Source organism: Anabrus simplex, chromosome 5 (genome assembly GCF_040414725.1).
Source record: "Anabrus simplex isolate iqAnaSimp1 chromosome 5, ASM4041472v1, whole genome shotgun sequence".
Taxonomy (NCBI): domain Eukaryota; kingdom Metazoa; phylum Arthropoda; class Insecta; order Orthoptera; family Tettigoniidae; genus Anabrus; species Anabrus simplex.
This window is the reverse complement of record NC_090269.1, coordinates 237,660,287-237,804,465: the sequence shown is the minus strand read 5'-3', so window position 1 is coordinate 237,804,465 and position 144,179 is coordinate 237,660,287. Positions and strand designations below refer to the sequence as shown.

Genomic DNA, 144,179 nt, shown 5'->3' with positions numbered 1-144,179 from the left:
AACTTTCCGCGAGAGTATATAAACTGCTGATTTTAGGGTCTCTGCGCCACTTCAGAACCATCTTTCAGTGTGTAAAGTACATAACAGGGGGCGGGAAGCGCCTCTTTCTTCGGGGAGCAGTTCTACACCAAGGTAATGGCCTTTTAATAACTTCTTTTCTTGCTAGCTCAGCAGTTTAACTCTCGGGGCGGGTCCGAAGCGTTTCTACCATGTAACCTTTTCCTAAAATGTAACTACTCTTAGCATCTATTATCTTTTAAAGCTACATCTTGGGATAGAGAGTGCTTAACCCTCTCGAGCTCCCACTCATTTTGTTTTGAGGTGAACTTATTTCTCACAACCGATTCTTCCTTAATGTAAAGTAAATTGTTCTTTTCTAAAGTCACCTCTGTAGTATGGGATTAGCCCTTGCATTAGTGGCCTAGAGCCAGATTAGGTTTTTAAACAAATGCATTAGGAGTACAGATCGCCTCCTCTCAAATTGTTATTTTAGAGGTCATGTAATTAACCTTCTTCTCATTTAATAGACCTCAGTAGGTTGGGTATTTTACCCCTGTGTATATGGCCTTAGAGGACAGCTTAAAGGTGGAATTAGGTGTGGCCTTTGACAGGCCTAAAATTTGAGAGCAAGTTGCTCTTTCTTGAAAATTTTGTTTTCTGCGCGCCTCAAGGAGGCCTTACTGTGTAATTTGGAGCAAGTGCTCCTAGGCATGAATGGGGTTTTCTGCCCCTCTGTTGAAACTTGTGTTTGGGGTAAAACTGGGCTAATTGCTCAAGAATTATGAGGTTGGGGCTCGAAGCCCAAATCCTGTAAATATTGTAATTGTACTTTTATTGCCTTGCTACTCTGTACCTGTCTTTCGTGTTATTTCTGAATTTTGGAAAGAGAATATAACCTTGTTAAATTTTACATTAACTTTAATTTCGTAGTTTGAGACCCGTTCACACCCGCACCTTCTTTCACCTCTACCTACCACAAAAAAGCGGTAACAATATTCTTTATTTTGAAATGACTCCACTTAAAATTGTTAGTTCTTCTAGTCGTCTACAAGAGGAGTAGTACTGAACACCAACAGCACATTTCAAAGTTCATCAGTGTAAGGCACAAAGTAAGTGTCAAATGTTCTATGCGAACTCATGTACAAACGTTAAGATAAGGCACACTGATTTATTTCGGGATCAAATCTTTATTTTGCAATACAATCACTAAAGGTAATCATTTGCCATGTCTTAAAATTATTCTTTGACAGTAAAAAGTGGCGTCCTGCTCGTTGAATACATTTAACTCCGGTTACACGTCTGTTTATCAATAACATTTTATCAACTGCATCAACAGCCACTTTGTTCTTCATCTTTCACAGTAAATTCAAAATATAATTTTCCTACAATCAACCAGTGAACTTATCGCATACAGAAGTTCGAGATCAGTCTGTTCCTTTGTTCCTGAGCAATAAAAGAGAAAAATTTGCGTTTCAGCTTAATCTTATCATTTTTCCTGTGAAGATTTCATAGTCCATGATTCGACGCCGTGAAGTAGACTGATATAGAGATCATTGCTGTTCTAAAATGGTTATAACATCTCTAAATTAGAAATTATTTGTATGTTTTTGCTCCAGATATAACCAGTGCGTTTATTTCTTTTCAGGCGAAGATACTCAGAGAATGACAAGATAAAAATCCAATTCATGGGAGAAAAATATGAAAAACCAGTATTGCCTTACAGCCCTGCCACACAAGACTTCTGGAAATATTTAAGAAAAGATGTGCCCGGTAATTGGCTAAGAGGCTTAAACATACATTTTCAACCGATTCAAGGAGACTCTCGCTGGGTAAAACCCTTCTGGATTCAGAAACTTCAAAACATGGGTTTAGAAGAACTTGAGATACATAATTTACCAATTAAGGACGTAATTAATGTACCGCAACTGAAGAACTTGCGGCGTTTAGTTCTACGACAAACATCTATTGTCAGATTAAGTAAGTTCCACTAAAATGTATTGTATACTAGCTGCTGTTCACCCGTCGTTGACGTGTTAGTTTTATAATTGTAGCAGTAATGGCATCTAGTGGAGATGAGTGGCAGCAGAAGGAACAGAGTATAACATGACTAAAACAACACGCGTTTCCTGACAGTTCACCGGCCATGGTAACCAAATCCCTCCTCCCAGCTAAGCCAGTCACAGGCTGCCTATATACTGTATATATACCTTTTGTCCGCTGCTCACTAACTGAAAGATGACCCATCAAAGTTCCTTATTGCCAGTACTACAGTGCGGGTTTTGCCATTCGGCGTGTCTAATCATAAGTGACGATATCAGATTTTTATACAGTATTTTCTGAAGTTAACCAAGCGGAGTGGCCGCTCATGTTAATGCGTTACGCATAAGGATATGGAATCAAACTCTGTACTTGAGAGACGCTCTTCGTATTCAAATATTGACTTTGTTGACTACAGTCGTGAACAAAGGGTGTAGAGTAACAAGAAAATAAAAAGCAGCTGATTCATATATTCCGATCACTTGTGGTCCTGTGTAGGCAGTTAAAGTATTCGTAACTCATATTTCACATCCTCGATCTTTCAGTACTTATGAGCGGTTAGCTAATAATCAAGTTTCTACATCCCAATAATTGCAATTCAAGCCCCTGGCGTAGTTTAGACAGAAATACTTTTAAGAAATGATTGTAAATAACCTCATATTTGTCAGCATTTAAGGACACTTTTATTCTCCGTCCCGCGGAGTAGGGAAAATAATTGTAATCCACTATCTGTAATAATCACATAACCACATTTCGGTTGAGAATTGTAGTGTAGTTACGGTATATTAGATAGTATCCTGCCTGTTAAATTCGTGTGTATTTTTGTGCAAATGGCAGATTTCATTTCTATTACAGCATAGTAGGATAAAATAGTACTAATATTAATCTGTCTACGTGTTTAACTTTGTTGGTAATCCTTGAGCACCGGTAGTTCTTGCGAATATCTAACTTTAGGCCTAATTGGAATTTTCATTTTTGTTTGTGCTTAGTATCAACCTATTGTAATTAGGATACGTCAGAACGTAGTTTAAAAATTATTGTAGTGTATTATAGTAACTTATTAGAAATTACAGTGCTTATTCTATTATTTTGAGTAGTCTTGCGAATTTCGAACTTTAATTGTAATTTCCTTTTCTGTTTGGGCTTATTAATAACCTGTTGTAATTAGAATACGTCTGAACGTAGTTTAAAATTATTGTAGTGCATTGTAGTATCCGAACGTAGTTTGAACGTAGTTTAAAATTACTGTAGTGTAATATAGTATCTTATTAGAAAATAGTGTGTTTATTCTATAACTGTGAAATATGTGTGTAGTATAGTATCTGTGGTATCTGTAGTAACTCTCTTACTATAATTCTGTTGTAGTAATGAGGGTAGACTTAACTGCAGTTTATAATTGTGTAATTCTTGTATATTTTTCTCCGTTTCCAGTAATTAACAGCAATTTTCATCCTGTTGGGGTGTTGTAGGAATAGAAAATCGTACAACTAAGTAGTATTGTAGTGTAGTAGTAGCCTATATTAATTACCGTATTGTCGTGTGATTGAACTATCGTAGACAATATTTCTTTCCTTTCATTACTATTTTGCACAGAATAAGATATCTTATTTTGCCTTTTCTTTTCATTATTCAGTAAATGATGGCTAAGGAGTGCAAGTGTAGTGTGGGTGTGGCGAGGCAATAAGGAGTATGAGAAAGGAGTTGAAGGGTTTGAGGGAGATAATTAGGATTCTCTCAGAGGACAGGAAGGAAAGTAGGCCTCCCTCAAACAATGTACAGGATACAGTAGGTGTAAAAGAGGGATGAGAAGGAAGGGGGGGGGGGGATTGTAGAAGACAGGTGGTCTAATGTTTTAAAGGAAAGGAGATAGTAGATTAAGGGCTCCATTTAGGATCAGAATTCAGGACATGTGTCTGTGAGAAATCGGTATGAGTCACTGCAAGTAGAACAACGGAGGAATCGTGAGGAACAGGGACTGTTGCTGAGAAGTGTCGAAGTAGAAGAAAGGGGAAAGGTAGGAAAGGGAAATATGGAGTAGTGGATAGGAAAATACAGGTGGAACAGGGCCATGGGATGGAGAAAAGGGAGGATGAAATAGCTTCTGCAGCTGTCAAGAAAGATAGGACTGAACAGGAAGAGAGGGGATGAAATGAGGTGGATAGGGCTCAGGCTCTGGTCATGGGGGATTCCATAGTTAGACATGTCGGGGAAGTGTGTGGAGGGAAGGGTACCAGGGTAGAGTGTTATCCAGGAATTAGGTTAAGGCAGATGTTGAAGAAAGTAGAAGAGAAGGAGGAGGGAAAGGAGAAGGTGGTAGTGTTTCACATTGGTACTAACAACGTAAGTACCAACATAGTTGGGGATGTGTGGGACCTGGTAAATGCGGCATGGGTGAATGTTAAGGAAGCGGAGATTGTTATTAGTGGAATACTGTGTAGGAGGGATACTGACTGGAGGGTGATTGGGGATTTAAATGAGACTATGGAGTGGGTATGTGGGAAACTGGGAGTGAGATTTCTATACCCTAATGGGTGGGAGATAGGGATCTGCGCTCAGATGGCCTCCACTTAAACCGCAGTGGTACATATAAGTCAGGAAATTTGTTTAGAAAGGTTATAGGCAGGTACATTCAGGGAAACGTGGTGGCCGAGGGAGAGGTGATAAGGGAACAGGAACTGGAAATCAAGTAGGGATGACATAAAAATGTTAGTGTTCAGCTGTAGTATTGTAAAGACAGGAACTGAATTAAGTAATTTAATAGATATATACTTAACAGATATTGTAATAGGAGTTGAATCATGGCTGAAAAATGATATAATGGACGCAGAAATTTTCTTACGGGACTGGAGGGTGTATCGTAGAGATAGGATAGGAATGGTAGGAGGGGGAATATTCATTCTGGTGAAAGAATAGTTTGTAAGGTAAGAAAATTAAAGATGACAAACATGAAATTCTAGGTGTAAGGCTCAACTCTAAAGATAATAGGCAACTTGATGTTTTTGGAGTGTACAGACCGAGACCGCTGATTTAGAATTATTTGATAAGATAATCAGCTATGTGGGAAGCGATCAGGAAAGGAACGTGATTGTAGCGGGTGGTCTCAATTTACCAAATATCATTTGGGAAGGTAATGCGAACGACAGGAAGCATGACCAACAAATGGCAAATAAGTTAATACTGGAAGAGCATCTGATTCAGAAAGTGATGGAACCAACTAGAGGGAAGAATATTCTGGAATGTGATGCTGGTAAAACCAGATGAGCTCTATAGAGAAACCGAAGTAATAGATGGCATTAGTGATGACGAAGCTGTTTTTGTGCTAGTTAAAAATAAATGTGAAAGAAAGGAAGATATTAAAATTAGGACTATTAGGCAGTACCATATGGCTGATAAAACAGGCATGAGAAAGTTTTTAAAAAGTAACTATGATCAGTGGAAAATGGTAAATAAAGATGTAAACAGACTCTAGGATGGATTTAAAGCAATTGTTGCAGAATGTGATAATAGATTTGTACCTTTAAAGGTAGTAAGGAATGGTATAGATCCAATATATTATAACAGAGAAGTAAAGAGACTAAGAAGGAGGTGCAGGTTGGAAAGGAATAGAGTTAGAAATGGCTGTTGAAGTAAGGAGAAATTGAAGGAATTTACTAGGAAATTGAATCTAGAAAAGAAGTCAGCTAAGGATAAAATGATGGCAAGCATAATTGGCGGTCATACAAATGTTAGTGAAAAATTGAAGAGTATGTACAGCAGTGGCGTATCCTGGATTCCCCTCGGAGGCATGCAACTAGTAACCATGCAGTAGCACAATGTATTTAGTAAATTCCAATTCTACTCACCCTAATTACATGAAAGTGAATTCGACGTTGCGATTCTTTTTTTTCAGAATTCCTTGGTGACGTCACTGTAGAAGTCCTCACATGCTTTCAACTCAACAAGATGATCCTTCTCTATTATTATTATCATTATTATTATTATTATTATTATTATTATTATTATTATTATTATTATTATTATTATTATTATTATTATTATTATTATTATTTTCCACAAATTGTAGATATAATTCAGGAATTGTGAATGGAAAGGGAATAGCCCCACATGCATGAATGTGTCTCCATTCCCACTATATACATCATTCCTAATGCAGAGAGACTACTTTGAGTTAAAGAATTGCGGGCGGAAGGGCCACTGTACACAATTTATAAAGCTCACGAAGACCACTGTGGAGACCACTGGTCAATAGGAACTTCCGGATTTGGACCACAGTCTTATCATTGAAGTGTTCAGAAATGAACATTGCCCTCATTTTGTATTAAAGTCATACTGTAACAAAATATTTTCCATAGACTTCGATCAATTTTCTGAATTGCTTTTTAGGAAAATCACGTCGTGGGCGTGAATTTATTCGCACCACTTCATCTACTAGATGCGTTACAACGTGTTCAGCGTTACTAAATTTTGTAAATGTAGGATAAATGTGACTAAGAAACGATGTCGTACTGTATTACAGAATGTAATGTCCGATGGAAATTAGCAAATAAAAAAGTGCGCCTCAACCCAGGATCGAAGCCTCGACCTCCTGCATGCTAACCCAAAACTCTATACAATGCACCAACTGTACTGCAGTACTAACGTGTACTGACAGAGATAGTTACCCTACATGTGGTTACAGTGTTGCAAGATTGCCACGCTTCAACATCCTTTTCCTCCCGTATATACTCGCAGGACGAACTTTTGTGAGAGACATTTTTTTATTGCTGGCATGTGAGGAGTCGCGCTGCGACGCCCGAGTGCGCGAATTTAGCTTCACCCTGTATACTGTATGTGCCGCGTGTCAGTACTTCGACAACATTGTCACACAGCAATATTTTCAGGCGCAACGGCTATATAGCCTGGTACTTGCATATATTTATAAATTTATTTTATTTTTATTTGGCGTGATTTAAGGAATTTGAAAAACGCCCTTTTTATCTGATGAAATGACATCCTGCGTTATATGTTTTTTTATTTTTTTATTTTACAACTTGCTTTACGTAGCACCGACACAGATAGGCCTTATGGCGACGATGGGATAGGAAAGGGCTAGGAGTTCGAAGTAATTGGCTGTGGTATGTTATTTGCCTGGTGTGAAAATGGGAAACCACAGAAAACTAGCTTCAGGGGTGCCGACAGTGCGGCTCGAACCCACTATCTTACGGATGCAAACTCACACCTGCGCGCCCCTAACCGCATGGCCAACTCGCCCGGTTTAAACTTTTCTATTAGATTAGCCTATAAATTGTGTTCAGTCGATGGAATGATTTTTTCTCCAAATTGACACTCTTAAGAGTAAGGTGATTTTAATATTTGTGTTTTCTTATTTGTTTATCCAAGAAAGCCAATACTACTGTAAATTGAATGGATCTGTTTGCTCAGTTTAAGCGTGTGTTGGGTTGTCTTTACTCAACTTGGGCAGCTGCTAGATTCAGTGTTGCCAATTATCATGAAGTCACTAATTGGGTTAAAATGTCACTACATGAAATTTTGTGAACTAGGTCTACATGAGGGGAATATTGAAACATTAAAACATTAAATGGATGGATAACTACAACATATCTAATAAATGAGAAGACTCAGGTTCCTCTTCTGGTGTAGTTGCAATTGGAATATGAATATGCAGCTGAGGTTCGTGTCTTACGCAAGGCACTTTCAGAGAATTCATAATTATGTGTAACAGGTCTTCTTAACACTTCTAAGTGCGTTTTTGGTTCTTGCATGGAGTCTGATACCGGTACGCAATTTTATTTTCACCAAGTTCAGCTGACTAAAAGGACCTTCTGTCTATGCATTAGAACAAGGTAGAGAAATACTGGCAAATATTTGAATGGATTAACAGTAACAGAGTATACATTTTAAAAAACCTCCACAAAACTTTCGGCTGGCTATCGTCGTAAGGCCAGTCTTGGAAAACGGAGCAGCCGCATGGGATCCGTACCGAAGAGAGCTCATCGCGCCAGGGGGTACCTAATCCGTGCTTGCCACTCGACCGTTACCTTCATACCTTGGACATTCCGTCTTTCTCGTAGAGCTGGGAACGGAGCTGTTGCTCCTATGATTGCAATCGGTAGTGCGAGTGCAGCGCTCCCTCCGGTATTCTCCGGTAGTCAACTGTTGCTTGGAAACCAATCGGAGGTTTCGGAGGGCGAGCGGAGGGCGAGCGGAGGACGGAGCAACAGTACTGAATGTGTGCTCGCTTGCACTTCCAGTAGTGGAGCGCAACGGATGTGGTAGCGACGTAGTAAATACTGCTTTATAAGTATGAAGAAGGCGAATATATGAAATATATACATTCGCATTTATCGTTAACGTTTAATAATATATATATTTCCGATAAAAGTCCATGCAAATAGAATAGACTTTTTTCATTATATTACCTTTGAAGTTTCATATATGTGATAGACTGTAAGTTCTCTCGTGCGTCCCCGCGGTGTTGGGGCCAACGCCCCCGCTTGTCGCCCGGCGGCCCCGGGGTCGATTCCCAGCCGGGTCGGTGTTTTTTAATTGTAATGAATACTATCCCAGTCCTGGGGACTGGGTGTTTGTGACGTCCTTAATCTTCCTTTCCTCACACACAACATTCCACACTACCGCCATTCCAATTACACGCAGGGGTTCATACAATATGGTGCCTGTAGGGGCAAAAGATCCACATGGATCGACGCCCCGAACAAATAGCATCATCATCATCATCATCATCTGTTTACCCTCCAGGTTCGGTTTTTCCCTCGGACATAGCGAGGGATCCCACCTCTACCGCCTCAAGGGCAGTGTCCTGGAGCTTCAGACTCTTGGTCGGGGGATACAACTGGGGAGTATGACCAGTACCTCGCCCAGGCGGCCTCACCTGCTATGCTGAACAGGGGCCTTGTGGAGGGATGGGAAGATTGGAAGGGATAGGCAAGGAAGAGGGAAGGAAGCGGCCGTGGCCTTAAGTTAGGTACCATCCCGGCATTCGCCTGGAGGAGAAGTGGGAAACCACGGAAAACCACTTCCAGGATGGCTGAGGTGGGAAGCGAACCCACCTCTACTCAGTTGACCTCCCGAGGCTGAGTGGACCCCGTTCCAGCCCTCGTACCACTTTTCAAATTTCGTGGCAGAGCCGGGAATCGAACCCGGACCTCCGGGGGTGGCAGCTAATCACGCTAACCACTACACCACAGAGGCGGACACAAATAGCATTTTGAAGAAAATAACCAGTGTTGAAAAACAACGCGAGAAGCGGGACTCGATCCAGTGAACCAGCGCTTTCGAGCTAACCACTCGACCGCCGCCGTTTCGTGCTCGTGAACCCAAAGCGCCGGTACATATTCCACGCGAAAGGTTATCTTGCGATTTTCTCGAGAACGCCTTAGTAGTACGCCGTACTACTTGCACATTATGTTGTCCTAATGGACTACTAAATGTGTACAAAGTTGGAAGGTAGTCCGTGATCCGAACGTCATGGCCTCCCCTTGTAAGTGTATTGTACTTGTATTCAGTCTGTGCGTATTAAATTTGCGTCTATATTTTCTCTGCTTGTTGTGTTGTGTAGGTAATGCAAAGTATATTAGAAAATAATTGTGGTATTGGTTTGATATTTCATCCCGTTTTTAGATGGTATTCGTGTTTTAGAATATTTAAAGGCATTTAATACATTTGTACAGAAATTTGTACCACGAAGGCCGTCTGATGCATGGCATTTCTTTGAAATTACCGATGATAAACATCAGCAAAATGCACATTTTGCGGCCGCAATTACGCGACGGGTGGTAGTCGGCTTCAGCAGAAGAAAACAACATTGCTGTATTAAGCGAAACAGTTATGTTGTGAGAAAAGTGCATTGAATATACGGGTGAAATACCTTTACGTTGTCATGCCGCTACAGTACATTCACTCGGTAGTTTACTCGGTATAACCGGATGATGACGTCACAACAACTGCACCGCTCCGTCCCAGCCACTAGCCAGCGCTCTACCGTCTGAACTACTCAGCCCGGTACAGCATATAAACAATTCCAATCACTTCATTCTCTTCAGTAATAAATGATCTTTCTTTCTTTCTTAATCTGCTTACCCTCCAGGGTTGGTTTTACCCTCGGACTCATCGAGGGATCCCACCTCTACCGCCTCAAGGGCAGTGTCCTGGAGCTTCAGACTCTGGGTCGTGGGATACAACTGGGTAGGATGACCAGTACCTCGCCAGGCGGCCTCACCTGCTATGCTGAACAGGGGCCTTACGGGGGGATGGGAAGATCGGAAGGGATAGACAGGGAAGAGGGAAGGAAGCGGCCGTGGCCTTAACTTAGGTATCATCCTGGCATTTGCCTGAAGGCGAACTGGGAAACCACAGAAAACCACGTCCAGGATGGCCGAGGTGGGAATCGAACCCATCTCTACTCAGTTGACCTCCCGAGGCTGAGCGGATCCCGTTCCAGCCCTCGTACCACTTTTCACATTTCGTGGCAGACCCGGGAATCGAACCCGGGCCTCCGGGGGTGGCAGCTAATCACACTAAGCACTACACCACAGAGGCGGACGCAAACTGAATTTCAACAGATCAAAATCTGTTATTCACAGCGTAACAAAATAATGAGGCAATCTTGAAACGACTGCAGCATTTGAATGACAAACGTAGAAAGACACATGCATCTGTGGAATTGATACTGAAGCCTAAATTGTAATTCCACCCAAGATCACCATTACTACATTGCCCACATTAAAGTATTTGAATTTTCCGCCAGTGAATTCAATCGGAGGACTATCGGAGGTCTCCAGAGGAAGAGCGAAAACTATTGCTACGCTCCGCTCCTATCGTTCTCAGCTCTAGGCAGTCTGTCTTCGTCTTAGCGTCATGTTCCACAGTTTCATCTGAGATTGCATCGGTTCGTCATTGGACGTAGAGCTGGGAACGGAGCAGTTACTCCTATGATTGCAATCGGTAGTGCGAGTGCAGCGCTCCCTCCGGTATTCTTTGGTAGTAAACTGTTGCTTGGAAACCAATCGCTGGTTCGGTCGGCGAGCGGAGGACGGAGGAACAGTATTGAATGCGTGCTTCCTTGCCGTTCCATCCGTGGTGCGCAACGGATGTGGTAGCGACATGGTAAATACTGCTTTATACGTATGACGAAGGCGAATATATGAAATATATACATTCTCATTTATCGTTCGTGTTTCATTTGTCGATTACTTTTGTAACAATTTGCTTTACGTCATGCCGTCTTATGGCGACGATGTGTTAGGAACGGCTGAGGAGAGCAATTTCTAGACGTGAAAATGGAAAACGACGTAAAACCATCTTCAGGGCTGCCGACAGTGGGGTCCGAATCCACTTTCAACCGGGAGATAGTGGGTTCGAATCCCACTGTCGGCAGCCCTGAAGTTGGTTTTCCGTGCTTTCCCATTTTCACACCAGGCATATGCTGGGGATGTACCTTAGTTAAGGCCACGGGCGCTTCCTTCCCATTCCCAGACCTTCCCTATCCCATCGTCGCCATAAGACCTATGTGTGTCGGTGCGTCGTAAAATAAAACAAAAAAGTATCACCGACCGAAAGTCTCACGCTCCAGGACACTGTCCTTGAGGCGGTATAGGTGGGATCCTCTCTGCGAACGAGGGAACACCCAACCGTGGAGGGTAAATTGATAGAAAGATTATTATTATTATTATTATTATTATTATTATTATTATTATTATTATTATTATTATTATTATTATTATTATTATTATTGTACTCCCATAACCACTTCTGCGGTTTTCTGTGACGTTAAGGTGCCGGTATTTTGTCCCATAGGAGTTCTTTCATGTGCCGGTACACCTGCCGACATGCGACTTTCGTATGTCAGCATCTTCAAGTACCGCCGAGCAAAGTCGGAGTTGAAAGCACAGACTTGAGCTCAGAACGCCAGAGCTCTACCGTCTGAACTACTCAGCCCGGTACAGCATATAACCAATACCAATCAGTTCGTACTCTTTATTAAAAAATGAAATGGCGTATGGCTTTTAGTGCCGGGAGTGTCCGAGGACAAGTTCGGCTCACCAGATGCAGGTCTTTCGATTTGACACCCTTGGGCGACCTAGCGTCATGATGAGGATGAAATGATTATGAAGACGACACATACAGCCAGCTCCAGTACCAGCGAAATTAACCAATTAAAATTAAAATTCCCGATCCTGCCGGGAATCGAACCTGGGACCCTGTGACCAAAGGCCAGCGCGGTAACCATTTCGTCATGGAGCCGGACGTACTCTTCCGTCATAAATGAGCTACACATATAACACAATGTAAGAGCATCGTATATAATACATGTTTACATGCACTGGAATATACTTATTGCTTAAACTGTTTTACTATTAATAATATTGTAAATGCATTTGCATTGGTATTATATGTGCCAATATTCAATCTACAGTATTCTATCCACCTGCACCTATTGCAAACTGAATGTCAGCAGATCAAAATCTGTTGTTCATAGCGTAACAAATAATGCGGCGATCTTGAAACGACTACAGCATTTGAATGACAAACGTGAGGGAACACATGCATCTGTAGAATTAGTAATGAAATTTAAATTGTAATTCCTCCTAAGATCACCGTTACAACATTGCCCACATTAAAGCATTTGAATTTTCCGCCCGTGAATTCAATCGGAGGACTACCGGAGGTCTCCGGAGGACGAGCGAAAACAACTGCTCCGCTCCGCTCCTACCGTTCCCAGCTCTAGAGCTGTTGACTACAACTGACTTTCACTCACACACGAAGCAAATTCAAATGTTCAAAAAATAAAACAAACGAAGATAAACCACTTGACTAAATTAATATGAATTATTGGTCTTGACAAAAGAGTGACTGAATGGGTGGCTAAGTTCATAGAAATAGAACTCATAGAATTAGAGTAGGCGAAGCTTTATCTGTCCCTGTAATAATTAAGAGGGGAATTCCTCAAGGCAGTATTATTGGACCTTTATGTTTTCTTATATATATCAATGTTATGTGTAAAGAAGTGGCATCAGAGATAAGGCATTTTGCAGACGATGTTATTCTGTACAGAGTAATAAATAAGTTACAAGATTGTGAGCAACTGCAAAATGACCTCGATAATGTTGTGAGATGGACAGTAGGAAATGGTATGATAAACGGAGTTAAACGTCAGGTTGTGAGTTTCACAAATCGGAAGAGTCCTCTCAGTTTTAATTACTGCGTTGATGGGGTGAAAGTTCCCTTTGGGGATCATTGTAAGTACCCAGGTGCTAATATAAGGAAAGATCTTCATTGGAGTAATCAGATAAATATGGTTGTAAATAAAGGGTACAGATCTCTGCACATGGTTATGAGGGTATTTAGTGGTTGTAGTAAGGATGTAAAGGAGAGGGCATATAAATCTCTGGTAAGATCCCAACTAGAGTATGGTTCCAGTGTATAGGACCCTCATCAGGATAACTTGATTCAAGAACTAGAGGAAATCCAAAGAAAAGCAGCTCAATTTGTTCTGGGCGATTTCCGACAAAAGAGTAGCGTTACAAAAATGTTGCAAAGTTTGGGCTGGGAAGACTTGGGAGAAAGGTGACGAGTTGCTCGACTAAGTGGTATGTTTCGAGCTGTCAGTGGAGAGATGGTGTGGAATGACATCAGTAGACGAATACGTTTTAGTGGTGTCTTTAAAAGTAGGAAAGATCACAAAATGATGATAAAGTTGGAATTCAAGAGGACAAATTGGGGCAAATATTCGTTTATAGGAAGGGGAGTTAGGGATTGGAATAACTTACCAAGGGAGATGTTCAATAAATTTCCAATTTCCTTGCAATCATTTAAGGAAAGGCTAGGAAAACAACAGATAGGGAATCTGCTACCTAGGCGACTGCCCTAAACGCAGATCAGTCGTGATTTGATTTGATTTGATTTGATTTGATTTGATTTGATTTGATTTGATTTGATTTGATTTGATTTGATTTGATTTGATTTGATTTGATTTGATTTGATTTGATTTGATTTGATTTGATTTGATTTGATTTGATTTGATTTGATTTGATTTGATTTGATTTGATTTGATTTGATTTGATTTGATTTGATTTGATTTGATTTGATTTGATTTGATTTGATTTGATTTGATTTGATTTGATTTGATTTGATTTGATTTGATTTGATTTGATTTGATTTGATTTGATTTGATTTGATTTGATTTGATTTGATTTGATTTGATTTGATTTGATTTGATTTGATTTGATTTGATTTGATTTGATTTGATTTGATTTGATTTGATTTGATTTGATTTGATTTGATTTGATTTGATTTGATTTGATTTGATTTGATTTGATTTGATTTGATTTGATTTGATTTGATTTGATTTGATTTGATTTGATTTGATTTGATTTGATTTGATTTGATTTGATTTGATTTGATTTGATTTGATTTGATTTGATTTGATTTGATTTGATTTGATTTGATTTGATTTGATTTGATTTGATTTGATTTGATTTGATTTGATTTGATTTGATTTGATTTGATTTGATTTGATTTGATTTGATTTGATTTGATTTGATTTGATTTGATTTGATTTGATTTGATTTGATTTGATTTGATTTGATTTGATTTGATTTGATTTGATTTGATTTGATTTGATTTGATTTGATTTGATTTGATTTGATTTGATTTGATTTGATTTGATTTGATTTGATTTGATTTGATTTGATTTGATTTGATTTGATTTGATTTGATTTGATTTGATTTGATTTGATTTGATTTTATTTGATTTGATTTGATTTGATTTGATTTGATTTGATTTGATTTGATTTGATTTGATTTGATTTGATTTGATTTGATTTGATTTGATTTGATTTGATTTGATTTGATTTGATTTGATTTGATTTGATTTGATTTGATTTGATTTGATTTGATTGGGTGTTTGTGTCGTCTTTAATGTTCCTTTCCTCACCTTCAACACTTTGCACTTCCGTGATTTCCAAATACACGCAGGTTCATAACATATGGTGCAAAGTAGGGCCAAAGATCTCCTTAGGTCGACGCCCCGACCAAGTATAATTTTTTCTTTAAAATAAAAAGGGGGGGGGGGGTGTAGACATACAGTACATATTCTCTGAAGTTCATTAATGTGCTTTTGCTGCGTGTGTTTCAATAAGAAGTTCGAATTTATATATTACATTCCCATATAGTTCAAATGTAGTGAAGATCAATAGTCCTTTTTGTACGGGGCAGCTCTACATTTAGTGAGACGTACATTTTCAGTTATTTGTTTATTCCGGAAAAATATTGCATTCACAGGAACTTGGTAAGCAAGGGCGTCTTAGAGTTCATTCGCCGAGAAATGATACGTAGCCCGAGATAAAATATGTGCATGTTAAAACTTCGATAAGTAAAGGGAAAATGGAGGAATACGTATAAAGTTGCAAAGTTGTTATGAACAATGCTCCATCCCACTCTGTAAGTGCAGACAAGGCTACCTCCTTAACAAGCTCAGTCCAACAGAAAAAATAAGAAACCTAGCAAAAGGGATGCGTACCTAGGAGCAATAAAATATTTACAGTCATGAAAGTGGAAAGACTAACCAGAGAAGCTATTGAAAACTTCACAGAAGAAAACTGGGCAAATTTCGTAAGACATGCAAACGATTCAACGGAGATACAGTGGGAAAAGAAAGGAGTTTAGGATAACGTTGGTTCCAGTTCGAGCACCAGTTATGGTAAAGGCAGTGATTCTTCCGTGGGAATTGCTAATAAAATCAAATGAATCAGTACGACCATCACAGTCCGAAGCTCACCTAGTTCCAGTTCCAAACCACCCAGATCTTATAGTTCCTCTCAGAACACTAGATACCACCGGTGGCGTGCCAGATTCGACCATGCCGCATGCGACCTGTGCGACTAGCGACCGCACAATCTGTAACCTTGCCGGATGCGACCGGCGTTGACAAGCAAACTGTCATTTGATAAGCTTAGTCATCACCCAAGATAAGATAAGCTAAATCGGAACCAGAAAGGTTAAAAAGTGGCCAAAAATTGAGAACACTGCTTACGGGGTAGGGAATGAAATTTTCTTTGTTCTGTTCAACTACTAAACCGCAAACTGTGCACAGCATTAATGTACACTGAATTATTCATCGGGAAATACAACCCATACAGCTCTTTACGGAGAACAATTCGAACGTTTGCATGAACGGCTCACAAATAATAATGAATGAGTAAATTTCTTACGAAAGTTTAAATAAAACATAAATTTCTTCACACACACACACACACACGTAATATCTAAACCCAATTCAAGAACTCGTTCATATATGTTAGTGTAATGTATAATTTGGAATGTCATAAACCGATGTATTCCTTTCCCAAAGAAAACATAGATGGGTCATAAACAGGCATAAGGCAAGAAATATTTCAAGGACAAAATCTTTTTAAAAAATGGGGGAAATGTACAACCAGGTAATCTTCTGCTGAATACAATAACACAAGTTCGGTTACATTTTAACAAGGATTATTTGTTTTACAAAAGCCTTCGTGGCTCAGGCGGCAGCACGCCGGCCTTTCATCGCTGGATACCGTGGTTCAAATTCCGGTCACTCCATGTGAGATTTGTGCTGGGCAAAGCGGAGGCAGGACAGTTTTTTCTCCGGGTACTCCGGTTTTCACTGTTATATTTCATCCCAGCAACGCTCTCCATTAACATTTCATTTCATCTATCAGTCATTTATCATTGCCCCAGAGGAGTGCGACAGGTTTCGGCAGCCGGCACATTTCCTATCCTCACCGCTAGATGGGGGCTTCATTAATTCCATTCCTGACCCGGTCGCATGACTGGAAACAGGCTGTGGATTTTCATTTTCATTATTTGTTTTACAGTTAACTGATCTGTGAGTACAGCTCTTGGGGATCATCAGGACCAGTCCCTGGATTTTCGGGGAACAGTTATGACAGAGCAGCATCTTCTTCAGTTGCTTTTCAAGAACTTTCCTGTGAAGTACCAGTACGGAGTGCAATGTCATTTCAACAGCAGCTACTGCCCCTACTTTACCTATCACTTCTGGGGGAAACTCGTTGTCTTACAACACGAAATATGGTGATGCGTTTACGTCTTTTCCTAAAATATGGAGGTGCGTTTTCATGTCTGGGAGAAGGTACCAAGCAGGTTAGGTCAGTGCGTTGCAGAACGACTAGTTACTGCTACTTCGGTAGGCTGCTGGGTTAGCCATCCTCGAAAATGGTTTCTCGTGGTTTCCCATTTTCATCTTCAGGAAAATAACTTGATGGCACCTTCCTCCAATTTCTGGCCCGTGCAATTACACTCACGGGCAACACCCTCACACAGCATATATCCTCGGACACTCCTGGCACTAAAAGCCAGATGCTAAAAAATAAAATGTTAATCAATGATTTATTGTGTCTTCTAGTGAGGAGTGTTGTAGCAGGTATAGGCCCTACAGAGAATAGCTCACATTGGAATCGTCATGCCCATGCGTGAAGCTAGTGGGTCTAGGCCTGATCTTCGTACAGAGGACCGCATATTAGAATTTGCTGCAGAGGTCCCCCAGCAGGAGTACTCGCCAAATCGCGGCAGTGGTAGGAGTGGACCATCCTACGACCATAAGGAGAAGATCGGCAACATTAGTATCATCTGCAGTGTGTTCAGCACTATTGGAAAGAAATTATGCACCGCAGATAGCCTACTGTGAATAGACGTCATGAATCATATTTTGTTCACAAATGAGGTCTCGTTTACGAGGAATGGCAGCTTCAGTTTTGACAACACACATGTGTAGTCGGAGAACAAGCCCCATGCAATGAAACGTTCCCACCACCAGGTTCAGTTTTCCCATTAATGTTTGGACAGGGATTTTGGGGAGCATTATCAGAGGACCTGTGATATTACCTCATAGAATGGCTAGCGTATCTTATCTACAGTTTCTACAAGGCACTCTACCACTACTACCACTACTAGAGGATGTTCCACTCCATACGCGACGGCATCTGTGGTTGCAACATGATGGAGCACCCCCGCACATTACCAACGTAGTGCGCCGTTACCTGGACGCCGCCTATCTGCAGCGATGGATTGGCCGACAAGAAGTCCCGATCAAAACCCCTTAGATTATTTCTTTTCGGGGTTCATGAAATCTAAGGTTTATCGCAGAGAAGTGGAATCTCGGCAAGATTTCCGGGATGTGTCTTGGAAACTGCTCAGGACATCAGTCAAAACAACGAGGTACTGAGGTGGGTTCAAGAGAATGTTCTCTGAAGGTGCCGCGCATGTATTACATCAATGGTGTTTTCGAACACTGCTGTAACAATGAAAACCGTTTCTCACGGCCAATCTGGTCAAGTGTGGTATTCTCTAAAAGGTGCATAAACACTTTGTCGTTGTTTTAATGTTTTTCTATTAAATGTAAGTGCGCTTAGAGTTTTACGTGACTTTTACTTTTGTGATCATAAGCCACAGAACGTCCACTTTTATGTGGAATCCGACCCATAGGACGTGGCATTTCATTTCGTAATTCCCACACGTATTGGCCGGGGATTAAACCCGGACTGCCTTGCTGGGAAGCGAGCAGTGATGCCACTGGTCTCGTTTCTATTACTCCCCACTTTATCCGGTTCTTACTGCGGGTCAGGGTTGTAGCAGATTTGGCAGACTTTTACGGCTGGATGTTTTTCTTGACGCCAACCATTAGAGGAGATATGCTATGTGTTAATGTGGTGGTGGTGGTGGTGGTGATGGTGATTATCAGAGAGAAAAAATTGAAGGCATCCGACACTGCGAAAAATGAAGATATCAGCGAAAGAAAGACAAGGGCCACGAAGGGCGTGAAAGTGAAAGACTCCCTAGGCCTAGAAAGTTGTAATACTGTCGGGGTCGGAAAAGAACAAGAGTTGACCAAGGGAGATGGGATAGGATAGATGAAAGTGAGGAGCCTGGTACAAGTAAGTGGGAGCAGTGACAGAACTCAACTCAGTGCCCAGTGGTCGCTGCCCCACGCTCCCAAGTTGAGAGCCTTCTAAGACAGGCAGGGAATACTCTGGATGTTATTCTACAGCCCCCACACACAGAGGGATGTGGAGTTAGGTAACTTTCTTCTTTAGCATGACATTCCTCTGGTTCATCGATTGGCTGATACTACTGGTACGTAATGCACTGGTTTATCATAGTATTCCACGCATTTGATCCATACTCTGAGGCGCTGATTGGAATGAGCAGTGTGCACACTTAAGGGAATAACGGTCTAATATTTTTCTTATAATTCTTCTTTCTAGTACTTCCAATCTTTCAAGTTTATAATTGAGTACTAAGCATTCACTGGCATATAAGCATTCTGGTTTCACAACTTATTATTATTATTATTATTATTATTATTATTATTATTATTATTATTATTATTATTATTATTATTATTCACTGTCAACCGATTATGTCCGAATTATATCCCGCGAACTTGGGCACAAGTCTTGGGTTAATGAGCTGCCCAAAATTAAATAGATATCTTCCAAGTTGTAAAGACAACATAAATTGGTCACATAGGAAAGAAAGAAAGAAAGAAAGAAAGAAAGAAAGAAAGAAAAGAAAAGCTGTTATTGCACGATACATTTTTACTATTAACTCAGAGAAAATCCCCACATTTGTAACTAATAAGATGTAAGTGAATATGAATAAAATAAAATAACTTTATAAAATAATTGAAATAAATTAATGAAAATAATTAATCGAAATGTCCTTAGTATGGGCGCTAGAGTTCACCTAAATGGATCCCTCGAATTTGAATAGAGCATGATATTTCTCTGTCCTAGGGAGTATACATAAAGCTGCCTACTGGTACATCAGTTTCAGGCCTTGCATAACCTTCTGAAAACAACCAAATAGGTAGGAACTGCACCTAGGTTCGTCAATAATTCCACTGATTCTAAAATAACGATCCATATTCTGAATAATATTGTGCCATTTCACCGTTCTATATTTGCAGCAGTAGGAACAAAAATGGCGTTCAAACCATTAAAAGATCAATGTGAAAGCAATTAACATCGGTATGAGCCGAAATGATAATCCTTTAAACCGGTAGTCACCGAAAGAACCATTCTTAGAAGGCTGTAAGAAAAGAATGACAGAAGCGGATTATTTAAACGAATTATTAAGAAAAAGAGACTTCCATTTGAACACTAGACACAATTCAGTACTACGGCAAGAAAGACGGAGTCGAGTATAGAAATAAGCCAACTTATCTGTTTCCAAGATCAATTATTGACGGAGAAATAAATCCGCGGCAGCCCGCTCGACGTCACTGCATAGATTGAAATATCTGCGCGAAATTTAAGACCAGCAAAAAGGAATCTTCAAGTCTGGTACAACTAATACGTCACGGCTGGACTTGGAAACTTTATATTTGTCCGATACTGCACATCGTAGAGAGCAGGATCCAACCAGCTGTCAAGTGCATTCCTAAGAAGCACGGAAAAATTACATTCGCTCAGCAAGCAAGAGAGTTGACAAATAGTAGCACAGTTAGAACTGTTATAGCTAAACTAGACGGCCCAGAGCACATTTATTCTAATATCATTGACAGTACGAAACGAAGATAAATTGCAGCATGTCAACATTAACTAATGCATTGTATTATTCTGTTCCTGACGTACTAGAGACAACTATGATGTTCTAAAAGATCAAGGCAGAGACTACTCCGACTATGGTGGCGCTTTACGAGATTGATGACCCAGGAGGATTGGTAATCAGCTGAGAAGACGAGATGGACCCGATTACCTAAAGCAGAACCATGGAGCGAGGCCTACCATTCCCAATGACCAACAGCGAGATGGCAAACAGGGCCCAATAAGCAAAGTTAAGTCCCTTATGAGTCGTTTTTCGTAAGTAGAAACCTTTACTTTTTGGCTATGTGTGATATGATTTGTGACATTGTGCGTGCGTATATAATATTGAAGTGTAATTACATGGAAGTAGGTATTCATCTGAAGTTACTGTTAATCCCATATATAGGCGTAAAATACCAGTGAAAGCCGTTCGCAAATTTATCAATGTGGTGTGAGAGAAAGTGATAGATATTTTTATCGTTATCAGTGAAGTGTTAGAGTATTATATGAATGTTAATATACATGTGTGATGGCTTTATCGAAATAACAAGCTTGGAGATCGTATTTAGGGAATGTTTACGACGAAGTATAGTAGTACAGCTTAGTATTGTGATACACTTTTCTTTGATACTATGACGGTAAGGATAATGTTTTTATATGTGTAGGTTATGGCACATATGCAGCGTATTTAATGAGATGGGTGCTTGAGATGCACTAATATGAATGTTACGTGATATTTGAAGGGATAAATGGAGAATGAAGAAATAATATAAGCGTATGTTAAGTTGTGATGGTGATATTTATTGTTATTTGAAAAGTTGGTCATAGTAGTCTTCTGAGAAATTCCGCATGCTAAGGTATATATTGAAACATACTGTTTTCAATTGCTGTTTGTATTCCCAGATACACAAAATAGGTTAGGATACGATCTCAATGCCATCAATACAGAGTTGTTTGAGTATGTAGGATCATCAGATGAGCCAAGAGGCTAATAACGTTAATATTTAGGCCTTCACTGAGTTATTTATGACCATTTTCAAGTACTCTCACACACGGTAACCTAATGCATGATTTTATGAGAGCAATTTGACACATCACTGGTGACTTATTCATATATGGATTTTTAGATGAAGGTAGAGTCTTCTAACATGCCAATTTTTCCACTTATGGTATAATTAGTTAGAAAGCTAATTAAATACACTTGGCAATACTACATTCAGCCAGATACGCACTTAAATTGAATTTTAACCATGGATTAAGATAATAATTGAGTGAATTAACCACATAAGCCTTATGATAGAATTAATTTGAAATCAATTACGACTTAGAGTGGACCTGAATTTGCTTATATGGAGATCAGACCCTATGAAATATGAAACATACCTACAAATTTTCAAACATATGAGTTAACTGAAGTCCTCAGAAAAGAGACATTGCTTTCCCATACGATTTTCTACTGTGTATGGACACAGATGTTAAGTTTTAGCAAAGTGACATTCGTTTCACCAGTTATATGTGAATTAAAGGTTAAATGATAGAATTTTTGGTAACTTTGAGGAGCAATTCAGCTCAGTGAGAAGAGATTCCAGATCTTAATTAATTAGTTATTTGGTTATTTTCACTGCGTTTTACATTCTATTTTGAAACTATAATCTGAAATGATGTATATAGTAGGGAGTGTAATTTTCTTTTCATTTTTAACCAATTGGATGCATCTAATTCTTTCAACTATATTTAATATGTTTCATTTGATTTATATATTTTAATTTTTCTTTTTCATTTGATTTCTACGAACATTACCTAACTTAGACTTAGTATTTCAACAGGCCAGAGTTAATGAATCGATAATTAAGGCCTAGTTTTCAACTACTTGTTACGTGTTTTTCCAAACCTATTTTTCTTTATTTCAACGTAATCGCAACGCATGGAGATGTTTAGAGCATTATGAAGCTGTCTACGTTATACGAGGCAACTTTTAACGATATTTTACATGACATTTACTTCATACTTAGACTGAATTGTCAATAAAAGCTGAGTAGTGAAACTATATAATTCTTTTAATGCCTACTTAGTATAAGAACTAGATATAAGGCTGTAATGACTCATTTTCTGATTGCGATTTCGTTAGTAACACGTACGAATCACTTGAAATATCGTAATAACCTGGAAATTGCGATTAATTTTGGCGACATGCGAGTATGGTATCCGAATGATAGCGTGTTGGAGACGTCCTTCTGCGTAGGTTGAGATTTACCATAGGCCATCGGCGTACTTTCTCAAGCGGAACCCACAACCCAGCAACGTTAATCAGATAGAATTATTTAGCAAGAGCTAGTCTGGAACTCATGTATCCTCACCTGGACGCGGAAACGGTGCAATATCCGTGCATCAGCACCTCATCAACACACCAAAATACTCCTGGAAGCCTCCATATTTACTCAATAATCAAACAACAACAACGACAAGAAAATCGGTGGAAACCAAAAGCGAGGACCAACATTAATTACAAAGCACATATACGTAGATAAATACCCTTCACTGTCTTCGTATATCAACACAACTTGCATATTCTCATTATTGGCACTTGTTATATCACATAGATACGGTAGCTTTATAATTATGTCTTCCCTGATTCTAACACTTGGTCTAAATGTACTTTCACTTGAGTAACACATGCTTGTTGTTGCAGACCATAAATTATGGAATGTCCGAAATACTGCGTCCCATAGCTCTCACCAACATACAAGACACCAAGCCGCCACAAGTCATATAACACCAAGTACCTAAGCACTCCACAATTTGTAGGTCAGTACCATAGATCACATTCCACAAAATTTAACGTTAACCACGTTCCATAAAAGTTTTAAGGAAAGTCCTCTGTTGTTTTCTTACATGCCCATATAGACCTCAGCTTCCCCCTACTCGCACATGGTACGTCTAGATTGATCCTGGCCATCCAATCACGAGTGAAAGATCCTCTTGCCATACCAAAACCACGCCACGGACCTCTTCCGGATCCCAACACAATAACAACCAGGCCGCGTCATCGGACCCTGGGCTGTTCCACGTGACTCACGGAAACGTTCCGAGTTGTAAATAGCACTGTTCTCCCATCCCCTTGTACAAAACATATTACTCACATCACATGTGAAGACCTTCCAGCTTAAAATATTACGAATAAATATGCAAATGAAATAAAAATATTGATAATAATAATAACACGAACAATGACAATAATATTTCTAACTCTGAATATAGTGCAAGAGTGTGATATGTACTATCACATAACGCCCCTTTGGTGAATCGATGATATCACATATTACGATTCACTACAAAACAGAACTTCATAAATAATCCTAGAATGACATAACTAAACACTTAAATTATTGTGATAAAGATATATACATTGCGTCTACTTCACCGTCCAAACAATAATAATACTATGGCTATATACAAACAACTCTGATTATTTCATACATCCTTCAACACAATCCCTTCTTACTACTGGACATTAGCTCAAAATTGATAATATTTACATCCAAGGTGTAGTTCCTATGTTTTATATCTGCGAAGACATCGCCAGAGGTTAGAAGCCGATAATCACACTTGCCTATTGTACTGACCACAGTATATGGACCGTGATATAAATTAAAGAACAATACATAAACTTAATATCAGCACCGAAAGAATGAGAAATAATAATAAGACCTGACTACATCTAGAATACAATCTATCTCACACACAAACATTAATCCCATCCAGTCACGCAAGAATTATAGAAGATTTCATTCGGAACATCATAACAAAGTTCACATTCAAAAAATTCCCTATTTCTGAAATGAGCTAGAATCTCGCTATGTTTCCTTTCCCACAAACTCGTAGCCAATGCAAGCAAACATATCACATTATTTTTCTCACATCTCACATCGATATCATTCAAAAGGTCATTCAAATCATTCACACAAATTTCAGCTTTAAATAGAACAATACACACTCGCTTAAGTAAACTTTTCTTCATCTCACGCACATTTCCATTCTCACTTTCCTTAATCATTCCCAACACATCCACATAATCTCTGACACAACAATTTCTCACAAAATCCTCAAACCCTAAATCACCATACAATTTACCACTTTTCCGATGAATCCCCTTAAGCACAAAATATGTCCTACAATCCGCTTCGAACAATCCTGGATGAATAACGGCCATAGTTAATTCACGATTTCCAAACGGACCTACTTCAGTTACCTCAAGCTCATTCGCACGACACACAGCACACGTTCCCTCACTCAGGCTCACTCTATTACTGAAATCGTCACCATAATTCACTTCGAAATCGCTATAATTTCTACTTAATGCCCCAACAATGAATCCATCTTCACCACCTTCCATACCGGGTCTTACTTTTACTACCTTCATGCCAACAACATTGCTACTTTCATTAATCTCAAAATCATAATTTTCACACATAGTCGACCTAATCTTAATCTTCTCACGTACAGTTAAATCAACAAAGACATTCTCATTATGATGTATACTAATAAAACACTCTCCACTCACTAAACAACCTTCATCACTTCACTTTCAATTTCAGAAACCTCCACAACACTGCTATTACCAACACCACTAGCACAAAGTAAGTCATCTGACACATCTTCCCTAATTTCTTCACGCCACCTATTCACAAAATCTCTCTGATTATCGCGGTTTCTCTCCCCACTTCATCAATTGCTTTAAATGCCTCCCATAACACTTTACTCCTCTCATCGATCTTACTGGACAATTCCTCTATTCTACAGTTCACATCTCTGCTTAAACTATCAATTTTACTAGACAATTCAATATTCACTTAATTTAGCTCCTTACTCTATCAATCTTACTGGACAGTTCCGTACTAACTGAATCTAATTCACTAATAATACTACATATTTCATTATTTAAAAAACTCTATTCACTCTTCAACTTTTTACTTTGACTATTAATCTTACTGTTAACTACATTTAATTCAACACACTGACTGTCGAAGTTACTGTTAACAACATTTAATTCTTCTTTCAACTCTTTATTCTTCTCACCGATCTTACTGGACAATTGAGTAAATAGCGATTTAAGCATACTAGGAGTTAAAGCCTTCCCTTGATCCCCTACATGCTGAGTCTGAGACAGGTTACACGATTCCTCACCTGTCGTTACAGATTGATCATTACTACCATTGGCCATTTTGCTACTCTCACTTAAATTGGATAGACTCGATGTGGGGGAATTATTTTGATTATCCTGATTCATAGTACCAAACCTTTAACAACTTTATTTTTTGCCATTTGCTTTACGTCGCAGCGACATAGATAGGTCTTATGGCGACGATGGGACAGAAAAGGCCTAGGAATGGGAAGGAAGCGGCCGTAGTCTTAATTAAGGTACAGCCCCAGCATTTGCCTGGTGTGAAAATGGGAAACCGCGGAAAACCCTCTTCAAGGCTGCCGACAGTGGGGTTCGAACCTAGTATCTCCCGGATGCGAGCTCACAGCTGCACGGCCCTAACCACACGGCCAAATCACCCGGTAACAACATTTCTACTCCTCAATTTTATAATACTCGATTCGTTAAAATATTTCTTCACACTCCAAAATGCATACAACGTACATAAGAAACAATCCACTGACATAGTTTTTAGAATTCCATCCACATCTGACAAGTGCAACTACGCTTATAAGCCTAACAGATGTACCAATCATTCAGCTTCACGCTGGGCAGCCAAATGTACCGTTATTATTATATATGAATAAATAACTGATATAAAGGTAATTGAAATGAAGTAAATTAATACAAATAATTAATCGAAATGTCCGTAGTATGGGCGCCAGGGTTCACATAAATGCTTCCCTCGAATTTAATATAGCTTGTAATACTCTTTCCCAGGGAGTGTACATAAAGCCGAATACTGCTCTAGGCCTTACATAACCTTCTGAATACTAAATAGGTAGAATCTGCACCTAGGTTCATCAATAACTCCACTGATTCTAAAATGACTAGCGATATTCTGAATAATATCCGTGCGTGACCACCTCATCAACACACCAAAATATACATAGAATACACTCAAAAAATACTGCTGGAAGCCTCCATATTTACACAATTATCCAAGCAACGACAATAACAATAAAAAGACTGAGAAACCAAAAGCGAGGACGAAGGTACCATTTGTAGTCAGCCCGATGAACATTACGAACCACATACAGTGTTATTCAGCCGCCCCAATCAATGTAGTTTTATGCAACCCAAAATATTCATTCCGCCCTGAAAACAACTGCCCTGCCGGTATGTTCAGACAACACAATCAGATATCTTGGTATTTACCGCCTCACCATGATAAGATGCCGTAATCTTCTTCTTCTTTATCTGTTTGCCCACCAGGGTCGGTTTTTCCTTCGGACTCAGCGAGGGATCTTACCTCTACCGCCTCAAGGGCAGTGTCCTGGAGCTTCAGACTCCAGGTCGGGGGATATAACTGAGGAGGATGACCAGTACCTCGCCCAGGCGGCCTCACCTGCTATGCTGAACAGGGGCCTTGCGGGGGGATGGGAAGATTGGAAGGGATAGACAAGGAAGAGGGAAGGAAACGGCCGTGGCCTTAAGTTAGGTACCACCCCGGCATTTGCCTGGAGGAGAAGAGGGAAACCGCGGAAAACCACTTCAGGATGGCTGAGGTGGGAATCGAACCCACTTCTATTCAGTTGACCTTCCGAGCCTGAGTGAACCACGTTCCAACCCTCGTACCACTTTTCAAATTTCGTGGCAGAGCCGGGATTCGAATGCGGGCCTTCGAGGGTGGCAGCTTATCACACTGACCACTACACCACAGAGACGGATCGCCGTTATGTTATACTCGTATTAAACACTGGAAGACATGCGTGTGCCTTCTAGATCATATGAACCTGACACGCCGGCGAAACACTAAATTGATGTTGTGACCGCAATGACTTGCTATAAGCTGCCCTATGTGACGTACGGAACCGTAGTGTAGTTGGTGATGACTGTTTTGGTTTATGCACATTCGGGCCCGGTGTCCAATAGATCGTCTTGCGCGCTGAAGCATTCCAGGTGTAATAGCTTGGCAGCATCCGTGATGAGTTGCCGGAGCTGCTCAGGGTTTTCCGGCGCTTGAGTGCAAACGACGTTCTTCAAATGTACCCACAAGAAGAAGTCTAAAGGCGTTAAATCCGGTATCTGGCGGGACAATAAACAGGGCCTCCTCGTCCTATCCATTTCCCTGGCAGTTCCTCGTTCAGATGGTTAGGAGCGGGCAAAGTCGAACGTGGTGGAGCTCCATCCTGTTGCAACCACATCGTGAAACGATCCTGCAAGGCCACATCCTCCAGCTGCAGTGGGAGTTCCTGATGCAGAAAGTGCACGTAGCGTGGGCCCATCCAATGGCCCTCAAAGAAATAAGGTCCGATCAGGCGAACCCCCAAGATTCCACACCAAACATTCACTCCCCATCGTACTTGACGGGCCGCATGTCACACCCAGTGATGATTGTCCAGACTCCAGTGGTGCATGTTGTGGCGATTGACGTTCCCATTATTGTGGAAGCGCGATTCGTCCAAGAACAAGATATGTGATACGAATGTTGCATCATTGTTCAACCTGCGTAACGGCCACCGACAGAACTCCATTCGAGCTTCGAAATCCCGCCCATGGAAATCCTGGTGTAGCTCAAGATGGCATGGGTGAAATTTGTGTTCATGCAGTGTTCGCCAGCTGGACGGCTGGCTAGTGTTTACCTCTCGTACAGTCGCCCGTGTACTGATGTGTGGATTATTACGAGCCGCCTCCAGAACGGCGTCTTCCGTTTCACCCGATGTAACTGGCCTATCGCAGACTGGTGGCTCGTTGGAAATCACACCTGTTGTCCTTAAGCGTCTTTGAACACGGCGGAATTTCTTAGCAGCAGGGTGTCACCCGTCGGGATATTGTTCCTGGTACAGACGTAGTGCCTCGCACGCGCTTTGTCCTGCTTCCCCATAAATGAGGAGCATGTCAACTCATTCCTCTGTTGAAAACATGCCGAATGACAGCAGAGATTGCAGTACATTCAGGCCCTAACCAGCGGAGTATGCGTAGGGCACAAGCTGAATAACAGCGTCATTCTACTCTTTGAATGTGGCAAACGTGGGTCTGTGTTTACGTATTCATACATTATACCGATGCAAAAATATTTGAACGATGCAAGGTTCGATCCGCCGCTGGTACATTCCGTCGATTGGTAGGCGAACGCTTAACCACATCCACCGCGCTACACTGCTGTAAACCTGCTGATAGTACGACGCAAGCAGAGTGCATATGTCATCCGGTTCGATGTTAAGACGTTAATTACTCCACTGTTACCTAGTTTTGTGCATTGATTCCCCTCTTAGTTACACCCGGACACGAGACACGAGGCGGTAAAGGCGTGCTCGGTTCGCCCGGAAAGACGTGGGTTCGAATCCCTGTCAGGAAGTCGTAAAATTTAAGAAACGAGATTTCAACTTCCGGAGGTGCGCATGGCCCTGAGGTTCACTCAGCCTACACAAAATTGAGTACCAGGTTAATTCTTGGGGGCAAAGGCGACCGGACATAGAGATAACCACTCAACCCCATCAAGTGCCGAGGTTACAAATAGTGGACGCCTTTACCTTCCACCCCTCCAAGGGCCTTCATGGCCTGTACGGAGATGACTTTGCTTTGCTTTTTTGCTTATGTATTGAAACGGGAACGCCCTACGAGCATTCACGTTTCATTCTTTTATTAAGAGGAGTTCGCTAACACCCGGCCGTAAGCATTTAAAACTTGCACCGAGCGCACAGGCATAGTGGGAACTGCAAGCAAGCTCGCGATGTTCTAGAACACCGGCCAAGGACAAGCGACGTCACGCAGAAGGTTCCTTCGTGTTCCATAGCATTGCTGCATGAACGAAATATAATCTCAATATTTCAATAACGTCACCTTGCAGGCAGGAATAATGAACGCTGCTAGCCGAAATTTCGTGTCAATCGGTGTGAAGATGGCCAAGATATAAAATTTTCTTGGGGCCCACATGTGTAGCCACGCCCACCGGCCTTCGGCAATATAAGCGAGTCGCCAGCCTGGGATAAGGCAGAATGTGTGCAGCTGCAGGTGCTGTAGGCAGAGAGTGAGGGGAATCGGCAGTAAGCCGTGAGTTCAGTGAGTGTGTGCAAGTAAACACGTCGCGACATAATTCGTCACTCGGTCCGGCTGTATACTTGAGTTCAGAACGTTCGTGTTAAAAGCGTTCTCCGTGGGCTTGACTTCATTTAAAGACTGTGTGAAAACAGCGATAGTGTTTCTAGCCAGCCTTGATTTCATTTAAAGACTGTGTTTCTCGCATAAACTGTGCCTGCCTTGATTTCATTTAAAGGCTGTGTGAAAACAGCGATAGTGTTTCTAGCCAGCCTTGATTTCATTTAAAGACTGTGTTTCTCGCATAAACTGTGCCTGCCTTGATTTCATTTAAAGACTGTGTGAAAACAGCGATAGTGTTTCTAGCCAGCCTTGATTGCATTTAAAGACTGTGTTTCTCGCATAAACTGTGCCAGCCTTGATTTCATTTAAAGACTGTGTGAAAACAGCGATAGTGTTTCTAGCCAGCCTTGATTTCATTTAAAGACTGTGTTCTCGCATAAACTGTGCCAGCCTTGATTTCATTTAAAGACTGTGTGAAAACAGCGATAGTGTTTCTAGCCAGCCTTGATTTCATTTAAAGACTGTGTTTCTCACATAAACTGTGCCAGCCTTGATTTCATTTAAAGACTGTGTGAAAACAGCGATAGTGTTTCTAGCCAGCCTTGATTTCATTTAAAGACTGTGTTTCTCGCATAAACTGTGCCAGCCTTGATTTCATTTAAAGGCTGTGTGAAAACAGCGACAGTGTTTCTAGCCAGCCTTGATTTCATTTAAAGACTGTGTTTCTCGCATAAACTGTGCCTGCCTTGATTTCATTTAAAGACTGTGTTAAAACAGCGACAGTGTTTCTAGCATAGACTGTGCCGACCTTCATTTCATTTAAAGACTGTGTCTATCCGTTGAACTGTGTTCATAATAAACTGTGCCAACATTCCCTCTTAAAGACAGTGGAATGCAGTATCGTGATTTCTTTCCGAGGAACCATGCCAATTCCCATCATAACCTGTTCAGAATCACGTATGATCTTAAGTGCCAGTGATAATCTTCTAAAAATTACGATGTAATAGAACTTGGACTGTCATTTATTTCAACAAGTGTATTGTGCTCATGGAGTACAGTGCAGAGACTGTACCCGGTAAATTTAATTTTCTTTATGAAGTGCTTAATCACTGCACCTCGGAAGGTCCTAGATTGTTTTCGTTTGTTTATTATTCCAAATACGATAATTCCTTCCATCTTATCCTCGTAGAACTGTGACTCTAACTTTATCCTTGCTGCTAAAGTGCGTTCAACATCATTGACTGTGGGAACTATTTCGGCGTGCTTCGCCTTAGAGAAGTGTCACACCAGTGTCCCATGACGTCCAATGTGGAAGCTCCACATTTCCCCGTTCCTGCCTCAGGTTTGAGTCATCAACACTAATACCAACGACGGAAGACAACGCCGACGCCGACCGCAAGACGACGCAGCCGCCGCAGGACGACGTCCTCTCCACGCCTTCAGGGACAACTCCACGATTCAGCTGTAAAAGGTGACATAATTCTTTGCATATCTATTGAATAAACTGAAGGATCCACTTAATCATGAAATTTTTTTTCACTACCCTTCTCTCTCACTCTCTTAGCATGGGCCGTACACGCCTTGTCGTTCCTCATGCTCTCCGATAAACTGAAGTACGGGCGTTCCTGTTACAGTATATAAATACCCTTCACTTTCTCTGTGTATCAACGCAACTTGCATATTCTCATTATTGGCACATGTGATATCACATAGATACTGTACCTTTATAATTCTGTGTTCACTGATTCTAACACTTGATTTAAAGGTACTTTCACTCGAGTAATACACACTTGTTGTTGCAGACCATAAATTAGGGAAAATCTGAAATGCAGCACCCCATAGCTTTCGCCAACATACAAGACACTTAGCCGCCACAATGCATATAATACCAAGTACCTAAGCACTCCACAGTTTGTAGGTCAGTACCACACATCACATTGCACAAAATTTCATGTCAACCACGTTCCACAATAGTTTTAAGGCAAGTCCTCCACTGTTTTCTCACATGCCTATATAGACCTCAGCTTCCCCCTACTCTCACATGGTACGTCTAGATTGATCCTCGCTATTCAATCACGAATGAAGGATCCTCTTACCATACCAAGACCACGCCCCGAACCTCTTCCGGAACCACGTCATCGGACTCTGGGTTGTTCAGTTGTTCCACATGACTCACGGTAACTTTCCGAGTTGTAAATAGCACTTTTAGCTTATCCACTTGTACAAAAGAAATTACTCATACCACATATGAAGACCTTCCAGCTTAAAATATTACGAATAAATATACAAAAGGTATAAGGATAATACGAATAATGACAATAATATCACTTACTTCCTAATACAGTGCAATGGTGTGATATGCACTATCACACATTTACACTGTGATGTTCAATATGTTACGTACTACATCCTGGAAAGTATATTTTAAGACATATGATATCCATTTCTTTTTATGTTTCAGACGGAATACATAACGTGCCCAAGTTGGAGGAATTAGATTTAACAGGAAACACTCTTCAGAGAATGCCTAAGCTCAAAAAACTCAATTTACCAAGGTTGAAAACGTTAATTCTGTCCAAAAATAAAATAGTCTTTTTATACAGCGCACTAGGAGTATATGACGACATTGACAGAGGAAGCCATCGACCCATAAGAAAGAGACCACGCACTAGAACACGCTATCTACCATCAATGGAACCAAGCAACATCATTCTTGAATCTTTGGAATATCTTGACCTTTCTAATAACCTAATTTCTGATATTGGATACTCATCATCGAACCCTGTGTTACCTAAATTGAAATATCTCATTCTTAGTCACTGTGCAATAGAATGCCTTCCCGATAATGTAGAGGATCCTTTTGAAAACATGCCATCCTTAAAATATTTAGATCTATCAGGTAATAAAATAATAAAACTAGAAAATACAAAACTCTTCTCACATCGAAGTCTTGTGCAGATTGACTTTTCAAATAACGGTTTGACGAACTGGCCAGTATTAGAACAGTGTAACGTCAAAACGTTAGACTTATCAAATAATAAACTACTAACAGTAGAAAACTTAGGTTCATATAACACTTCAATTGAAAATCTCCTTCTATCTTACAATAATATAACTCGGTGGAACCGCAGTAATTTATTTTTCCCTTCATATAAAGCAGAGACTTGGGTAAAGAACATTAATTTCTCCTATAATTTCATCGCAACTTTATCGAAGGAAATGCGCCATTCTCTAGAGCCTGTAAAAACTATCGACATGGGTGCCAATCTAATTGATTGTTCTCAGTGTAGCTTGCCGGAACTCAAGGACTGGCTCCGTAAAAATACTAAAAAGGTACTTAATCTGGGTACTCACCAAACTCTAACATGTGACTCGCCTGTTGCCGTAAAAGGACAGAACGTCTTCGACTCATATTTTTACCTGACGACGTGTGAAGCCCATAAGAAGTTCGTCATCAGTATCTCCGTCCCCATCGTCTTCATCATGACGATCGTCACTCTGTGCGCGCTAATGGTCCTCCGCTACAGGTTCGAGCTGGCATACATCATGTTCCTCTTCAAACAGAGAAACTCCAGTGCTGTTGATATGTACGAAGTAAGCATATACGATGCCTTCATATGTTACAGGTAAGACTACTTCATTTTACTTTTTACGGTACATAACATTTGTAATTAATAATGTCGTCATGGCGTCATATTTTTACCCTACTATTATTTAACCCTTGAAAGTGATATAAACAGGTTTATTGGCATTTGATAAATATATAGTGGCTTTTATTGGGCGTACAATTGCATATTTTGGCTTTTTAACGCTATATAGCAAACCATGTGACTTGCCGCGGTGGGGAGGCTTGCGTGTCCCAATGAAGCAGATAGCCGAGCCGCAGGTGCAACCATATCGGATGAGCATCTGTTGAGAGATCAGACTAACGAATGGTTCATCGAAAGAAGGGTAGCAGCCCGTTCGGAAGTTGCAAGGGAGGCAGTCTAGATGATTGACTGATATGGCCTTGTAATAATACTCAACATGGCTTAGCTGTCCGACTCGTTGGCTGAACGGTCAGCGTACTGGCCTTCGGTTCAGAGGGTCCCGGATTCGATTTCCGGCCGGGTTGGGGATTTTAACCTTAATTGGTTAATAACAATGGCACGGGGGCTGGGTGTATGTGTTGTCTTCATCATCATTTCATCCTCATAACGACGCGCAGGTCGCCTACGGGAGTCAAATAGAAAGACCTGCACCTGGCGAGCCGAACCCTTCCTGGGATATCCCGGCACTAAAAGCCATACGACATTTCACATTTCATGGCTTAGCTGTGTTGATACTGCTACACCGCTGAAAGCCATGGAAAACTACAGCCGTAACTAACTCCCAAGGACATGCAGCTCTCTCTCTGTATGAATGATGCACTTATGATGGCTTCCTCCCGGGTAAAATATTCCGGAGGTAAACTAGTCCACCATTCGGATCTCCAGGTGGGGACTACACGAGAGGGGGCGATCATCAGGAAGATGGATACTGACATTCTGCGAGTCGGAGCGTGCGTGGAATGTTAGAAGTGTGAATCGTTGTGGTAGGTTAGAGAGAATCTGAAAAGAGAGATGGATAGACTAAAGTTAGATATGGTTGGTATAAGTGAAGTACGTTGGCAGGAAGAAGGGGCTTTTTGGTCAGGCAACTACCGAATTATCAACACAAAATCAAACAGAGGAAATGTAGGAGTTGGTTCAATAATGAATAAGAAAATAGGGCAGCGGGAAAGCTACTACGATCAGCATAGTGAAAGGATTATTGTTGTCAGAATAGCACCAAACCAATGCTCACCACAATAGTGCAGGTCTAGATGTCTACTAGTTCAGCGAATGATGAAGAAATCGAAAGAATATATGAAGAGATAGAAGATTTAATACAATATGTAAAAGGTGACGAAAATCTAATTGTGATGGGAGACTGGAATGCAGTGGTAGGCCAAGGAAGAAAGGGTAATACAATAGGAGAATTCGGACTGGGACAAAGGAACGATAAAGGAAGTCGACTGGTTGAATTCTGCACTGATCATAATTTAGTCCTTGCTAATACTTGGTTCAAACACCACTAACGACGGCATATACGTGGATAAGACTTGGAGACACTTGAAGGTATCAAATAAACTACATTATGATTAGGCAGAGATTCAGAAACCAGGTGTTGGATTGCAAAACTTTACCAGGAGCAGACGTGGACTCTGATCACAACTTGTTGCTCATGAAATGCCATGTGAAGTTGAAGAAATTTAAGAAAGGAAGGAATGCTAGGAGATGGAATCTAGACAAGTTGAAAGAAAAGAGTGTGACGGATTGCTTCAAGGAACATGTTGCACAAGGACTAAATGAAAATGCTGAAGGAAACACAATAGAGGAAGAGTGGATATAGTCATGAAAAATGAAGTCAGTAGGGCTGCTGAAGAAATGTTGGAAAGGAAGAAAAGATCAACTAAGAATCAGTGGATAACTCAGGAGATAATAGACCTGATTGATGAAAATACAAGAATGCTATAAATGAAGAGGGCAGAAAAGAATACAGGCGATTAAAGAATGAAGTGAACAGAAAGTGCAAGGTAGCTAAGGGAGAATGGCTGAAGGAGAAGTGCAGGGATGTCGAAGGTTGTATGGTCCTAGGAAAGGTAGATGCTGCATACAGGAAAATCAAAGAAACCGTTGGAAAAAGGAAACCTAGATGTATGAATATTAAGAGCTCAGATGGAAAGTCACTTCTAGGGAAAGACGACAAACAGAAAGGTGGCAGGAACATATCCAACAGTTGTATCAAGGTAAAGATGTAGATGATTTGGTTCTGGAACAAGAAGAGGCTGTTGGCTGATGAAATGGGAGACCCAATTTTGAGGTCAGAGTTTGACAGAGCTGTGAGTGACCTAAATAGGAACAAGGCACCTGGAATTGATGACATTCCCTCTGAATTACTGACTGCCTTAGGAGAAACCAGCATGGTAAGGTTATTACGTTTAGTGTGTAAGATGTATGAGACAGGAGAAGTGCCATCCGATTTTCGGAAGAATGTTGTTATACCTATTCCCAAGAAAGCCGGTGCTGACAAGTGTAAAACTACCGCACCATTAGTTTTGTATCTCATGCCTACGAAATTTTAACACCTATTATTTACAGAGGAATGGAAAAACAAGTTGAAGCTGAGTTGGGAGAAGATCAATTTAGCTTCAGAAGAAATGTAGGAACACGTGAAACAATCCTGACTTTACGTCTGATCTTAGAGGATCGAGTTAAGAAGGACAAGCCCACGTGCATGGCGTTCGTAGATCTAGAAAAGGCATTCGATAATATTGATTGAACCAAGCTATTTACGAATCTGAAGATGATTGGGATCAGATTCCGAGAACGAAGAATTATCTACAATCTGTATAAAAAACCAGTCTGCAGTGATAAGAATCGAGGGCTTTGAAAAAGAAGCAGCAATCCAGAAAGGAGTGAGGCAAGGCTGCAGTTTGTTCCGCCTCCTTTTCAATGTTTACATAGAACAGGCAGTAAAGGAAATCAAAGGGGAATTTGGAAAGGGAATCACAATCCAAGGAGAGGAAATCGAGACCTTGAGATTTGCCGATGATATTGTTATTTTATCTGAGAATGCGGAAGATCTCGAGAAGCTGCTGAATGGTATGTACGAAGTCTTGGGTAAGGAGTACAAGATGAAAATAAATAAGTCCAAAACAAAAGTAATGGATTGCGGTCGAACAAAGGAAGGTGATTCAGGAAATATTATATTAGGAAATGATGTCTTAAAGGAAGTAGATGAGGGTAGTAAAATAACTAACGATGGCAGAAGTAAGGAGGACATAAAATGCAGACTAGCACAAGCAAGGAAGAGCTTTTTTAAGAAAAGAAATTTGCTCACTTCAAACATTGATATAGGAATTAGAAAGATGTTTCTAAAGACTTTCATCTGGAGCGTGGCATTGTATGGAAGTGAAACATGGACGATAACTAACACAGAAAGAGAGAGAATAAAAGCTTTTGAAATGTGGTGTTACAGAAAAATGCTGAAGGTGAGATGGATAGATCGAATCACGAATGAAGAGATACTGAATAGAATTGGTGAGAGGAGATTGATTTCATTAAATTTGACGAGAAGAAGAGATAGAATGATAGGACACAGCTTAAGACACACAGGACTTGTTCAGATGGTTTTTGAAGGAAGTATAGGCGGTAAGAACAGTAGGAGTAGACCAAGATATGACTATGACAAGCAGATTAGAGCAGATGTAGGATGCAATAGTTGCTTAGAAATAAAAAGGTTAGCACAGGATAGGGTGGCATGGAGAGCTGCATCAAACCAGTCTATGGCCTGATGACTCAAACAACAACATAGCATATTAATGACGAAATCGCTATATAACGTGTTATTTGGGGCACGCTTCATATTTAAATGAATTTTATTACTGCCAGTATGAGCTGTGTTTAAGTAAAATACAATTCTTTTCAAGATTTTTTAAAATGTTTGTATTTTCTTGGAAATCTTCGTGTTGATTCTTCGGGTTCTGTCTCCTCACCGAAGGTTGGCGACCTCATGGATTAAGTTCTCCTTTTGAGTTCTTCTTATCAGAGTTGCCGCATCTTGAATGTCGAATCACTGGCAGAGGTTCCGAGCACAAGCAAGATAATCTTCCCCGCCTGCGTCCGAGTTTCCCTTCTATGATCTATTGTGTCAGGCTGTATTCGTTATTTCAGAAGATGTGACCTAAATACACTGATTCCGTGCGTTTCGAGAGGGTTAGGATATCGATTTTTGTCTTTCTAAATTGACAGCTTATATCACGGAGTTACCTGCATAGTGTGTGGTGTTTATTTACTTCCGATTGAACGTTTTTTTTTCCTTTAATAACCTCATTAAGGGTGATTTGAAACATTACTTCAGAATATTAAATAAAATTAATTGGAGTGTGACCTTTCATATAAGTGGAGCAAAGGTGGTGGATGATCGAGAATCGTATTGCTGTGAAAACGACAGATTGTGGAACAAGGAGTTCCGTGACTCATATTGTTGTCTACAGAACCCAAACGACTGCACGCTAAATTAAAAACAATCTTCAAAATAATAAAATACAGCGGACTATGTGTCAAAACGGGATGAACTCTAAGAAGTAGAAGAATATACAAGTAACGAGTCTAATATTTAATAAAAAGACATTAATTTGCTTGCATACGAGACGCACTTTACTAAGTCATAAACAATGAAAATAAAGTTTAAAGGTGGTTTTTCTTTTTTAGCTATTTGCTAATAGTCGCACCGACACAGATAGGTCTTACGGCGACGATGGGACAGGAAAGGCCTAGGATTGGGAAGGAAGCGGCCGTGGCCTTAATTAAGGTACAGCCCCGAGCATTTGCTTGGTGTAAAAATGGGAAACCACGGAAAACCATCTTCAGGGCTGCCGATAGAGAGGTTCGAACCCACTATCTCCCGGATGCGAGCTGCGCGGCCAAATTCGCCTGGTAATATTTAATATTTATGTGGTAAACGAACACTATGAGAGGACAAGCTGACGCAATGGTGGGAATGACAAGTAAAATCGACTGAATTCTCTTATAATGTACTAGCTGACGTACCCGTGCTTCGCTACGGGATTCTCAGAAAGACTGTCTTTGTGGTTTTCAACATAGGTCATTACAAAAACGTCAGTAGGAATGTAGCGATTAAAAGCAATATTGTCATTTAAGTACTCGATCAAATGAAAAACCGCACATTTTCTCGCCTTTAACGAACAGTACTACGGTGCCGATCTGACAGTCCAAAGTCCCAGAGCCGCAGATAGTCGTGAACACTCTTCTGCCATTATTTATGTAAGTGTGCACACTGCTCATTCGAATCAGTGCCTCAGAGTAGGGATTGAATAGCTCGAATGCTATGATGAACCAGTGTGTTACGTACTAATAGTATCAGAAAATTTATGATCCAGAGGAATGGCATGCTAAAGAAGAAAGTTATCTAACTCCCCAGCTATTTCCCGCCAATATTCAGGCAGGCTGTTATACACGCTACGACCGGACGAGCTGGCCGTGCGGTTAGGGGCGCGCAGCTGTGAGCTTGTATCCGGGAGGTAGTGGGTTCGAACCCCACTGTCGACAGTCCTAAACATGGATTTCCGTGGTTTCCCATTTTCACACCAGGAAAATGCAAGGGGCTGTACCTTAATTAAGGCCAAGGCCGCTTCCTTCCCACTCCTAGCCTTTTCCTATCCCATCGTCGCCATAAGACGTACGACGTAAAGCAAATTTTAAAAAACACTCGGTACACAACAGTAATCCCATCTATCGGAGTGAGTGGCAACAGAAGGCACAAATCACATCACAACAAACAATGATCAACGTAATGTTATTGTTGATCAATTTTATGAGCTTTCTATATTGTGGGCCTTCACATTTAGTTTTCTTTCGACTCTGTGATGTTAGGGCGTCTTATAAAAATATTTATAGCGTAGGCTGTAGTTTCTTATTCCCCGACTTCGCATACTGATTTTCATTTAATTCTGTTCGCCCATTTTCTCGTGACTCGGCGCTGATATGGACTTAAGCAACGAAAATTCAAATTCATTAATATATTTGGCATCATAGCCGGTACGGTAAAAATGTATCAGACACAAATGATCGAAAATTGAATACTATATGACTTTAATTATTTAGTATTTAACGACAGGACCACTAATAACAAATATTTAAGAATTACATGTTAGGCCCTCCCCTAAACTAGCATTTCACTCTCCGTGAATAAAATTATTTATAGCCTAGATTGTAGCGACTTATTCCCCGACTTTTCATACCGATTTTCATTAACGTACTACCATTAATAACATAAATATTTGAAAATAAAATTTTAGGCCTCCCCTAAACTACCATTTCTCTCAGCGTAAATAAAATTATTTGTGGCCTAAATTGTAGCAACTTATTCCTCAACTTTGCATACCGATTTTCATTAAATTCTCTTTAGCCGTTTTCTAGTGATGCGTGTACATACATACAAACAAACAACAGACAGACAGAAATTACGGAAAATTAAAAAGTGCATTTCCTTGTTACTGTTGACCCGACTGATACAGAAATATCATTCTTTTTGAATGTACAAACTAAACTCTTATTTTATATATATAGATTTCCAGAAAATGTTGATTAATATTTTGTCTTAAATCCAACCAATATGTATGTATTTGGTGAATTGTAAATAACGAACATTTTTAAGGCGATTCAAGTTGTTACGTGGTAAAATTGTTGCAGTTGCTATAGAAGAATGGGAACGGAAGTACCGCTCTAACCAGATCATCTGAGTACATGATTGCATGCTTGTTTCTAATAGTTCGCTACTGTATTGCGATAATTATTTCGAATAAGCTGTGGACGAGTCCAAGTTTGTAATATAAGTTAATAACAATAATAAAAATATCTGAATAAATAAAATTAGTCAAAAAACTTAATAAAATAATTGAAAGAAATTAAATTAAAAAAGAATTAATCGAAATGTCCGTAGTATGGGCGCCGTACAAATGAAATAATAATAATTGTTACCGGGGTTTGGTGGATCGCAGAGAGGTGAAAGAAGGTGCTGGGGTGAATGGGTCTATCAACAATATCAAAATTAATTTAAAACTTGAACTGAAGGTTGTATTTCTTCAAAACAACAAAAATTTTCACTAGGCGACAGTAGTATAATTGGATGGTTCGGCCGCCTCCTCCTCCTCCCGCCGCCTCCTCCGCCGCCTCCTCCGCCGCCTCCTCCGCCGCCTCCTCCGCCGCCTCCTCCGCCGCCGCCTCCGCCTCCGCCGCCCGCGGGAAATTTGAATTTTGGCGGGAAATTTGAATTTTGGCGCGAGATTTGAATTTGTAAACAAAGCCACGTGCTTTTTGACAGCTGTCATCGACAACAACGCATCGCTAACCTCACTGCTGCCATCTTGACGGGCCTAAAACTCACTAGTGCCAACTTAACCTAACTAGCATGAGGTAAACAAAGCCACGTGTTTTTTGACAGCCACGTGCTTTTTGACAGACAACAACGCATCGCTAACCTCAGTACTGCCATCTTGACGGGCCTAAACCTCAGTAGTGCCAACTTAACCTAACTAGTGCGAGATAAACAAATCCACGTGCTTTTTGACAGCCACGTGCTTTTTGACAGATTTGTAAACAAAGCCACGTGCTTTTTGACAGCTGTCATCGACAACAACGCATCGCTAACCTCAGTACTGCCATCTTGACGGGCCTAAACCTCAGTAGTACCAACTTAACCTAACTAGCGTGTGGTAAACAAAGCCACGTGCTTTTGACAGCCACGTGCTTTTTTGACAGCTGTCATCCGCCATCTTTAAACTACAGAGCACCGTGCTGCCCTCTTTCATCACCTATCATCGGCAGTGCTGCCATCTTGACAGACCTAAACCTTAGTGCTACCAACTTAACCTCACTAGCTCGAGATAAACAAATCCACGTGCTTTTTGACAGCCACGTGCTTTTTTGATAGCTGTCATCCGCCATCTTTGAGCACAGTGCTGCCCTCTTTAGCTACTTACCTTTGAAATGTGGTGGCGGATAATTTGAAAAATGCTTTTCGACAAGCAGCCATCTTTAATCCAGAGAGAACAGTGCTACCCTCTATGTGGTGGCGGCAAATTGAAAAATTCCACGCGCTCTTGTTTGGAAACAAACTCACGTGCTTTTTCGACAGCTACCATCTGCCATCTTTAATCTATAGAGCACAGTGCTGCCCTCTTTAGCTACTTACCTTTGAAATGTGGTGGCGACAAATTCCACGTGCTCTTGTTTAGTAAACAAACTCACGTGCTTTTTTGTCAGCTGTCATCCGCCATCTTTAATCTATAGAGCACAGTGCTGCCCTCTTTATCGTAGTAGATGTAAATTCGTCACAGCTGTCATCCGCAGTGCTGCCATCTTAACGGGCTTAAACCTTAGTGCTACCAACTTAACCTTACTAGCGCGAGATAAACAAATCCACGTGCTTTTTGACAGCTGTCATCCACCATCTTTAATCTATAGAGCACAGTGGTGCCCTCTTTAGCTACTTACCTTTGAAATGTGGTGGCGGATAATTTGAAAAATGCTTTTTGATAGCAGCCATCTTTGAGCACCGTGCTACCCTCTTTTGTGGTGGCAGGCAATTCCACGTGACAGCAGCCATCTTTAATCATGAGAGCACCGTGCTGCCCTCTATGTGGTGGCGGCAAATTCTACATGCTCTTGTTTGGAAACAAACTCACGTGCTTTTTTCTGACAGCTGTCATCCGCCATCTTGCATCACAAACCTCAGTGCTGCGCTCTTTAGCTAGATACTTTTGAAATGTGGTGGCGGCAATTTGAAAAAAATCTATGTGCTCTTGTTTAGTAAACAAAGCCACGTGCTTTTTATGACAGCTATCATCCACCATCTTTAATCAATAGAGCACGGTGCTGCTATCATGCAGGCAATTTCATCACCTGTCATCCGCCATCTTTTAATGAACAGAGCACCGTGCTGCTCTCTGTAGTAGCGGGCAATTTGAAAAGTTCTGTTAGCTGTCATCCGCCATCTTTGAGCACCGTGCTGCCATCTATGTGGTGGCGGCAAATTCTACGTGCTACGCGCAGCTGTCATCCACCATCTTACATCGCAAACCTCAGTGCTACACTCTATGTGGTGGCGGATAATTTAAAAGGAAAAATTCTACATCAGTCCTCTCTCGACGCTAATTGCACAAGATGGTGACTATACATGACTCCTTAAAGGTGCTTATGCAAGATGATCGCTATACATAGACGCCCTTGGGATGCTTGCGCAAGATGGCGGTTATACAAGGCTCCTTATGAGGGATGCTTGCGCGAGATGGTGGTTGCTCTTATGAGGCGGCTTAAGGATCCATGACTAGAGACGCCCTAAGGATGCTTGCGCAAGATGGCGGATGCAAGATGGCGGCTATACATAGCTCCTTATGAGACAGCCAGTACTCGATACAACATGTGATCAGAACATTGATTGATGTGTTCAGAACACTGTACTCGATACAACATGTGATTAAAACATTGTGTGGTGTGTTCAGAACACTACATAAGTAGAATCGAACGCTGTATTAGGGGATACCTTTGTTTAGATTGAAACATAACAACACTAGAATTGAACACTGCACATTGATTGATTGATGTGTTCAGAACACAAAATAAGTAGAATCGAACACTGCACTCGATGTCGTTAACTTCAACATGTGATTAAAACATTGTCTGGTGTGTTCAGAACACTACATAAGTAGAATCGAACGCTGTACAACATGTTAGGGGATACCTTTGTTTAGATTGAAACATAACAAGACTAGAATTGAACACTGCACTCGATGTCGTTACATGCGATCAGAACAATGATTGATGTGTTCAGATCACGAAACAAGTAGAACCGAACACTGTACAACATGTTAGGGGATACCTTTGTTCTAAGAAGATCAGCTTGAAACATAACAAGACTAGAATTGAACACTGCACTCGATACAACATGTAATCAGAACATTGATTGATGCGTTCAGATCACGAAACAAGTAGAACCGAACACTGTACAACATGTAAAGGGATACCTTTGTTTAGATTGAAACTAACAAGACTAACACTTCAAATGATTTGCTTAGTACGAAAATAAAAAAATATATACCGCGTAGCTAACTCGTTCATCACACTGCTAAGACGCTTAGTAATTGTGAATACACTCATACGAAAATCAAGAAAGCACACTGCGTAGCCAACTCGCTCGGCTCACTCGCTTAGTATTTGCAACACACACGGATAAGAATGTTCCGAGATACTTACATGTTTTTTAAGGGAGGGTGAAAGATCATAAATTATATGTACACATGTTGTCTCCTCCAAGTTGTAAGATGAAATAGACGCAGTACTGCGAGTTTCCGCTCTAGCTGGCGAACGGAAGTAGCATGATATCTCAGCAAAAAATAATACGCGTGAGCTTGCAAGTCAGACACAATGATGGATACCGCGATTCAAATCCTGGTAACTTATGCCGTCGGGAAGGGTATCCGGCGAGCATCTAGCTGTAAATCCTCGATTCTCGACAGATTCTTAATCCGAGTTCTTTGACGTCAGGAAGGGCAACTAGTTGAAAACAATTATCGAACACGCATCGCGAAGGCAAGAGTGTGCAGCGATATGCTTGTTTAGACTTGCAGATTACGAAAAGAAACATAACAAGACTTGAGTCTTTAAACAAATTCTTGCGATTTAAAATCTTAGTCAGGAAGGGCATCCAGCAGTAAAACAATAGTTCGTGATTTAAAAGCTAGCAGTAAAACCCCCGATTCTCGACAGATTCTTAATCCGAGTTCTTTGACGTCAGGAAGGGCAACTAGTTGAAAACAATTATCGAACACGCATCGCGAAGGCAAGAGTGTGCAGCGATATGCTTGTTTAGACTTGCAGATTACGAAAAGAAACATAACAAGACTTGAGTCTTAAAACAAATTCTTGCGATTTAAAATCTTAGTCAGGAAGGGCATCCAGCAGTAAAACAATAGTTCGTGATTTAAAATCTAGCAGTAAAACCCCCGATTCTCGACAGATTCTTAATCCGAGTTCTTTGACGTCAGGAAGGGCAACCGGTTGAAAACAATTATCGAACACGCATCGCGAAGGCAAGAGTGTGCAGCGATATGCTTGTTTAGACTTGCAGATTACGAAAAGAAACATAACAAGACTTGAGTCTTAAAACAAATTCTTGCGATTTAAAATCTTAGTCAGGAAGGGCATCCAGCAGTAAAACAATAGTTCGTGATACTACGATTTAAAATCTAGCAGTAAAACCCCCGATTCTCGACAGATTCTTAATCCGAGTTCTTTGACGTCAGGAAGGGCAACCGGTTGAAAACAATTATCGAACACGCATCGCGAAGGCAAGAGTGTGCAGCGATATGCTTGTTTAGACTTGCAGATTACGAAAAGAAACATAACAAGACTTGAGTCTTAATACAAAAAATCTTGCGATTTAAAATCTTAGTCAGGAAGGGCATCCGGTACAAGACTTGAGTCTTAAAACAAATTCTTGCGATTTAAAATCTTAGTCAGGAAGGGCATCCAGCAGTAAAACAATAGTTCGTGATACTGCGATTTAAAATCAAGCTGTATATCCCCCGATTCTCGACAGATTCTTAATCCGAGTTCTTTGACGTCAGGAAGGGCAACTAGTTGAAAACAATTATCGAACACGCATCGCGAAGGCAAGAGTGTGCAGCGATATGCTTGTTTATACTTGCAGATTACGAAAAGAAACATAACAAGACTTGAGTCTTAAAACAAATTCTTGCGATTTAAAATCTTAGTCAGGAAGGGCATCCAGCAGTAAAACAATAGTTCGTGATACTGCGATTTAAAATCTAGCAGTAAAACCCCGATTCTCGACAGATTCTTTATCCGAGTTCTTTGACGTCAGGAAGGGCAACCGGTCGAAAACAATAGGGTATGATGTAAGAGGTTAGATACTACCAGTTTTGCGTCAGGAAGGGCAACTAGTCTTAAAACAAAACAGATTCTTAATCCGAGTTCTTTGACGTCAGGAAGGGCAACCGGTCGAAAACTATAGTGTATGATGTAAGAGGTTAGATACTGCCAGTTTTGCGTCAGGAAGGGCAACTCAACAAATTCTTGCGATTTAAAATCCTAGTCAGGAAGGGCAGCCGGTCGTAAAACTATGGTGTGAAGCGGGGTGTGCAAAAAAGCCAGCATTAAGTAAGGGCTGTTGATAGGAGGCGTTAAACCATGTGCATGCTCCTTCACTAGGAGAAGCCTACATGCCGGTACCGTGCAGGTTCTTTCGATAGGAGTAGGCACTGTGTGTGTTTTAACCTCTCCGTACAATCATGATATTTTACGTTAGGAACTTACATAGGCTAAATGCTACACATTCCGTGTAAGAGGTTAGATACTGCCAGTTTTGCGTCAGGAAGGGCAACTCAACAAATTCTTGCGATTTAAAATCCTAGTCAGGAAGGGCAGCCGGTCGTAAAACTATGGTGTGAGGCGGGGTGTGCAAAAAAGCCGGCATTAAGTAAGGGCTGTTGATAGGAGGCGTTAAACCATGTGCATGCTCCTTCACCAGGAGAAGCCTACATGCCGGTACCGTGCAGGTTCTTTCGATAGGAGTAGGCACTGTGTGTGTTTTAACCTCTCCGTACAATCATGATATTTTACGTTAGGAACTTACATAGGCTAAATGCTACACATTCCGTGTAAGAGGTTAGATACTGCCAGTTTTGCGTCAGGAAGGGCAACTCAACAAATTCTTGCGATTTAAAATCCTAGTCAGGAAGGGCAGCCGGTCGTAAAACTATGGTGTGAGGCGGGGTGTGCAAAAAAGCCAGCATTAAGTAAGGGCTGTTGATAGGAGGCGTTAAACCATGTGCATGCTCCTTCACCAGGAGAAGCCTACATGCCGGTACCGTGCAGGTTCTTTCGATAGGAGTAGGCACTGTGTGTGTTTTAACCTCTCCGTACAATCATGATATTTTACGTTAGGAACTTACATAGGCTAAATGCTACACATTCCGTGTAAGAGGTTAGATACTGCCAGTTTTGCGTCAGGAAGGGCAACTCAACAAATTCTTGCGATTTAAAATCCTAGTCAGGAAGGGCAGCCGGTCGTAAAACTATGGTGTGAGGCGGGGTGTGCAAAAAAGCCAGCATTAAGTAAGGGCTGTTGATAGGAGGCGTTAAACCATGTGCATGCTCCTTCACCAGGAGAAGCATACATGCCGGTACCGTGCAGGTTCTTTCGATAGGAGTAGGCACTGTGTGTGTTTTAACCTCTCCGTACAATCATGATATTTTACGTTAGGAACTTACATAGGCTAAATGCTACACATTCCGTGGCAGAGCCGGGAATCGAACTCGGACCTCCGAGGGTAGCAGCTAACTACTACACTACAGAGGAGGACTATTTCAGAATATTTTACAACCTTAATTAGTACTGTGTTTTAAGAGCTTGAATGGTACTCAGCTAAGAAGACGTTCGCGAGTTACAAGCCGCTTATCAGTGTCCTCGTTCAAGGCCGAGCCGGAAGATACGTGTACAATTTCAGCTAACACACGCATTCCGCTGCTCGCTCTGCGCTGATACGACTTCATGGACAGTAGAACAAACCCATAGCCTACAGTATGCATGCCTCTCACCCGGTAGTCTCGGGTTCGATTCTCTTGGGAATAAAAATGTGTTTAAATCGCAAGAATTTGTTGAGTTGTCTTTTGCACACTCTTGCCTTCGCGATGCGTGTTCGATAATTGTTTTCAGCCGGTTGCCCTTCCTGACGTCAAAGAACTCGGATTAAGAATCTGTCGAGAATCGGGGGTTTTACAGCTAGATGCACTTCTTAGATTTTAAATCACGAACTATTGTTTTACTGCTGGATGCCCTTCCTGACTAAGATTTTAAATCGCAAGATTTTTTGTATTAAGACTCAAGTCTTGTTATGTTTCTTTTCGTAATCTGCAAGTCTAAACAAGCATATCGCTGCACACTCTTGCCTTCGCGATGCGTGTTCGATAATTGTTTTCAACCGGTTGCCCTTCCTGACGTCAAAGAACTCGGATTAAGAATCTGTCGAGAATCGGGGGTTTTACTGCTAGATTTTAAATCGCAGTATCACGAACTATTGTTTTACTGCTGGATGCCCTTCCTGACTAAGATTTTAAATCGCAAGAATTTGTTTTAAGACTCAAGTCTTGTACCGGATGCCCTTCCTGACTAAGATTTTAAATCGCAAGAATTTGTTTTAAGACTCAAGTCTTGTTATGTTTCTTTTCGTAATCTGCAAGTCTAAACAAGCATATCGCTGCACACTCTTGCCTTCGCGATGCGTGTTCGATAATTGTTTTCAACCGGTTGCCCTTCCTGACGTCAAAGAACTCGGATTAAGAATCTGTCGAGAATCGGGGTTTTACTGCTAGATTTTAAATCGTAGTATCACGAACTATTGTTTTACTGCTGGGTGCCCTTCCTGACTAAGATTTTAAATCGCAAGAATTTGTTTTAAGACTCAAGTCTTGTTATGTTTCTTTTCGTAATCTGCAAGTCTAAACAAGCATATCGCTGCACACTCTTGCCTTCGCGATGCGTGTTCGATAATTGTTTTCAACCGGTTGCCCTTCCTGACGTCAAAGAACTCGGATTAAGAATCTGTCGAGAATCGGGGGTTTTACTGCTAGATTTTAAATCATGAACTATTGATTTACTGCTGGATGCCCTTCCTGACTAAGATTTTAAATCGCAAGAATTTGTTTTAAGACTCAAGTCTTGTTATGTTTCTTTTCGTAATCTGCAAGTCTAAACAAGCATATCGCTGCACACTCTTGCCTTCGCGATGCGTGTTCGATAATTGTTTTCAACCGGTTGCCCTTCCTGACGTCAAAGAACTCGGATTAAGAATCTGTCGAGAATCGGGGGTTTTACTGCTAGATTTTAAATCGTAGTATCACGAACTATTGTTTTACTGCTGGGTGCCCTTCCTGACTAAGATTTTAAATCGCAAGAATTTGTTTTAAGACTCAAGTCTTGTTATGTTTCTTTTCGTAATCTGCAAGTCTAAACAAGCATATCGCTGCACACTCTTGCCTTCGCGATGCGTGTTCGATAATTGTTTTCAACTAGTTGCCCTTCCTGACGTCAAAGAACTCGGATTAAGAATCTGTCGAGAATCGGGGGTTTTACTGCTAGATTTTAAATCGTAGTATCACGAACTATTGTTTTACTGCTGGGTGCCCTTCCTGACTAAGATTTTAAATCGCAAGAATTTGTTTTAAGACTCAAGTCTTGTTATGTTTCTTTTCGTAATCTGCAAGTCTAAACAAGCATATCGCTGCACACTCTTGCCTTCGCGATGCGTGTTCGATAATTGTTTTCAACTAGTTGCCCTTCCTGACGTCAAAGAACTCGCATTAAGAATCTGTCGAGAATCGGGGGTTTTACTGCTAGCTTTTAAATCACGAACTATTGTTTTACTGCTGGATGCCCTTCCTGACTAAGATTTTAAATCGCAAGAATTTGTTTTAAGACTCAAGTCTTGTTATGTTTCTTTTCGTAATCTGCAAGTCTAAACAAGCATATCGCTGCACACTCTTGCCTTCGCGATGCGTGTTCGATAATTGTTTTCAACTAGTTGCCCTTCCTGACGTCAAAGAACTCGGATTAAGAATCTGTCGAGAATCGAGGATTTACAGCTAGATGCTCGCCGGATACCCTTCCCGACGGCATAAGTTACCAGGATTTGAATCGCGGTATCCATCATTGTGTCTGACTTGCAAGCTCACGCGTATTATTTTTTGCTGAGATATCATGCTACTTCCGTTCGCCAGCTAGAGCGGAAACTCGCAGTACTGCGTCTATTTCATCTTACAACTTGGAGGAGACAACATGTGTACATATAATTTATGATCTTTCACCCTCCCTTAAAAAACATGTAAGTATCTCGGAACATTCTTATCCGTGTGTGTTGCAAATACTAAGCGAGTGAGCTGAGCGAGTTGGCTACGCAGTGTGCTTTCTTGATTTTCGTATGAGTGTATTCACAATTACTAAGCGTCTTAGCAGTGTGATGAACGAGTTAGCTACGCGGTATATATTTTTTTATTTTCGTACTAAGCAAATCATTTGAAGTGTTAGTCTTGTTAGTTTCAATCTAAACAAAGGTATCCCTTTACATGTTGTACAGTGTTCGGTTCTACTTGTTTCGTGATCTGAACGCATCAATCAATGTTCTGATTACATGTTGTATCGAGTGCAGTGTTCAATTCTAGTCTTGTTATGTTTCAAGCTGATCTTCTTAGAACAAAGGTATCCCCTAACATGTTGTACAGTGTTCGGTTCTACTTGTTTCGTGATCTGAACACATCAATCATTGTTCTGATCGCATGTAACGACATCGAGTGCAGTGTTCAATTCTAGTCTTGTTATGTTTCAATCTAAACAAAGGTATCCCCTAACATGTTGTACAGCGTTCGATTCTACTTATGTAGTGTTCTGAACACACCAGACAATGTTTTAATCACATGTTGAAGTTAACGACATCGAGTACAGTGTTCGATTCTACTTATTTTGTGTTCTGAACACATCAATCAATCAATGTGCAGTGTTCAATTCTAGTCTTGTTATGTTTCAATCTAAACAAAGGTATCCCCTAATACAGCGTTCGATTCTACTTATGTAGTGTTCTGAACACACCACACAATGTTTTAATCACATGTTGTATCGAGTACAGTGTTCTGAACACATCAATCAATGTTCTGATCACATGTTGTATCGAGTACTGGCTGTCTCATAAGGAGCTATGTATAGCCGCCATCTTGCATCCGCCATCTTGCGCAAGCATCCTTAGGGCGTCTCTAGTCATGGATCCTTAAGCCGCCTCATAAGAGCAACCACCATCTCGCGCAAGCATCCCTCATAAGGAGCCTTGTATAACCGCCATCTTGCGCAAGCATCCCAAGGGCGTCTATGTATAGCGATCATCTTGCATAAGCACCTTTAAGGAGTCATGTATAGTCACCATCTTGTGCAATTAGCGTCGAGAGAGGACTGATGTAGAATTTTTCTTTTTAAATTATCCGCCACCACATAGAGTGTAGCACTGAGGTTTGCGATGTAAGATGGTGGATGACAGCTGCGCGTAGCACGTAGAATTTGCCGCCACCACATAGATGGCAGTACGGTGCTCAAAGATGGCGGATGACAGCTAACAGAACTTTTCAAATTGCCCGCTACTACAGAGAGCAGCACGGTGCTCTGTTCATTAAAAGATGGCGGATGACAGGTGATGAAATTGCCTGCATGATAGCAGCACCGTGCTCTATTGATTAAAGATGGTGGATGATAGCTGTCATAAAAAGCACGTGGCTTTGTTTACTAAACAAGAGCACATAGATTTTTTTCAAATTGCCGCCACCACATTTCAAAGGTATCTAGCTAAAGAGCGCAGCACTGAGGTTTGTGATGCAAGATGGCGGATGACAGCTGTCAGAAAAAAGCACGTGAGTTTGTTTCCAAACAAGAGCATGTAGAATTTGCCGCCACCACATAGAGGGCAGCACGGTGCTCTCATGATTAAAGATGGCTGCTGTCACGTGGAATTGCCTGCCACCACAAAAGAGGGTAGCACGGTGCTCAAAGATGGCTGCTATCAAAAAGCATTTTTCAAATTATCCGCCACCACATTTCAAAGGTAAGTAGCTAAAGAGGGCACCACTGTGCTCTATAGATTAAAGATGGTGGATGACAGCTGTCAAAAAGCACGTGGATTTGTTTATCTCGCGCTAGTAAGGTTAAGTTGGTAGCACTAAGGTTTAAGCCCGTTAAGATGGCAGCACTGCGGATGACAGCTGTGACGAATTTACATCTACTACGATAAAGAGGGCAGCACTGTGATCTATAGATTAAAGATGGCGGATGACAGCTGACAAAAAAGCACGTGAGTTTGTTTACTAAACAAGAGCACGTGGAATTTGTCGCCACCACATTTCAAAGGTAAGTAGCTAAAGAGGGCAGCACTGTGCTCTATAGATTAAAGATGGCAGATGGTAGCTGTCGAAAAAGCACGTGAGTTTGTTTCCAAACAAGAGCACGTGGAATTTTTCAATTTGCCGCCACCACATAGAGGGTAGCACTGTTCTCTCTGAATTAAAGATGGCTGCTTGTCGAAAAGCATTTTTCAAGTTATCCGCCACCACATTTCAAAGGTAAGTAGCTAAAGAGGGCAGCACTGTGCTCAAAGATGGCGGATGACAGCTATCAAAAAAGCACGTGGCTGTCAAAAAGCACGTGGATTTGTTTATCTCGAGCTAGTGAGGTTAAGTTGGTAGCACTAAGGTTTAGGTCTGTCAAGATGGCAGCACTGCCGATGATAGGTGATGAAAGAGGGCAGCACGGTGCTCTGTAGTTTAAAGATGGCGGAGGACAGCTGTCAAAAAAGCACGTGGCTGTCAAAAGCACGTGGCTTTGTTTACCACACGCTAGTTAGGTTAAGTTGGTACTACTGAGGTTTAGGCCCGTCAAGATGGCAGTACTGAGGTTAGCGATGCGTTGTTGTCGATGACAGCTGTCAAAAAGCACGTGGCTTTGTTTACAAATCTGTCAAAAAGCACGTGGCTGTCAAAAAGCACGTGGATTTGTTTATCTCGCACTAGTTAGGTTAAGTTGGCACTACTGAGGTTTAGGCCCGTCAAGATGGCAGTACTGAGGTTAGCGATGCGTTGTTGTCTGTCAAAAAGCACGTGGCTGTCAAAAAACACGTGGCTTTGTTTACCTCATGCTAGTTAGGTTAAGTTGGCACTAGTGAGGTTTAGGCCCGTCAAGATGGCAGTAGTGAGGTTACCGTTGCGTTGTTGTCGATGACAGCTCTCAAAAAGCACGTGGCTTTGTTTACAAATTCAAATCTCGCGCCAAAATTCAAATTTCCCGCCAAAATTCAAATTTCCCGCGGGCGGCGGAGGCGGAGGCGGCGGCGGAGGAGGCGGCGGAGGAGGCGGCGGAGGAGGCGGCGGGAGGAGGAGGAGGAGGCGGCCGAACCATCCAATTATACTACTGGCGACAATAACAATGATATCTCAGGTACAATGCCAAACACGAGTGGAACACCCCAGAATATGGAATTTAACTATTTTGGGCTTCAAGCCCTCGATTTATAATTTCTGAGCTATGAGCTCAAGTTTACGAAATTCACAAATGAGGAATAATTTAGGCGAGGGCAGAAATCCCCTAATTCAAGAGCACTTGCTCCCAAAATTACAATATCTAGCCTTCCAGAGGCACCCTTCACTATTACAAAACCTTGAAAAGAGCTTACATACTCTCGATTTCGTACAGCCTACTCAAGGACACATCACATTACAATCTTATACACTCTGGCCTCATAAGGCACGAATTACAAATGGAAATAATTTTACACAGGGGTATCTAGTACCCAACCTATTGGGCCTTTGCGGAAAAAGAACACGTTAAATAAATGGCCCAAACACAACCTGAATGGAGGCGTACACTGCTCTCCCACATGATAAAATATTTAAAACCTACAGGGCTCTCGGCCGATGGAACTGGGGCTAGTCCCAAACTTCTGAGGTGGCTCGCATGGAAATAACTTTAATATATTACAGGAAAGAAAAGTTGCGAAATCGTAGTCACCTCAAACCAAGATGAAGGGGAGCTCAAGAGGGTAACTCACTCTCTCACTCCCCGATTTACAGTTAAAGACTTTATGAAGTTTTACATTAAAAGGAAGAAGTTTACACTAAAACTGCTACATAGTTAGAAATTCGGACCTTCCCCTCGGATAAGTATGCGGAAACAGCAAGAAAGATTGAATTTACGTGGCCATTACCCGGTAGATGTTCTGCCGGCCGAAGAAAGAGGCACCCCGCCTCCTGCCTTAACACACACACTCAGAAAGACGACGATCAGTAGGCAAGGAAACTCGAAAAGCCGCAACTTATATACCCTCAGGGAAGGTTCGAGTGGATTCTGGGTTAATCCATACACACCCTCTCATTTTTATTGGTTGAACCCAAAAGTTACACTCAAAACCGAACAAGAAGCCTGTGATAGGCTGAAAATTAATTATAGAAAATTGTCATTGGCCAGATTCAAAACTGGCGGAATGAGGCAGAAGTGTTGCAAAACTAGAATTACATTAAAAAACAAATGAAAGGTGAGAAAACCTATAAACAAAAATTTTTTTTCAATAACACTTGCTTTACCTTGCACCAGAGTGCATGACTATAATTTTTTGGTAGTGACATTTGTGGAAAAACGTCCGAACGTCTTGACGTAAACAAACACACAGCAAATAAAACCAGTCAATTTAGGCAACTTCAGAATAACACACTTACTTAATACTTCAATAGTGACATCTTCTGATTAAAATCTCAACTTTATGTAGTAGCAATTTCACATTTTGGTCGATAGAGGAGTTCATTAAGGCGCTTATTTTGAATGAGCGGAGTTGAGGTATACCTCCCGGTATAATAATAATAATAATAATAATAATAATAATAATAATAATAATAATAATAATAGGAGTAATGACAATAATATTTCTCACTTCTAAATAGAGTGCGAGGGTGTGATATATATACTATCACAAGTTTTAATTGAGCTTATCAGTAACCATGTGTGGTAAATATCTCCAATAATAGTGAGAAATATTAGGAATACAATTTTATTAAGTTGTAGTGGATGAGAACGAATCATACCGTTGATTCTTAAGTTTAACCAGACAGTGTGGTCCATGTACTCGATATGTCATTAAAAACAGTCTTCAAGTTTCAGATTTCCTGTAACACAAATAGCTTTCTTTGTTAGTTATCTCCGCACAGACCACTGGGGCCCTGGAAGGGGTGGAAGGTAAAGGCTTTAAAGGCTTCCACTATCTGTAACCTCGGCAACCTACGTCCGGCCGCCTTTGCCCCCTGGAATTAACCTGGTGCTCATTTTTTGTGTAGGCTGAGTTAACCTCAGAGCCATGTGCAACTTCGGAAGCGGAGATCTGTTTCTTAAATTTTTCGACTTCCTGGCGGGGAATCGAACCCACGTCCTTCCCGGTAAACCGAGCATACCTTTACCACCTCGAACAGGCAGCCCCTTTCTGCAACACAATGGAAGAGATATATTGTGAAGTCCGACAGCCTAATGTATCCATGTGGACTTAAATCCAAGAGTGGAACTTGGACGTGGATATGATTGACCAATAGTTCAACCCCAGAGCCGTTAACACAGCACAAGCTAAGTTTTTTACTATCCTTTCAGTATTTCTTGTGTTAATTATTCTTTTTCTCAATACTTAAATGATTTCTTGTGTATATATCCAATTTTTAATAGTTAGTACAGGCATAATGAGGTCCAACTAATTTTATTTTCAAGGATACAATAGGATCATCAATATGCTTAGAATAACTCAGATGTTTTTATGGATGATTTTTATTATTTTAATGTTGTAAACACAGCAGATAAAGTAGGAGTACCTACTACGAAAAACGTAAAACTAAACAATGTCCTCAATTGCGCCGAAATTTGAAGGGCTAAAGGACCGAAAAAGTTTGAATTTGTGATTCTTGGATAGCTCTATCAAACTAAAAAACAAATTTCCATCCTAAATGCATTTCCGGATAAACTGCCTAAAATCACTTGTTTCTTTATTCGTTTCATTTTTTAAACAAATGCTAGTCTAAATTAACTTATTTCTGTAATTTGATCGTACCCTAGGGAGTTTGAATTTTGAAAAATGTCCACACCGAATTTAGTTATAAGGGCTTAGGTGAACCTCTGCATTGACTCACATTAGCGCTCGTGGTGGTGCTTAAGGGAAACAATGCATTAATACACACTAACGTACTAGTGGTAGAAAAAGGCAAATTGCTAATCTAATCGACCGGATAACGATGATTAATAAAAGGATCTTAATTTTTAGGAATATATAACGAATACATTCTCATACTTAATTATATTTTATTTACCTAAAATTCGTAGCTCACATCCCTTAGATGATTTCAACATTGAGTTGCTTGGCTGAAGGTCTACTGCGGATTTTGTACTGTGGTATTTACATGGTTTCTAGTGGAGTATTAGATAATTGTATGTCTTCAAAAATGTTCAGACCATGAGTAATTTTGAAGCTCAAAATTTCGTGCAAATGTAGGATTGATTTATGAATTGTTAATATCGTAAGGAATCTTCTGATGAGTATATAAAATGCTAATGATACGTGTAAGACATACAAGATTTATATACTCTTGTACTGGAGCTACAGTAGGTCACACTGTGAGAACATAACATACCAGCTGGCCCTTCAGCGCCGTACTTTCGACTTATAAGTGACTCGCATGCACCAGTGATGAATGGGATATCTAACAACTGATTTTCACAGGGGTATTACTGCCTAAAGGTAAGTTACGTCAGAATACCAGGCGATATGTCTAATAACTTATTTTACAGGGGTATTACTGCCTGGAGGTATGTTACGTCACAATACCACGTGATATGTCTAACAACTGATTTTTTACAGGGGTATTACTGCCTGGAGGTAAGCTACGTCAGAATACCAGACGATAACAACCGCTCGCTACATGTTCCTCCGCGCTACCCGTGTAATGCGCCGCCTTTGCGTTAGTAAGCTTCGTTTTCGAACGTATAGTAACACTCTGCTATTTAGTACAGTTGCTCTCAACATATTGACAATGGCTGGTGTGTTCAGCCACGACTAATACACAGGCATAATTTCAACCTATGAAGAATGTGGTCGGAATGCAGCCAAAGCTGGCAGACAACATGCACAAGAGTTTCCAACTTTTCAACTGCCTTCTATACACGTATTTTGCTGAACAGAATTGCAATTAAGAGCTAGTGAACCGTTCAAGACACATACTACATACAAGTAACTATTTGTTTCACATCCGAAACACAACACGTTGTAGCGCTCCTTTGTAATCCAGCGATTAGGCATGCAATTCATCATTGGTGCATGCGGAACACTTTCTTTCTTTCTTTCTTTCTTTCTTTCTTTCTTTCTTTCTTAATCTGTTTACTCTCCAGGGTCAGTTTTTCCCTCGGACTCAGCGAGGGATCCCACCTAGCTCCCCAAAGGCAGTGTCTTGAAGTCTGAAACTTTCGGTCGAGGATACAACTGAGGAGTAGAACCAGTACCTAGCTCCGTCGCCCTCACCTGCTATGCTGAACAGGGACCTTATGGAGGAATGGGAATATTGGAAGGGACAGACAAGGAAGAGGGAATGAAGGTACCATCCCAGCATTTCCCTGGAAGAGAAGTGGGGGGAAACCACGCAAAACCGCTTCGAGGATGGCTGAGGTGGGAATCGAACGCACCTCTACTCAGATGACCACCCGAGGCTGAGTTGACCCCGTTCCAGCCCTCATACCACTTCTCAAATTTCGTGGCAGAGCCGGGAATCGAACCCGCAGCTAATCACGCTAACCGCTACACCACAGACATGCGGAACACTTATAACTAGAAAGTACGGCGTCACGTGGTATAGCACAGGACTCGCGACACAGTTCTTCATAATATCTATATATATAAAATAGCTTGTCCTGACTGACTGACTGACTGATTCATCATCGCCGAGACAAAACTACTGGACATAAAGAAATGAAATTTTGGGGATATATTCACTTTATGATGTGGGTGCTCGCTAAGAGAGGATTTTTGGATATTCCTTCGGTAAGGGGGTGAAAAGGGGGGTTGAAATTTTAAAATGAGTGTATATATATCTCAAAACTTTAAACGTTTATAGATGTGAAAATTGGTATTTAGAATCTCCTTAAAAAATAAGGAAACATGTATTTTTTGTTTTCAGAAAATCCCAATAGGAGGGGTGAAAAAAGGGTGAAAATGGGGGAAAATGGGTTGAATGCCTGTAATCAGGATACCGGTACTTATATATCAGAAACTGAAGATATTACAGACCTCAAAATTGGTACATTTGATCTCTTTTAAAAATAAAGAAACACGTATTTTTTGTTTTTGGAAAATCCAATTAATGGGAGGGTGAAAAGGGGATGAATTTTTAAAATGAGTGTATCTATATCTCAAAACTTTAAAAGTTTACAGATCTAAAAATTGGTATTTAGAATCTCCTTTAAAAATAAAGGAACACGTACTTTTTCGTTTTCTGTAAATCCCAATAGGAGGGGTGTAAAAGGGTGAATAGTGGGTTGAATGCCTTTAATGAGGATACATATATCTCAGAAACTGAATTTATTACAGAAATGAAAATTTGTATATGGAATCTCCTTTAAAAATCAGGAAACACGTATTTTTTTGTTTTCAGAAAATCCCAGTAGGAGGGGTGAAAAGGGGTGAAAAGTGGTGAAAAATGGGTTGAATGCCTATAATGAGGCTACTTATATTTCAGAACCTGAAGATATTACAGACCTGAAAATTGGTATTGGGGATCCACTTTAAAAATAAGGAAACACGTATTTTTTCGTTTTTGGAAAATACAAATAATGGGGGGTGAAAAAGGGGTTGAATTTTTAAAATGAGTCTGTCTATATCGTAAAACTTTAAAAGTTTACAGATGTAAATATTGGTATTTAGAATCTCCTTTAAAAATAAAGGAACACGTATTTTTTCGTTTTCTGTAAATCCCAATAGGAGGGGTGTAAAAGGGTGAATAGTGGGTTGAATGCCTTTAATGAGGATACATATATCTCAGAAACTGAATTTATTACAGAACTGAAAATTTGTATATGGAATCTCCTTTAAAAATAAAGAAACGCGTATTCTCGGAAAATCCAATGAAGGGGAGGGGGGGGGATGAAAGAATTCAAAAATTAATTGACTTAATTGTATGAGAATACATACATTTAATAAAAACTAAAGTTGTTACGGATGTGAAAATTGGTATTTTGGCTCCTTTAGAAACAAAGAAAAACGCGTTTTGTGGGGGAAACCATCTTGGGGGGCGGGAGTGGAACGGAGTTGAATTCCTTTCATGAGGACACATAAATCAAAAACTGAAGAAGTTAGAGTCGTGATAATTGCTATTTAGAAGATCCTTTACTATTAAAGAAACAAGTATTTTTTGCCGGAAAATTCACTTAGGGGGGGGGGGGGGAGAAGTGTGAAAGGAAGTGAAAAAAAGGTAATTATTATTATGGGGATACTTATATCTCAAAACTGAAGGGAATAGACGTGAATATGGGGGTTTGGAATCTCCTTTAAACATAAAGAAACACGCCTTCTTTTAATTTGGGGGGGGGGGTAAATAAACTTAACGGCGGTGGGTGTAAAAGGAGGTGAGATCAATTGATTTTGCTGTTCATAATGTACTTATAAGGAGCCTCCGTTGCTCAGGCGTCAGCGCGCCGGCCTCTCACGGCTGGGTTCCGTGGTTCAAATCCCGGTCACTCCATGTGACATTTGTGCTGCACAAAACGGAGGCGGGACAGGTTTTTCTCCGGATACTTCGGTTTTCCCTGTCATCATTCATTCCAGCAACACTGTCCATTATTTCATTTCATTTGTGATTCATCGATCATTGCCCCAGAGGAGTGCTTCGGCAGCCGGCACAATTCCTACTGTCGCCGCTAGATGGGGCTTTATTCATTCCATTCCTGACCCTGTCGAATGACTGGAAACAGGCTGTATATTTTCGATGTACTTATTCTGATCATAAACCGATCTTTTTTTATCCTTCCTGGGTTCGTTTTCAACAGCCATATTTTCCTTCGGAGAACGTTCTTAGATTACAGTAGACTCTCCTGGCATATAAATAAAAATTTAAACGCATTTGAAATAAACGTTAGGAATGAGATTGACCGTCCAATTGTTCACCTCTATAATAAGGCCAATAATGCACGGAAGTATGTCATTCGTATCGCCAGAAATCCCGCACACTTGCCTACGTGCGACAATGGTGCTGGTCACCCTCCAAGTAGCGGTCTTGCATTTTGCTGTGGGGTCCAGAACATCTATAATAATAATAATAATAATAATAATAATAATAATAATAATAATAATAATAATAATAATAATAATAATAATAATAATAATAATAATATCATAATAATAATAATAATAATAATAATAATAATAATAATAATAATAATAATAATGTTCTGTACCGTCGTCAGATGTGCAGACCGCGCTGGAAACGGGTCCTGGACGGGTAATGACTAAGAATTCAGTCCAGCCGCGGGTTCAGTACCGCCAAGGCAACCAAGAGCACACCACGTCCGATCTCCTCAAGGATTTGATCCATATTAAAAATTCTTATAGGAAAATATGGCAAAGATTTAGGGACTCAACTGACCGGGTGGAATACCTGGACCTAGCCCGGGAAGTACGAAATCAATTGCTGGAAAGAAAGATTGAAAAATGGGTGGAAACTTGCCGTAATCTATTAGAAAACGAGTCAGATCGCGTTTCTTGGCGGATTCTCTCAGATAACCAGTCAGATCGCGAATTTCGGCGGATTACATATAAAACAATAAGCATTCAATTATAAATTTCAGTATAATACCGTAGCGAAGCACGGGTAACTTGCTAGTCTATATATATAAAGTAACTTGTCCTGACTGACTGACTGACTGACTGACTGACTGACTGACTGACTGACTGACTGACTGACTGACTGACTGACTGACTGACAGATTAATCATCGCCGAGCCAAAACTACTGGACATAAAGGAATGAAATTTTGAGGATATATTCATATTAAGATGTAGGTGCTCGCTAAGAGAGGATTTTTGGATATTCCGTCGCTAAGGGGGTGAAAAGGGGGTGTGAAATTTTAAAATGAGTGTATCTAGGTATATCTCAAAACTTTAAAAGTTTACAGATGTGAAAATTGATATTTAGAATCTTCTTTAAAAATAAGGAAACCCGTATTTTTTATTTTCAGAAAATCCCAATAGGAGGGGTGAAAAGGGGTGAAAATGGGGAAAATGGGTTGAATGCCCTTAATCAGGATACCAGTACTTATATCTCAGAAACTGAAGATATTACAGACCTGAACATTGGTACTTTTGATCTCTTTTAAAAATAAAGAAACAAGTATTTTTTTGTTTTTGGAAAATCCAATTAATGGGAGGGTGAAAAGGGGGTGAATTTTTAAAATGAGTGAATCTATATCTCGAAACTTTTAAAGTTTGCAGATGTAAAAATTGGTATTTAGAATCTTCATTAAACATATGGAAACACGTATTTTTTTGTTTTCAGAAAATCGCAATAGGAGGGGTGAAAAGGGGTAAAAAAGGGGTTGAATGCCTTTGATGAGGCTACTTATATTTCAGAAACTGAAGATATTACAGACCTGAAAATTGGTGTTTGGGATATCCTTTAAAAATAAAGAACACGTATTTTTTTGTTTTTGGAAAATCCAATTAATGGGGGGTTGAAAAGGGGGTGATTTTTTAAAATGAGTGTATCTATATCTCAAAACTGTTACAGTTTATAGATGTAAAAATTGGTATTTAGAATCTCCTTTAAAAATAAAGAAACACGTATTCTTTTGTTTTCGGAAAATCCCAATAGGAAGGGTGTAAAAGGGTGAATAATGGGTTGAATGCCTTTAATGAGGCTACTTATATTTCAGAACCTGAAGATATTACAGACCCGAAAATTGGTATTTGGGATCTACTTTAAATGTAAAGAAACTCGTATTTTTTCGTTTTTGGAAAATCCAAATATTGAGGGGTGAAAAGGGGGCTGAATTTTTTAAAATGAATGTGTCTATATCTTAAAACTTTAAAATTTACAGATGTAAAAATTGGTAGTTAGAATCTCCTCTAAAAATAAAGGAACACGTATTTGTTTGTTTCCTGTAAATCCCAATAGGAGGGGTGTAAAAGGGTGAAAAATGGGTTGAATGCCTTTAATGAGGATACATATATCTCAGAAACCGAAGATATTACAGAACTGAAAATTTGTATATGGGATCTCCTTTAAAAATAAAGAAACACGTATTTTTGTAGTTTTCGGAAAATCTATTAATGGCGGTTAAACAGAAGTGACAAATTGGGGTGAATGTTTTGAAAGATTATCTTGGAAACGTAAAATGTTACAGACGTAAAAAATGGGTGTTTGGAATCTCCTGTAAATGTAAAGAAACATAGGAGATTTGTTTTTGGAAACTCCACTTAAGGGGAACCCAAAAGGGATGAAATTTTAAAATGAGAATTTTTACAGTATATCTAAAAAACCTTAACATGTTACAGAAGTGAAAAATGGTATTTTTATCTCTATTAAACATAAAGAAACGTGTATTTTTAATTTTCGGCAGTAAAAACTAACGGCGGTGGGGTGTAAAAGGAGGTGAGACCAATTGATTTTACTGTTCTTAATGTACTTATAAGGATCCTCCGTTGCTCAGGCGGCAGCGCGCCGGCCTCTCACAGCTGGGTTCCGTGGTTCAAATCCCGGTCACTTCATGTGACATTCGTGCTGGACAAAACGGAGGCGGGACAGGTTTTTCTCCGGATACTCCGATTTTCCCTGTCATCATTCATCCCAGCAACACATAATAGTAATAATAATAATAATAATAATAATAATAATAATGTTCCGGACCGTCGTCAAATGTGCGGACCGCGCTGGAAACGGCTCCTGGACGGGTAATGACTAAGAATGCAGTCCGGCCGCGGGTTCAGTGCCGCCAAGGCACCCAATATGACACCACGCCGGATCTCCTGAAGGATTTTATCCAGATTAAAAATGATTATAGGAAAATACGGTATGGCAAAGATTTACGGACCCAACTAACCGGGAAGAATACCTGAGCCTAGCCCGGGAAGTACGAAATCGATTGCTGGAAAGGAAGATTGAAAAATGGGAGGAAACGTGCCGTAATCTAATAGAAAACGAGTCAGATCGGGAATTTTGGTGGATTCTCGCTGAAAACGTGTCAGATCGCGAATTTCGGCGGATTATATATCTAAAACAATAAGCATTCAATTATAAATTTCAGTATAATACCGTAGCGAAGCACGGGTACCTTGCTAGTATATATATAAAATAACTTGTCCTGACTGACTGACTGACTGACTGACTGACTGACTGACTGATTCATCATCGCCGAGCCAAAACTACAGGACATAAAGAAATGAAATTGTGGGGATATATTCATATTAAGATGTAGGTGCTCGCTAAGAGAGGATTTTTGGATATTCCGTCGCTAAGGGGGTGAAAAGGGGGTGAAATTTTAAAATGAGTGTGTTTATCTCAAAACTTTAAAAGTTTAGAGATATGACAATCGGTATTTAGAATCTTCTTTAAAAATAAGGAAACACGTATTTTTTTGTTTTCAGACAATCCCAATAGGAGGGGTGAAAAAGGGTGAAAATTGGGTTGAATGCCTAATCAGGATATCGGTGCTTATATCTCAGAAACTGAAGATATTGCAGACCTGAAAATTGGTACTTTTGATCTCTTTTAAAAATAAAGAAACACGTATTTTTTCGTTTTTGGAAAATCCAATTAATGGGAGGGTGAAAAGGGGGTGAATTTTTAAAATGAGTGAATTTATATCTCCAAACTTTTAAAGTTTGCAGATGTAAAAATTGGTATTTAGAATCTTCATTAAAAATAAAGAAACACGCAATTTTTGTATTCGTAAAATCGCAATAGGAATCGTGAAAAGGGGTGTAAAAAGGGTTGAATGCCTTTAATGAGGCTACTTATATCTCAGAAGCTGAAGATAATACAGACCTGAAAATTGGTGTTTGGGATCTCTTTTAAAAATAAAGAAACACGTATTTTTTGTTTTTGGAAAATCCAGTTAATGGGGGGGTGAAAAGGGGGTGATTTTTTAAAATGAGTGTATCTATACCTCAAAACTTTTAAAGTGTTTGGATATAAAAATTGGTATTTAGAATCTCCTTTAAAATAAAGAAACATGTATTCTTTTGTTTTCGGAAAATCCCAATAGGAAGGGTGTAAAAGGGTGAATAATGGGTTGAATGTCTTTAATGAGGCTACTTATATTTCAGAACCTGAAGATATTACAGACCTGAAAATTGGTATTTAGGATCTACTTTAAAAGTAAAGAAACACACGTATTTTTTCGTTTTTGGAAAATTCAAATATTGGGGGTGAAAAGGGGGGTGTGAATTTTTTTAAATGAGTGTGTCTACATCTTAAAACTTTAAAATTTACAGATGTAAAAATTGGTAGTTAGAATCTCCTCTAAATATAAATGAACACGTATTTTTTGTTTCCTGTAAATCCCAATAGGAGGGGTGTAAAATGGTGATAAATGGGTTGAATGCCTTAAATGAGGATACTTATATTTCAGAACCTGAAGATATTACAGAACTGAAAATTTGTATATTTGTAAAAATAAAGAAACACGTATTTTTTAGTTTTTGGAAAATCCAATTAATGGCGGTTAAACAGGAGTGACAAATTGGGGTGAATTTTTTGAAAGGCTATATCTACAGAATATCTTGGAAACGTAAAATGTTACAGACGTAAAAAGTGGGTGTTTGGAATCTCCTGTAAATGTAAAGAAACATAGGTGATTTGTTTTTTGAAACTGCACTTAAGGGGAACTCAAAAGGGGTGAAATTTTAAAATGAGAATTTTTATAGTATACTAGCAGGATACCCGTGCTTCGCTACGGTATTACACAGAAATTTATAACTGAATGCTTATTGTTTTATATATAATCCGCGAAAATTCGCCATGTAACTCGTTTTCTGAGAGAATCCGCCTAAATTCGCGATCTGACTCAATTTCTAATCGATTACGGCAAGTTTCCTCAAAATTTTCAATCTTTCTTTCCAGCAATCGATTTCGTACTTCCCGGGCTAGGTCCAGGTATTCCACCCGGTCAGTTGGGTCCCTACATCTTTGCCATCTTTTCCTATAAGCATTCTTAATATGGATCAAATCCTTCAGGATATCCGGCGTGGTGTCGTCTTGCGTGCCTTGGCGGTACTGAACCCGCGGCCGGACTGCATTTTTAGTCATTACCTGTCAAGGACCCATTTCCAGCGCGGTCCGCACATTTGACGACGGTCCAGAACATTATATTATTATTATTATTATTATTATTATTATTATTATTATTATTATTATTATTATTATTATTATTATTATTATTATTTATTTTTATTTTTATTATTATTATAGATGTTCTGGACCCCATAGCAAGATGCAAGACCGCTACTTGGCGGTAAATTACATCTGCTGCCATTCTCATTGTTGACAATGTGACCAGCACCATTATCGCGCGTAGGCAAGTGTGCGGGATTTCTGGCGATACGAATGACATACTTCCGTGCATTATTGACCTTATTATAGAGGTGAACAATTTGACGGTCAATCTCATTCCTAACGTTTATTTCAAATGTGTTTAAATTTTTATTTATATGCCAGGAGAATCTACTGTAATAAGAACGTTCTCCGAAGGAAAAATTGCTGTTGAATACGAACCCAGGAAAGATAAAAATGATCGGTTTATGATCAGAATAAGTACATCGAAAATCTACAGCCTTTTTCCAGTCATTCGACAGGGTCAGGAATGGAATGAATAAAGCCCCATCTAGCAGCAACAATAGGAATTGTGCCGGCTGCTGATGCACTCCCCTGTGGCAATGATCGATGAATGACAAATGAAATGAAATATTGGACAGTGTTGCTGGAAATAATGATGACTGGGAAAACCGGAGTATCCGGAGAAAAACCTGTCCCGCCACCGTTTTTTCCAGCACGAATATCACATGGAGTGACCAGGATTTGAACCACGGAACTCAGCGGTGATAGTCCGGCACGTTGCCGACTGAGCAACGGAGGCTCCTTATAAGTACATTATTGGTCTCACCTCCTTTTACACCCCACCACCATTAAGTTTTTTTACCCCCCCCCAAAAAAAAAATTAAAAGAAGGCGTGTTTCTTTATGTTTAAAGGAGATTCCAAACACCAATGTACACGTCTATTACCTTCAGTTTTGAGATATAGGTATCGCCATAAAAATAATTCACTTTCTTTCACTTCCTTCTACACTCCACCCCCCCCCCCTCAAAAGTGAATTTTCCGGTAAAAATTACTTGTTTCTTTAATACTAAGGGATCTTCTAAATACCAATTATCACGACTCTAACTTCTTCAGTTTTTGATTTATTTGTCCTCATGAAAGGAATTCAACTCCTTTTCACTCCCGCCCCCCCCCCCAAGATGGTTTCCCCCCAAAACGCGCTTTTCTTTGTTTTTAAAGGAGATCAAAATACCAATTATCACGTCTGAAACTACTTTAGTTTTTATTAGATGCATGTATTCTCATACAATTAAGTGATTAATTTTTCAATTGATTCACCCCCTCCCCCACCCTTCATTGCATTTTCCGAAAATACGTCTTTCTTTACTTTTAAAGCAGATTCCAAATATCAAATTTCACGCCTGTAACATCTTCATTTTTGAGATATCAGTAGCCTAATAAAATTATTCAACACCATTTTCATTCACTTTTACCCCCTTCCACCCAAGTGGTATCTCCGAAAACTAAAAATACACGTTTCTTTATTTTTAATAGAGACAAAAAATACCATTTTTCACTTCTGTAACATGTTAAATTTTTGAGATATTCTGTAGAAAATCTCATTTTAAAATCTCACCCCCCTTTAGATCCCCTTAAGTGGAGTTTCCAAAAACAAATCACCTATGATTCTTTACATTTACAGGAGATTCCAAATACCCACTTTTTACGTCTGTAACATTTTACATTTCTTAGATATTCTGTAGATATAGTCTTTCAAAAAATTCACCCCAATTTGTCACTCCTGTTTAACCGCCATTAATTGGATTTTCCAAAAACAAAAAATACATGTTTCTTTATTCTTAAAGGAGATCCCATATACAAATTTTCAGTTCTGTAATATCTTCAGTTTCTGAGATATATGTATCCTAATTAAAGGCATTCAACCCATTATTCACCCTTTTACACCCCTCCTATTGGGATTTACAGAAAACAAAAAAAATACGTGTTCCTTTATTTTTAAGGGAGATTCTAAATACCAATTTTTATATATGTAAACTTTTAAAGTTTTAAGATGTAGACACACTCCTTTTAAAAATTCACCCCCCCCCTTTTCACCCTCCCATTAATTGGATTTTCCAAAAAACAAAAAAATACGTGTTCTTTATTTTTAAAGGATATCCCAAACACCAATTTTCAGGTCTGTAATATCTTCAGTTTCTGAGATATAAGTATTCTCTTTAAAGGCATTCAACCCATTTTTCACCCCATTTCACCCCTCCTATTGGTATTTTACGAAAACAAAAAATACGTGTTTCTTTATTTTAATGAAGATTCTAAATACCAATTTTTACATCTGTAAACTTTAAAAGTTTTGAGATATAGATGCACTCATTTTAAAAATTCATCCCCCTTTTCACCCTCCCATTAATTGGATTTTCCAAAAACAAAAAAATACGTGTTTCCTTATTTTTAAAGAAGATTCTAAATACCAATTTTCATATCTGTAAACTTTTAAAGTTTAGAGATATAGATGCACTCATTTTTAAATTTCACCCCCCCCCCTTTTCACCCCCTTAGCTACTGAATATCCAAAAATCCTCTCTTAGTGAGCACCTACATGTTAATATGAATCTATCCCCAAAATTTCATTTCTTTATGTCCAGTAGTTTTGGCTCGGTGATGATGAATCAGTCAGTCAGTCAGTCAGTCAGGACAAGTTATTTTATATATATAGATCTAAAAAAACTTAACATGTTACAGAAGTGAAAAATGGTATTTTTTATCTCTATTAAACATAACGAATCGTGTATTTTTAGTTTTCGGAAATACCACTTGGGTGGTGGGGGGTGGGTAAAATTGACTGAAAATGGTGTTGAATTCTTTTAATTAGGCTACTGATATCTCAAAAATGAAGATGTTACAGACGTGAAATTTGATATTTGCAATCTGCTTTAAAAGTAAAGAAAGACGTATTCTCGGAAAATGCAATGAAGGGGGGGGGGGGGGTGAAAGAATTAAAAATTTAATTGACTTAATTGTATGAGAATGCATACATCTAATAAAAACTAAAGTTGTTACAGACGTGAAAATTCTTATTTAGATCACCTTTAAAAACAAAGAAAAACGCGTTTTGGTGGGGAAACCATCTTGGAGGGTGAGAGTGTAAAGGAGTTGAATTCCTTTCATGGGGACACATAAATCAAAAACTGAAGAAGTTAGAGTCGTGATAATTGGTATTTAGAAGATCTTTTACTATTACAGAAACAAGTATTTTTTGCGGGAAAATTCACTTAGGGAGGGAGGGAAGAGTAGTGTGAAATGAAATGAAAAAAGTAAATTATTTTTATGGGGATACTTATATCTCAAAACTGAAGGCAATAGACGTGAACATTGGTGTTTGGAATCTCCTTTAAACATAAAGAAACAAGCCTCCTTTTAATTTTTTTTGGGGGGGGCGGGGGTGGCGATAAATAAACTTAACGGCGGTGGGGTGTAGAAGGAGGTGAGACCAACTGATTTTACTGTTCTTAATGTACTTATAAGTATCCTCCGTTGCTCAGGCGGCAGCGCGCCGGCCTCTCACAGCTGGGTACCGTGGTTCAAATCCCGGTCACTCCATGTGACATTCGTGCTGGAAAAAACGGAGGCGGGACAGGTTTTTATCCGGATACTCCGGTTTTCCCTGTCATCAGCCACTCCAGCAACACATAATAGTAATAATAATAATAATAATGTTCCGGACCGTCGTCAAATGTGCGGACCGCGCTGGAAACGGCTCCTGGACGGGTAATGACTAAGAATGCAGTCCGGCCGCGGGTTCAGTGCCGCCAAAGCATCCAATATGACACCACGCCGGATCTCCTGAAGGATTTTATACATATTAAAATGATTATAGGAAAAGATGGCAAAGATTTACGGACCCAACTGACCGGGAGGGATACCTGAGACTAGCCCGGGAAGTACGAAATCGATTGCTGGAAAGGAAGATTGAAACATGGGAGGAAACGTGCCGGAATCTAATAGAAAACGAGTCAGATCGAGAATTTTGGTGGATTCACGCAGAAAACGAGTCAGATCGTGAATTTCGGCGGATTATATATCTAAAACAATAAACATTCAATTATAAATTTCAGTATAATACCGTAGCGAAGCACGGGTATCTTGCTAGTAATATAATATAATATAATATAATATAATATAATATAATATAATATAATATAATATAATATAATATAATATAATATAATATAATATAATATTTCCATGCTAAACTCATAATATTGTCCTTCCTGTAGGCTTTTGTCCACTCCCTTCTTTCCTTTTCCTGCGGTTCTGCTGGCATCACTTTTCTTGTCTATATATATAAAATAACGTGTCCTGACTGACTTACTGAGTCATCATCGCCGAGTACAGAGTGGGTGTTCGAAAAAGGAGGATTTTTGGATATTCCGTCCTAATGGGGTGAAAGGGGGGGGGGTGAATTTTAATAATTAATATATCTATATCTGAAAAACTGAACGGTTTAAAGACGTGAAAATTGATATTTGGAATCTCCTTTAAAATAAAGAAATACGCATTTTTTGTTATCAGAAAATCCACTTAAGGGGGTTAAAAATAAGTGAAAAAAATGCTTGCATACTTTTTATGAGGATACTTACATCTCAAAAACTGACGATGTTGCAGACGTGAACATTGGTACAAAAATAAAGAAACACGTATTTTTATTTTCGGAAAATCCATTTAAGGGGGTGAAAAGGACCGAGAAATGGGTTGAATTCTTTTACTATGAGGAGGATACTTATATCCCAAAAACTGAAGATGTTACACAGACGTGAAAATTGATATTTGGAATCTCCTTTAAAAATAAAGAAATACGCACATTTTATTTTCGGAAAATCAACTTACGAGGGTTAAATGAAGTGAAAATGGGGTGAATTTTTAAATTAGTATTTCTCACATGTTACAGACGTAAAATTTGTATTTGGAACACCTATTTTTTTTCGGAAAATGCACTTAAGGGGGTGAAAGGGGCTGAAAAAGGGATTGAATCCTTTAAAGGGGATACTTATATCTCAAAAACTGAACATGTTACGGATGTGAAAATTCGTATTTGGAATCTCCTTTAAAAATAAGGAAACAAGTATTTTTTGGGGTGGGGAAGTCCTTTTGAGGTGGCGGAAAGAATTGAAAAATTGGGAAGATGTTTAAAATGAGTATACCTACAGTATATCTCAACCACTTAACATGTACCAGACGTAAATATTTGTATTTGTAATCTCTATTAAAAATAAACATGTATTTTGTTTTCAGAACATCCACTTAAGGACCGGGAGGGGGGATTGAAAAAAAAAGAAGGAGTTGAATTCTTTTTATGAGAGTATTTATATCTCAAAAACTGACGATGTTACAGACGTGAAAATTTGTATTTGAAATCTCTTTTGAAAATAAAGAAACACTTATTTTCGGAAATTCCACTTAATGAGGGAGGGGGCTGAAAAGAAGTGAAAGAGTTTAATTATTTTTATGAGGATACATATATTTCAAAAACTAAAGATGTTGCAGACATGAAAATTGGTACTTGGAATCTCCTTTTAAAGTAAAGAAACACATATGGTTTTCGGAAAGTCAAATTAAGGGGATGGGGGTTGAAAAGAAGCGAAGACGGATTTGTATTCTTTTTATGAATAGCCAATGCACATACTCAAAAACTGGAGATGTTATAGATGGGGAAATTAGTATCTGGAATCTCCTTGAAAAATAAACACGTATTGTTTTGTTCTCGTACATTCTTCTTGAGGGGGTGAAAAGGATTGAAAACGGGTGAATTTTTAAAATGGATATACCTACAGTTTATCTGAAAAACTTAACATGTTACAGGCGTAAAAACTGGTATTTGGAATGTCCTTTCAAAATACAGCAACATGTATTTTTTTTTCTTTCGGAAAAGCCATTTCACGGGGGTGTAAAGCAGTGAAAAAGTAGTTTAATTCATTTTATGAGGATATTTATATCTCAAAACTTAAGATGTTACAGATGTGAAAATTGGTATCTAGAATCTCCTTTAAAAATAAATAAACATGTATTTTTTTATTTTAAGAAAATACACTTAGGTGGGGGAGGTGAGGGAGAAGGACTGATAAAGGTGTTGAATTTTTATGGAGATACTTATATCTCAAAAACTGAAGATGTTAGAGATGTGGAGATAGGTATTTGGAATCTCCTTTAAAAATTAAGAAAGGTGGGTTTTTTCGACATGAGGGAGGCCTGTTTCTCACATGTACAGTTCTATGTCGCATGGTCATTTTAGCCCTAAAGGCAATACCACAAACGTGATTTACAAAGAGGTTCTGGGGTAAATGAAACTCAATTTTTCGGCGAACTTTCATACTTCAGGGATTTTCAGATAATATCTTAGTGCAGCACCGAGGAATTATTACTTTTATGAAATTACGAAATCCACGCGAGCGAAGCCCCGAGTAATAGCTAATATAATATAATATAATATAATATAATATAATATAATATAATATAATATAATATAATATAATATAATATAATATAATATAATATAATATAATATAATATAATATAATATAATATAATATTATTAACTATGCTTCGACGATATGGGATGTAATGGACAAATGCGATTTACCATATTAGGATATCTTCGAGTTGAAAAATAATTTATGATTGATATGGCAAAAATTTTTCGAGCAATGTGAATAATATAAAACGAGGGTTATGATTATGGAAGGTAGTAATGTCGGGTCTTCCGACATGTGAATAACGGTTAATCGACGATTATAATGATGATTATGGGAATGATTCTTCGAGTATATGACCGCAAATGAATGCTGATTATGGAATTCGGCGTTTGTAACCGCGATGTCATTTATTACATATCCTTGCATGTTGTATGTTGGGTATTCAGCCCGAAGGCTGGTTTGATCCCCTGCAGCTCCGCCAACAGCTGTCATAAATAGCCTAGGCGTCACTGAAGAGGCGTACTAGGGAAATGAGCAAAGAGAATGAGTAAGAGATGACTCTCAACGTTATTTTTCACTTCTGTACGCAACGGCTGCGCAAAGATCGCCAGGGATTGCACAATAGCGCCTCTAGTGAGCACAGGGCTGAACTAAAATTACCGGGCGGGCGATTTAAATCGTTTAGCGCGCGGAGGGTCCCCAGGTTCTCTTCCCCCCCCCCCCCCTACTCTTAAATATTATATTAAATATATTTTTGTTCTTTTTTTCCCTCATATTTTTTCTTTAATTTCCTTTTTGTCTTTCCTTCTTTGTTACCTTTTTCTGAAATACTGCATTCTGAACAACAATACACCTGGAGGTTGGCCTGTGCTTTATTATTAGTATTATTATTATTATTATTATTATTATTATTATTATTATTAATTTTTTGCTGGAGAAAAGAAGCTTACCAGCTTGTGCTGCTTATTATAATTATTTCATTTATGGAGTTATATTTTACTTTTACTAATTCACAAAGCCATGAAGGATGGGAGTGACTGGCCTTGCCTGTGCTGCTTTTGTTTGTTTCTGCTGAGGAAAATGGAAGCTAACTCACAAAGGGAGGAAGGAAGTGACCAGAAGGTGAGTGGGATTGGCAATCCCTATCTCAGATCAAGACCTATGACAGAAATAGACACTAACATCCCCTCGTACATCAGTCCTCTTTAACACTACTTAAGCCAACCGTAACAGTCAATAGTATCAAGATATGCCACTTATGCAGGAAATAAAATATAAATACAATGTAAGAAAAAAAAAAACCATACACAGGAACCACAATGATGAAAGGAAACTCATATGATAAGGAGGGAGTTTGTAGGATTCAAAGATAAATTGAAATGAAACATGATCTTTTGGTTTATGGAGCTATATTCTACCTACTATCCACAGTGTTACAGGTATAAAATTGTGTAGAAATTTGCACAAAAGTTTTAGTGATCATAGTATATCATAATCCCATGACATTACATTCAGCAGTGTTAATCATCAATTAATATTCATCAGCCAGAAAACTATGCAATACAACACAAATACAAAACCATTCATTTAGGAAAGAAAGACTGGAACTGACAAGTTACAACATAATACTTTTCTCTTATTGCAGTCTAACGTTGCACTGACATTGCAAAAGTTTTCAGCAACACCATTTGTATTTTCCCAAGGAACTTACTATATGATACATCTTTCAGTCTGTCAAAAGAGGCACCTAGGGCCACACACTGAGAAATATTGAGATTTGTACTTCTTTTGCATCTACTAGAGGATGGCAAATCTCTGGCAGAGTAGTGTTTGAAAAAACCAAGACATGATAGCACATACTCTGTTCCTACATACTGCACCAAAACACAACATATCATTCAATCAGTCATCTGCATTTAGATGATAAACAATGTCAAGCTACAAAATTGTATGCATCCCGTGTATTCATTGATCTGCACTATTTACAATACTTAAAAATGTTCTATTTTATGTGACAGTAGGATATATCTAAATTTTTCTGCTACATGGAAAAAGATGGAATCATGAATATGTTTGTGGGTTTAAAAGACAAGAGAGCGCTTACAGATTCTGTGATTGTTCCCTCTTACAACATGCAGGAGGTACAAATAATGCTTCCTTTCGGTCCATCCGCAGGAGAGGAGTTCCAATAAATGGACAGAAATATGTAGCATCAGGATCTACGTACAATAATATGGCAGCTGATCCAGCACAAAACATTACCATGCCAAGGCACAACATAGCTCCGCCTATTAAGAGCTATGTCCAAGGAATTGTATGCTAATTTAGTACAGTATTATGAACAATATGCTGCTACTTCCACAACATTATGGTGTGCAAGGGCCTTTGCTGTGATCTAGACGAAATGCCTGTTGAAGACAGTGGAAACTCACTTCAGACAGTGCCATTTGTACCTACTGTATATCGAAGGCGGAAATCTATGTTGGTGGTTGCAGAGTAAGCTGATCTGTGGTCTGACAGCATGCACTCCACCCGGCCAACCAAGTGGGGAGCCTGGCACAAGCAAGCGGAAACAATGCCAAAATTCAATTAAGGGCTGCGTGGTTGCCCACCCCCTACCCACAGGGGGACAATTATGATAAGGCTAGTTTCTTTACGTTGCACTGACACAGATAGGTCTTATGGCGACGATGGGACAGGAAAGGCCTAGGAATGAGAAGGAAGCAGCTGTGGCCTTAATTAAGGTACAGCCCCAGCATTTGCCTGGTGTGAAAATTGGAAACCACAGAAAACCATTTTCAGGCCTGCCGACAGTGGGGTGCGAACCCACTATCTCCTGGATGCGAGCTCACAGCTGTGCGCTCCTAACCGCACGGCCAACTTGCCTAGTACTATGATAAGGAAAGTTTGTAGAACTGTTACCATCACATCAAGTGAATGGGTTACCAACACAAAATTCACAAATATTAATTTAGTTACTTGGACATTGCATACATACCAGTACATACTTTTGTATAGGAGGATGTGCATACAAACTGCAAATAAGAGAGGAGAGAGCATAATATATTTCCTGTGTTCTGATGAGAAATGTTCTCCAAAATACAAGATTTTCAGTGAAACCTCCTTTGGTAGAAATGGATGCTTAACCAAAACTATGACTTCTTTACACAAATCATTCACACAATATCACACGACACTTCCACTTCAGTATTTGAATATTATCATACAAATGTTGATCTCATATAAAGGAACAGACTATGAGTTCAGTAAACCACATGTTTGAAAGGTTCATTGCTCTTGAAAATAACTCCACATTACAGTTTTTCACTTCCCATTTAGCAGATATGTTTCATGCTGTACTTAATCTCCCTATAATAATATTAATAGTAATACTAATATTAATGATAATAATACATGTCCCATGAAGTTTAAATAAAGTGTTTGATTATATAACAACTGTAGGGCAGGAATTTATAAAAGTCATTATGAATGCAATTAAGACAAATGGGGGTCTGAAACATGCAGATGTATGGCATATTTTGAATTACAACACTGAACATGAACTTAACATTTTTCCACCTTTATGAACAATTATAATGATGTTCTGGGCTTCATAATGATCTCATTTTTCTGCCTATGAGGCTCATACACCGATTCATGGCAACGATGGAATGGGCCTCAGAAGGATGCAACTGTGGCCTTAATTACGGTATGGCCTTAGTATCTGCCTGCCTATTGCAAAGAAGGAAAACTATCTTCAAGATAGCTGACAGTGGGGTTCGAACCCACCACTGCCCAAGCGCAATTTCATAGATACATGACCACACTGCACAGCCTACTTGTTGGGTGTTTTGTAATACAAAATTAAATATATTGCTAAACAATCATTAGCATTCATAAACTGAAATTGCTTAATTTGAATGTAAAATTAACAATAATAACATTAGCACCAGTGTTCTCCCCAGAAATGTTTGTCAGGCGGGTGGCAAGAATGAGTAGCCGGGCGGGGAATACTACGTAAAACTTCAATATGAATATAAATTTCAATTCGTTCCCCTCAGGGCGTCAACAATAATATCAGACAGGTAAATATTAACTGCACAATTGAAATATTTGAATGTTATTATCATGAACAAGTTATAACAGAGTACGTTGAACGTCTAGTGTTCTATTGCTCCTTCCAAATCATGTAACACTGGACTTAGGCCTCCCACTCGGTTACTGTGGACATGTGGACTGCCATACAGGTTTGTGATGTCATACGGAATAGAGGGCTCGCATGCGATTCCACGCTAATCCAGACCCCTGCTCGCGACTACATAGTGGTCAAGCTAAACATTTGATCTCTGATGTAACTGATGCAATTATGGTAATGATTTATCATTTAAATTGGCAGATTTACAGTATTTATAGGTGAATTTGGAGCACCCAATGACTCAAATGTGTACCTATTAATAATATTATGTAATTAGCATATATCTAGGTTTAGTCAAGCGGTCTCTAAAACCGGCAGGGTGGTGCACCCATTAGAAAGGTCCTAGGGAGAACACTGAGCACATAAATACCAATTAGTGAAACAACAATTACAGTCCACAGGCTGAAGAGAATAAGAAATTACCTCAATAGTTCTTCATAATAACAACTCTTTACAATGAACGACATCCACTCAGGAAGGGAAGATTTCTTTCTAAAGGTTATATATCACTGTCAGCACAGACGAGCGATGACTCATTAAAAGTTTATTCGTAGTAGCAGCAGGCGTGGAGATGGTGGTGGCAGCAACAGCACCGGTGATAGTAATAGTAGTAGTAGTAGTAGTAGTAGTAGTAGTAGTAGTAGCAGTAGCAGAGGCAGAGGCAGTAGGAGTGCAGGTGGTGGGGGCAGCAGTCATAGCAGCTGAATGCCTTGGCCGAGGACCAGACTCGTGTTCAGGCACACCTACATGCACAAGAAAAAACAATAAGAATGGTACCATTTTTTCCTCCTCTACTACAGTGAATGCAGGGTATTGATTTTCAAATCTCATAATGTCATTCATTCATAAACATGTATTATGGTTCTTATGGTCCCTCTATGGTTCTTACAGTAGGCAAAACAGCAATAAAATTACATTGAGCATATGATATTGTCCACCTAAATATTAAGCACTTGAATACATTAACAGTAACTGTATTGAGAGATGTCATACAACTGTTTTTGCTCCATTCATGTTCAGTTGAACTTAAGGAAGAAAACCTAACTGTACTTGCACATTTTATATTCACTGAGTCCAGAAAAGATCCCCTACATGCTGAGAGGATGTTGGAAATAAATTCAAAATGGTACATTCAAATGTTAGAAATTCCCCATCCCCTCCCCCCATGGGCCTGGTTCACCTCTGCTTAGCCAACCCGGTCACTCCAAGCACCCCCAGGGTCACCTGTGCAGACACCAAGTCAACGTAGATCACTGACCAGAACTCCTGACCTCAAACCATCCTCTAAATGAAGAGTGGACACTGCAGTTCAGCACATAATGAAAGCCATAAAAATAGTGAAAAATAAAGAGCCTGTAGTTCTGGGAGGTGACCTAAGTTGTAGAGTTAATACACCATATCAAAAGACAATGATTATACTATAATTAATAAATGATGAAGGATACAAAGTAATCAACAACTCAATGGAAAAGATATATATAACCCTAAACAGTACCGTACCACTGACTTAGTTTTTGTGAAAGGCGCCATTGTATGAATTCTAGTGCAACAGATTATGTACACAGAACCGGGAAACATGATGGTAACAAGCAGGTAAATACTAAAGAATGTCTTGTCACAAAATAAAGTAGGAATTCATGATGGCAAAACAACTTCAGATACTATTAAACAGTGAAGTGGAGTATTACAGGGTGATCTATCAGTCCGCTTCTATTCAATATCACCACAGCAGACGTTACAGAAATAATTCATAACGCAACCAAATTGTACTTATACGCTGATGACCTAGATATAGGTTCTAACAACAAAGATTATCTTCAAGCAACTATGGTCAGCCTTGAAAAATATTCTGAAGCCAACAAACTTAAAATTAACCTGGACAAAACGGTACAAATGGTTTTCGGATAAAGAGGCAGTTAGGATAGTGAGCTCATTTAAATACCTCGCCTTCACAATACAGGCAACGTAAAGCCATTGATGGATTATAACAAGGAATAACATTTGCACATGTGTGCACTATTTTGTTAATAATAAATGTTAGGTATTTCAGCTACACTCTGCCTCAAAGAAATGTACACATTTCAACTTACAGGTAAGGCAAGCTCAGGTATGACAGGCATTATAGTAAATTTCATTATGAGAAGCGAGGTTCCCCCTCATCTGGCACTGATGAATTTATGATCATTACCTCTGGAGAGCAATTGAAATGAATCACAGGAAAATGTGATAGGTCACAGTACCGGTACTGTGAACAACAATAATAACAACTACTTACTTCTTTCCGGGACATCATCTTTGATAGGGGTCCTGGATAGCTGGAGTGACGAAAGTGCCTCGAACACACAGTGCGGTTCCTCAGCTGCTTCGGGGGAAGCTGCCGCAACCGTTCGACCCCCACAACGTCCAACCACTCTCTGCAAATGTTAGGTCTAGCAACAGGGAAATGATGAAATAAGATTCCCTGTTGCTGGCCTTCTTCGCTATCTGTGTACTTTCCACAGATCTGACACTTTTCGTGCATGGTCTGAGACATGAAAAGAAACAGAAGAAAATAATTAAGGACACTGTAATCAGCTTATATTTTTACTGCTAATATCAATACTATCAAAACGATAGTGGCTTATCAGACATAATATAACATTACATCAACTGAATTTTAAGGTGTCTGTTTCAAGTAGGCTTATGTAACTATCATATCAACCACCATGCAAAAAGGTAATAAAAAGGTGACAGTCAAAAATAATAAAAATACATTTTTGGGAACAGAAGCAACTATCAATCATCAACTTATTAACTTACTTAAGGATGCTTACCTCAAATATCTTGTACTTTTTTTTCAAACACGCAAACGAAGATAACAGATATACGCATTCAAATCAAAGTGAAGCAAAATGTCACAAACGTCAAAAACGTGGTCGTCCCACGTGGTCCAAGGTGTCAAACTCAAATCGACCAATAGCAATCGGAAGATGTTTCTACCAATAGGAGCTGCCGTATTCGTCACGTGGGCTATGGGTGAGTGACGTGATGTACAACAGCGCGCTCACAAGAGTGGAGGACGAAAGTATTCAGTCTGAGCCGAGCCCTCGGAAGGGTAGGACCTATGCCGCCGTCAAACCCTTGGAAATGAGGAGTAGAGGTGGGGACGGAGCGAGTAATACCACGGCCGACTTGATGCGTCGCTCTAGCTAGCTCCTTACCGGCCTTGACAATCGGGTCCACGCACTGTAATCGGAGTAGTTACACAGCTCGACACGTGGCGCTGGCGGCCGACCTAATTGGGGTAGAAATGCATACTTCTTTATGGAAAATATATTGACTTTGATTGACGATTTATCGTAATTCAGAGTTATGGAGAATGTTACATAGGTTAATACTGTTAAAATGATTAATCCTAAAGGTTACTTTCGTTGACATTTGCCAAAATTATGTCGTAAAATGAAACTGCGGGGAGATGACTTAGTCGAGCTGACGTTCTGATATTGACTCTGATTGCCGATGTATCTTAATTTAGGGAATAAAATAGTATGTTACATTGACTAATATTGTTAAAATGATTAATCCTAAAGGCTACTTTCATTGATATGTGCCAAAATAACGTCGTGAAATGAAACTGCGGAGGATGGAGTAGTCCAACTCGTTCCTTAATCGTGAGGAATAATAGTAATCGTTTTTATTATCATGGCATTTGGATACATAGCAGAACTTACCACAATACTTTTGTCTTCTGATATTAATATTGAGATTAAGAGTCATTGTTCAATTACAGTTTTAAAATTCTTCAAGCGCTGCTCTCAGGAAGGGGGCTGGACAAAACATAAAAGTCTTACTTTTTCCATATTCGTTGTATGCATTACATAAATATTTTGACTCAAACATGTTTAAATTTTAATTTCAATATATATAGTTTCAGATTACATTTCATTCATACCTTTCACTAGAATATTAAATACTGGGCAAGTTGGCCGTGCTAAATTCAGACAATCATTTTTACTTGAAATGCAGTAGGGTGGAAAATGTTGGTCGCGCGGCGTGCAGCTGTGAGCTTGCATCCAGGAGATAGTGGATTCGAACCCCACTGTCGGCAGCCCTGGAGATGGTTTTCCGTGGTTTCCCTTTTTCACATCAGGCTGTACCTTAATTATGGCCACGGCCAGTTCCTTCCCACTGCTAGCCCTTTCCTATTCCACCGGCGTCATAAGACCTATCTGTGTCGGTGCGACGTAAAACAAATAGCGAAAAAAAGAAGAAGAAGAAGAAGAAGAAGAAAAATAAAAATTCAGTGAGAGAAAAGTATTTTGAGTAAATAAATTGTAAACTGTTCTCTGCTCGATGATGACGATGATGCTTGTTGTCTAAAGGGGCCTAACATCTAGGTCATCGGCTCCATTGCTCAGGTAACAACACTTCATACGTTGGCCTTATCGTCATAGCAGTAGTGATTCTTACTTGTCAATGTTTAAATGTTAAGTTCTGATTATCTTGGATAAAAATGTGTTGTGTTGCTGTCATACGGCAAATACAACACCGCCTAAAGGATTATTCTATGAAATAAAATTCATGGGTAAAGATACCTGATTAGCGTGATTAGCGTGATTAGCTGCCACTCCCGGAGGCCCGAGTTCGCTTCCTGGCCCTGCCACGAAATTTTAAAAGTGGTACGATGGCTGGAACGGGGTCCACTCAGCCTTGGGTAGTTTTCCATAGTTTCCCACTTCTCCTCCAAGCAAATGCCGGGATGGTAACTAACTTAAGGCCACGGCTGCTTCCTTCCCTCTTCCTTGTCTATGCCTTCCAATCTTCCCATCCCTAACACAAGGCCCCTGTTCAGCATAGAAGTTGCGGCCGCCTGGGCGAGGTACTGGTCATCCATCCCAGTTGTATCCCCGACCCGCAGTTTCACGCTCCAGGACACTACCCTTGAGGTGGTAGAGGTGGGATCCCTCACTGAGTCCGAGAGAAAAGCCAACCCTGGAGGGGTAAACAGAGTAAGAGAGAAAGAAAGAAAGAAAGAAAGAACGAAGGTAAATACCCGAAATAGAAACGAAAAACTGAGACGAGAGTGTTACCTGCTTTTAGCCACTCCATAGTTTTGTCCTGGTCTACAGAGAATTCGTGAAATAATAGTGTCCCTTTGCTCTTTTTTTCCTGTTCGGAATACAAAAAATGCACACAGCAATATATATTCGAATATTTCCTAACACAGTTAAAGAAAAGCAAATCACCACACCATTAAAAAACGAATTAGGGCATAAATTAAAATCCTTGTTCAGGATGAAGTTACAGCGAGAAATCACGTTGTTCTTGTTTCCATAAAATTTCTGCTCTAAGTACGAAAAGGTGCACAAGAATGTCACAAATTCCAAGATTTGTAAACACAATTTAAAAAATATAATCACCACACTACACAATAAAAAATAAACTCACTGGCGCATAACTATCAGATTTCAATATCAAGCCAACAAGCACCACAGCAAAACCATATAAATAAAACTGGAAATGCGGCAATTTGCGGTATACAGCTTCCTGTCAGTGGGTAGTAGACCAGCGCTCCAGCGGCATTACGGTGAAACTTTCCAATTACATCTTTATGCTGGGCTTCACAAGCGATTGTCAAGGCCGGTATAAGGAGCGCAGCGATGGATCCAGTCGGCCGTGGTAATACCGATGAGTAATCCGGTTGTAGCGGTAGAGCGCACCACCGATCCCCTCCGCTTACAACTGCGAGTACTCGCGGAGGACCTGAGCACAGTGTAGCGCACAACACACGTACGAAAGTACCTGTATTCAATCTGTGTGTTTCGAATGTACGTATATATTTCCTACGCTTGTTATGTTTTGTAGATAATGTAAAGTCTGTTAGATTATATTTGTGGTGTTAGTGTGATATTTAAACATATTCGTAGATAGTAGTTATATTTTTAGAACATTTAAAGGAATTTAAAGACATTTTTACAGAACGTTGTTCCACAAATGCCACGAAAACCGTCGGATGCCTGGCAGTTTTTTGACATCACTGATAATAGGAAACACGCAAGATGCAAATTTTGTGGCCGCACATACGCGACGGGTGGTGTCACATCAAATATAATATAATATAATATAATATAATATAATATAATATAATATAATATAATATAATATAATATAATATAATATAATATAATATAATAACTGTATTTATAGAAGCATTCTACTGATAGCTGTTTGGCATTGGGACGTATAGTAGTATGTTGTCAGATATGTTTTGTAATCACATTTGCAAAGAAGGACATTCCAGTCAACGTTCATTTACGTAATTACTTTTGTCATCCTGTAGATGAAATTATGTCAGCGTTATTCATTATATTCTGATAAGATTCTTTATATTCAGGTTATTCTTCTCATTAACAGTGTACCGTATCACATGAACTTACGAATTAATTGTTAATACATTACTTTTCTGTTAACTTCCAATCCCCTTGTATACAAACCCTTTCGGTAGGTATGCGCCATACTTTGTTTCACTATTCGAATGAGTTAACTATACGAGTTACTAACATTTATTCCACATACTACCTCCTACTCCCTAGCAGTTACGTATATAACAATTATAGTGAATATATATGCAGTTGTTTGCAGTTGTTACGTTGTGAGAGAAGGGTATTAATAGGGGGATGCAATACCTTCGCAGTGCCATACCTATAACGTGTTTAAACGTCCCGCGTCAGGACATTCACTCGGTAGTTCACTCGGTACTACCGGGTGATGACGTCACAACAACTGCTCCGCTCCGCTCCGTCCCCAGCACTAATGAGGAGTGAGGTAGTTTCCCGTTGCTTTCCTCACCGAGCCAGCCGCTGCTATTGCATATCAGTCTGCCAAACCCACTGAAATGCATGCACCAACCGACCCTATGAGCGATATCTTCATACCATTCATGACAGGGACTGGCTGCATAAGCAATGGTATTACTAGCATCACTCATACCTCAGTCACTTTCATATTGTCAAAGCCAAGGATGGGACTGAGACAGGTCAATGAAAGTAACAAATTTGATATAGCCCATACCAGAAGACATTGTGCACTGTAAACACTACATCTCGCCAGCAAAGGCATTAAATATCCTTAGTGTGCTTATGTGCGGGTGGCAGTGTCATTATTGAACGCACTCATGATTATTTCCACCCTATTCTGGTTGAGATAGCCAACGGCCATAGTCGTGTTGAAACACCGGATCCCGTGAGATCTCCGAAGTTAAGCAACATTGGGTGTGGTCGAGAAGTGGATGGGTTGCCACGCGCTGTTGGTGGGGGGGGGGGTAAGGGAATGGAGGAGCGGAAAGGAACTGGCCACCCTACCGCACGTAAACTCCGGCTCAGGCACATCTCTGCGGAGGTTCAGACCTGCCTTCGGGCAGAACACACCCTTACCTTACCTGGTTGAGATATGGATACATATTGGATTGATTGCAAGTTGTTTATTCAGTATAGATAGCTGCCTAAGAAATAGAACGTATTGTGCATTCTTCCAGAATATAATCCATAATTGGTATGTGTAGAAAGAGATAAAAGTTAGGAGCCATCTAATATTAATTACCTAGTCGCCTGATGATAGCAAAGGATCCGTCGTGCTGACCACACGACACCTCGTAATCTGCAGGCCTTCGGGCTGAGCAGCAGTCGCTTCGGGGCTGTTGCGCCATGGGGTTTGGTTATGACCTAATGTGATTTTTAGATATGGTATTCTGCATATATTGTTTTCTTTCCCAAGCTCTACGTATTGACATGTCACCATCTTTTGTATTTGTTCTGTATGGATGATTTGAATCTCATTGCAGTGAATTTAGATAGTGGAAACAGCGTTGAAATATTTATCTGCTTGTATATGCTCGTTGTTTATCATCATAAAGGGGTTCATGCGTTGTATTGTTTACATTGTATAGTAGAAATCTCCATTTAATTTGAAGATAGCTTTTTTCTGGAATCATTATTCATATGAGAATATGAAAATACACTTAGGTGGGGGAGGTGGGGGGGATGGACTGATAAAGGTGTTGAATTTTTATGGAGATACTTGTATCTCAAATATTAAAGATGTTAGAGACGTGGAAATAGATATTTGGAATCTCCTTTAAAAATAAAGAATGATTCCCGGCCAGGTCGGGGATTTTTACCTGCATCTGAGGGCTGGTTCGAGGCACACTCAGCCTACGTGATTCGAATTGAGGAACTATCTGACGGTGAGATAGCGGCCCCGGTCTAGAAAGCCAAGAATAACGGCCGAGAGGATCCTGCCTTCCTTACGAAGAGGAATCTTTTCCCGAAATTAAAATAAGGGATACAATTTTAAACGAAATGATAACGAAACGTGAAAAGGAAGAACTCCACAATCATATAACTGTAATAAACGTAAAACTGCTATATGCTTGATCTTATATGATGAAATTAACATTTAAATAGTAAAGGAAGATGTTTTTATGTGCATTTCAAATAATATATATGCTCAGCCAAGACCAGATAAAAAGTTCTTATTTTGATCATTGTTAGCGAAATTGAGACATGATTGTCGTTAGGGAGAATCTCCTTATCGTTGATGAATGTACGCAATCAACTCATATGACGTAACATTTTGTTATTTTTATATATTGTACTTAAACTTCACTCCTTTTTCTTTATTTAAAATGTTGTTAATTTATTGAATGAATATGGAACATCTTTCTAAGAGGAGATCTATACGTGTTATTATTTGCTTCAGTAGAGATTGCATATGTTATACCCTATTCCAAATTACTGTAAAGCCTCCGTGGCTCAGACGGCAGCGCATCGGCCTCTTACCGCTGGATACCGTGGTTCAAATCCCGGTCACTCCATGTGAGATTTGTGTTGGACAAAGCGGAGGCGAGACAGGTTTTTCTCCGGGTACTCCAGTTTTCCCTGTCATCTTTCATTCGAACAACACTCTCCATTCTCATTTCATAGCATCTATCAGTCATTAATAAAATCACTTTGGGACTGGCGACCCCATCGTACTAATAGCCTATATCTGCTTCATTCATTCCATCCCTGACCCGCCAATGACTGGAAAACAGGTTTTAGGTTTTCATTTTTCATTTTCAAATTAATGAATTTATTATAATAAATAAGACACCGACATTGATATCACCGCTTGATTACAGAGTGGAAGGTAAATGATGCACCAAATTAACACAAATACAGTAATAGACCTTTGGGAGAGGATCACAATGTCGGAAGTTTCAGATCTGTAGCTTACACCGACCGTTACACTATATTATCACAATGAAGTCAGTGATGGCCGCCTCTGTGGTGCAGTGGTTAGTGTGATTAGCTGCCACCCCCGGAGGCCCGGGTTCGATTCCCGGCTCTGCCACGAAATTTGACCCCTCCAGTGTCTGTTTTTTCCTCGGACTCAGCGAGGGATCACACCTCCACCGCCTCAAGGGCAGTGTCCTGGAACTTCAGACTCTGGGCCGTGGGATACAACTGGAGAATATGACCAGTACCTCGCCCAGGCGGCCTCACCTGCTATGCTGAACAGAGGACTTGCGGGAGGATGGAAAGATTGGAAGGGATAGACAAGGAAGAGGGAAGGAAACGGCCGTGGGCTTAAGTCACGTACCATCCAGGCATTTGCCTGGAGGAGAAGTGGGAAACCACGGAAAACCACTTCCAGGATGGCTGAGGTGGGAATCGAACCCGCCTCTACTCATTTGACCTCCCGAGGCTGAGTGGACCCCATTCCAGCCCTCGTACCACATTTCAAATTTGGTGGCAGAGCCGGAAATCGAACCCGGACCTCCGGGGGTGGCAGCTAATCACACTAACCACTACACCACAGAGGCGGACATATTGGACATTTTCCGAGAAGTAATTTACGGGTCCACTTTTACCACTTGAGACCGCAGGATTGTTATCCTGCATAACTTCTGTGTGGCATTTGGCTTAAAATTAGTAACACAGTAGTTTCGGTTTGCGAAATGACAAGAATTTCCGTACGGATCTTCTGCTTCCTATTGCCACACTTTTTTTTATAATTCTATTTTAGATGTATCTAATTAACATCTATTCTTACTCTCCGGCTCCATGGCTAAGTGGTTAAGATGCAGGCTTTTGGTCCAGAGAAGACCGAGTTCGATTCGCGGCTGAGATAAAAAATTATCTTTCCTTCGTTAATTCAGATGGCTCGGAGGCTGGGTGTGTGTGCCTACTTCGTCATTAGAATTCATCATAGGTAGAGCCCCATCCTCACAGACGCGCAGGGTCGCCTATGCGGCGAGACCTGCACCAGGTGTCGTCGGAGGCTACACGCCATTATTATTATTATTATTATTATTATTATTATTATTATTATTATTATTATTATTATTATTATTATTATTATTATTATTAATCTGTTTACCCCCCAGGGGCGGTTTTCCCTCGGTCTCAGCGAGCAGTGTCCTGGAGCTTCAGGCTCTGGGGACACAACTGGGGAGGATGACCAGTACCTCGCCCAGGCGGCCTCACCTGCTATGCTGAACAGGGGCCCGTTCCAGTCCTCGTGCCTCTTTTCAAATTTCGGGCCTCCGTGGATGGTAGCTAATCACACTAACCACTACACCACAGAGGCGGACCATTATTATTATTATTATTATTATTATTATTATTATTATTATTATTATTATCTGTTCTTACTGAGTTGCCCCGTGCACTAGGGATAAAAATGGCCTGTCGACGGGTGTTTTCATGAGTGCGTAATGTAAGTTTGCATGAATTCCATACTACGATCTCCTCGTCAAACTGAGGAGTGCCCACAACATGGCGCTACGCGGATGGACATATATTTCCTAGTCACACGCTTCTGCACAGCCATCGGTGTGGGGCCATGGTCATTCCATGCCGTTTCTCTGCTCACAGAACATATAAGCCGATCAGCTTGTCTCCTAACCCCCAAGTTTTCCCGGTACAAAGTTTGCAACATTCCCGTAGAAGTAAATTCATATCCTCGTCCCGAAGTGGCAGAGCCCTTTTCAGTCAGTCCACTATTGGAGGTGTGCTACATGTGCAGTGCATAACAGTATTGTTTGTACACCCCACTTAGCAGATTTAATGTCTTTATAATTTCTAAATAGTACACAACCAATGCACGAGACTTGGATAGATTATTGCATAAGGCGTTGAGAACTTAATGTTAGCGATCAAAAGTCTCGGTACATCATTTTAAAAGAACAGGATTGAAATATGCTGTGTATATGCCTATTTGCTTGCAACAGTCTTCTTTGTACACGTTCGCTCACTCGTATACGCTCAGGAACACTCTTAGTTAGCTGGTGTGTTTCTGTTCTATGCTAGTGTATATAGTTTCGCAGATAGAGAGCACCACGCCGTATATTACATAATGGATAAACGAACATAGTTACATGACGAACTAAAATGTGTATCTCGCGGATTGCAAGGCTATTCTCTGCGTGAAATTGGACGCAAAGTAAATAAACCGCATTCCAAAGTACACTATGTATTAAACAAATTATTCAGATATAGAGGAGCCACAACGAATTTGCCAAGAAAATAAAAAGAAAAGATACTGTATAGGCGGGATGAAGGTTATATTGGGAAACAATTAAAACGAATCCAGAATTAAGTGCGCCAAAAATCCGCGTAATGCTGGAAGGAAGTACGGAGAAGAAAATGTCAAGTCAAGACAATTCATAGGATATTGTGGGAATATGATTATCACGGCAGACGACCACGGAAAAGGCCGTTTGTTGCTAAGAAAAATCGACGAGCCAGAATGAAATTTAGCAGAGAGTTTGAAAACAAGGATTGTACGTTCTGGAGCAAAGTTATTTGGTCAGAAGAGACCAAAGTATCTCTATACGGTTCGGATGGAAACAGTTATGTATGGAGAAAAGTCAATACAGCCAATAAACCTGCAAATAAGCTACCAACCATAAATCATCGATGTGGATCAAATATGATTTGCGGGCGTATATCTTCTTGTGGAGTGGGAAATATCGAAATGACCAATGGCATCATGGACAGATGGGGTTATTTAAAGATTTTAAAGGACAATGTCAAACAGAATGCATTAAAATTGGGGTTGGGGTCTTGCTACATCTTTCAGCAAGATAATGACTCCAAGCACACAGCTGATATTTGCAAGCAGTGGCTGATATGGAATGTACCAACGCAACAGCGAACTCCTGCCCAATGCCCTGATTTGAACCGCATAGAACATTTGTGGGTCGATCTAAAAAGAAGGGTTCATGCAAGGAAACCTCAATCACTTGAGCAGTTAAGAAGTATAGTCAACAAAGAATGGGGTCAAACCGACCCTAAAAGATGTGATAAACTGGTTCGTTCCATGCAGCGAAGGTGCAAGGCAGTTTTCAAGGCCAGAGAACATTCATCGGGGTATTAAATCCAAGGTAACAAGTGTTTTTGAGTGAATTTTCATTTTCTTTTGCAAGTGTACAAACAAGATTGTTGCACGATGAAACGTCCATTTTTGGCACATTGCTTGTATTTTGTGTTAAACTGTAAGATCACAGATCTGTTTTTTTATTATTTACATTGTTTATTAGTGCATCTATTACTATATGGGCAATAAAATACAACACAATAATTGTATACAAAACTTTTACCGTTATTTCGTTACAATAAGTTGGTGTACAAACAAGACTGTTTATACCAGCCCCCTGCCAATCTTAAAATCCTTCCAGGATGGTACAGAAAGTATTATCCGCACACTTTATCTTGGTGCATTTGTGTACGGGGGTGAGGAGTAAGGAGGGAGCTGTCCCGGTATCGATAGTGCTGCCAACTGAATGAAAATGAAATCTGAACTGAATCGAGAATATGATCGATCGATATGAAATTTCTAAACCGTTATCATCTTAAGCCAACAACTATGTCACATACACATTATATAACATTATAAAACATTTCTCGATGCGAATCTTGTTCCTAGCATGAATTCTATACTTTGCCTTTGTTGTGTAAACAATAACAGTACTAGTACGTAAAGTGTACGCCAGATGTCGCACAACGATGCTTAAGCTATTCATAGTTTGTGTTTCAAAGGTTGCCAGTACGAGTCTCGAAGATCGCCGAGGTCGACCGATTCAGCACTAGGGTGTAAATGCACCAAGATAAAGTGTGCGGATAATACAAACAACTGGCTGCGAATGACATCCGCATTATCCAACGATCGTTCAGGCTGAATGTTCTCACCTTTCACATCTAGTACAGTTCTAAGGAACACTAAAAAAAAGGAAAAGTACTGGTGTTGTGAGGACCCGCGCCTACTTGCATTATATCAGCACTTCATTTATTTCGTCCCTTCCAGGGGGAGACCGTCTTATCATCGTCCACAGTCCACAGTCTGACCTCTCTTGGTCAATAATTTCACTTCACTCTCGTCTATTCCAGTGAGATACCGGGAGAGTTGGTCATACATTTAGGGGCGCGCAGTTGTCAGTTTTCATCTGGGAGATAGTGGGTTCGAACCCCACTGTCGGAAGCCCTGAAGATGGTTTTCCTTGGTTTTTCATTTTCACACAAGGCAAACCTTAATTAAGGCCACACTCTCCCGACCCCATCGACGCCATAAGACCTCTCTGTGTCGGTGCGACGTAAAGCAAATTGCAAGAAAAAGAAAAAGAGGTCTTCCAGTGAGGGGTTGACTATCATAGTACACAGTCTGACCTCTCTACGATAACAGCTTCACTTCCCTCTCGTCTCTTCTAGTGAGAGGTTGCCTTGTAGCAGCTGAACAGAGAAGAGCTGACACTGGAATTGTCATGCCCCGGCGTAAAGCGGTTGGACCTAGACGTGATCTGCGTGCAGAGGACAGCATGTTATAGTAGGGCCCACGAGAGTTGAAGTCTGACAGGTGAGCGGCGAAAGCTGTAACTATGAAGTACGCTGCGTTGTCATAATTACCTCAATTCGCGGTCTACCACCTTTCAGACAGGCTGAGTGTTTAATAAAACATGTAGGCCTAGGCCTAATGCAATTCATTTACCCTTGACCGGTTCCTAAGCTCGTGTTAATAATTCCAGCATTTAAGACAGAACACGACATTATCGATATATATAAAAGATTTCATAATCACTAACAAAAACATCAGTTTCTGACAATAACCTCAACAAATGCACATGTTAATTACAGTATAGAACAACACTATCCACATTGATAGTTTTTATTATTTAACGCCGATTGTTAACGGTACCTGTACAATTCGGGAATAAACTACGGTATAATAAGCACAATAGGAAGACGATACTTCATCGAGAAAAGAAATCAGTCAGAATATGAATGACAATGATGGAATTAAGGAGACATTCGGACTTTTCCCCGTAATTGCTCAGAAAATAGCAATAAAATGTACAGACATGCAATGTACACAACGCACTGAACCGAGATATTTGTAAAAATAAAAAGTACTCACTGCTCTGCCGACAGCAATCAGTCATCTAGAAGGGGCTCTATCCAATCCATATCGTCTCCTGTACTATCCTGCTCGTTGTCACTGTCACTGTCACTGACACAATCATTTCTCTTCCCTGGCTTCGAACAGTCACACCTCGGCCAGTTGTATTTTTTGGCGTTTCTTTTGACTTGGAAGTCATTGTTAAACACCCAAAAGAACCGATCAAATAAAACTACACGGATTCTTAACGAATAATGGAGTACTTCACACTAACACTATAGTCACACTACAAGATCGCTCACATCTACAGACGAACAAAACTAGGAAAACTGAACAACTAGCCACCGATAAACTTAAAGAAATAAACTAACACCTAACATAATATTCTGAAAACATACACATTAAGCAGCAACGACTAGCACAGCTAACACAGCACCATTCGGAATACTATCACAAAAGCGACTGAGAGCAAGCCAACCCACGTGGTGATAGCGTCCTAAAATGTTGCAACTCTGTTATCGTTGCCATAGCAACAGGCCAATTTCGAACAGCGTTAGTCAACTTTTTCTCGCCGGTGGCGCTAAACGTCAGACTTCAACTCTCGTGGGCCCAACTGTAGAACTTATTGCAGAGGACACCGGCAAGAGAACTCGCCAAATCCCGATAGCGGTAGTAGTGCCCCATTAGACCGCCCTACGAACATATGGGAAGACCGGCAACATCCGCACCAACTGCAGCATGTTCAGCGCATTCTGTGAATCAATCATCAATCAATCAATCAATCAATCAATACTGATCTGCATTTAGGGCAGTCTACCAGGTGGCAGATTCGCTATCTGTTGCTTTCCTAGCCTTTTCCGAAATGATTTCAAAGAAATTGGAAATTTATTGAACATCTCCCTTGGTAAGTTATTCCAATCCCTAACTCCCCTTCCTATAAATGAATATTTGCCCCAGTTTTTCCTCTTGAATTCCAGCTTTATCTTCATATTGTGATCTTTCCTACTTTTATAGACGCCATTCAAACTTATTCGTCTACTAATGTCATTCCACGCCATCTCTCCGCTGACAGCTCGGAACATACCACTTAGTCGAGCAGCTCTTCTTCTTTCTCTCAATTCTTCCCAACCCAAACATTGCAACATTTTTGTAACGCTACTCTTTTGTCGGAAATCACCCAGAACAAATCGAGCTGCTTTTCTTTGGATTTTTTCCAGTTCTTGAATCAGGTAATCCTGGTGAGGGTCCCATACACTGGAACCATACTCTAGTTGGGGTCTTACCAGAGACTTATATGCACTCTCCTTTACATCCTTACTACAACCCCTAAACACCCTCATAACCATGTGCAGAGATCGGTACCCTTTATTTACAATACCATTTATGTGATTACCCCAGTGAAGATCTTTCCTTATATTAACACCTAGATACTTACAATGATCCCCAAAAGGAACTTTCACCCCATCAACACAGTAATTAAAACTGAGAGGACTTTTCCTATTTGTGAAACTCACAACCTGACTTTTAGCCCCGTTTATCAACATACCATTGCCTGCTGTACATCTCACAACTCCCCTCTCAACTATTACAGGGTCAGACAAAGCTTCACCTACTCTAACTCTCTGAGATCTATTTTCTAGAAATATAGCAACCCATTCAGTCACTCTTTTGTCTAGTCCAATTGCACTCATTTTTGCCAGTAGTCTCCCATGATCCACCCTATCAAATGCTTTAGACATGTCAATCGCGATACAGTCCATTTGACCTCCAGAATCCAAGATATCTGCTATATCTTGCTGGAATCCTACAAGTTGAGCTTCAGTGGAATAACCTTTCCTAAAACCGAATTGCCTTCTATCGAACCAGTTATTAATTTCACAAACATGTCTAATATAATCAGAAATAATGCCTTCCCAAAGCTTACATACAACGCATGTCAAACTTACTGGCCTGTAATTTTCAGCTTTATGTCTATCACCCTTTCCTTTATACACAGGGGTTACTATAGCAACTCTCCATTCATCTGGTATAGCTCCTCCGACCAAACAATAATCAAATAAGTACCTCAGATATGGTACTATATCCCAACCCATTGTCTTTAGTATATCCCCAGAAATCTGATCAATTCCAGCCGCTTTTCTAGTTTTCAACTTTTGTATCTTATTGTAAATGTCGTTGTTATCATATGTAAATTTCAACACTTCATTGGCCTTAGTCTCCTCTATCTCGACATTTTCCTTGTAACCAACAATCTTTACATACTGCTGACTGAATACTTCTGCCTTTTGAAGATCCTCACATACACACTCCCCTTGTTCATTAATTATCCCTGGAATGTCCTTCTTGGAACCTGTTTCTGCCTTAAAACACCTATACGTACCCTTCCATTTTTCACTAAAATTTGTATGACTGCCAATTATGCTTGCCATCATGTTATCCTTAGCTGCCTTCTTTGCTAGATTCAATTTTCTAGTAAGTTCCTTCAACTTCTCCTTACTTCCACAGCCATTTCTAACTCTATTTCTTTCCAGTCTGCACCTCCTTCTTAGTCTCTTTATGAATGAGTCCATCGTCAACACGGAGACTTAGTGCATCATATTTTGTTCACAGACGAGGCCTGTTTTACGAGGACTGGTATCTTCAATTTTTTTAAACATGCCTATGTGGTCGAAGAATCATCCCCATGCTAGGTTCTGTTTTCCATTAATGTTTGGACAGGGATGTTGGGAGGCAGTAACGTAAGACCTGTGATACTACCTCATAGACTGGTTGTCGTATCTCTGGAAGGCACATTACCACTACTACTAGAGAATGTTCCACTCCATACGCGACGGGACATGGAACAACTCCGCACATCACCAACGCAGTGTGCCGCCACCTGCACGTCATCTATCCTCAGCAATGGATTGGGGGTACATGAAACCTAAGGGGTATCGCAGACAACTGGAAACCGTACAAGAACTCGGGATCGTGTCATGGAAGCTGCTCAGGACATCAGTCAAAACCACGAGATACTGAGCTGGGTTCTAGAGAATTTTCTCCGAAGGTGCCGAGTTTGTATTACTACCAACAGTGGACATTTCGAACACCTGCTGTAACAGTGAACAACCTGCGACCAATCTGGTCTAGTGTGTCACTTTCTAAAAGCTACATGAACGCTTTGCTTGTGTGTTCTCATTTTTCTTCTAAAAAGTTAAAATACCCTTAGCGTTTGGCGTGACTTGTACTTTTGTGATCATAAGCCACGGGACCTGCGTTTTTAAAAGGGAATCTGACCAACAGGAAGTGACATTTTCGTTCGTTCGTAGATTCCCCAGACTGCCTTGGTTAGGAGCGAGCAGTGTTACCTCTGCGATTGTTTTTATTACACCCCAGTATTTTCCGTTTTATTCTGAAGGATAAGGTGTTGTTTGAAATTTGGCAGAATTTACAGCAGGATGCCCTTCTTGACACCAGCCATTAGGGAAGAAATTCTTCATGTTAATGTGGTGGTGGCGGTGAGCGCCATGTCTTGTTCTTGTTATGTGCTGCGTACAAGTGTTGAAGACGTCAGAAAAACCTACACCCCGAGCCATAGGCATGGACTTGTTAATAGAATTGTACCAAAGGTACAGCTTCTCCGTCCAGTTAAACTGCGTGCCTTCTATAAGGCCATCTCTGTAATTGAACTTGAACTAATATTCTGCAAGATACTTGGATTTTCAACTATTAAATGTCTCTACCATCGGCCTAAGTGCCCCCTCTGGTGGGATTAAGGACAATTAATTCTTAAGGGAAAGTTAATTTTCACATTTGGATAACCTTAGTATTTGAAGATTGTTTTGTTCTTGAGTCAAGGTTGACAACACTTCTGACACCCTCAATTTCCTGTATCTATCAACCAATCAGAAATTTTTTGAATATTTTCTCTAGCCAATTAAAATTGGGGGTGTGTACAGGCATCCAGAATAACTGTAAAGAGTTCTGGAAACTTCATCTCGATATAATATAAAAGCTGGGCACTTCAACGCCGTATTGTCATCTTCGTCGCTCTAGTTTATTGTGTGCGGCGTGTACTAAGGGAGCAGGGGCGCAGGTCGTGTCCGGAAGGGTCAGCAACTCAAGGCAATGGCAGAATGTTCTTAACATGTGATAGCTCCGGCAGATAGCTTGAGGGGAAGGTTCCAAAGCTCTTTTATTTCGGGTAAATTTCTAAACCTGGTGGTTTAAATGTAAAATTTTCAGTCAGTCTAAGGACTCTGTTTTATTCCCTACTGGGAAATATGTAGTGTAAGGGAACAGAGAGTGATTCCCCTCTGTTGGTTCCCATTCAACTTGGTATGGGGTGACTAAAGTTTCTTATCCTCTAAAATTCTTAATACTCTTTTGGTATTTAATGTTTCTCATATAGTCACCCCGGCGTAGAATGGGCTTAGCCTCTGTATTTTTGGGCCAATAAGCCCACTTAGGGTTTTAAGAATTTTCTAGAAGGATTGCAAGTTTTTCTCCTCCCTGCATTTTGTTTTTGTCCGATCATTACCAACCTTTTTCTTTTTACATTATGACCATTTGGTATGGGCACTCATTGCCCCTGTTTATGTTTCTGGAAGGGAAAATGAAAAACTGTTGAGCAGAAGTGACGGTAAATACCTCATTTGAAGGTTGTCAGGTTTATCCTTGTGCGTTGAAGACAGTTACGCCTCTGAGAGGCTAGACTGTAGTCTATTAATTTTCGAGCTCAGACTCCTAGGCTATGGAAGTTAGTGGAGCAAACATAAAATAGTGCACCGTTTCAGAGCTAGAATGCTCATCCCTCGTTTATTATCATGTTGATAATTCTCTAGTTTTGTACCTGACTTTGGACTTTAAGTCATTGTTGTTGGAGCTGACGAGGTTATTATTACATATTATATTATATAGTTGTTTAATCAGATTTTCAATCTATCAAATTTTAAGGGGGGGGGGAAGGAAGGAAGGAAGGAAATAATATTTCAAAATTTAGTGCTTTAACTTATGCTCTGGTCATTTCCTTGTGCGCCTGTTCACCCTGACACCTTCTTACACCTCTGTAATCCACGATATTTCCGGATCAGTAATAATCACTGGTCCGGAAGGGAATCAAACCCGGGGCCTCAAAGACGGAAGGCTAGTACACTAACAATTCAGATTCAGCCGGACAGTTGTGTTCTCATTATAGTAGTCCATTATTTATTAACGAGCTGGCCAACCCAAGCAGCATGGTGCATTCATCAGTGGCACGCTATTCTGGCGAGTTTGCTGCAATTGGATAGTGAGTGTTTTGAATCCCACTGCCACGCCGACCGTCTTTAAGATTGTTTTCAATGGTTTCCAATTCTCATCTTCAGATTACAAATTAATGGGCAGTAATCATCATCATTGGAGTAGGCCAAGTTACGCTCAATGCTATGTTGTTGGATAAATACGTTCATTGCGTGTGTTAAGTATAATAACTGAGCAAGTGGCTGCTCGGCTTAAGTCACGTACCTACCACACTGTATTCGGGAGATAGTGGGTTCGAAACCCACTGTCGGCAGCCCTGAAGATGGTTTTCCGTGATTTCCAGTGTTCACACCAGGCTGTCCGGTCACTTCCTTCCCCCTCCTAGACCTATCCGTGCCGGTGTGACATAACGCAAAGTGTGAAAAATTACGTTTGAAACGTGGAGTTACGCCCTGTAGTGTCACAAAACTCGGTCAATGCACTAGTGCTCGTCGTTCTTCTTGAAAGAGGATATGCACGTTTTTATTGTGTTTGTTGACAAGGAACGCTCGACCTTGAATATGCAACAGAACGCCGCAACTGATTGAAACACTTCCGCACGTACTCCGTCAGGCTCATCAGTAGCTACCGCCAGCCGCTGCTTTGCAATCTTTTCTTTATTGTTTATTATTAGCTTTATTGTTTATTATTAGCGTTATTGTTTCCTTATATGTTTATAAACGATATGAGTAAAGAACTCTAATCAGAAATAAGGCTTCTTGCGAATGATGTTACACTGTGTAGAGTAATAAATGTTACAAGATTGTGAGCCACTGTACAAAGATATGGACAATATTGGGAGATGGACAACAGACAATAGTATGATGATATTGATGATAAACGGGGTTAAAAGTCAGGTTGTTTCGCTAATAAGAAAAGTGACATTGATTCAATTATTTTTTTAAAAAAAAGCACAAAAATCCCGTCTTCTACCCATCTTTTCACATGAATTTTTCTCGTTTAGTTATAAAATAAAACAAATTAGCACGACAATTTTCAAAGTCATGACTCCTATATATGTAGCCAAAAATTAATTGCATAATTTCAGAAAATGAATTATTATTGATCTCCACCAATGAAATACTTTTCTAAACAACTCCTTTCATTTTTAACCCGAAAATATATTGTTCTGTAAGTTTGATCTAACTGGGAAGAAATAAGCCAAACATATTAACATTAATAATTAAAATTAAAATATATTATATGCTCAGTCTAATTTTACAACTTGCTTCACTGCTTCAGTACCGCTCTCACTACATTCACCGTCTTTTTTTCTTTTTTTTTCACCTGCTGTCAGACGATCAAAAAGAGATCTGGGCGGATGGTTTGGAGGTATCTATTCCAGATATTTTTGATGTCACAGCTTTGGCAGGTTTCAGTTTCAGTTAACCTGTATAAATCAGAGGAATATTACCGATTACTTACTTGCCCAATTCAAATTTGTCAAATTTGTCTTTTCCTAACTCCGAACATAACCGAATTTAACACAAAAAATCTCTTTTTATTCAATACTTTTGAACTGCGTGACACGCCAAAAAGACATATGATGTTCAAACACAATATACAACTATATGAAGACCGCTACCATAAAAGTAAATATCTCAATGGTTCTCTGGATTGTAGAGGAAACAAGGTATTAATACGTATAGATATCTCAGTTTTGGTCAAAAATGGATTGGAATGGATATTAGTTATTCCATGTCTTTAATTAATGTGTATGCAAAATATTACCGATCCTCTCCAACTATAGTATTTGTTTAAATATTCTAAATGTCTTCTCTTCCTCAGTGGCAGTGACCGGAGGTTTGTCCTCAAGACGCTAATGCCGCTAATTGAGAACGGCAAGGAACGCTACAGACTGTGTCTTCATGACAGAGACTTCCTACTGGGCACGCATATTACTCGAAATATCGTTCATGCCATTGATAAGAGCCGCAGAACTGTAATTGTACTCAGCAATGCGTTCCTCAAAAGCAGGGTAAGTTTGACTATTTCTTGAAATTTTAGTGACTTCTTGGCCTTAACCCTGTTTAGGCTGACCAGTATTCCTAGGGTAAACAAGGCCACTTTGATCTAAACTTCATTTGAGTACTTACATTTGCTTACGGAGATATTATAATACGGTACTGGTAATAAAATTAAATCTAGCTGCAGAAAACTAATGTCGAATCGCACGTTCATATTGAATATTAGAAAGAAAAATATTTCTCCAAAACATTTGATAAAACAAAATTATAATAGCCTCGGTGTACTTTTTTTAACATATGATTTATTTACATATAATTGTTAATACATAGAAATGTATCTCAACTGTTTAGCAAATGAACACACAATTAGATAGAGAAAAACACAAACAAAAACTATCTTTGCAATTTCTTGTTGTGTTGAAGTCTCAGAATATCATAATAATACCCATCTATAGATGACAAGAATTTACAAATTAATTCGTTACACAAAGGTATATTACACTATTTATTCCTTACTATCATCACTGATTATTCTTATAGTTATATAAAAGGGATGAATAACAAGGGATAGGGACTCACAAATAATAGTAACATCGCGCAAACATACACATGTTTCATAAATTTTTGAATGTATCTTTTGACAAATCACTTGGACGTTAACTTATTACAATTTACTGAATCACTAGTACAATAAAAATAAAAGGTTCTCTGTAATTCGGTACTATGTTTTTCCTGATTTTGGATGAAAGCATGAATGAATGAATGAATGAATGAATGAATGAATGAACGAACAAATAAATAAATAAATAAATAAATAAATAAATAAATAAATAAATAAATAAATAAATAAATATTCTACAGCCTGCAGTTCATATGTCATTCATTCCTAATCAAACATGCGTCTGCATAAACTTTTAAGCGAAAAGTGTTTTCACGACTTTTAAGGGATTAGAAATTAAATTGCCTGAAATACTGGAAACTGTTTCCACCTCAAATCATTCCCGTTAGATAGCAAATTAATTTGCACCTCATTGCACTACCGCTGGGCGAAATACCCTTCTGACTGCTTTGTGGAAATACATACTCTGGAATGTGTATCGTAGAGATAGGGTAGGAATGGTGGGAGGGGGGGTGTTCATTCTGGTGAAAGAAGAATTTGTAAGCTACGAAAAAGTTAAAGATGAGACACGTGAAATTCTAGGTGTAAGGCTCATTTCTAAAGATAATAGGCAACTTGATATATTTGGAGTGTACAGATCGGGAAAGGGTAGCACTGACGCGGATTCGGAATTATTTGATAGGATAGTCAGCTATGTGGGAAACGACATGGAAAGAAATGTGATTGTAGCGGGAGATCTGAATTTGCCAGATGTCAATTGGGAAGGAAATGCGAACGACAGGAAGCATGACCAACAAATGGCAAATAAGTTAATATGGGAAGGACAGCTGATTCAGAAAGTGATGGAACCAACCAGACGGAAAAATATCCTGGATGTCGTGCTGATAAAACCAGACGAGCTCTGAAGTAATAGATGGTATTAGTGTTCATGAAGCTGTTTTTGTGGTAGTAAAAAATAAATGTGATAGAAAGGAAGGTCTTAAAAGTAGGACTGTTAGGCAGTACCATATGGCTGATAAAGCAGGCATGAGGCAGTTTCTAAAAAGTAACTATGATCGGTGGAAAACGGTAAATAAAAATGTAAACAGACTCTGGGATGGGTTTAAAGAAATTGTTGAGGAATGCGAAAACAGGTTTGTACCTTTAATGGTGGTAAGGAATGGTAAATACCCACCTTATTATAATAGAGAAATAAAGAGACTAAGAAGGAGGTGCAGACTGGAAAGAAATAGAGTTAGAAATGGCTGTGGAAGTAAGGAGAAATTGAAGGAACTTACTAGAAAATTGAATCTAGCAAAGAAGGCAGCTAAGGATAACATGATGGCAAGCATAATTGGCAGTCATACAAATTTTAGTGAAAAATGGAAGGGTATGTATAGGTATTTTAAGGCAGAAACAGGTTCCAAGAAGGACATTCCAGGAATAATTAATGAACAAGGGGAGTGTGTATGTGAAGATCTTCAAAAGGCAGAAGTATTCAGTCAGCAGTATGTAAAGATTGTTGGTTTCAAGGATAATGTCGAGATAGAGGAGGAGACTAAGACCAAAGAAGTAATAAAATTTACATATGATAACAATGACATTTACAATAAGATACAAAAGTTGAAAACTAGAAAAGCGGCTGGAATTGATCAGATTTCTGGGGATATACTAAAGACAATGGGTTGGGATATAGTACCATATCTGAAGTACTTATTTGATTATTGTTTGGTCGGAGGAGCTATACCAGATGAATGGAGAGTTGCTATAGTAACCCCTGTGTATAAAGGAAAGGGTGATAGACATAAAGCTGAAAATTACAGGCCAGTAAGTTTGACATGCATTGTATGTAAGCTTTGGGAATGCATTCTTTATGATTATATTAGACATGTTTGTGAAATTAATAACTGGTTCGATAGAAGGCAATTCGGTTTTAGGAAAGATTATTCCACTGAAGCTCAACTTGTAGGATTCCAGCAAGATATAGCAGATATCTTGGATTCTGGAGGTCAAATGGACTGTATCGCGATTGACCTGTCTAAAGCATTTGATAGGGTGGATCATGGGAGACTACTGGCAAAAATGAGTGCAATTGGACTAGACAAAAGAGTGACTGAATGGGTTGCTACATTTCTAGAAAATAGATCTCAGAGAGTTAGAGTAGGTGAAGTTTTGTCTGACCCTGTAATAGTTGAGAGGGGAGTTCCTCAGGGCAGTGTTATCGGACCTTTATGTTTTCTTATATATATAAATGATATGAGTAAAGGAGTGGAATCGGAGGTAAGGCTTTTTGCGGATGATGTTATTCTCTATAGAGTGATAAATAAGTTACAAGATTGTGAGCAACTGCAACGTGACCTCGAAAATGTTGTGAGATGGACAGCAGGCAATGCTATGTTGATAAACGGGGTTAAAAGTCAGGTTGTGAGTTTCACAAATAGGAAAAGTCCTCTCAGTTTTAATTACTGCGTTGATGGGGTGAAAGTTCCTTTTGGGGATCATTGTAAGTATCTAGGTGTTAATATAAGGAAAGATCTTCATTGGGGTAATCACATAAATGGGATTGTAAATAAAGGGTACCGATCTCTGCACATGGTTATGAGGGTGTTTAGGGGTTGTAGTAAGGATATAAAGGAGTAAGGATATAAACTAGAGTATGGTTCCAGTGTATGGGACCCTCACCAGGATTACCTGATTCAAGAACTGGAAAAAATCCAAAGAAAAGCAGCTCGATTTGTTCTGAGTGATTTCCGACAAAATAGTAGCGTTACAAAAATGTTGCAATGTTTGGGTTGGGAAGAATTGAGAGAAAGAAGAAGAGCTGCTCGAGTAAGTGGTATGTTCCGAGCTGTCAGCGGAGAGGTGGCGTGGAATGACATTAGTAGACGAATAAGTTTGAATGGCGTTTATAAAAGTAGGAAAGATCACAATATGAAGATAAAGTTGGAATTCAAGAGGACAAACTGGGGCAAATATTCATTTATAGGAAGGGGAGTTAGGGATTGGAATAACTTACCAAGGGAGATGTTCAATACATTTCCAATTTCTTTGAAATCATTTCGGAAAAGGCTAGGAAAGCAACAGATAGGGAATCTGCCACCTGGGCGACTGCCCTAAATGCAGATCAGTATTGATTGATGAAAAAAAAAACATACCCGGAAAATATCAAAGATGTTCAATTAGCTGACTTCTGGGAAGAAGTTCTGGTAAGATTCTCGGTTAATTTTAGCATTCTGACACATTCTACAGCCTTACCGACTATCAGCAGTAGAAGTCAAACATAGACGAGAATATATATAGACAAAGAACAGTAATAGCAAAATAAACCACTAAACACTTACCTTCAGTAAGACAATTAATCACCCAGAGACCATCAACCGAAATAAATCTTGGTACGGCAATAAACTGCTAGCCTACAATTAAAGAAAACAAGTTTCTCATAGTAAACATAATTTACGCATTTATTTTATTAAATTAGAAAAAAAACATTACTAGTAGGGAAAACGTCTAAGAAAAGAAAAACACCAATAACAAAATTACATGAATCAAATCTAGGGATTAAAATCTTAACGTACCGTCCGGACGGAGAAATAAAATTAAATGATACATTTGCATAACTTCCAAACAACCAAGAAACACTTGTGAAATGATTAACATGTTTCATGCATCTCGACTTCCAGTAATATATTCTTTTGACAAGATTTCTTTAGCTTATCCAAACATTTTCATTTCTGCACATAGGCAGAATAAATTATCACCACGGAGATTCCACACGGCCTCCAGTACTTGCCTCGCGGATCAGAAAATGGCAGGCTTAATCTGACAGAAGGCCAGAAAAATATAAGCACCAAACTGGAAGAGGGATAAATAAAATTACATAAAAGCAAGGATAGCTAGACGAAAAATCACCAAGATGCAGAACAATAGCCGCACTCATCATTAAAAATCACAACTCCACTTTAACAAGATTAAACAATAATTATCACCAACGCGACCAGTTACCATGGTGACATAAACACGCCAAGGGACCTCAGTCACCACCAAAACATGAACCAAAACGACAATGGTCCAAGGAGAAACAGAAGTTAACATGAAATAAAAACGAACCAAGAGACTTGTACCCAAGTGAAATATCGCGTAGCTTTAAAAGTTATACACAGAGTAGTTTCATAGAATTGCTATATAGTATTAATCTGTACATTACTTCAATTAATCACACACTTCCCTTTTACGAAACGGTCTGGAGGTATTAACTAAGTGAAATTTGGAAACTCACATTATAGTAAACTGAAGTAACATAAAAAGGAATAGTAGGACGGCTAAACAAATTCAAAACCCACGCCGAATCCGAAGACGAATGAATTTCAACTCATTTTTCTTTATGTAGCCAGAAGCAGATGCAAGGTACAAATGAAGAAGAGACTTACTTGCAGTTGGAGTTTGTAGAAGCATGCTAGTATCCATTATTTACATAAATGAAATATTCTTGAAGTTACTAAATTCATAATAAAAATTAAAGACGTTCACCCGAGTTAAATAAGGTAGCATTAAGGGCTAAATCCTTTATGCAGAATTCGGTAATCCAGTACCCATATGGTAGATCAGAACCAAATCCAGAAGTAAGAACGAAACACATCTTGACTTCGTCTTACTTCAGCGACTACTCATGGCGTCGCACGCCTACAGTCAGCACGAACCTCCAACAAGGAAAGCCCCAAGCGCCGTGATTGGCCGAAGAAGGAGAGAGGAGAGGGAAAGACTCGCTCTCAATGTAACACCGCAACTTAGGGCAAGAGATCGTACAAGAGGCAAGTTTAAGAATTTCAGAAGAAAACCTTAAAGCAAAATAAGAGCATAGCCACAATGAGGAAGATGATACCAAATAAATAATGTGAGCAAGCAAAATATAAGTCGTAAATAATTTCCGAATGATACCAATTTCTGCAGCACGAATGCCGTTTCATAAATATGATTGTCAACAACGTGACAACATGCATGAAGTGTTAACGTAGGAATTGCCTGTGTGCGATGTATTTATAACTGTACCGGGCGGTACACCTCCACTCCGCTAATTTAAAATGTGCGCCTGTTGAAACTCCTCTGCTGGAGGAAGTCTGAACCTTATTGACAGTATTAATTTTCTACCGTCTCAGAAGATGTCACCACGTGGAAAATTTTGAGTTTTTGAACTGTGTCATTTTTGATGTGTTTTTGTTTCGCTTGAAGTAAGAAGTGTGAACTTTCTCTTCTAGAGGACACTACTGAAGATCTACAATAGTGCAACCTAGTGCGGAGTCAAAGAACTATTTTTTTGGAGAAAATTTAATTTCAAGAGTTTGTTCTTTGTTAAATTTCTTTCTATCATTGTTTAAGTTGGCAATATTTACCCCTTTCTTCCCCTTGTTATGAATGTATCCAATCCCGAATTTCTTAAATTAATTTCTATCCAATCAGATGTATCTTCCCCCAACTTTAATCTGTTGCGGGGTCCTATCCAATAAAGAGTTTGTGGGAGGGTGTTTTCTTTCCCCTAACGCCTAGAAACTTCCGCGAGAGTATTTAAACTGCTGATTTTTGGGTCTCTAGGCCACTTCTGTTCCATTTTTCAGTGTGTTAAGTACATAGCAGGGGGCGGGAAGCGCCTCTTTCTTCTCCAGCCGTTCAACACAAGGTAATGGCCGATTAATAACTTCTTTCTTTACTAGCTCAGCAGTTTAACCTTCGGGGCGGGTTCTAAGCGTTCAGCCATGTAACCTTTTCCTAAAATGTAACTACTCCTTTCATATATTCTCTTTTAAAACGACATATTGGGATAGAGAGTGCTAACCCTCTCGAGCTCCCACTCACATTGTCTTGAGGTGAACTTATTTTCTCAACCTATTTTTCGTTAATGTAAAACAAATTGTTCTTTTCTTAAGTCACCTCTTTAGCATGGGATTAGCCCTTGTATTAACGGCCTAGTGCCAAGTAGGTCTTAATCAAAGTGTATTAGGAGTGCAAGTTCGCCTCCTCTCAAATTGTTATTTTCGAGGTCATTTAATTAACCTGCTTTTCTTTTAATAGACCTCAGTAGATTGGGTATTTTACCCCTGTGTTTATGTCCGTTGAGGACAACTTGAAGGTGGAGTTTGGTGTGGCCTGGGAGAGGCTTAAATTTTGAGAGCGAGTGGCTCTTTTGAAAATTCTGGGTTGTATGCCTCATGGAGGTTTTTCAGTGTAATTTGGAGCAAGGGCTCCTAGGTATGAATGGGGTTTTCTCCCCCTCTGTTAAAACTTGTGTTTGAGGTAAAACTGAGCTGATTGCCCAAGCATTGTGAAGTCAGGGCGCGAAGCCCAAATTCTGTAAATATTGTAACTAACCCCTTTTGAATTGCTACTTTGTACCTGCCATGCTTGTTATTTCTTTGTTTTCGAAAAGAAAATATAACCTTGTTAATTTTTAAATTAATTTTACATTGCCCTATAATTTCGTAGCTTGAAACCCATTCACACCCGCACCTTCTTTCACCTCTACCTACCACGGAAAAATCCGTAACAATAACAATTATGTGGCAGTCCATAGAGTTGAGTACGTTTATTACGAAATATTGTATAATAATATGTACACAAAAGGAGTTAACATATTCCTTTTTGAGTTATAATTAAGCATTGCATCTGAGTTTGATAAGCAACACATTTCGTGGTGAATTACTGAACGATCACCTAATTTAACAACAAGCATAAACGTTTGAATATTTATAATGTTACTGACGAACCAGTTTCTGAATCAATATCATTAAGTGATTAGTACTAATTGTAAAATATTTCCTACGCATTCCCTATACCTTTCAAAAACAAGGAACACGGTATCTTATTTTGCAATAAACACATACCGTAAATAAACTGTTCACGGGCCCTTAATTAAGAGTGCACAACCTGGAAACGCCACAATAATGAATATACTGTTTTTAATCATTTATTTGAACGTAAAATTCCGAATTTACAGTCCCATTCAAAAACAAATATTAATGGTCATCTGGCCCCTAGGCAAGACTGACCTTGCCCCTAAGTACACTAGTGTCCAAAAGTTAAGCATAATCACTGAACGAGGCTATGCCGCCTGATAGGAATGTCAGAAGGATGGCTGAACAAACGGAAGCTGACTCACACACCATATATCTCACAACTTGTCCAAGAAAACAGGATCAGAAAGGTTCTGATAGCTAAGGTACACCTTTGACCACAACTAACAAAACTTGGCAATGTCTTCCACAACCAAATATGCTGTTAATAGGGTATATGGTTACCCCTAACGGCCACACACGCTTCGCAGCGACGCGGCATGCTCTCTATCAAATGGTCCAAGAGCTCTTGTGGCAGTCAATCCCATTCCTCCGAAAGGGCAATGCGAAGGTCTTGGAGGGTCCTGGGTGGAGGCTGGCGGAATGCAATTCGCCTCCCCAATGCATCCCAGGCATGTTCTATAGGATTCAGATCCGCAGATCTCGCTGTCCAGTCCATGCGATGAATATCTTTCCCAGCCAGAAATTCATCCACCAGAGCAGCGCGGTGCGATCGGGCATTATCGTCCATTAAGAGGAAGTCTGAACCAACCGCACTTCTGAATATTCGAACATGTGGTTTCAGTACCTCATCCCTGTACCTCTGAGCGTTAACAGTGTTCCTCGGACCAACCATGAAGGTGTGCAGGTCCGTACGGCCATTCAACATGATGCCGCCCCACACCATGACGCCACCACCATCCTACTGGTCCGGTTCCACGATGTTTCTGTGGTTGTATCGGCTACCCGGTTCTCTCCAGATTAATGTGCGACGGGAATCGTTCGGCAAACTGAAGCGGGATCATCTGTAAAGAGCACATGCCTCCATTAATTCATGATCCAGTTTCGATGTTGACGGCTCCACAGTAAATGGGCCCGTCTCTGTGCTGGAGTGAGCGGGACGCACACCGCTGGACGTCGGACAAACAGCCTTGCTGTTCTGAGCCTCAGGTACACAGTTTGCCGGGAAACGGTAACCCCAGTGACGGCTGCAAGCTCCGCCGACAATTGTCTTGCAGGTGCATTCCGATTTCGTCGGGCGGTTAAGGCCAGATATCGGTCCTGCTGTGGGGTGGTTACCCTTGGTCGACCTGGTACTGGCCTACGACTAACATCTCCTGTGTCTCGAAATCGTCTCCAAGCTTCGAAATGACACTCTGTGGCACATTCAAGGATACGGCGACTTCGGTCTGTGCCTGGCCTGCTTCCAAGCGGCCGAGTATTCTACCCTGCAAAACGGGGTCCAAATGGCGTCACCGAGCTCGATAGCTGCAGTCGCTTAAGTGCGGCCAGTATCCAGTATTCGGGAGATAGTAGGTTCGTACCCCACTGTCGGCAGCCCTGAAAATGGTTTTCCGTGGTTTCCCATTTTCACACCAAGCAAATGCTGGGGCTGTACCTTAATTGAGGCCACGGCCGTTTCCTTCCCACCCCTAGCCCTTTCCTGTCCCATCGTCGCCGTAAGACCTATCTGTGTCGGTGCGACGTAAAACAACTAGCAAACAAAAAAAGAAACCAAATGGCGTCGTTGTGCCATTATGTTGTCACGTTCACCAAGAGGCTGCACACCGCACACTATAACAGGGCAAACACGACTGAGGGAATATGGGGCGCAGGCACTGGCTGTGTTTACCTTGCGGTTACGCCGTTAGTCAAAGCAGGGAAAACTTATTTTCTGTACAGAGCGAACACGTAAAGTTGGTAGGTGCATATGTCGTGCGAGTTGCGGTCTATTTCCTGTTGCCCTGCTTACTCGTAACGTATGCTTAACTGTTGAACACTAGTGTAGTTAAACTAGCGCCGCGTAGTAAAGGAACACATTAACCACCACTTATCGACACACTACTTCAATTTCTATTCGTCCTGGTGTCAATGTGGAATGCGACACAACTCACAGCACTGCCGACTTAACGCGTCACTCTACTACAGTCTGTCTCACAATGTTTGAGAGACGGAGCACACAACATTTTCGAGGTTTGGTTTTAGTTACGCACTGTCTATATGAACAACTGTACGAAAGTTAACGTTGCTCAACTTACATAGTTCAGAAGAAATGTAACAAGCCTAACATATGATGCTCTTGCCTATTATTAGCAATATAATTTGAGTATCCCTTATTCTTCCCATATGCAAATACAAATATGTTACATCTCCCAGACACAGGGAGGCAAGTCACTTGATGGAAGAGATTGCGGGAAACGATTATACGTTTCGCAAACATGTTCCTTAAGCCCAGCAGCTCAGTGACTGCTGATCCAAAGCACGTGTCCACTTTGCTTGCTTGTTCTAGGTTTAGTGTGAATAAAAATAATACACAACGTGTATCAAGTATACTGTTTAATTAGTCGGAAGTTCAAACGTCCGTCCAGTATATGTGCGTGCCAGAAAGTGCCGTAATTTGAAACCATATTGTGTGAACCGTGATTAAACATACTGTAAAAAAGGAAAACCATTAACGAGTGGCGAGAAGACGTGTGTGTTAAATGTGTTTTCCAAATTTCGTGAAGAAAATCCTTGGAAGTACTCTGGATGAAGTAACACGTGCAGTGGCCGATGTAACTGGTATTTCTAAGGCAAGTATTTACCGTGCTAGGAAAGAACTTAAGGTTTATAGGAAACGGGTTACTCCTAAGAAAACGCGTAAAGTGCCAAAGCTAAATAAAAAATACGACAGATTTACAAAAGACGCTATCCGTAAAAAAATGTATGACCTCCTTTTAAGAAATGAAATACCAACTCTGAACAAAATATTACCTTCAGTTAATAGTGACGATTTGACTTTTCTCGTGCAACTCTTCACAGACTTTTAAAAATTATGAACTTCACTTATGTATCTCGAACTCGCCAGTGTGCGCTTACTGAAAAGGATAAATTAGTGCTGTGGAGAAGAAAGTATTTGCGTCAGATTAAGATATTTCGTGAAGAAGGCAGACCTATGTATTTCCTTGATGAAACTTCTGTAAATGCAGAGCACACTACTACGAAAATTTGGAAAGATTAAACTACAAAATCTAGCAAATATAGATTTGTTAGGGGATTATCGAATGGGTTGAAATCCCCCTCCGGGCAAGGGTAAACGGCTAATTGTTTTCCACATGGGAAATGAAAACGGCTTTGTGGAAGGGGGATTGTTGTTGTTCGAATTAATCATGAGGAAATGAGAAATGGTTTGTTGAAATTCTTCCCCGCCTAGAAAGTAATGCTGTGATTGTTTTAGACAATGCTCCCTGTCACTCTATTAAAGTCGAGAGAATTTCTAACAAGTTTTGGATGGTGATTTGGTGGGGATTTTTGTTTTAAGAGGAAGTACAACTAGGCAACCATCCTCTCTGAACAAATTAGTGGAAAAGAAATTGAAAATAAAAGAAAATTATTTATTTAACGAAGGAATTTGGAAACGCAGTACAAAATAAAACAAAGTATTGTTGAATTAGGCCGAAAAATTACTAACGAATCAAAGGGGAACGTGCGTTCCCTGAGAAACAGTGCACTTGTAATTTAAATACCCTTGATTAATCCACTGTCGCACATAAAGCGGACGACGAGATGGGCAGTAGTCGCGTCATCGGCTAGTATGCGTTCGAGTGTTTCCTGTAGGCCAAGGCTCCGTCTTAGGCCAGAGAGATCGGCGCACTCTGTGAGAATGTGCGCCACGGTGAAATCGGCACCACAAGAACACACTGGTTGATCTTCCCTTTTAGGAGATAAGAGTGTGTAGATCGTAAATGACCTATCCTCAACCTACACAATAGGCTACTATTGCCTCTCTCCGTGAAGGCCGGAAGGAGGACTGCCACACGGTGGTTGTCTTCTTAATTGCTCTCAGCTTGTTGGGAGTTCGGATAGCTAGCCACTCCGATTCCCAGGACGGCAAGATCTTTCGACGTAGCTGAGAACAGATATCTTTAGCAGACGCATTGATATGTCTAGGAGGTAAAAGTACCTCTTCCTTTGCAGCTTGCTCTGCAGGTTCGTTTCCCGCAATCCCAACGTGGCTTGGAAGCCACGAGAAAGTGATTCTGATGCCAGCATCACTTAACTTGGCTAGAAGGTCATGAATCTCCTACACCAGGGGGTGTTGCGAGAAACAGGTTTCAATAGACTTCAGAGAGCTTAACGAGTAGGTACACAATAAGAATGTGGCTTCTTTCGTCACCCAGTGCAAACTGCAGAGCTTCTCAGATGGAGTAAAGCTCCGCAGTATACACGCTACATATACTAGGAAGCGAGATCTTCGTGCTCATATCATCGTTGACGATGGAGCAACCAACATTATCTCCGATTTTAGAACCATCTGTGAAAATATGTCTCGCGCCCGGATATTGGTGAACGAAATCGTGGAAATATCTCCGATAAACGGAGGAATCCGTGTTCACCTTGGGTCCACGGGGTAGATCTAGACGTATTTCCGGTCGTCGAACTAACCACGGAGGTACCACGCTAAGAGTGTTCAAGACAACCACCAATATCTATAAGTAAATCACGACCGAAGTTATCAATTCGAAACCCGACCGGCCCTGTGGAATTCGGCCGGTCTTGGTACCTCTGGTGGTACTGGGTACTAAAGATGCATTGATAGCTTGGATGTAGCGGCATTTCACGGAAAATATAAACATACAGAACTGGGTAGACACGCAGGGAATTTGCTATGATCCGCAGTGAATTAAAGTTGAACTACTGGCACTAATACCACAACACATTCTTGATGCTTGTAACGAGTACCGAGTTAAAAGGGCCGCATCGGAGTCGGGACGACACGTATTAAGATTACCTCCGTATCATTGCTCCTTAAACACAATAGAACTTGTAAGGAGCTAGGTTAAGGGATAAATGGCTCGAAATAATGTCAATTTCACCATCAAGGACTTGATACTGTCACTGCTGACCGCTGGAAATCCTGTATCAACACGTTATCGATGAGGAGGAAGCTAATACGTAGAAGCTGGACTTGATACTGTCACTGCTGACCACTGGAAATCTTGTATCAACACGTTATCGATGAGGAGAAAGCTAATACGTAGAAGCTGGACTTGATAATGTCACTGCTGACCACTGGAAATCCCGTATCAACACGTTATCGATGAGGAGAAAGCTAATACGTAGAAGCTGGACTTGATACTGTCACTGCTGACCGCTGGAAATCCTGTATCAACACGTTATCGATGAGGAGGAAGCTAATACGTAGAAGCTGGACTTGATACTGTCACTGCTGACCGCTGGAAATCCTGTATCAACACGTTATCGATGAGGAGAAAGCTAATACGTAGAAGCTGGACTTGATACTGTCACTGCTGACCGCTGGAAATCCTGTATCAACACGTTATCGATGAGGAGGAAGCTAATACGTAGAAGCTGTACTTGATACTGTCACTGCTGACCGCTGGAAATCCTGTATCAACACGTTATCGATGAGGAGGAAGCTAATACGTAGAAGCTGGACTTGATACTGTCACTGCTGACCGCTGGAAATCCTGCATCAACACGTTATCGATGAGGAGAAAGCTAATACGTAGAAGCTGGACTTGATACTGTCACTGCTGACCACTGGAAATCCTGCATCAACACGTTATCGATGAGGAGAAAGCTAATACGTAGAAGCTGGACTTGATACTGTCACTGCTGACCACTGGAAATCCTGTATCAACACGTTATCGATGAGGAGTAAGCTAATACGTAGAAGCTGGACTTGATACTGTCACTGATGACCGCTGGAAATGCTGTATCAACACGTTATCGATGAAGAAGGAAGCTAATACGTAGAAGCTGGACTTGATACTGTCACTGCTGACCACTGGAAATCCTGTATCAACTCGTTATCGATGAAGAAGGAAGCTAATACGTAGAAGCTGGATGGCATTGCGGAGGAACAGTTTGTTATCAACTTGGCCGATGACACGGATACCGATGACAACACCGACATGGAAGGAATAGAACAACTGCAGGACAGGAGTAAACTGTGAGTCTTATTGCTACCCATTAATGCATGATCAATATTATTTTGTGGATTTATTGTTGTATGTTTCTGTTTAAACAGACAGCTGTTATTTTAATGAGTTTGTATATCTAATAGGGGTGCATTTTGGCTGGCGCGATATGTATATGACTAAACGTTAGGTCGTCCTTACCTTCAGTCTCTCTACTACAAAACTCAGAGCGGAAAATCGAATTGTCGTATCTCCTCTGTGATTTAAAAACCTTAATAATGAGTATTTTTGTTCAAGCGAAATAGTCTAATGAACGAAAGATATTTCTTTGGAACAGGTAGTATTTCAGAATACACGTGTTTGCGGTTGTTTCTTCGACTTTCAAACATGGTGAGACAGGCTGTAGTTAGCTCAGCGTAGATTAAGTTGGCCGTGATCGGAGCACCGCCGTCTCGATCCTCCTAGAAGAGGTTCTTAGTTCGAAGTCATGGCGATAGATGGAGAGCTGTGAAGAGCTGTGCACATCATGGAGAAGATGATACAATCACTTCGCTGAAACTCGTTATCGTGTGAGGCTCGTTGTAATAAGATATGTGTGGCGACAATTTCAGCTATTGAAATGTTACTTTTTCAATATCACTGTGAAAGATAGATAGAGATAGAGACTGGATATATGAATTATCTAGACTCACACGTAGCGCTGGTGCTCAGTAAAGAATAACGTCTCTCGCATCCGCCATGTTGCGGGCAGAAGGAAAGGAATTACTCTTTAGAAGGTGGTACATGCGTGTATTGGGTATTACTTATTTTTAATGTCCTTATTTTTTAGGATAATGAAAATGAATATCCACAACCTGTTTCCAGTCATTCGAACGGATCAGGAATAGAATTAATGAAGTTCCCATCCAGCAGCGAAGATAGGAATTGTGCCGGCTGTCGAAGCCTGTCGCACTTCTCTGGGGCAAAGAAATGACAAATGAAATGAAATTATTTTGAAGAGAGTTGCTGGAATGAAAGATGACAGGAAAAACCGGAGTACCCGGAGAAAAACTTGCCCCACCTCCGCTTTGTCCAGCACAAATCTCACATGGAGTGACCGGGATTTGAACCACGAAACCAAGCGGTGAGAGGCCGACGCGCTGTCGTCTGAGCCACGGAGGTTCGTTTCCTTTTAGGATAAATAATATGTATTCTTACTTGTGAAGAGAATCTATTTCAAATAGTGGTTTGCGTTAATTAAATTTGCTATGGTGACGTCTTGTGCTGATTATAACAATTCCAATTAAATCTATTTACGACCGAGTTGGAAGAAAGAAGAGTTGTATAAGGAAAGAGGACAGAAGAGACGAATTTAAGACGTCTGACACAAATAAATAGAATCATTGCTTGACTCAACAAGAACCTCGAAGTCACCACTCCAAGTTAAGTCACTTTTTTCTTCAAATGCTTTGGAATTGAGCGCAAAAATTCAGTTCACAAATTCAATTATTGTAAAGAAAGGAGCCTATTATGCAAATTATTATTTTGTAATAGAAGCAGTAACATCTTAATTATCTTAAAAATAGACGGTGGAAAGAACTAGGAAAAGAAACGTTGCCTCATTGCTATTTAAACATCCCACCATTTCACTTCTTACTCTCCGCGACTTCAGCAGCTAATTTGGAAATGATTAAAAGAACTAAGGTTTCCAAGTCGGTATCTTAATTCGTTCAAAAGGAAACATGCAATATTATAATTCAGTCCTATTCAAACTGTGCGGCGTGTTATGTCGTAACAAAATACCCTGAAGTTATTTTCGACTTCCATGTCCCTAATCCAAGATATAAGTGAAGTAGAGCGCAAAGGTAACGGTTTCAAGAATTTGGTGGTGAATGTCTTTTGAACAGTTCTTTTTAAACTAATTTTGTTGTAATTAAAATGGTTAAAAATAATAATTGTTACACATAATATGAAGAAGCACTATATGATAATAATGATATCGAAAGAAGGATGTCATTTTTGCTTCGGAAAAGTAACGGAGGTCTGCGTACTCCATCTTCTTGCACGGTATCAATATGCAGACTTTGTGAGAAGTCAGTAAGGATGCTATTGAAGAGGATAATGGCATTCCTCTTAAAACAAAATCACTGTATCAAGCCAAGGAAATGGTACTTTTGAAATATATGTAAATAACTATTATTATTATTATTATTATTATTATTATTATTATTATTATTATTATTATTATATAATTATTCTTATTATTCTTATTATTATTATTATATAATTATTCTTATTCTTATTCTTATTCTTATTATTATTATTATTATTATTATATAATTATTATTAATAATAATCATAATAATAATAATAATAATAATCATAATAATAATAATAATAATAATAATAATAATAATAATAATAATAATAATAATAATAATAATAATAATAATAATAATAATAAACATATGATTAAAATAACCAAATATGAATAAAGCAAAATACATAATCACCTCACGCTTTGGCGTCAATTGTAATTTAATTAAACATAAATTAATAGCAATAATAATAATTAACAACCATTGCACTGCGTTGAGCGCCATTTGTAATACGACTAAAATAAATGAATACATATTGAAATAAAATTAATTGAATTGCAATCAATTAATCGAAATGCTCGTAGTATGGGCGCCTGAGTTCACCAGAATGGACCACTCAAATTTTAATAAAGCATGATAATTCTCTCTCCTAGGGCATGTGCATAAATCTGCGTACTGGTTCATCTGTTTCAGGCCTTGCCTAACCTTCTGAATACGACTACATAGGTAGGAACTGCACTTAGGTTCATCAATAACTCCACTGATTCTAAAATAACTAACTATATTTTGATTAATATCCGTGCATGAGGACCTAATCAACACACCAAAATATATATAAAATACATTCACAAAATACTGCTGGAAGACTTCATATTTACAACAACAACAACAAGACAGTGAGAAACCAAACGCGAGGAGCAAGCTAACATTTGTAGTCAGACCGTTGAACATTAATTACAAACCACATATATGTAGATAAATACACTTCACTGTCTCTGTGCATCGATAAAACTTGCATATTCTCACAATTGGCACTTGTTATATCACACAGATACTGTACCATTATAATACTGTGTTCACTGACTCTAACACTTGGTTTAAAGATACCTTCACTCGAGCACACACGCTTGTTCTTGCAGACCATCAATTACGGAAAGTCTGAAATACGGCACCTCATAGCTCTCACCAACATGTAAGATACCAAGCGGCCACACGTGATAAAATACCAAGTGCCTAGGCACTCCACAGATCGTAAGTCAGCACCACACATTACATTACACAAAATTTCACGTTAACCACGTTTAACAAAAGTTTTATGGCAAGTCATGCTTCACCAAAGTTTGAAGTCAAGTCCTCTCAGCCGTTTTCTCACATGCCTATATAAGACTCAGCTTCCCCTTACTCTCATATGATACGTCTAGATTGGTCCTGGCCATCCAATCACGAGTGAAAGATCCTTTTGCCATACCAAGACCACGCCACAAACCTTTTCCGGGTCCCAAGACTATAACAACAAGACCACCTCATCGGACTCTGGACTATCCGCACGACTCGCGCAACTTTCCGAGTTGTAAATAGCACTGTTTTCCCATCCGCTTGAACAAAACAAATTATTCATGTCACATATGAAGACCTTCCAGCTATAAATATTAAGAATAAATATACAAATGAAATAATAATAATAATAATAATAATAATAATAATAATAATAATACGAATAATGACAATAATATACACTGACTGACAGAGCAAATGCAACACCAAGAAGGAGTGGTTCGAAAGGGATGAAAGTTGGGGAAAAAACAGAGACGGCACGGACGAATAATTGATGTTTATTTCAAACCGATATGCAGGTTACACAATGCGCACGGCATCGACTCAGTAGGATGTAGGACCACCGCGAGCGGCGATGCACGCAGAAACACGTCGAGGTACAGAGTCAATAAGAGTGCGGATGGTGTCCTGAGGGATGGTTCTCCATTCTCTGTCAACCATTTGCACACAGTTGATCGTCCGTACGAGGCTGGGGCAGAATTTGCAAACGGCGTCCAATGAGATCCCACACGTGTTCGATTGGTGAGAGATCCGGAGAGTACGCTGGCCACGGAAGCATCTGTACACCTCGTAGAGCCTGTTGGGAGATCCGAGCAGTGTGTGGGCGGGCATTATCCTGCTGAAACAGAGCATTGAGCAGCCCCTGAAGGTACGGGAGTGCCACCGGCCGCAGCACATGCTGCACGTAGCGGTGGGCATTTAACGTGCCTTGAATACGCACTACAGGTGACGCGGAATCATACGCAATAGCGCCCCAAACCATGATGCCGCGTTGTCTAGCGGTAGGGCGCTCCACAGTTACTGCCGGATTTGACCTTTCTCCACGCCGACGCCACATTCGTCTGCGGTGACTATCACTGACAGAACAGAAGCGTGACTCATCGGAGAACACGACGTTCCGCCATTCCCTCATCCAAGTCGCTCTAGCCCGGCACCATGCCAGGCGTGCACGTCTATGCTGTGGAGTCAATGGTAGTCTTCTGAGCGGACAGCGGACGCCGGGAGTGCAGGCCTCCTTCAACCAATCGACGGGAAATTGTTCTGGTCGATATTGGAACAGCCAGGGTGTCTTGCACATGCTGAAGAATGGCGGTTGACGTGGCGTGCGGGGCTGCCACCGCTTGGCGGCGGATGCGCCGATCCTCGCCTGCTGACGTCACTCGGGCTGCGCCTGGACCCCTCGCACGTGCCACATGTCCCTGCGCCAACCATCTTCGCCACAGGCGCTGCACCGTGGACACATCCCTATGGGTATCGGCTGCGATTTGACGAAGCGACCAACCTGCCCTTCTCAGCCCGATCACCATACCCCTCGTAAAGTCGTCTGTCTGCTGGAAATGCCTCCGTTGACGGCGGCCTGGCATTCTTAGCTATACACGTGTCCTGTGGCACACGACAACACGTTCTACAATGACTGTCGGCTGAGAAATCACGGTACGAAGTGGGCCATTCGCCAACGCCGTGTCCCATTTATCGTTCGCTACGTGCGCAGCACAGCGGCGCATTTCACATCATGAGCATACCTCAGTGACGTCAGTCTACCCTGCAATTGGCATAAAGTTCTGACCAGTCCTTCTTGGTGTTGCATTTGCTCTGTCAGTCAGTGTATCTTACTTCAGAATACAGTGCGAGGGTGTGATATATGTACTATCACACTTTTACAACTCAGAAGTTATATTCCACAAATTGCATGCCTATGCCCTCGAAAAATGAATTCCACGAAAATCATATACTAAAGGGTACTTTTACAACTCAGAAGTTAAATTCCACAAATTGCACGCCTATGCCCTCGGAAATGAATTCCCAGAAAATCGCATAATAAAGTTTGTACGCTTAGTAGTACATTAAGTTCATATGCCTTCACACCATAAAAGCATTGCTTAAGGAAGGGATTAAGCAACATTTAAGCAGCTCCATCGTACTTATGAATCAATACTTCTGCTAGCCTATATAGGCTACCTTGTCAAATTTGAATTGTTTTATAGTATTTGACCATGTTGTAAATTAAACATGCGTACTTCAGTAAGACGTAAATTTCACTGTATCGGCACTGTAGTTTTATATAAGCATTTCAGTATGTCTTGAAAACTCTTGCCGATGTTTTCTTTTAAGTAAATGTTTTATTTCACATTCTTCAGCGATTTAGCTTCGTCTTCTCTGCGACCACAGTATGACAGCGCATACCCTACATGTTTCTATTTGTGACGCTTTCTTTCTTCTACATAGCCAGTAGTGCAGGGACTTCGTTGTCACCAACATATTCTTTCAGTTCCAACTACGACTCCTTTATACCTGGACCTCTAATGTTAACAGAAACAACAGAAATCAGATCAAGAGCGCCAAAATATCTAGTGCAGATTTAAACTAGGATCACAATATCTTATTAGCCTCCTTACACCTTCGGTTGAAGAAATATCGATTTAGAAGAAAGAATGTTCATGTTTAAACTCGAAAGTTCCTCTATCAAACTATGAAAGCTGAAATCTAGTCAGCGTTAACTAGGAAACTTAAAAGAATTATATAGGACTCTACCGATGCTGAAGCTATATGACAACAGGGTAAAGAAGCAACTAATGCAGTATCACAATAAAAATTTAAGAGTACCTTCTGAAAGCAGGGTAAACGAGGAGTAAATGGCGGATGATATTTTACAGATGATAGATGTACGGAGAAGCCACAAGATCAAGAACGCCTTGAAATATATGAAATGACTGACGAAAATACGGACAAAGGTAAGAGCCGCAAAAGAGGAACCGCTTTCTCGAGTATTCAACGAAATAGAAGACCTCGACAGAAAACATTACACCTTCAACATGTTCAAAATTGTGAAGCAAGCAGCTGGACTGTACAGGAATAGGCACGGTACCGGCATAATCATGGATAATAATGGCAAAATCCTGGTAAGCACCAACGAGAAACTAAGAGAATAAGAAGAGTACGTTGAATAGATTTTTTCTCTGACAACTCTGGTTCCATGGATGACGATCGTATGGATATCATTAGGAGCGAAGTGGAGTATTCCTTGAATTCATCTAAAGCTACTGGGATAGATTACATATACGTGTAAGTGGTCAAGTTGCTTAAGGAGGAACAATGCCTCACGCTGTTAGTTGACCGTTATAATAACATAACACACAAATGTAATGTAACAAAAACTTTCCAGTCTGTCAGACACACTGCAATTACAATATAAATTATAACACTAGAAATATATCTGTAAAAATACACACTATTATACCAAAGAATGCCATGTCTCGTGCAACAAGAATATGCTGAGATTCTATCGAATCACTTAAAACATGCTTATGTATGTACAGTATTATCTGCGTTGCGTAAGCTTGTCAATGATAGAGCGTTTAGTGATACCATGAACCAGTAATGACAAAAAGTAAGTTTACAAGTATTGATATAATGAAAAACTTACTTACTTATCTAGACTGCCTATGCTAAGTCCGTTGTCACCAAATACTGTACTATTTCAGGACTCTGGTCGTGGAAAGTTTTGGATAAAGCACACTGCTCGCGGAGAGGGTGGGGGGGAAGCATGGGAGACTACATGCCTTATGGGCTTTTACTTCTATTGGTGTTACCCATTTTAGTTCTACATGTATATAAAAATTATAATGAATTCCTATCAAAATGTATAATTTTTCTTATGAAACAAGCATTGGTTGTGCCATACAATACCAAGGAAGACGTAAAAACATTTTGATATATTTGAGTTTATCCTTTTAAATATCGTATATGCGGTTCAGTACACGGAACAGCCGGCCATGCTTGTCGCATTGCGCGCCACATTTCAGCGTGTAGTGCGGAAGTGTGTACAGTAGTCAACACGTGTAATAACTCAGCTTAACCACTGCGAATCATCATTGGTGAGGTCAGTGCGGCATGTTTCCCTTTTTGTGTGTGTCACTCATTACAGTGATTGGTTATGTAAGGGAGATATTCGGCAGAGTGAAGTGATCGTCTTCCTGGGGCGCATAATGTTTTGTTATAAATACAGTATATTGTGTTTCATTTTTCGTGTATTGCATTGCTTTTTGTTGTGTGTATCGTGTATTATCTTTTTTCTGTTTAGTATTTTATATAATCAATCAGCGAGTAATACACTTAAATTATAGCTGAACATGTGAAAAGGAGAAGTAGTGAAGTTGTCAGGAGAAAGGAATGGCAAATGGTGCTTAATTCATTTTCATATTTGGAAACAAAGCATCCAGGACGAAGTGTAAACTGGGTAGTAGATAAAGCCGCAAAGTTTTTAGGAATTTCGAGGTCTTCTGTCTTCAAAATAAGGAAGGAAGCCAGCGAAGGGCCATTCCAGAGTCCCAGCAAGAAGCGGGAAAGGAACGCAGTAATTCCAGACTCATTAAATACGATGATTTTGTCAGAAGTGGAATACGGCGCACTGTTCATGAATTCTATTTTAGAGATGAACCGCCAACTCTGAACACAATCCTCACTTTCGTAAACAGCAACCCCGAAATACCTGATTTTAAGAAATCATGCGAATAGGTCATTCAGCGTTCTGTATTTTATGTTGCGGAAGAATATTTAAGTTATCATATTTTGTGATAAACATGAAGCCCTTGCATCTGTTGTCACTTACGAGTATATTTATCTGAAATGAGCTGAAGGATACATCACCGAGATAGAGATATCTCGCCGTCAGCTTCCTGTGTTGAAACCACAGAGTATTTGCCTTAATAATGAAATGTTTCTGGGGGCTAATAGACTCAGCACTGCGCCTCCTTAAAGCAACAACGATAATGAAACTTTCTCAGATATAAGAAACAAGACAATCATTTCGGTTTCTGGGCATGCATGTTATTATTATTATTATTAGTATTATTATTATTAGTATTATTATTATTATTATTATTATTATTATTATTATTATTATTATTATTATTATTATTATTTAGTTTGCATCCCTGCATGTTCAAACTCTTACTCTATTTCGAATGATACAGTCAGTGGCTATTATCCTTAGAAACGTTATGGCAAAACGAAATGTCATGACTGTAATTTCATTAATTCATTAATGACTGGAGATAATCTGGCATTTACAACAGCTGTACCAAGCGATGTATAATTTTATGTCATCACTGTATTTCACAAGCAGTGTCCGAGCCTCGGTGAGTGAGCGAGTATGGCAACAGTGGAAGGCAGCAGGCCCATAAGGCCTGTAGTCTTTTCTTAACTCTGGATGCTCTATAGATGTTAAACTCGAGTATACTGTACCGTGGAGAGGGGAGGGGGAAGTAGGGTGGAGCGAGTGGAGTGCTGTGGAACCTTCTATCAACTCTTGAGAGGGGAGAGAAGGTTATTAACCTACTTCATGTTAAATGTACTTTTATGTAATATGAATGAATGCAAATTAATTATTTAGGGTGAGTAAAGTAAGGAATTGAAATAGAGACTAAGTATTAAATATTATTATGATAAAAACTAATTTAAGGAGTAAATGTTGTCCAGATGTTATGTGACAGAGCGATGAGGGGGATTTTTTTAAAGTGTGTATTGTCATTTAGGTCAGTTACATTAGCATTTTTGCTATGTAAATTTCGATTGCTTCCTTTATATTCAAAGATTTACTTTTATTTTCGATGTGTAAAATTTTTAGATCTGTGTCGATGTCTGTGAAATGGTGTGAACAGTCGTATATGTGCTCCCTGAAGGCTGAATGCCGATTATATCTGATCGCGTTTTTGTGTTCTTTGCATCTTGTATGGAAATGACGTTTCGTTTGACCTACGGGTATATATGTGGCATTGCAGTTAGGTTCTTGCACTTGAGTTCATATACTCGGGACCTCTGTGACCAAAGGCCGGCACGCTAACCATTTAGCCATGGAGCCGGATTTTAACATGGAAATAAAGCGTTTCCAGAGCAATGTCCACATAACATATTGTATTCTTCTACGTACGAGGAATATGTCCTGTAAGTTTGCCCTGCATTACTGTTACATGTATTCAGTGGATCAATCTCATGGAGTGTAGCGATACTTTTCACCCAGTGGATGAAATCTCTCGAGCTTGCTGGCTCACTACTGACCTTCCAAGTGCGTGAAGCTTGAAAATGTCGGACACAGTTTCCAGGAAATACTGGGGAGCGAGGAATCGAATTAGACCACGGTCTACAAACTCGGAAGATACATTCATCATGACTTTCTTTCTTCCTTAATCTGTTTACCTTCCATGGTTGGTTTTCCCTCGGACTCAGCGAGGGATCCAACCTCTACCGCCTCAAGGGCAGTGTCCTGGAGCGGGAGACTTTGGGTCACGGGAATACAACTGGGAAGAATGACCAGTACCTCACCCAGGCGGCCTCACCTGCTATGCTGAACAGAGGCCTTGTGGATGGATGGGAAAATTGAAAGGGATAGACAAGGAAGAGGAAAATAAGCGGCCGTGGCCTTAAATTACGTACCATTCCGGCATTTGCCTGGAGAAGAAGTGGGCAATCACAGAAAACCACTTCGAGGATGGCTGAGGAGGGTATCGAACCCCCTCCCCATCTTTACTCAGTTGACCTCCTGCGGCTGAGTGGACCCCTTTCCAGCCCTTGTACCGCTTTTAAAATTTCGAACCCAGGCCTCATGGGGTGGCAGCTAATCACGTTAACCATTACACCACAGAGGTGGACTTCATCGTGACACTAGCCGTAAAAGCTGTCGTTTTCATGTAGTGATCAAGCTACTACTTTCTTCTTTCTTTTCTTTTTCTACCGCTTTTTCCCACACCTGTGGGGTCGCGGGTGCGAACTGCGTCGCACATGTGGATTTGGCCCTGTTTTACGGCCAGATGCCCTTCCTAACGCCAACCCTGTATGGAGGGATGTAATCGCTATTGCGTGTTTCTGTGGTGGTTGGTAGTGTAGTATGTTGTCTGAATATGATGAGAAGAGTGTTGGGACGGACACATACACCCAGTCCCCGAGCCAGAAGAATTAATCACAAGCGATTAAAATCCCCGACCCGGCCGGGAATCGAACCCGGGACCCTCAGAACCGAAGGCCAGTACGCTGACCATTCAGCCAACGAGTCGGACTAGTGATCAAGCTACTACTGTGGGTAAAAATAAAGGCAATATATAATTTTTCCACATAACACATTTTTTTCTACGGAAGAAGACTTACACCTATTTAAGCTTTGTACCTCCTCACAATTTTACTATGTCTCTTTCTTTCTAGTGGTGTCGTTGGGAGGTCGACATGGCCAACAATCGGCTTCTTGAAGAGTCTCGCAACTTCTTGGTTCTGATCGAGCTGGAGCCTTTGGACCACAGTAAGATCCCACGACATGTCAAGATGCTTATGGCGACCAGGACGTACTTGGAATGGCCTCGGGACAACAATGAGCGAACGCTTCAGCACGTCCGCAAGAGGCTGACGAAAGCGCTGGGAAAGAGCATCTTCCAGGTCACCCACCGAATTAAAGAGGTCGACGAGGCAGATATTTTATTGTGATCATCGATTCCCATACAAGACTGCAAAAGGAACAAGGCGACACTTAGCAAAAGACCAATTCGTCGTCAATTTATGATAAAAACCAAATGTTACAAAATACTGTCTATCAAAAACATTGTTTATATCAACAAATGGTCCTTGCCTCCTTAAATTTGTCACCTTCTCTGTCAAAACAACGCACTCAGCTTCCCCCGAGACGGCGAGCAACCGGAAAAGGCTCTAGCCACAGTTACAAGCTCATACCTACTTCAAGGGATATATGCACTCAGGTCCAATCTGCCCCCTATTACATCTTCTTTGACTGGAATACTAGCAGATAGGCCATTTCGGAGAGCTGCGCCGCCATTGGCTGGTGCGCGTGACGTCACCCTGAGGATAGTGCTACCGCCAGATTCAAATGTCTTATTTACTGTATGTGCTATAGGTCACAGTTAGCTGAGTGTTTCCTGAGTTAATCTTGTTAGTTATTTTAATTACACTCCACTTAATCATTAAACACAGAATTCATATATCTTTTAAGGACATAACATCCATCATTTGAAATTAATACGGAAACATAGTTCCTCAAATCTATAGCTGAAATGATACACGTACACTCACAGCGGCGATTGCGAAATTGAAAAAAGTTTTATGAAGAAAGTACTCGAACTAATAAGCACATAAATGAGATAAACACTGAATTCAGCACTTTTTAACAGAAAGGACAATTAGAATCCAACTTACTATCGTTAACTATCACAGTTTAAAAAGAAAGAAAAATACGAAAGTTATGTGGCATGTAGGTCACAGGAAATGCAATAATTTAAGAATACTTTGTTATACATCTAGCATAATGAACAGAGGAATAAGTGATATCACTGGCGTAGTACGCATGGTCCGCCGCAGCGTAGCGCTGGCTCCGACCTTGGCTTCAAGTTAGCACCAGCACTTAGGAGACTTTTAAACCCTTGCGACCTGTTTTACATGTTAAAACACCATAAGAGAACCTCTTATGCACTAATAAGTTCGACATTTCCACTTACTTATTGTGCCCAGTTATAGTTTAATAAATCGTCTCCTGTACTAGTCCAGTTTTGTCAGGCACACATGGCAACATAAATTCAAGATGAAATCGTCATCTAAAAGTAGGCCTAAATACAAAATTTTTGGAACCAGTAAGCAAATTACCAACCTAAAATATAATTATTACAATGTATCATATACACATAAGCAGTCACAGATATTAATTAATCTAAGTTCATTAGAGAAAAATAATGTCTTCATATAGTACAATAATTCAGGGACAGCAGTAAGACTGTATACAGGTGTCAACAAATCATGAACTGAGATGATGATGTGATTATGATGATCATCATCACGATGATGATTATATCAACAGTTTCAAATTAATAGTAAATGAAGTTCAACAAGTATCACCATCTCGTGATCTGAAATCAAATTATCAAATCTGTAGGGCAAGTTTGTTCTTGAGGGAACTGACTCCTAAGTAGGCCTATAAGTGCTGATGGAATTCACTTGATAAATAAGAACAATAACATAGTCATTCCATTTTATGAAGCAAAAACAATGCTGTTAGAATAAAGATGATGTTAAAGCATGTAAGAAATTATAGGAAATTGGATGCAAATCAACAGGGCACGAATAAAATACCACACCACAAGGTTATGTAAGCCAATCTTATCTTAAGCGCAGCATAAACTCACCATCATGCAAAAAATTGAAAATGTACAAATGTATAAGAGAATAACATGTGTAAGTAAAGCTGAGAGGTCTTTTAATTCTTACCTTTAGTTCGATACCTTAGAAAATGTCCTGGTAGATTTTGACATTTTCCCTGATCTTAGTTCCTTCCGGAGTTCCTTCATCTTTAAGTACGTAGAAATGACAATTCATGTACGGTAGTGAAAGATCAATTTTGGTACAGTCTCCATGTCATGTTGTTCATTACACCCCAAGCCTGAAGGTTGAATTGTAATGTTCCCCATGTTCTCCAAGCAATCATAATACGGGTCACCCCAGAAACCAGAGGAAGATGAGAGGTGAGCACTTATTGTCTCTTCTGTGTGAAGCAAGACATTAAATAATGCCTCTGAAGGAGGTTTTGTCCCAGTTGAGAACCATAGACCCGAAAGTTTGTAAAGAGGGCAAAATAATTAGTTGTTACTGCTGATGTCTTGATAACATCAACACAGGAAGCAGTCTTTAGAATTCTGAGGGCCTGGTGTACAATATAACCAGCTGAATTGTAAACCAAACATTCTTTTAACACTAACAAGGGCACTGATGGGTGGATTTTCTCCCCGTACTCAAAGACTTTCACAACCACTTTCAAAAACAATCTTTCCCTCTAAACTTCCCAACACTGATGCTTGCATTTGCCTATTTTCCTTCTCGATCTTCTTTGACAGAATTCTGATCTGGTTGACATATGATGTTAAGGAGGGTTCTGTCTTTAGTTCACAATTCCCCCCCCCCCCCTCTCTCTCTTTAATAAAACATGTTTTACTAAAATATAAATAGATTGCAAAATGTGTAAGTGCAAGAAATCAACTATCGTTAAGTAATGAACTATATTCCAACTAAAACTGAAATATATCTGACAATTACAACCCAGGAAATAAAATGCGAATTATACACTAATAACTACAGCCACTCTTGTTAATAATGATATTGGCTTTACGTCCCACTAAGGACATTTTTACGGCTTTGGGAGTCGCCGAGATGCCTAAATTTAGTCCCGCAGGAGTTCTTTTACATGCCAGTAAATCTACTGACACGAAGCTGACGTATTTGAGCACCTTCAAATAGCACCAGACTGAGGCAGGATTGAACCTGCCACGTTGCGGTCAGAAGACCAGCACCTCAACCGTCTGAGCCACTCAGCCTGAACAGTTACTGTTGCGTCACATGAATTGAAAATTTGCCCTCCTGTTTGTCATTGAAGCAAGATGTTGGTAATGGTGTGAGTGGTCTAGTATGGCGTGGAAAAGAAATTTTCTAGCAAGTTGGCCACGCGGTTAGGGTCGCGTAGCGGTGAGTTTGCATTCGGGGGACAGTAGTTTCGAACACCACTGTCGGAAGCCCTGAAGCTGGTTTTCCGCGGTTTCCCATTTTCACACCAGGCAAATGCTGTGGCTATGCCTTAATTAGGGCCACGGTCGCTTCCTTCTAACTCCTAGCCCTTTCCATTCACATCGTCGCTGTAAGACCTATCTGCGTCGGTGTAACGTAAAGCAAATATTGTAAATTTTAAAAATGGAAACGAAATTACCTTTGGGGTAGGAGAGAAAGGGGGAATGGAGTAATCTCCGCAGAGTGGTGCTATCTAACTGGGACATTTGGAACTGTTTCTCGATAGGGGACCTGCTAGACTCGTGCAATTTCCTGAGACCGATACTGGCGAGCATGCTACCTGATACTCTATAGCAGGGCCTCTCGGGGTGCATGCGCCGTGCAGTGCATGGGCTCAAGGTGCAGGAGACAACTTCACTAGGTTGACCAGAGGGCAAAGCCCCACTCCACTTCCCCTACACCTGTCTCACCCGTTCGGCCTGTCTTCGCCTTCTCCACCTTCCCCGCTGATCCTCCCCTCACTGCGAAATGTTTATGTACGGTGAGCGGTGACACTGTTGTATGGGGCAACGTTATCGGTGTTAAAACACTCTTCTTTCAATTTGGTTTGAGCAGACAATTTATCTTCTCTAGCTCTTCCTTTATCTTTGCAAAGATACCAGTTATGCCTGCAACAAGGGACCGGCTGACAGCAGTTTGAGAGCCTTCTTTAAATTACATTAGAAATAGGCCTACTCGCACGCAATCTAGTTTTCGTACCAGTCAAAGCAGGACAAAAATACCTTTCACATATGCATGTGGAACCAAACATAGAAATAATCTTAGCTGCTTCTCGATGCAGCTAAGGAAAATCTTCCTTCGAAAAATTATCGTAGAATTTGAGCAAAGCCTTTGTATTGGAAAATAGATATTTTTGATTAACTTATCACATAATTATTGTCCCACGGATTAAGCATTTGGCTTTATCGTCACGACTGACAAAGAAATACGAAAGTTCCCAGTTCGATTGAAATGGACTTTCGGAAGTCCAGGTTGCTCCATTATTATGTCGTCGTCTTGCGCTTATCTATTTCACTGATAAACAAGCCGTCTATCACCTAACGCTTCGTCGCTCTCAGCACACTAAACCATTCGAGTCAAGCCGAGTTGAGTCGAGTCGGAATGGTGCACAGTGCACGGAGTCTCTGCGCCTCGATATGCACGCGTGAGATTTTGAGTGTTTGAGAGGCCCTGCTCTATAGGCTTAGGCTCGTCCCTACTTAGGTACATTGCGCCCCGCTGTCCGCTAAGAAGTTGTCATAGGAAAGCAAACCCCCTGAGTTTGATTCGAAGCCAGCAGCGTTTATTGGTCCGTTACGAAGCATTAGTACAGCGAACGACCAAAGACGGTTGATTTTACTGTATCATGTTTTCGAATATATGTTAAATTTATTAAACTAAAACACCAGAAGAAGAAAAGACAGCAAATGAAGTGTAAAATTATTGGGAGTTGTGCAACACTGCAACAATACCACGCACCGCCCCTGTAAGAAATTCACCAAGCAGGTTCAATCGGAACTAAGGCAGAGAAAACAACACACCCAGCCAAATAACCAGTATACAAGTCAATTTTCTCCAGAAGAGGTACAAAAAGGTTTGGACACACTCAAATGGTAAAGCTTCAGGACTTGATGGCATATACCCTGAACTTATAAAGAACTGTGGTCCAACAACTAAACGTTGGCTTGCTTCTTTCTTCAGTGATCTTCTGCAATCGGGTCGCCTGTCTGCTCTATTCAAAAAAGCTAAAATTATTGCTATCTTGAAGCCAGGCAAGGATTCCAAATCACCTCAAAGCTATAGACCCATATCTCTACTAAGCGTTACATATAAGCTTCTAGAAAGACTGATCCTCAATAGAATATCTCCTGCAATTGAACACCATATTCCACTTGAGCAAGCTGGTTTCCGGCATGGTCGAGACTGCAGAGATCAGGTTCTTGCTTTGACTTCCTTCCTTGAAGCAGGATTCGAGAGGAAAATGAAAAATCTATCTGTGTTCCTTGATCTCACGGCTGCTTATGACACCCTTTGGAAATAAGGCCTTCTTCTGAAACCCATCAGAACTATACCATGTCTTAAAATTTTCACCCCGATAAAAAAATGCTCAGTAACAGATTTTTCCAAATTCATACAGAACATGTACGTAGCAGATTCCATAAACTTAACAATGGCTTTCCACAGGGATCAGTCTTGTCTCTCATACTCTTCAACTTATACATCTGTGATCTCCCAGAAACTGTATCTCCCAAGTTCATCTATGCAGATATCAACCTCACCATACAAACAACAGACTTCAATAAGGCAGAAGACATTCTGTCCCAAGACCTTGACAAGATGGGTGATTACTTCAAAAAATGGCACCTGAAACCTAGTCCACTAAAGACAGAGGTAGCTACGTTCCACCTAAATAACAGGCTGGCAAAATATCAACCTACGATCAGGTTCGGAAACCACACACTGCAGTGTAATACCAACCCAAAATATCTTGATGTAACTTTAGACAGGTCCTTAACCTATCGACGCCATCTTGAGAAACTGGCTGCTAAGCTTGAAAGCCGTAACAACTTGCTGGGTAGACTACCTGGTACTTTGGTACTTCATAGGGCGCAGAGGCAAGCACACTACGAACAACTGCTCTAGCAATAGTATATTCACCAGCTGAATATTACTCCTCTGTATGGCCCAATAGCTCCCACACTAGTCTGGTTGATGTTCAACTCCACCACACAATGAGAATTATATCTGGTACATTGCGCTCTACTCCTATTCAATGATTACCATTACTGAGCAACATTCAGCCTCCTCACATCAGACGGCAAAGCGCCCCTGTTAGACTATGGACCAGGAAAGCGAAGAACATTTACCTCCCAATACATCAGGATACAGATGAAAATGCCGTAATGAGACTCAAGTCACGGAAAACTGCCTGGAATACAGCAAAGGAATTAGTTAATTCACATTTCAATCCTGATGAAGTATGGAAACACGAATGGTCTCAATCACACCCTCATGGCATTGTCAACATCAGGGATCCAACTACAAAGTTGCCTGGGGTTCAACCTTCCTCGCTCCACCTGGACCACACTCAACGGGATACGCTGCGGAGTAGGAAGAAGTGTTTCTGCTCTGCATCAGTGGGGCTGGAAAGACTCTCCAACTTATGACTGTGGTGCTGAAGTACAAACCATCCTGCACATTCTGAAGGACTGCCCTCTGCGAGCTTTTGCTGGTTCCATCGAGGACATTCACCGAGTGACCCCTGAGGCACTCTCTTGGCTGGAAGAGCTGGACATTCGTCTCTAAGAGACTGAAAGACCCCCACATTAACCTTTCTAATGTGGAGCATGTATATATATGGGTGTGTGTGTGTGAATATATGTATATATATTATGTATATAGAGTCATTTTTGTGCCTGTTAAGAACTTGTGCATAGTCGATTGTCAACTGTAGCATCATACGCTAAATAAATAAAAATAGTAACTACCGTATGCCTTTCTTAGTTCACACGAAATAATAAACACCGTACCGATATATCTCCGTCCTGTCCTTGTCCTGTTCTTCGTCCTGGACCATTTACAGGGAGCAGCAAATACACTATAGAATTTATAGTGTATTTGGTAGCAGTAACAACACTTCTCCATACAGTTCAGCACTTCTCCGTACAGTAAACTGCGAGTCGCAGTGCTAGTGTGTTGATAACGAACAAGATTGTCAAAGTAGCAGTAGACTGGTAGAGAAGAAGCTCCTAAAGCAGGCTGTCACTGCTCCATTTCAAGAATATGTGATGGGTTCCGGTAGGGTGCGAAATCGGAAAAAAATGGTGGGGGGGAGAAGGATCGTAGGGCTTAACTACTAGTGTTTATTTCAAACAGTATATAGGGGTATATAATTCCCTTCTAAGTAAATTACCCCATCCCCCTTAAAAATGTAAATTTAAAATGTTTTTGTTTGAATTCTGTTGTTACAACAAGAATGATGTTCAATGGAAAATTATTCCCGGGTTTCAGATGGACTTGCCAGAATGAAACATGAAAAGTAGATTGCATGTTCGGAGTTGCTACCGCTGCATTGTTGTATTGGTCAAGGTCTGGCAGTAATCCTATTATTTATATCTTATGTGTAGTATTGTTGATGTTTTTTATGAAAATATGCTCAGTAAAATACATTGATTTCAGTAATATATGTGTTATATTTTCCTCATTTTATAACGAAACATTCCCCCCTGGGAAATTTTAATGGGGGGGGGGCCTTTGAGATAAAATCATCGGTGAGGGGAAAACCCTCCCTTCCCCCCGCGATTTCGCACCCTGGGTTCCGGTACAGCTGTATTGACATACCTCTATCTGAGCTACAGTACGGCTTGTATAGTATCGTTGCCTACGTTATACACTCACAAGGTCGTGGAAGAGTCGTTTTGAGAAGCGGCTCAGCGTTGTTCGAGAATTCACCGCTAGATTACATTGTTTAGACCTGTTAAAACGTAGGGTTTTATTAGGCGGGGATACATAATTCATCACCCTTTAATTAAATTAATAGATATGATACACTTATGGTAACAAGAAAACATTAACTTGCAACTTTTAATAAATAACTACCGGTACTTTAATAATAAACGTTAAATACCTCTAAATACTCTGCTCCACAATGAAAATCATAATTTTTGCACTTTCCGACTCAGAGGTTTTGTCATGAAATTCTTCACGAAATCATTGTAATCTGTAACATTTCTTGCATGATTTTCAAATATTGGTTTGAAGAACTTCGTTACAATTATATCAGGGAGTGGCTCCTGATTACATTCCTCACATACAAATGTTTATATGAATTTGGGAACAACGAACAATTTCAATTTCCTAAGTATATTTGCATTTTGTACATATTGCATGGGTCCGCCTCTGTGGTGTAGTGGTTAGCGTGATTAGCTGCCACCCCCGGAGGCCCGGGTTCGATTCCCGGCTCTGCCACGAAATTTGAAAAGTGGTACGAGGGCTGGAACGGGGTCCACTCAGCCTCGGGAGGTCAACTGAGTAGAGGTGGGTTCGATTCCCGCCTCAGCCATCCTCGAAGTGGTTTTCCGTGGTTTCACACTTCACCTCCAGGCGAATGCCGGGATGGTACCTAACTTAAGGCCACGGCCGCTTCCTTCCCTCTTCCTTGCCTATCCCATCCGATCTTCCCATCCCTCCACAAGGCCCCTGTTCAGCATAGCAGGTGAGGCCGCCTGGGCGAGGTACTGGCCATTCTCCCCAGTTGTATCCCAGACCAAGAGTCTGAAGCTCCAGGACACTGCCCTTGAGGCGGTAGAGGTGGGATCCCTCGCTGAGTCCGAGGGAAAAACCGAACCTGGAGGGTAAACAGATGATGATGATGATGACATATTGTATGGCATGCGAAGTGAATTTAAGATTTTTCTAAAGAAAACGAACTTTTTCGATGGATAACGCAATGTGCTTCGGTATTGTGACTAAATTAGACACATCAAAGGACTGTTGGTATTGACTCCCGAAAGTTGCTCTAGACCAGGGTCAAGCCAACTGCGAGTACGTGTGATGTCAGGTAACACGTCACACACTCTGCTCGGGCAGCGAAACGAAGTACTTAGTACTGTAACTGAGAAGTGAAGGCTAGAGGGGCGAGGGGAATTGCAACTTCATTCGTAGAGGGAGGCCCAAGGGCTGCAGGTAGTACAATGCGGTATGTGTAGTACATATTTCTCTCCACATAATTTATTGTAACGTAACTTTGTTATGAATTAACATAAAAGTTATAAAGCAACTTTATTTCTACATATACAAACTAAACTAACTTTTTCCGGTGAATCCTTGGAACTGATATTGAACACAAAATTGCTGTGTTTTACAATATCACCCACTGAAAAAAATAGTGCTAATAGTAACAAACAACACAGTTTTACAACAAAAATAGTACAGAGAGTAATCTGTAAACTCGAAACATACGTTTTATCTCATGATATCGATACTCAGTTGCCACTCGTGGGTTTCTTTGATTTTTGTAGTCTTGTTTCGTTTATTAGTTTTGCAATATTTGGAGTTAATGTTTGAGGAAAGACTAAGTTTAAGAGCACTCTTCAAATCGTGATCTGACAACTGGCTTCAATATTTTGGTTTTGTTGATTTAAAATAGAAAAGATTCGTTCACAGGCATACGTGGAACCTAATATACTCAACATTCCCGCTGCAAACCTATGCAATTGGGGAAACCTTTCTTTTTAATATAATGAGCCCAACTACTCCAGAATTGCGCCCTACCATAGAAGGTGCACCATCTGTTGCTATTGAAACTAGTTTGTTCCATGGCAAAGAAGCATTTTCAACAACACTTACAATGCAGTTGAGAATGTCGATGCCTTTCGTGGTATTCTTCATAGGCACTAAATTCAGTATTTCCTCCCAAATTGTAAAGTTTTTGTCAACCCCTCGTATGAAAACGGCTAGCTGGGCCGTGTCAGAAATATCTGTGCCCTCGTCAATTGCTAAGGAGTATGCCCGGAAGCTTTTTGTCAGTTCTGATAATTGTAGGTGGACATCATCAGATAGGTCTTGAATATTTGTCGACACTGTGTGCACAGACAAGCTGGTAGCTTCGAACTCTTGAATGATATTTAGACAAAACTTCTCACCTGCTAGAAAAACATTCCTTTACGAATTCACCACCACTGAACGGTTTAAGTTTCTTTGTAATTAAATATGAAATTTTATAACTCATTCGAACTGCTGACTCACTGATCGAATGCTCGACATGGTTATTTATTTTACCTTTTAGTTCTGTAATTACACGTACCCTTTACTCGCCTTGATACTGATCATAATCTGCAGCGTGAAACAAACTTTTAACCACGCCATTTTCAGTTGTAGATAACGTTGATCTAGACCTACAGTTACAGTTATTAGATTTACACTGTGATAGAGAACTAAGAGATAATTTGTTAACAAGAAGGATTTGTGTGGCATGTTGTGAAAAGTGTCTATAAAAGCCGTAGCCAGCAGCATGTATGGCACTTCATGTGTTTACTACAAAGCGAGGCTGTCTCTTCGTCTCCAGTCTATGACAGCGGCTCCCCTCCTTCTCCGCTCTTACGTCACATGGTCTCTCCGACATCACACGGTCTCTCTTACATCTCACGCCAGCAAGTTTGCCGAGCCTGCTCTAGACAGAACGAATACTGTGCGTTGTCCCCAGCAATTCGACCAAGTAGCCTACCCATGCACGTACCATAGCCAATGATGTCAGTTCTATTGAGACTGGGCATTCTGAAAAAGACAAGTAAAGGATTATTTACTTTAGACGTCTTATACGAGAAAATAAATCTATGTCTGGCTGATATATGAACAACATTCCTTCTAGTGATAAGTCAAGTAATTCTAAAATAACTTTGGGTAGAAAATTTGAGTTAATTTTCTGCATCTCTACCTCGGCACGTTGCTGCTTGATGGCATCTAATGGCTTGAACGTCTTCCTTTCTGCATTACTTGTAGTCGACGTATCTAGGCCTATTTATCATGCCAGTTTTCAATGTTGTTTCCATGGTACAAGCATGATCACCCATCCATCATGTCATTAAATCCATTTTCCTTCGTAAATGACTGAATATCGTACTTCTTAATTTGCTTCAGCTCATTTCTGCTTTAACATAGCGTCTGTGGCGTAGAATTCAGGCCATAATAGGTCCCGTAGAACGGGGTCAATAGGGATGCAGGGGTGAATAGGAATGATTTTCTTCTATTTTTTATTTTTACGCATCAAAGTGTAAATATAACAATTACAAATTTTATCTTTTCAATTTTTGGCTGCACTTATGTTGCTGTTAACATTCACTTGTTTTCCCGATAATTCCTATATTGATCTTAGATTTGTCTGCTAATTTTTTTTTCTGCGGAATTATGACTTGTTTTTCTTTGTGGAAAATCTTCTTCTGGTACTTTGAAATTTTTGATATTAGGTAATTGATTTAGTATTCATTATACAATATCATGTATCTAGATAACAACCCATATTTGTTTTTTCTCTGAAATTTGCTTATTAACTATTTCCTGTGTGTATTATCAGGAAATTCCAAATTTTATAACTTATGGGGTGAATGGGAACAATTGGGAACATGCATCATTTTCAAAAATATTTTTTTTGAAAAGTACACCAATGAAATAGTATGTAAACGTATTACATTGTGGTATGTTGCCTTGTTTTCTACCATTAAAAAAATATTTAATAGTGCCTTTCCGCAAGGCGAGTGAAACGGCCTCTGACGTAAGCGGCGCGCTGTGACGTCACGATCCAGGACCGCATGGAGCTCTACCAGCCGTTGTGCATCAGCCGTTGCTAAAAGCCGATTGTTTATTATTCATGATCGCGAATAACTTCAAAATGACAGAAGAAAGGTTCAAAACAGCACAATCAGACAATCTATCATGTGTAGATGTCATCATTCTTGAAAAATAGTGACTTTTGTGGCCGCAGAAATTCGCGGATAAAAAGCAAGTTTGTAAGTGGCGTCTTTTATATACGTGCAATGTACTGTAACCCATAGTATAAGGATAACAACGAATCTGGATAGATATCACATCACTTTCAACATTTCCTTCTAGACTGATTCCCCTATTAAAGAATAACATTACATTTTCGGGCTTTCAGCATTAGTAAAGTAAGAAATCGGATTTCAGCACTAACATAAACATATAGGTAGCATTATAGTACTAGTCCGCTTCTGTGGTGTAGTGGTTAATGTGTGCCACTCCCGGAGGCCCGGTTTCGATTCCCGGCTCTGCCATGAAAGTTGAAAACAAATAGTACGAGGGCTGGAACGGGGTCTACTCAGCCTCGGGAGGTCAACTGAGTAGAAGGGTTTCGAATCCCACCTCAGCCATCCTCGAAGTGGTTTTTCGTATTTTCCTACTTCTCCTCCAGGCACCTAAGGCCACGGCCGTTTCCTTCCCTCTTCCTTGTCTATCCCTTCCGATCCTCCCATCCTCCAAAGGCCCCTGTTGAGCATAACAGGTGAGGCCTCCTGGGAGAGGTAATGGCCCTCCTCACCAGTTTCATCACCATACTCAAAGTCTCACGTTCCAGGACACTGCCCTGGAAGTGGTAGAGGTGAAATCCCTCGCTGAGTCCGAGAGAAAACCAACCCTGAAGGATAAGCTGATTAAGAAAGAAAGAAAGAAGGAAAGAAAGAAAGAAAGATCATAGTACTATAGGGCTGTAATCTATCATTCCCAAAAAATATATATATTTATGGTTGGGACAACTGGCCTACCCACTTCCGGGGCCCATGAAAGATAATTAAATATCTTTGTGGAGGGAAAAAGTTAAACATGATAAAGGTAAATATGACTTCATCTAGTTTTCACAAGTCGGGCTGAGTGGTTCAGACTGTTGAGGTGCTGGCCTTCTGACACCAACTTGGCAGGTTCGATCCTGGTTCAGTCCGGTGGTAGTTGAAGGTGCTCAAATACGTCAGCCTCGTGTCGGTAGATTTACTGGCACGTAAAATAACTCCTGCAGGACTAAATTCCTGCACATCGGCGTCTCCGAAAATCGTAGAAGTAGTTAGCGGGGCGTGAAGCCAGTAACATTAATTACATTTGGCTTTTAACAAGCTGAGCATATCAGGAAAGAAAAGTGTCCTGGTGACATTTTAGTCGCTCAATACAGGAATGTCTTTGGGTGCTGTGACTTTAATTTTTTTATTTTGTTGTTGTTTGCTTTACGTCACACCGTCACATATAGGTCTTATGGCGACGATGGGACAGGAAAGGCCTAGGAATGGGAACAAAGCGGCCGTGGCCTTAGGTACAGCCTCAGCATTTGCCTGGTGTGAAAATGGGAAACCACGGAAAACCATCTTCAGGGCTGCCGGCAGTGGGATTCAAAACCCACTATCTCCCGGATGCGAGCTCACAGCTTCGCGCTCCTAACCGCACGGCCAACTCGCGCGGTATTTTTACCCTTCGGTTTATTGACTTGGCTTGTATAACCTAAAACTTAGGCTAAGTTGGATTATATTTTAAACACCTACATCACTATTTTCACCTGTATGCAATTATGTTATTTATTTCATTAATATTATGATAATTATCATAATTGAGCATTGTTAACTTATAAGACTCCAACAGACAAGCATTGATTTTGTGTAGAGTTATACTTTTGTTAAATTCACGTCGTTTCGTTTCATGACGTACACGCCTATTCTTTGTTACATTATAGGGTATTTAGATATAGCCTTAAATTTCTTTACCAATTAAGCTCTTCAATAAAGACATACATAACTGTCCCATGCCAAGATATATTGGTAGAATTAGAGCTGTCAAAATGGTTCATAACCCCTTTGATTTATTATCTTGACATGGATCACCCAAAACATAGGTTAGGTTTGGAGAATACTTTAATAATCAGCATTATTTAATGCACCGTTTATTACTTTCATATTCCAAGATGTAATTGAAGCATTTAAATAAAGCATCATACATTAAAATTTAAAGTTTTACCACTAGAACAGCTGACATGGAAAAGTGATTTGAAAATTCAAACAAATTCATCTTACGTTAAAATCTTCAAAAAAATAAACTGTAGACTTTTCCGATATATCACCAGCATTTCTCCAGCTCGCCAAAATCCATTTCTCCCTAGTTTTAGCGTCTTTGGAACGTTTATAAACAATTTGTTTGGGATGTGCAATAGCACATCGGAACTCTACACCATTTATAAGTTTTCTGCCTTACTGTCTGCGCAGGATTCATTTTAAGTCTAAAATATACCACTGAGATTATTATCCAATGTATAGACCTCGAATTTAACCATACTAGACACTAACGTAAAGTAGAAATACGCGAAGTGTATCCTGCTTCTCACAGCACACTACGTGTTATTTCGTCTGCTAATTCAGTCAACCTGTACGATGACGTCAGGCCAATGAGATCGCGTACTTGCGTGACGTGACAGTTTCGTAGATTTTTATCATGTTTGGAGTTATTATTTGTACATTCTGATCACATTTTTGAATTCTGCATGCAATTTTGTATCAGATTATCATATTTTTAATTAAAACCCCGGATCATGCATGTTCCCTATTGTGCGCTTTAATTAAATATGTTGTTATTTTCTTTAACGACCTCTTTAATGGGGAATATTAATTTATATTATTATTAGGATGTGTGAGAAATATGAGATTGAGTTTGTTTTCCTTCCAAAAAATTCTACTCATCTCACACAGCCACTTGACGTCGCCTTCTTCCACCCACTGAAGGTATCCTGGCGGAAAATTCTTCTAGAATGGAAGAAAAAGGAAGGGCACTCAGCAACTTGTGCCCCAAAGGCAGTATTCCCTCATCTTCTATACAAACTCATGGGTGTTATAAAGGAAAACTAGGAGAAGAATATTCAATCTGGCTTTGAGAAATGTGGCATTTATCCTCTGAATCGTGAAAAAGTGCTAGAACGCCTTCCAAGCACTAATGCTGACAGTTAAAGAGCCAGACCACACTGCGAGCTCTGGCAATGATAACACCCATGCCGACTGTCAGGTAGCTGATGATTCAATCCTGTCCGTTCTTCATGAACTGCACTACAATGACCAGCCAAAAACACCTATTCGACGGTGAAAACTTAATGTTGTCCCGGGTAAGAGTATAAAGGGAACAGACATTCATTCTAAGGATGATGACACTTCTGTAAGCAGTGGAGAAGGTATTGATACGTGCAGTGCCAAAAGGAGTGAAAGAAAGGCATGCAAGAGACCATTAATTACTGATACCAACAGAAGGGAACCATCCAGGTATGACAAACGAACCAGATATGTTGATGAAGTTTGCGTAAATGGAGAAAAGCTCGCTGGTGTTTACAGGAAACAAGACATTCAGTCTGGTGATTGGGTTGTTGCAGATTTTTCACTTCAAGTGATAGCTAAACAAACATCCTCCAAACGGACTTTGTTTATTGGAAGTGTTGTTGACATTGTTTCTGCTGATGAAGTAAAGGTAAAGTTCACTAAACACCTCCCAACGAAAATTGATGGTGGTAAGCAGTTCAAATGGCCTGACATGGCTGACATTTGCATGCTGAATTTGGGAGCTATAATTGGTGTTGAGGATCCCCCACAGCGGAAAGAAGAGGGCTGTTAAAATTCCATTCTGTTGACTTCAACTTATGGTAATGTTAACACTGGAAGACTTTCCTTATCAGTCGTTCAAAAAGTTTTGCTCAACTTCAAATTTGTATCTTAGTGTTTGTAAATTAGTGCTAGTTATTTTTGATTTTCTGCACCTATTAGTCATTAAACAATCTTTGTTCCTTAAGCATACCTTATGGCACGTGTATGTTGTTCCTTTTCACCTATTGTAGAGGTAGAATAGAATTTTGCACAGGTATACATTTACGTTCCTATTCACCCCGCTATCGGGGTGAATAGGAATGCTGATATTTATGTAAATAGATTTGAAACTGTGCTGCAGAATTGTTATAAAAGTACTTCATTATGAAGATCAAAAGCAGTAGCAAATCTTCCAGTATAAAATGCTTAATATAATTATATCAGTGAGATGGCATATGAAAATATCTCAAAAAATCATTCCTATTCACCCCATTCTACGGTCCTGTTTCATCCTTCCTTTATCCTCTACAAAGAACGGTTCTGTGCAGAGCGCGTACACTAATCTCGATTTCGTGTCATAGATGCGCATAATATTCGCTTTAGGAATCTTGCCTTTGTTTTCTCTGAAGTTCTTAGATAGGCTAAAGACATTTTTACCAAATAACTTCGATAACATAGGTAGCAATAGGACTGATTGCAGAGTGAAATAGTTTTAGTGTTGCTCTTATAGAGAGTTTGTGGAGGTCTTTAATTTCATATATTGCTCTGATAGTTGTTGCTGCTCTCTCTCCCTTATGTGTACCGGTATTGTGATTTGCACAGAGATCACAAGGCATTGAAGGAATTAACTAATACTAGATCTTTACATTTTAGAATACCGGAAGGACAAAACTAATGCTTTTTGCGGATGATGTTATTCTCTATAGAATAATAAACAATAAACCAACTGCAAAATGACCTCGATAATGTTGTGAGATGGACAGTAGGCAATGGTATGATGATAAACGGGGTTAAAAGTCAGGTTCTGAGTTTCACAAATAGGAAAAGTCCTCTGAGTTTTAAATACTGCGTTGATGGGGTGAAAGTTCCTTTTGGGGATCATTGTAAGTATCTGGGTGTTAATATAAGGTAAGATCTTCATTTGGGTAATCACATACATGGGAATGTAAATAAAGGATACAGATCTATGCACATGGTTATGAGGGTGTTTAGGGGTTGTGGTAAGGATGTAAAGGAGAGGGCTTATAAGTCTCTGGTAAGACCCCAACCAGAGTATGGTTCCAGTGTATGGGACCCTCACCAGGATTACTTGATTCAAGAACCGGAAAAAAAATCCAAAGAAAAGCAGCTCGATTTGTTCTGGGTGATTTCCGACAAAAGAGTAACGTTACAAAAATGTTGCAAAGTTTGGGCTGGGAAGAACTGGGAGAAAGGAGACGAGCTGCTCGACTGAGTGGTATGTTCCGAGCTGTCAGCGGAAAAATAGCGTGGAATGACATTAGTAGACGAATAAGTTTGAGTGGCGTCTTTAAAAGTAGGAAAGATCACAATATGAAGATAAAGTTGGAATACAAGAGGAAAAATTGGGGCAAATATTCATTTATAGGAAGGGGAGTTAGGGATTGGAATAACTTACCAAAGGAGATGTTCGATAAATTTCCATTGTCGTTGAAATCATTTAAGAAAAGGCTAGGAAAACAACAGATAGGGAATCTGCCACCTGGGCGACTGCCCTAAATGCAGATCAGTATTGACTGACTGAAAAAAATCTTCACAATGTTAATTCGCGGCAAGGGACAAGGACAGGTCTACAACCTGCCATCTAGCGGAAGAAAGGCGGGACAGCTGTGCCCGCATTTTTTGGCTTGAAAAGACCTTCATTTCACGGCCTTGTGAGTGTATAACGAAGGCACGATAATACCTACATCATGAAGGCAGTGGTGTAGAGATAGACTACTAAATTAAAGCCTTTGTCAGAGACCAAAGTCCAATGTCCAATCAAACACGAAGAAGAAAATGGTGGTATGCGAAGACATTCCTTTGTTATCCTCGGAGAGCTCCTCATTCAATAACCATGCAGTGTTCGGAGATCATACTTGATAGAAATCTGAAGTGTCATCTTCCTCTTATTAACATTGCGGTATAGGTACTTATATTCCTCCTACTAATATGAACAGCTATTTTTATCGACTTTCCTCAAAAAAATAGTAGGTATACATTTTACAAGCCTGCAAGGTAATGTTAATAAATCTTGCAAGTAAAATAAGAGGTCTTGTTTGTCTGACCATAGAGTAGCCTACTTGAAATTCCCAGATTTCAGACCTAAGGAGGAATGAAAATGTTTCCCCTTGTTTTAAGTTTGCTGAAGACTGATTGGGTAGGACTAGCTATGTTTCGAAAATGTACTAGATCTGAAAAAACGATAGGCTTTACATTATGATATCTTGGAGCTGGACGACGTGTTTTGTGTGAAGTCACATAAATGCAATTTTGAAACAATTTACTGTGAATTATCCTAAAGTCTAATCTGTGTGACAAAACCTAACCTACCTAAACAAAGTAAGTCTAACCGAATGGAACATAACCTATGAAGTAGGCATTTATAGTGGTTGTTGGAAATTCTTATTTTATTCCTAGCATTATTCTCGGACTGTGGCGGAGACCGCTTGTCGGCACATCCGTCTCCGTGTAGCCTGACCCAAGGCATCCTCATGGGTGACGCCCACATACTCCATGTCCTCCCTGATACAATCTATCCACCGCATCTTGGGTCTACCACTCGCCTTCCGTCCACCAGGGTCAAGGCACATGGGTGTCCTTGCCACTGCGGATGATGTTATTCTCTATAGAGTGATAAATAAGTTACAAGATTGTGAGCAACTGCAACGTGACCTCGAAAATGTTGTGAGATGGACAGTAGGCAATGGTATGATGATAAACGGGGTTAAAAGTCAGGTTGTGAGTTTCACAAGTAGGAAAAGTCCTCTCAGTTTTAATTACTGCGTTGATGGGGTGAAAGTTCCTTTTGGGGATCATTGTAAGTATCTAGGTGTTAATATAAGGAAAGATCTTCATTGGGGTAATCACATAAATGGGATTGTAAATGAAGGGTACAGATCTCTGCACATGGTTATGAGGGTGTTTAGGGGTTGTAGTAAGGATGTAAAGGAGAGGGCATATAAGTCTCTGGTAAGACCCCAACTAGAGTATGGTTTCAGTGTATGGGACCCTCACCAGGATTACCTGATTCAAGAACTGGAAAAATCCAAAGAAAAGCAGCTCGATTTGTTCTGGCCGATTTCCGACAAAAGAGTAACGTTACAAAAATGTTGCAATGTTTGGGTTGGGAAGAAATGAGAGAAAGAAGAAGAGCTGCTCGACTAAGTGGTATGTTCCGGGCTGTCAGCGGAGAGATGGCGTGGAATGACATTAGTAGACGAATAAGTTTGAATGGCGTTTATAAAAGTAGGAAAGATCACAATATGAAGATAAAGTTGGAATTCAAGAGGACAAACTGGGGCAAATATTCGTTTATAGGAAGGGGAGTTAGGGATTGGAATAACTTACCAAGAGAGATGTTCAATAAATTTCCAATTTCTTTGAAATCATTTAGGAAAAGGCTAGGAAAACAACAAATAGGGAATCTGCCACCTGGGCGACTGCCCTAAATGCAGATCAGTATTGATTGATTGATTGATTGATTGATTGATTGATTGATTGATTGATTGATTGATTGATTGATTGATTGATTGATTGATTGATTGATTGATTGATTGATTGATTGATTGATTGATTGATTGATTGATTGATTGATTGATTGATTGATTGCAGCGTGCCATGTGTCCATACAATCTAAACCTGGTTTCTCCCCCTGTGGGTGGCGGTGGTAGAACAACGCCCACGGTATCCCCTTCCTGTCGTAAGAGGCGACTAAAAGGGACCCCAGGGGCTCTTACCTTGGGAGCATGGCTTGGCGTTCATGGGGCCCTCAGCTGAGTCCTGGCATTGCTTCCACTTACTTGTGCCAGGCTCCTCATTTTCACCTATCCTATCCGACCTCCCTTGTTCAACTCTTGTTCTTTTCCGAACCCTAGGAAGTCGTTCATTATCACGCCCTTCGTGACCCTTGCCTTTCTTTGGCCGATACCTTCATTTTTCCAAGTGTCAGATCCCTTCCAGTTTTCCACTCTGATTAGTGTTCATAGAGGATAGTTGCCTAGTTGTACTTTCTACCACCACCACTAAGCCTGGTTTCGCACAGCTTTACCCCAGTTGGCGGAACTCCCAGTCTTTGTCAAACGTCATTGTTCATGGCATGGTCGAATCACGTTAGTCCAAGACACCGAGTGAGCATTCGCTCGTGCTTTGCTGTTGCCGGCCAACAGTCTGACCCATAGAGGGTGACTGGGTACACTATAGTTCTGTAGATCTTTGACTGAAGACATAGGGGCATTCATCGGTCACACAGGACCCCAGTCACCTGGCGCCACTTCATCCAAGTTGTGTTTACACGTGCACAAGTATCTGGAACACTATCGCAGCACTGCATATAAGGGATGATGATATTGCTTGTTGTTTAAACGGGCCTAACATCTAGGTTATCAGCCTCCATACAAGGGAGCTAAGGCACTTAAAGTGTGCCACTTTCTTCAGATCTTATCCACCGATTCTGATGGTTCCAACGGTCTGGCATCCACATTACATATATTCCGTCTTCTTGGTATTTAGGTGAAGTCCGAATTGGTTGAGCCAAACATTCCTTTGTCGTGTTTGTACTTCGATGTTTTCACTTTGTGCATTTGCCAAGAAGACGTCATCGGCAATGAGGACAAACAGGAAATTAAGTAAGGATGAACATAAAGTTGTTACGGTAGTGTTGAACTGTAGAAGTATATTGTAAAGAAAGGAATAGAATTAAGTGATTTAATAGATATACCGTATTTCTCCAAATCCAAGACGACGTCTTTTTCCCAGAAACTCATGTGAAAAATCAAGGGTCATCTTGTATTCGCAACCTTACGATAATGAACCACACTGGCAGCAACCACTGTAACTACCAAGCTGCTATTTTTCACCGCCCGCGCGCGCGCACACGAAATTCGTTGACAATCAACGTCCGCCTCTTTATTATACATCGCTAGCCGCGCCAACCGGTTGTACAATGCCTCTGTATAACATCACTGGATCTCGAGAATTAGTGAAGAGAGAATGACATTCTATTAGCCTCTGCAAAAACGTTTCTCAAATCAGCACAACTGCATCAAAACATGCGAGCCTTCGAATTCTTAGAAAGGCCACGGCTACTTAGTGGCAGAGTTATAACGCGTCTTCTGCACCTGACGCTTAGTAAAATTAAGGTTTATAGACAGCAGGAATATTTTTGTGCTGAGTCATCGTATTGTAAAGATACGTAGAACAGGTATTGCCAGCAAATTTTCAACAGGTCCTTGTCGATATTATGCCAGTTTTAAGTTAATGATTATGAAACACGCGGAAATGAATAATTGTGCAGCCGCAAGAAAATAAGGCATAGGCCTAACTAAAGCCAATTTTCGGCGTTAGCGTGAAAACAAAGATCGCTGAAAAATGCAACAGGGACGCTTTAAAGAAGTGGAAGATGTAATTGTGAAGTATGTACGAGGAAAACGCAAGGGCGGAATGGCCATACCACGGCGCAATAAACCAACGTCCGCGCCTTTATTAGGTCTATAGCGTTCATCGCTAGCCGCTGAAGTCGGCCGAACCCGGCAAGCGAGACGTGCGCGTAGCGACAAGCTGGTTGAACCTGACGCCGAGTAAAAGTAGCAGTTTTATAGACAACAGGAATATTTTCCGGATGGATTGTCGCACTGTTGAGCCGCATGGATCAGGTATTGTCGGCAAATTTTCAGTGGGTTCTCTTTGATATTATGATGCCAATTTTAAGTTTATGAATATTAAACCCGCGGAAATAAAGAATAATTGTGCAACCGCACAAAAAAAGCCGGCATAACTAAAGCTAATTTTCGGCGTTGGCGTGAAGACATAGTCTAAAAATGAGTAATGTACAACATATGATTTTGCAAATCACTTTTTTAAACCTGATTTACGGTGTTTTTAAGGGAAAAGGGGAGGGGGTTCGTCTTGGATTCGGAGAAATACCGGTACAGTACCGGTATTGTTAGGCCTACATCACCAGATATTGTAATAGGAATTGAATCAAGGCTGAGTACTCATACCAGTGAAAGAAGAATTTGTAAGCTACAAATAAGTTAAGGATGATATACATGAAATTCTTGGTGTATGACTTATTTCTAAAGATAATAGGCAACTTGAGGTTTTTAGGGTGTACAGACTTAGCAAGTCTGGCATTGATGCTGATGTGGAATTAAAATCAACTATGTGGGGAACAACACAGAAACTAATATTACACTGACTGACAGAGCAAATGCAACACCAAGAAGGAGTGATCAGAACTTTATGCCAATTGCAGGGTAGACTGACGTCACTGAGGTATGCTCATGATGTGAAATGCGCCGCTGTGCTGCGCACGTAGCGAACGATAAATGGGACACGGCGTTGGCGAATGGCCCACTTCGTACCGTGATTTCTCAGCCGACAGTCATTGTAGAACGTGTTGTCGTGTGCCACAGGACACGTGTATAGCTAAGAATGCCACGCCGCCGTCAACGGAGGCATTTCCAGCAGACAGACGACTTTACGAGGGGTATGGTGATCGGGCTGAGAAGGGCAGGTTGGTCGCTTCGTCAAATCGCAGCCGATACCCATAGGGATGTATCCACGGTGCAGCGCCTGTGGCGAAGATGGTTGGCGCAGGGACATATGGCACGTGCGAGGGGTCCAGGCGCAGCCCGAGTGACGTCAGCACGCGAGGATCGGCGCATCCGCCGCCAAGCGGTGGCAGCCCCGCACGCCACGTCAACCGCCATTCTTCAGCACGTGCAAGACACCCTGGCTGTTCCAATATCGACCAGAACAATTTCCCGTCGATTGGTTGAAGGAGGCCTGCACTCCCGGCGTCCGCTCAGAAGACTACCATTGACTCCACAGCATAGACGTGCACGCCTGGCATGGTGCCGGGCTAGAGCGACTTGGATGAGGGAATGGCGGAACGTCGTGTTCTCCGATGAGTCACGCTTCTGTTCTGTCAGTGATAGTCACCGCAGACGAGTGTGGCGTCGGCGTGGAGAAAGGTCAAATCCGGCAGTAATTGTGGAGCGCCCTACCGCTAGACAACGCGGCATCATGGTTTGGGGCGCTATTGCGTATGATTCCACGTCACCTCTAGTGCGTATTCAAGGCACGTTAAATGCCCACCGCTACGTGCAGCATGTGCTGCGGCCGGTGGCACTCCCGTACCTTCAGGGGCTGCCCAATGCTCTGTTTCAGCAGGATAATGCCCGCCCACACACTGCTCGGATCTCCCAACAGGCTCTACGAGGTGTACAGATGCTTCCGTGGCCAGCGTACTCTCCGGATCTCTCACCAATCGAACACGTGTGGGATCTCATTGGACGCCGTTTGCAAACTCTGCCCCAGCCTCGTACGGACGACCAACTGTGGCAAATGGTTGACAGAGAATGGA

At 40.2% G+C, this 144,179-nt stretch overlaps 1 protein-coding gene across 1 annotated transcript; it reads left to right on the top strand.

The window, feature by feature from the left end:
* Positions 1-33,138: 33,138 nt before the first annotated feature.
* Positions 33,139-121,444, top strand: LOC136874465 (toll-like receptor 2 type-2). The gene is made up of 3 exons (XM_067148095.2): positions 33,139-33,509; positions 96,534-96,723; positions 121,101-121,444. Exons 1-3 carry the CDS (start codon positions 33,139-33,141, stop codon positions 121,374-121,376), a joined length of 837 nt encoding a protein of 278 aa, XP_067004196.2. The 3' UTR covers positions 121,377-121,444.
* The last annotated feature ends 22,735 nt before the right edge of the window (positions 121,445-144,179 follow it).

Bases quoted from the DNA above. Each gene is read 5' to 3' on its own strand.
- LOC136874465 (XM_067148095.2), top strand. From the start codon at position 33,139: ATGGGTGCCAATCTAATTGATTGTTCTCAGTGTAGCTTGCCGGAACTC. The intron at 33,510-96,533 runs GTAAGACTACTT...TCTCTTCCTCAG, and splicing joins GATGCCTTCATATGTTACAG to TGGCAGTGACCGGAGGTTTG. The intron at 96,724-121,100 runs GTAAGTTTGACT...CTTTCTTTCTAG, and splicing joins ATGCGTTCCTCAAAAGCAGG to TGGTGTCGTTGGGAGGTCGA.